Raw genomic sequence first — 144,179 nt, forward strand, 5'->3', positions numbered from 1 at the left:
TGCACATCCCTGCCAACACACATGGTACAGTAATCTCTCTGCAGCTTCATGGCAAAAACATAGGGTACAGTAGCTTACAGTTTTTTGTCTTCTTTTGTCCTTAAGCTCCCAAAACATGAACACAAATGTACATTTGTCACAGACACTGTAACGTTCTAATGCTGGTGGGCGAGTGTCCCAAAAAAGGAAAAGAAAAAAGTATATTTCAGGTCTGCAGGCCTACAGAAGAATACTGAGAATTTGCAGGTATTTTATCTATTCATTTGTGTTTTGACAAATCTATTGAGGAATTGATGGAAGATACACCTTAGCTGACAATGCTGATGAATATACAATGAGAAAATATGAACACGCATTGCTCTAATTTCTGATATAAAGTATATCTATCTCTATAAATATATGTAAATCTGTAATTCAATATATAGTGTTTGAAAAAAGGTTATGACTTTATTTTAGGGCAGTACGCTAGTGTGTAATAAAAGAAAAATAAGAAAAAAAAAAAAGTAGGTCTATATGGCCTCTTAAAGTCTGATGTGTTATTGTGACCATATATTTGGTGAGGTCTTCCATGCCTCATCCTTTATGTTGCTTTCAGGGTAAGGAGAAGTTTTATTTTGGAATAATAATTACTATGAAAAATACTACCAAAAAAATAAATAGATAAAAAAGTGACCAAACTATCAAAATATATATATATATATCAATGTAGCTGTAGAATTGTGTGATGTTTCTCTGTGAGTTCCAGTAAAAAATCTACGAAACGTCAAAAAGTTGGTGTACAAATGTATGTTTTTGATGTGTTGAATTTTAACCAATAAATGTAAATTAAATACTTACTGGATACTGACTCATCTCTGATTCTCATGTTGTACTGATATTTCTGTGATTTCATATCTTAAGCCCTAGCCATATTTTCAGAAAATTTGTAAAAAAAAAAAATGCATACCTAAGTAAATGGAAGATTGCTCCACCTCTACAAGGTCCATTTGCATGTTCTTGGTATCTAGGGACATCTATGGATCCCCAGTGTCAGGAATATTGTGTATGTTACTAGGCGTGAGTAAATTGTAATGAACCAAATGAGAATGTTTTTTTACATCTTTGACGTGAATAACTCCATGCTAATATTGCTAATACCAGACATGAGAAATGGCCACTGAGCTCATTCAGCACATTCTTGAGATAAAGTGTACAAAATATCTAAGCAAATGAATAAAGGACATGATTTACAGGGAGGTTTGTAGATACAGTACTGAATTTTGCCATCTGGACACATTGAAATATGAATATAGAATATCAGGCCTATAAATGATCTTATTATGGCCAGGTCACTCATCTATGGATCGGGCCAAATCTCCTTTTCCAATGGCAGAGTTCAATCTGGATTTAGTACCACCAAGCGCCCGGTACATTGCAGCAAAAACTGTGAATGAAATCTACTGTAAGTACAGTTACAGTATAATGTCCATAGCTCCGAAATTTTTTACTGGATTGAGACGCGTTTTCTTCCTAGACATTCGCAGAAAGGTAAAGAAACAATATACCTGTAATAACCATACCATGGCCTGTCGTGAACTACGCCCCTTAGCTGTGATATAACCATATACCACGGCCTGTCATGAGCTATTGCTTAATATAATGTTCTCTCAGCAAATAGACTTCCCTATCTCTGAAAACACGCTCACACTTCATGACAAGTCTTCCGATAAGATAAACCATGCTGCATTCATTCGGAAAGACCTATTCCAAATGCTATTTATAGGGTTTGACAATAATTACACTCATGTCTCTATTTTACAATTAACTATAATTAATTATGAGTCATACCGAACACGTTGGCGTTGAAACTTGAATGCATGAAAGCTTGTTCCGTCTGTTGCAGCTTTCCTATTCTACCGCTTGGTGCCATGTATGCACGGTCGGAGCTGTGCGTAGATGTACACACAATCTCAAGCACACGTTCATATTGATAAATCCCACACTTTGCTTCTAAATGATCGTATGCACGGTTTACGCGCATATCTGTGCGTACGCAGCATTGATAAATGAGGGCCCTGGTGAGTCAGTGAATTAGTTGACCTGATGTTCTCCGCTCTTCAGTTGAATCACTTCATCATTCTGGGCTCTAATTGGACAACAAATGTAAATCCCACGGCCACCGGGCCTCACTCCGATAATCAGAAGACCTTTGTTGATGCGTTGCTCTGACTGTGACATCACATGGGGGAGCCCTCTGAGGAGTCTGCATAGCAAGGCTGCTCTCACAACATGAAATGTCTTCACCTAGTGTGTGACTGCCTTTCTGCATTCACCCTGACACTCAAATTCAGTCTGGACATCACTGCATCTTGTGAATCACGCAGTGTACATGGTCGCTGGTTTCACCCCTGCGGGAATTTCAACTACGAGCTAAGGGTGGCTGGTGGTGTTACATCTTTGCCAAAGTGCCCTTGAACAAGACACTACACTGCTAGATTTTAGGAGAGAAGTCCCAATTACCTTGAGTAAAATATTATATTTAATATAGTATTTTAACTTCCCATTTGATTACAGCCCTGTTAATGGCAAACTGAACAGTGTCAGCGATACAGTAGGTATAGTATACAATAGTATCATCTGCATACAAATGGGCATGACAGAGAAGAAACAACATCATTATTATTAATAGTGAAAAGGACAGGACCCAACATTGAGCCTTGCAGCACACCTTTAGTTATGGACAAGAATTCAGATTGATAGATAATCCTGAAACAAATCACAATGAACCACTATCCAAGCCAATACTAGAGAACCTTTTTAAAAGCAGGTGATGATGAACTGTATCAAAGGCTTTTGTACAGTATAAAGAGAGCAGCGCATTGTTTCTCTTATCTAAAGCCAAAATTATATCGTTAGTAATCAATGTGGTGGCTCTGAATCCAGATTTGAACTGGATCTCTGAACCCAGAGTGATTTGAGAGAAAAATGTAGTTGATTATTTACCAAGGTCTCAAGAACTTTTGCGAAGCAAGGTAGCCTTAACATTGGACGATAGTTGTCCAAATGATCCCTATCACCTCCTTTGTGCAGGGGGATCTCCCTGGCAAAAAACCTTTGTACGGTTTAATCATGACGTCACACTACCCCGTGGTTATTTTGTCCAATCCGTGTTTACTTTTATTTTCCATCATTTCTTCAATCACCGCTCCTATCAACATGGCCGACTGCAAATTCACAAGATGACTACTTTGCACTATTCCTCCTTTACTGAACATCAAATTAGGCAGTGTAAGCCAAAATAACCTCTTTTCAGTCCCCTTGTAATGAACTCATTGGAGGTGGTTGGGTGGGTGGGGGACACTGTACAAGCAAAACTGTACATTGGAATATTGAAAAAACCATGACCTTTTCATTTTGTAAAGTGACCGTTTAGTGTGAGCGTGTGCAGTGTGTGTGTGTGTTCGTGCTAAAGTGACTGTTAGTGTGTGAGCGTATATAGTATGTGTGTTGTGTGTGTGCTCATGTGTGCTTGTGTGTGGAGAGTTCAGTGTTCAAGGCTCTGATGGCCTGGGGGAAGAAGCTGAGCCGAAGTCTCTCTGTCCTAGTTGCTGGTGTGCGCAGGCGTTTGCCTGACCGCAGTAGCTTGAACAGGCTGTTGTTGGGGTGGTGAGGGTCTTTCATTATTCTGCAGGCTCTGGATTTGCACCTCCTGTTATATAAGTCCTGCAGGGGTGGTAGTGCAATACCCGTAGTACGCTTAGCTGAGCGCACCACTCTCTGTAGGGCCTTCTTGTCCTGTGCCTTGTGTTTCCATACCAGGCAGTGATGTTTCCAGTCAAGATGCTCTCTACAGCTCCGGAGTAGAAGGACTGGAGTATCTTCCCTGATACTCTGAACTTCCTTAACTGTCTCAGGTGGTAGAGGCGCTGCTTCGCCTTTTTTACGACTGAGTCTATGTGTGTTGTCCATGTCAGATCCTCTGAGATGTGGACCCCCAGGTACTTAAAGCTGCTCACCCTGTCCACGGGAGCCCTGTTTATCCACAGTGGTGTGTGTGTCCCCTGCTGTGTTCTCCTAAAATCCACGATCAGCTCCTTGGTTTTACCAATGTTCAGGAGCAGGCTTTTGTCCTGACACCAGCCTGCCAGTACATCAACCTCCTCCCGGTAGGCCTTCTCGTCGTTGTCAGAGATCAGCCCCACCACCACTGTGTCGTCCGCAAACTTCACTATGGAGTTGGAGCTGAACCTGGCCACACAGTCATGTGTGTAGAGTGAATACAGCAGGGGGCTCAGAACACAGCCCTGGGGGGACCCGATACTCAGGGTGATGGTGTTGGAGGTCTGACCGCCTGAGGCCTTTCACTCAGAAAGTCCAGTATCCAGGCGCTCAGAGCGGAGCTCAGACCCAGCTCAATCAGCTTGTCCACCAGTCTGGTGGGGACTATGGTGTTGAACGCTGAGCTATAGTCAATGAACAACAGTCTCACATAGCCTCCCTTTTGGCTGTCTAGGTGAGAGAGGGTGTTTTGTAGTACCTGAGAGACTGCATCGTCAGTGGACCTGTTTGACCTGTATGCAAATTGCAAAGGGTCCATATCACTGGGGAGGGAGGCACAAATGTAATCCTTAACCATCCTCTCAAAACATTTCATGACCACAGAGGTGAGTGCCACCGGTCTGTAGTCATTAAGGCCAGCTGGAGAGGATTTTTTTGGTACCGGGATTATGGTGGACACCTTGAAGCAGGCAGGGACCATGGACTCAGCCAGGGATAGATTGAATATGGTGGTGAACACTGGGGCTAGCTGGTTAGCACAGGACTTAAGTATACGTCCTGTTATCCCATCTGGGCCAGCTGCTTTTCTGGTGTTCACCCGCATAAATGCTCTTCTCACACCGTGTTCCATCAATGAGAGAATGCCCCCACCCCCCCCGCGGATGCCCCGCCACGGCGGCCGTCGCGCCAGTGACGTCATTAGCCGGTGAGCTAGCGTCGCCACTGTTTGCACCGAACCGTGCGTAAAAGGAGTTGAGTTGATCCGCGAGAGAGGCGTCGGCACTCCCGATTGAGGGGGCGCTGACTTTGTATTCAGTTATCGTCCGTAGTCCTTGCCATAAACCTCTTGTGTGTCGTTCTGGGCCATTTGTGCCTCCATCTTGCCAGCGTATGTCCTCTTAGCAAGCTTTACGGCCTTGCGCAGAGTATAGTAGACTGTAGCCTTATACTCTTCCATATTTCCTGACGCTCTGCCCAGGTTATAAGCAGCGGTGCGAGCATTCAGGGCCACACGGATAGTATTGTCAATGTCAACCCACGGTTTCTGGTTCGGGAAGACTCGAACCGTCTTCGTGGGTACAATGCTATCTGCTAGTGTTGTTATGAACCTGACAACAACATCAGCAAACTCACTGATGTCACTGGAGCTCGATTGAAACATCCCCCAGTCGACGTCATCCAGTGCATCCTGTAGCGTGGCCTCTGATTGGTCGGACCACTTCTTTACATCACGTGACACGACAGCGTCACGTGATTTCTGCTTGTAGGCCAGGTAGACCAAGATGGCGTCATGATCCGATGTGCTCGTTGATCCAGCTAATGGAGGAGCCGGTACTGCCTTGTAACCGGCTCTGAACGGGGTGTAACAATGATCCAGCGTATTTCCTCCCCTGGTGGTGCAAGCGATGTGCTGGAAGAAGTTTGGCATCACTTTCTTCAGATTCGCCTGATTGAAATCGCCGGCTATAATCATGGCTGCGTCTGGATGTTTGATCTGGTGATTGTTTAGATGGACCTGTAGATCCGCCAGGGCCCTGCGGTATCCGCTTGTGGTGGAATGTACACCGCCGTCATAATTATGGCTGTGAATTCTCTGGGGGGATCAAACGATTGGATGGACAGATGTTCCAGGTCCAGCGAGCATGAACGAGAGAGTATCTTTATCTCCTTGGGGCTAACCCAGCCGTTGTTCGTAAGGAGACAGACCCCCCTCCAATACTCTTGCCGGACTCTTCTGTACGGTCCGCTCGGAAGACGGAGAAGGAATCCGACGGAGAGATGTTGTGATCCGGAGTTGTTGGTTTTAGCCATGTCTCCGTGAAACACATGATGTTGCAATCCCTCACATCCCGTTGGAATTGAATCCTTGCACAGAGATCGTCCATCTTATTCTCCAGCGAACGTACATTCGCCAGCAGAATCGATGGGATCGCCGGCCGGTAAGCAGAACTTTTTAGCCTAATTCTGATTCCACTTCTCCTTGCCCTGTGCCTCCATTTTGTCCCGCCGCCTTTTCCTTTGTCCTCGTCTTTGTCTTTGTCCGGTCTGATCTCCGATGGCCAATCTTGTCAAAAAGTGTCGTTAAACTCTTCTTTCAGTCCGGAGTTTAAGTCCATGAGTGCCTGGCGGTCGTACGACGTCCCTGCCAGCGTTGTTTTTATAAAAAAAAGTATAAAAAATAACCATAGTAACTAAAGGTGTGCACGATCTCTGCAGAACAAAACCGACGGCGACTGACCTCGGTCGCGCCATCATCATTGATTCATTCATTGACGAGCCTGCGCGTTTGGGTGTACGGGACAGGCACCTGCAGGAAGTGATTCCCCTGACCGCAATACAAACATGCACCTGATTGGAATCTGCGGTGGCGCTCGTTGGGAGAGAGACGAGCCCGACCCAGGTGCATGGGCTCGGCAGCCGAAGAGGATGGAGAGAGAGGAGCGACATGGGGGAAAACATTTTCGGGACCTACTCTGGTGCCGTAAACGGGGGAAGAACAAAGTGATTCCGCCATGGCGGGACGGCTAACACTAGCCCTCTCTCGACAGCGCTCCCGGAGACGAGTGTCCAGATTCCTGGCTAGATAGATTAGCTCATCTAAAGAGTCCGACGTATCTCTAGCGGCTAACTCATCTTTGAGAATGTCACTGAGTCCTCGACGGAATACCCCTTTTAGTGCCTCATCGTTCCACCCAGAGTCGGCAGAAAAAATTCTGAACTCAATGAGTATTCACTGACACTGCGGTGGCCCTCAGGGATGGCTAAAAGTCTTGCAGGACCCGCCGACGGGATGGTCAAAAACCTTCCGTAGCTCAGGGGCGAAACGGACAAAAGACGAACAAAGGGTGCCTGAGCACTGATGCCCACGCTAACGCATCTCCTTTGAGCAACCCCATAGGTAAGCAATTTAGATTTCTCAGTGTGGTAGGTGAGGGGCTGTTGTTCAAAAACAAGTGCACATTGAAAAAGAAAAGGCCGACATTTAGTGATGTCGCCGTCATGCTGGAACGAAAGGCTCTCTGTACTGAGGCGGAGTTGGGGCTGGCAGGTCAGGTGCCAGTTCCTTGACTGGTGAGGGCAAGCTGGAGCCGGTCCAATTCTCCTGAGTGCTGTGGTGCTGGGTCCATGGTGGTCCGAGTGTTCTATTATGGGGGGTGTTGGGTGAACCCAAGAGCAGAACACAAGGCACAGGAGAATGAAGTGGTTTAGGTTATTTAATAACAACCAAGATAATGAATAAAGCGGCAGGTAGTGAATAGCTGGGAGTGAGAGGAGGCAAGTGGGTGACGTGTGTCTATGTGGTCCCGGGGAGGTGCAGGCTGGTGAGATCCGTAGGTGGGGGTGCAGGCCGGAGGGGTGAGGTCCTACCCACAGGAGAACAAAGGTAAATACGACGCAGGATACTGAGTACACAGGAAACACTAGTATTAACGCAATAATAGTGTACAAGGTTTTTATAGGTCCAGAGAAGAGTACTACTACCAAGGGAGGTGAAAACAACACTCGGACCAGGAGTGGCAGGGGTGCAGGCCTCTTATCCTGGCTCCGTGATGACGTGAGGGTTCTCAGGTGTGTAGGCCGGCCCAGGTAGGCAGAGTGATGGTGAGGCGGGAACAGGCAGAGACCCATATAAGGCTGTGGGGACCTGCTGACAGACAGGGAAGAGAAAGGCCCTGGCTGTGGCTGTAACACTTGCTTCAATACTCTATAACAGTAAATTAATTAAAATCATTAATAAATTAACAATGCAATCACACACAGATTATACTTTTACAATTCAGATTCAGATCATTTTATTGTCACAGCTTTTTAAAATGTGCATACTTTCAGAAAAACATGAGATGCTTGTTTTTCCCAGCTCCTCAACCGCAGTAGATTTGTAAACATAGTACACAACGTATATTACATCTATAAAACTATAACTATAAACTAAATAAGATATAAATAAGATATGGACTAAACATAATACACAACGTATATTCTATATATACAAACTATACAATACTAACTGTATAAATAAGCTACAAGCTATAAACTAAAACTATAAACTAAACAATACACAAATGATATTCTATCTAGCGGCACGTGGTGTAGAGGCGGCACGGTCGTGTAGTGTCGCCTCACAGCTAGGTTCGATTCCCGCTTGGGGACCAGGTTGCCACGTTGCCAGGTACCCAGGTGGGGTATCTCCCGGGCCTTTCTGTGTGGAGTTTGCATGTTCTCCCCGTGCTCACAAGGGTTTCCCCTCCCAATAAGATAAACCCAATGGAAAAACATGCAGAACAGATCACTAAGGGCGTTTTCACACCTGTAGTTAATTTGCTTTGTTCCGATTCAGGGACTAATATGATACAATATTGCACTTCCCCCTTGGTTCGGTTTGTGTTCACACGGCTGTGTTGACAGCGGACCAAAACCGCGAGCAAATTGGTCCTATTTTTCTGGGAATTTTGACGGTCTTTCCTCTGATATTTTTTCTCTCGCAAATACACAATACACAGGGTTCGATTAGAAGCGTGCCGAGACCACACTCTCTAGGCCCGGGGTCAGCAACCTTTTTGACATGGAGTGCCTGTTTGAAATATAGTTGTAACTAGTGTGCCTCAACAATATTCCATGCATCGTAATATTTTTTTCTCATAATCAGGTCTTTTTAATGATAATTTTTACATTATTACATCATTATTGTTATTGTTATTATTAACAATATTATTATGATGGTTGTATCAACCCTAAATCTGAGTTGGGGGGGGGGAATGCAATGCAGACAAACAGCTGCATACAGTGCGACCATTTCACTCACATTTGCCCATTCATTTTTGGACACATCACACACCATTGGTGTGTGTACTGTACGTGTGCTGTCATAGCTCCACCTACAGGCCTAATGGAGAACACCAGGATGTGAATGGAGGGTGAATGTGAGGTATATTGTGTAAATAAGTTTTGATTGATCGCAAGACTACACTGTAAAAAAAATATAATAAGTTACCAGAACTTAAAAAATTTGAGTTCAGTTACTGTGCATTAAGGTTTTCAGTTTTCAATCCATAATAAGTTAACAGAAAAATAAGTACGCAACCACATTATTTCAACCTAATAAAACTATGTTTATTGTCATTGTTTTAAGAACACAAGTTGACTTGGTAATACTCACATTTTGAGTAAAAAAATGGCTTTTAACATGTGCAATGTTCAATGAAATAGAAAAATAAATAATACAATTAGTTGATTAATCCCACTGGTCACAATGGTGACCGTAATAATGTTTTTGTTATAAGGCTCTGCAAATGTTACTGAATGATGTAGCAATGTATTTCCATCTAAATTGAAATAATAAACAAATAAAGGGTCTCAATTAAATATGTGGTAGTAAAAAGAACCTGTGGGAGGATTTCAACAAGATAAATGCGACAACAGTGCAAAATATTTCACTATAATATAAAAAAAAATAAAAAATTATGCTGCCCCCTGTGCCTATGCAAATGCCCCCGCGTGCCTATGCAGGCACGCGTGCCTAGGGTTGCCTACCCCTGCTCTAGGCGGTCTCGGCCTGCATGTTTGTTCCACACCTGAGTGTGATTGCTGTGTTCACATATGCCCAAATGAACCTATCATGGGGGGTAAACGATCCAGGTTTCCAAACAACAGCTCCAAACAAGCTAGGCGTTAAAGCACCCTAATACTGTTGCGTCCCTGACGAAGACGGACAGGAGCACTTGGATTGGTCCCTGGGCACGACCAACGCCCATGTCTGCTCCTGGCTGCCCTTGGGGGGAAGGACGAGGGGAAACCCTTGCGAGTGCGGGAGAACATGCAAACTCCACACAGAAAGGCCCGGGAGATACCCCAGCTGGGTAACTGACAACATGGCAAGCGGGAATCGAACCCTGGACCTTCTAGCTGTGAGGCAACAGTGTTAACCACTACACCACCGTGCCGCCATTGTACTGATAAACCAAAGAAACAGGTAATGTACACTTCACAAAATAATACAATAACATTACCACACTACCTTACCTGAAAATCATAATAAATACGTTTTAGTTGTGATGGCAATTATGTCTTCTCACTTGCAACAACTGAGATAATGTGCCCTGAACTAGTCCTTCTTGGGAGCTTCAAAATTAAGACACCACTGCCATCTAATGGTACAAAATGGAATAACACTTCAGGTAAGTAGCATTACTGGTAAGCTGTATGAACCATTAAATATGTCGAAAATAAATACAAAAACATATGGGTCAATACTTAACATTGACACAACTGTTTCCAAATATGATTCATGGTGCCACACTGGCAGTGTGATCTCACTTCACTCCCAGTGACTTCCTATGGTTGCTCTCTTCCTGTGTCCCCTCATAACATCTCTGATCTCCTGAAGAGTGTGAACTCGCCAGCCCTGGCACACAGCCTTCCTCTCTATCCAGAGCAGTGATCCAGGGCTGGGTGTGTGGATGCAGCAAAAACATATATGTCTCCTGACATTTGACAAAGGCTATTTAAATACCTCCATCAACATACAGTGATGATAACATTCACAATAGGTATTCACTCAGTCAGTTTAGGTCAAACGTCTTAATTTCCATCCCTTATTGTAATCACACTTCAATAGAGATACAAAGTATTCCAAAATAGTCATAATGTCTGACCAATACACAATACGATAAAACAATAAGATAAGATATTCCTTTATTGATCCCCTTGGGGAAATTCAGGTGTCATAGCAGCATGAGGGAGGGGCGACGGGAGGTACAGGTATGGGCAGGGTACAGATGAAAATGAAACGATTTCCTTAAAAAGAAAAAAGCCAGGTTCCATAAACAGTTTCACCAATATTGTCTTCACACTCCATGAGTCTTGTATCACTGTCTTAGTGTCACACTCCATGAGTCTTGTATCACTGTTTCAGTGTCACAGTTCATGAGTCTTGTATCACTGTCTTAGTGTCACACCCCATGAGTCTTGTATCACTGTTTCAGTGTCACACCCCATGAGTCTTGTATCACTGTCTTAGTGTCACACTCCATGAGTCTTGTATCACTGTCTTCTTAGTGTCACACTCCATGAGTCTTGTATCACTGTCTTAGTGTCACACTCCATGAGTCTTGTATCACTGTCTTAGGGTCACACTCCATGAGTCTTGTATCACTGTTTCAGTGTCACAGTTCATGAGTCTTGTATCACTGTCTTAGTGTCACACCCCATGAGTCTTGTATCACTGTCTTAGTGTCACACTCCATGAGTCTTGTATCACTGTCTTAGGGTCACACTCCATGAGTCTTGTATCACTGTTTCAGTGTCACAGTTCATGAGTCTTGTATCACTGTCTTAGTGTCACACCCCATGAGTCTTGTATCACTGTCTTAGTGTCACACCCCATGAGTCTTGTATCACTGTCTTAGTGTCACACTCCATGAGTCTTGTATCACTGTCTTCTTAGTGTCACACTCCATGAGTCTTGTATCACTGTCTTAGTGTCACACTCCATGAGTCTTGTATCACTGTCTTCTTAGTGTCACACTCCATGAGTCTTGTATCACTGTCTTCTTAGTGTCACACCCCATGAGTCTTGTATCACTGTCTTAGTGTCACGTCTGTAATAGGAGAGGAACCCCAGCATTCTCCTCAGTTCCCCCACTGTTGTCGGCGTCCTCCCTTTTTTTTTTTTTTTTTTATATTGATATTTTTGCACAAATCTTTACATTATTTACAGAGTACCTTTTCACAGCATAATATGCAACATCCAAGATTCGCCTTTTTCATTTTTTGTGACAACATACAAAACATGCAAGAGACTCATACAAATACACTAATAACTGACATGGAAATTAAAGAAGCACTCACAAAAAAAAAACATACTATACATTGTGCATATACATCCCTGATATATATATATATATATATATATATATATATATATATATATATATATATATATACGTCATACGTTACATGTAGACCGATCTACCTGCGAGCAGGTATGTGCTGCATCTTTTCTTTTCTTTTCTCCTTTTTTTTTTTTTTTTTACGTTTCAGCTACGCCTGTGTGTGTCTCCTATATACTTGTGTATCCCCCTATGTGTCAGTGAAAGCCTATATCTCAGCTATGTGTATATGTAGGTGTATGTATGTCTATTTCCTATATATGAGTATGTGCATGTATGTGTGCCCCTGACGTGTATACCTTATCCTTGTGTATATGAGTGCGTGTAAACCTATTATGTACACATATGAATATGTGTATCCTAGATACTTGTATGTGGCTATATCTGCGCACATGTGGGTGTGATAGAGACAGTGACCGTTCCATAGACACACCATCCGGACATAAAATATATGTACATATATACACAATATATTATAGAGCACAAGTACCATCAGATCAAATCCCCTTTTTCATATTCATCCTTGATAATATTGTAATCCCATTTTACTCATTTGTCCTCAGATCGTTCAGTCAGGTGTAGAAAACTGTCCCATATCTCAGCGAAAATATCCTCTCTCCCTGCGACTCTATATGTCACCCTTTCATATGATGCTGTCCGAAACATTAGTTCCATCCATTCTTTAAAAGTAATATCAACAGGTGATTTCCAATGTCGTAATGCAATTCTACATCCTGATATCATGGCCATTCTATACCACATTCCCCGGTATTTAGGCAGTTTAATCCCTTTCGGTACTATACCCAAAACACATGCCATTGGGGCGTTATTTATCTTCACATTCAGGACCTTACTTAGGAATATCACAATTTGATCCCACATTTTCCGGACCTTCTCACATTCGTACAACATGTGCAGTAAAGTGCCTGTCTCCTTCTCACATCTCCAGCAGATGTCACTGTCCCTTAATTTCAGTCTGGCCAGTTTACTAGGCGTCCAATAGCTTCTGTTCAGTACTTTGTAAAAAATAAGTTGTGATTGCGCCTCCCTAGAGAATTTACTCCATTTGGATACCAGTTTCTCCCACATTTCCTCAGTAATCTCCTCATGTACATCGTTCTCCCAGCTCAATCTCAAACCCGCCAATTTGGGTGCATTGTATTCTCTTATAACATCATAAAATCTTGACGCACCGCCTTTCCTGCGCCATCCTTTATAGAATATTTCTTGAATTGCAGTAATTGGGCCGCACTTTGGTCCTCCTATTGATGACGATATACAATGTCTAATCTGTAGGAATTTATAAAAGTTTTTATTATCTATATCAAAATCCTCCTTAATATCCTCAAAAGGCAAAACCCCATCCTCCCCGGCTATATCACCTAGTACATGTATCCCCCTTTTAACCCAATCGTCCCATATGACTGATTTCTTCCCAATCTTTAGTTTCTTATTATACCACAGTGGGGCCCAACCAGTCGATCGCGATCGACAGGTAGATCGCGGGCTGATTTCAAGTAGATCTTGATTAATAAAATTCGATTATAAAAAAAAAAAAAAAACATTTTTTTTTTTTTTTTTTTTGCTAAATCAACTCTTCCTCTCCTTGTTAACTACAACAAGCAATGCTGTTTGTTATTTAAGATGAGGTCAGACTCGGCACTGACAGATTTGTGTTCATTATGCTGCTTTTATAAAGCCTCAAATGACGGCTTACAATATACAATTTTGGCTGGTAGCTCTCGGGCTAGGTGGTAAATAAAAAAGTAGATCTTGGTTCAAAAAAGGTTGGACACCCCTGATATAGAGGCTCTCGTAGTTAAGTATGGGCTATCACCAGTCATTTTGTGCGATTGATTCCAAGTTTCCCTGATAAATGCCATCAAAGGGTTTTTAAGAGGTATAGGTCTGTCTGATTGTGTCAGGAAGGATTCCAGAGATGAGGGATATATCATTTCCTCCTCCATCCTGACCCAAGCAGGTGCCTCCTCAGACGAGTGATTCAGTTTGGAGAGCTGGGAGAGCGAGAATGCATAGTGATACCAGTCTAGTTTAGGCAGGGATAAACCGCCATTTTCCTTTGCTGCATACATTTTGGCCCGTCCAAATAGCGGCCTTTTGCCCCCCCACAGATATACATTGATGACTTTGTCATACTGTCTGAGTAACTGGGTCGGGAGAGTCAGCGGCAACATATATAGGATATAATTTAATTTGGGAGCTAGTATCATTTTCACTAGGTTTATCTTTCCCAGGAGGGACATATTCATTTTGGCCCAATTCTGGGTCAGAGCACTAATGTGTTCGATTATAGGGGCAATATTGGCTTGCATCAACTCTTTCAGACCTGGGATCAGCTTTATTCCTAGGTATATCAACCCTGACGGCATCCATCTGTATTGCCACCCCCTTCTGATATCAGGGGGACAACATTTAGAGAGAGGCATTGCTTCTGACTTGCTCCAGTTGATTGTGTACCCAGATATTTCGGAGAAGGACTCGATAACATTTCCAATGATCCCAACTGCTGTTCGGGGATTGCTGGATACCAATAAGATATCGTCCGCATATAAAAATAATTTATGTTCTACCTGCCCCGCTATTATCCCTTTGATGTCCTGATTAGTCCTCAGTGCGATAGCAAGTGGTTCGAGGAAAAGCGCAAACATTTGGGGAGAAAGCGGAGAACCTTGCCTCGTCCCCCGCCCTAGGTTAAAGGGCGAGGATACGATCCCGTTGGTCAATACTGATGCCATCGGATTTGTGTATAACAGTTTTACCCACCCAGTAAACGATGGACCGAACCCGAAGCGCTCTAGCGTGTGAAATAAGAATGCAAATTCCACCTTATCAAAGGCCTTTTCGGCATCCAATGAGAAGGCTACTGTAGGTTCTATATCATTCCTTACCTTCCGCATTATGTGTAGGAGTCTGCGGATATTATCAGCTGAGTTTCTCCCCTTCACAAAGCCCACTTGATCTGAATGCACCAAAGTTGGTAGCACATCTTCTATTCTATTTGCAAGTATCTTTGCCAATACTTTTTCTTCCAAATTGCTCAGGGATATAGGTCTATAGCTTCCACAGCATTGAGGGTCTTTGCCCTTTTTCTGTAGTAATGTTATAGTGGCAGATCTCAAGCTAGTGGGCAATCCCCCCTTTATCAGTGAGTCCTCATATACTTTTAATAATCTCGGAGCGATTATATCACTGAATTGTTTGTAGAAATCGGGAGTAAACCCGTCGTCTCCTGGTGCTTTACCCAATTTAAGGCTGTTGATTGCCGCGTGTATTTCTTCTATCGAGACCCCCCCCTCCATTGATTTTACCTGTTGTTTCGATAATGACGGTAATTTGATTTTGTCGAAGAACGCGTCCATTTTTAGCTGATCCACCGCCTTCTGTGGGGTATATAAGTCCTGGTAGAAGCACCTGAAGACATTATTAATTTCCTTTTTGTCCGTAATAATCTTGTCATCTTTATTACGAATCGAGGATATAATATTCTGATTATGCATTTGTTTAACCCGATTCGCTAATATTTTACCCGCTCTCTCCCCTTGTTCATAATATCTTTGGTTGGTCCTAAATAACGCATATTCAGCCTTCTTTTGATATATGTTGTTCAATTCGTATTTGGATTTGCTTAGGTTCCTCCACGTTTCTGGGTCTGGTCTTTGGCTGTGCTGTTTCGAAAGTATTTTAATTTCCTCATCTAACGCTGTCATTTTTTGTTTCTCCGCCCTTTTTAGTATCGCACCGTATTGTATGAGTCGTCCTCTCATGTAAGCTTTACATGTGTCCCACATTATGCCACTATCATCTATTGACCCTTCATTAAGTTCCCAAAATTCCTTAAATATAGTTCTAATGTACGTACACGATCCTTCATCATTTAACATCAGGTTATTGAATCGCCATCTCCGAGATCGTTGCCCTTCTTCCATGGATGTGATCACTAAATCAACCGGAGCATGGTCAGATATTACAATGTTCCCTATCCCAGTACTTGCAACCTGTTCTACCAGTGCGCTAGAGATCAGGAAATAATCTATTCTAGAGTACGAGGAATGTGGGTGAGAGTAAAACGTGTAGTCTCTTTCTTGTGGGTTCATAACCCTCCAAACATCCACTAGACCCAACTCCTCTATCAGAACACCAACCGCCAGTCTCCCTGTGTTGTCAGCGGTTTTGGGTTGGTATGATCTGTCTATCAAGGTGTTTCCAACCAAGTTGAAGTCCCCCCCTATGATTACGTTGCTATTCCCTATTTTCCTGATCACCTCACATACCTCATGGAAAAAGTCTGAGGACGACCCGTTGGGCGCATATATATTAGCTAAAGTAGTCCTCTGTCCCTCTAAATCAGCATCCAGTATAACCCATCTTCCCTCATCATGTGAGAAACTATTGTGTACCTTTAGGTCTAAGTTTTTTCTCACCAATATTGCCACCCCCCTCTTCCTAGAAGAGAACGTGCTATAGTATATTTGTCCCACCCAATCCCTTTTAAGCTTGGCCGACTCCTCCTCATCCAGGTGTGACTCCTGAATTAGTGCAATATCTGCCTTTTTTTGTTTCAAGAACGTCAATATCTTCTTTCTCTTAATGGGATGATGACATCCGTCTATATTCCACGATATTATTTTAATCAGCCCCATATTTCTCGTAATGCATCTCCCCTGTGCAATCCATGACGTAGTCTAGTGCCTGAGACTGTGAAGATATATATACAATAGTATAGCATACAATGAAATAAAAAAGAACATATAAAAACATAAATACACTTCCCCCCCCCACATTTACCCAAGCTACGTTCGATATGACCCCAGATAGAACAGTCGTACCGAGGGTGAAATCGATACTCACCCATGCACCTTGGTCCCCCTCGACTAACAGAGGAGTGCATACGGCACGAGGCAGATTGCCCAAAACTGTGCCCCTATTATCTTGTAAACCCTGACGTAACGTATGGCTCACACTGTAATCTATATACAGTGCGATCAATTCAACTGAACTTGACAAAACGGTAACGTTTCCAGCCATTAACATTTGTATATCTTTCAGATATATCTTGGTACATTGTAACTTCTATGACATAGCCACGATGGCCTGTGGTTCATTTCGTTATACTTTTCCTGTATCCATCCGGGATATTTCCCCTCCCATACTTTTATTATATTCTTCTATCCATTGCCCTCTATTTTCATTTCACATTTTTTTTTTTTTTTTTATTATTATTTTTCTTTCTCTTTTCCACTCACTTTTTTTTTTTTTTTTTTTTTTCCTTTTTGTCTTTTCCTCTATATACATATTGACATTTTTTGATGTTATTTACTCTATGACGATGCCCCCGTGACTTATCTGTATCCATGCGCTTCATGAACTTTATCTCAATTGTCCGCCTCCGACTGTCCCCGTCTGAATCCCTGTAGTTTCTCCCGGTATCCGTGATGACCATTGCCCTGCTGTGTGGGGCGTTCAGTCCCCGTCGTCTGCATGTCGTCCCCCGGTCCCCGTTTTCTTCCCATCGTCTGCCAGGTAGACAGCCGCATTATCTCCTCTCGGTCCGGGTCGGTAGTCGGGTTCACCACGGTGATCTTGAATCCACGCTTTGCCATATCCGCCGTCGCCTCCGCCGCGCTCTGGTACAGGCGGGTGCCATCCTCGTAGAATACCCTCATCTTCGCTGGATACGGTGTCTGAAACTTGAGATTCTTCTCCTTCATTATTCTCTTGGCCTCGGCATATTCTCCTCGCTTCTTCAGTATTTCAGTGGGGAAGTCATGGTCGACATAGAAGCGATCGTTGCCACATGAGACGTTCTTCTTCTGCCAAGTTCGGCGTATTATCTCTTCCTTCATTTTGTAACTCCCAAACTTAACCACGATTGACCGTGGCTTCAGCTGTGGGTTGTTAGGCCTCGGGGCCAGTGCCCGGTGTGCTCTTTCGATACGAAGGTCCATGTCATGAGGCAGACCGAGGGCGTCTTTAAACAAGCCGTCTAGAAATCCATGCATGTCTTTCCCCTCTTTTTCCTCCGGGATACCATACACCCGCAGGTTCTCTCTCCTCGTCCTGCCCTCCTGGTCGAGTAACTTAGCCTCCACGTCGGCCTGCCTCTGCATTAGCTTTTTTATTAAAACCGTCGCCGCACCAAGCACATTTTCATTTTCTCTGATTCTCCCCTCAGTTTCATCGAGCCTGTCGTTCATTTTGTTCATGTCATTTCTTATCTCCCGAAATTGACGCTCATTGTCTTTTCTGAAGTCTTTGAGCTCGTTGTATATGTTCAACAGCGTGGCTTCTTGTTCACAGTCATCGTCGCCATCTTTTCCTCCCGTTACTTCGTCATTCTCTGCCATTCCGTCGTCCTTTCCAGTTGTAATCGTGGTCGCCCTACGTCTCGTGATAGCCCCTTCTGTCATCCCTATTAAATATATACCCTGGTGTTTTTACTAAATGTTTCTCGGGGCTACATCATTTTGCTGTCGGGGAGCTCGCGAGTTAAGCAGCCATGTTCTTCCGCGGTCAGACCGGAAGTCGGCATCCTCCCTTTTAACCCTTTCACTACCACATTACCAAAGGGTTAACCCTTTCACATCCACACTACAGATGGTTAACCCTTTCACTACCACACTACAGCCGGTTAACCATATGTAGTGTGGTAGTGAAAGGTTAACTTTCTGTAGTGTGGCAGTGAAAGGGTTAAAGGGGAACTATCTTATAAATGGCCTTTTTCAGTGTTTAGCATTGTTTCCTAGCTATGTGGACTTATATTAATATGATCTATGTCTCTAATTCTCATATTGGCGCATTCTTCCAATTCTCCTCTCACAATATTCACCCTCACTGAACTGAGTCATCTGAAAATGTGCTGATTTGTGATGTCAGAGAGACTCTGCTGCATGATAATGTGGCAGATGCCACCAGGCCACACAGTGGTTTAGGAACCCAGCCTCAAAACGGCTCATGATCTTGAGGTAGAAAAATGCTGTTTTTGAGGACTTGATTAGAAATACAAAACAATGAATAAAAAAAATGTATAATTACAGAGGTGTTCCATAAACCCACAGGAATTGTGTAAAAGTGCCCAAATAGTGAAAGAAATAGTCAAATAGTTCCCCTTTAATGCATGGACGGGGTCCCATCTTCTGACACCATTCGACCAAGGAAGCGCACTTTCCGTTTGAAGACCTCACATTTGCGTGGGCTGAGCATGACACCATGTTTCTGGTATCTCTGAAAGACTGCTCTCATTGATTCACATCAAACGAGGGTCCTCCATACTTCTTTGGAACTCTGATGGGTCTGAGTTGAGCCCAAACGGTATATGATTCCACTCATATAACCCCCAGGGTGTTATAAAGGCGATCAGGGGCCGGCTCTCCTCATCCAGGAATCCCTGGTGATACACCTTCCCTTGATCCAGGAAGGAGAACCAAGAGCTGCCGCTAATAGTGAGTCCAGCATATCCTGAATCCTGGGAATCGGAAGCCGGTCTGGTACAGACTTCCTGTTGAGTTCACGAAAGCATTGTCTCACAACCTGTTGCTGATCAACACTGAGGTGGTCTAGCTTCACAGGAGGGTCCCACTGACTGTCTTTGAGTCTGACATGCTGTGGCTCTCACCTCACTGTTTTGTGGGGTTTGGGGTCTCTTTCAGGCTGTTTTGTGGGGTTTGGGGTCTCTTTCAGGCTGTTTTGGTGTTTGCAAGTGTTCTGCTGTGACTGGATACACCGTCTTTACTTCCTGGAGGTGGCCCAGGACGAGACGGGAGATCAATGTGATATCATGCTAGTTTGTGTTAGCAATGGGGACCGGCACATAATGCTGATCTTTCTCCATCGGCCCTCCTGTATAACCAAGCCCCCTGGAAGTTCTGGTTGGTCATATGGGTTGTTAGAGTAATAGACAACAGACTCTCTCCTGCAAACTCTGCTCCAATGTGTCGCCCATAGGAAGGCCCGTGGCAGGTCAGGGTCACAGCTGGAGCAGCACCCCCTAGGGGCAGGTCAGGGTCACAGCTGGAGCAACACCCCCTAGGGGCAGGTCAGGGTCACAGCTGGAGCAACACCCCCTAGGGGCAGGTCAGGGTCACAGCTGGAGCAACACCCCCTAGGGGCAGGTCAAGATTCAAGATTCAATCGTTTTATTTCAAACCACAGTGTTAGTTTGGCTACATTTACCATTGTCCGGCAAAACAACATTTGAAAAATAAATGAAATGGGAAAAGAGGAACCCCCCCAAACATTTTTAAAAATAAAACAACAGCCAGAAACTATACACTGTTTGAAAAGGAGATGGAAGAGGCAAAGCTTATCTGTTTCCATGTTATGGATTAGTGTTGTCTGAGGACCCAATCGCGGAACAGAACGAGGAGAGAACAGGCAGACGAGTGGAACGAGACGTGAAGTGTAAAAATGGTCTTTACTTCAAAAAGGGTAGCAACCAAAACAAAGAATCTCATAAACGAGAGCAGGTACAAAAACAAACAGAGGAACCACAGCAGAGCTGGTAGGGGAAGGCACAACTAATCTACAAAATAAACACTAATAAAACGAGACTGTAAAAACGAAAACAAAGATGATAATACAAACTGAAAAACTAGACTTACTGAAAAAGGGAGACAAGGAACGAATGACAGCGCAAGGACGAGGGTAACAGCAAGGACAGGATACTCAGGAAACATCAAGACAGGGATCTCCAACAATGAACTCCAAAAATGAACCGACACTGGAGGGTAGGGAACACACAGCATATATAGACAGACTAATTAAGACATGGGACACAGGAGGGCTAATTACCAACGAGGCACACATGGGGAGAAACACAAGACCAAACACTCTGGGGAAATAAACAGGGAAACAAACAAAACTAACCACACAAGAAAATACTGAACACTAGACAGAGTAAACAACCACCATACAAGGGACAAATAAAACAATTAACAAGGGAACAAGACTAAAGATAACACAAGGTTAAAACACATGGGGGACAACACAAAAGCCAAGAATAAAAGTCTGTCCAAAGGTGGGGGCTGGTGAGGAGGAGAGGAAAGTCTGTGCAAGGGTGGGGGCTGTTGAGGAGAGGAGAAGGTCCCAGGGACAGGCGAACCCTCACAATCCATCCCCCATCAATAACTAATTGCAATATTATATATACTTCAGCAAGTACAATATGACACGATTTCCAATACATAACGATAGGTTATGTAGATAACCTAGTTATATTAGTATTGGCTAAGCGTCCCGCTCTGAGCCTTACGAGATACTCCTATCTCCTGTGATACCTAATGTATCTCCCACGAACAAAAACACATGCACCCCACCTGTATGGGGCCCCGCCCCTTATGGTGGCACCGCCCATATAACCATGACCCTGGTCATGAAACACCCTTCCTCGCCAAAACCCGTCCCAGGAAAAGATCCCTCAAGAGGGAACTCAGGGCGCGCAGAGCGGGACGCTTAGCCAATACTAATATAACTAGGTTATCTACATAACCTATTGTTATATTTCGTATTGCATCGCGTCCCGCTCTGAGCCTTACGAGATAATGGGGAAGAGCGGGCGCGAGACCCGACAGATGTACCCCCTGAGGACCAGTAAGCCCACATCAAGGGGTGCGGGGAGCCCTGTCACCCCATCCTTCCTAACGAAGGGGGGGCGCAGTCAACTCCACCTGAATGCAAACAAGAGGGAGCCAGAACCCCTTGAACACACCGTACAGGCGGAACCACGTGTGACTCAACACACTGCGGCCCATACCCATACACTCCTGCTACCCGACCAAAGGACGGGAAGCAGGAAAGGCCACAGACCCCAGAACCGCCTGGGAGACAGAACCCCCGGTCATGTCCATGAGGAAAAACCTTACAAAGGAGCCCGGGGAGGACCATGAAGCTACAGCACAGATGGCCTCCACCGAGGCCCCACCCAGGAGAGCGGCAGAGGCAGCCACCCCACGAGTGGAGTGCGCCCTGACGCCCCCAGGGGGATCCTGCCCAGCCAGCGTGTAGCAGAGGGTAACACCCTCGCACAACCAATGGGACAGGCGCTGCTCCGACAGTGCCTTACCAGCACGAGCCCCACCGTAACAGACAAAAAGCTGGTCGGTAACCCTGAAATCCTGAGTACGGCTGAGGTAAATCCCCAAGCACGGACTGGACATGACAGGTGAAGGCCCGCATCTAACTCACCAGTGTGAGGAGGAGGACGAAACGCCTGAACCACAATATCCCGGGAGCGGAAGGAACTCCGGATATTCTTAGGCACGAAAGCAGGATTAGGTCGCAGAGTGACACCGCAATCGGTCCGAAAAGACAGGCACTCTGGATGTACCGAGAGAGCACAGAGCTCACCTACGCGTTTAGCGGAAGTGACAGCCAGAAGGAACGCGGTCCTGAAGGACAGCTGTCCCAACGGCGCCCGCTCGAGCGGCTCAAACGGGGCCAAGGACAACCGACCGAGGACCAATTGAAGATCCCAAGTCGGAGCCAAGGAGCGTTGCACCGGCTTAACGTGTCGAGCGCCAAGCAGGAAACGCTTCACAAGAGGGTGGCTGAACAAGACATCCCCTCAAACCCCTCATGACAGGAGGATATAGCTGCTGCATATACCCTCACCGTCGAAGCCGACAGTCTATCAAGGAGAGACTGGAGGTAACTAAGGACAGCAACCAGGGGGCAGGAGACTGAGTCCTGGCCCCCCGCCTTACACCACACTTGGAACATACGTCATCTGCCCGCGTAAGAGCGACAGTGGAGGGAGCATGCGCATTCCAGATGGTAACACCATCAGGATCAAGAACCTGCGCCCCTCAACGTACCCGTCCCAACAACTGACCTAACAGATGTATGGGGAAGAATCCCTGGCGGCACGGCATCGGTCCCAGACCTGCCTGGCCATGTCCAGACGCAATCCTCACCCGTCAGGATGAGGGCCGCCCCGCGACAGTACACCTGCACCCACATTCTCCCTGCCGGGGATGTGGGGAGCCCTTAGGCCGCGCAGATGGAGGACGCCCATAGCCAGCCGCCCGCCGCCTGGTGCAGACAGGGGGAGCGTACTCCTCCCTGTCTGTCGATACACGACACTGACGTCGTATCGTCCGTCCTGATCAACACCATTTGTGGACCAGAAGGACCGCTTTCAACACCAACACATTGAACGTAGCGCAGACCGGGCAGCATGGTTTGCCAGCTGCCCCCTACTGCGTTGGCCCGACGCATCACCAGCGAGGGAGGCATCGGTGAAAACGCGACGTGAGACAGCGCCGTAACCGTCCTAGGACGGAACCTCCCGAGCGTGTTGACAACACGCTCTGAGATGGATGCCCATAGCCCTCCAACCGTTGACTGGGAAGAGGAATACTCTACATCCAGTCTACAGCAACCCCAGGCTGGTAGAGACCTGCCTGGTACGAGACCTGACGATCCACCTTGACCGCGAAGGACCAGAACGTCATCAGGGCAGAACACTCCGTAACCCCGGATGACGCAGAGGCCCCAGTGCGGCCTCCACGCACTTGGTGAAGATGCGGGGAGCCAGAGAAAACCGAACGGCAGCCTCTGGTACTCATACGCTAACCCTGCAAAGGAAGCGTAGGTAAGCCCTAGGATGGAAGATCGGGGATGCGCATACGCATCCTACAGGTCTATGGAGGAGAACCAGACCCCCACCTGACAGTGTTCAACAGGTAGGAGACGATCCAAAAAATGCTGAACCTTCCCATGGGACAGGTCCAGCCTGGGTCTTACACCCCTCCCTCCCGACTTCTCGGGCAGAGAACACCGGGAGGAGAACGCCACGACGATGGCTTGCTTCGTCCACAGAGATTGGATCTCGTCGACCAGAGCTGTCCCTGCTGGAGACCCCGACAACAGGGTCTGTACCAAACCTGAAAACGGGTGGGGTTGTGTAAACACAAGTCCCCGCCTCACCATTCTCTCCATCTACCTCGACATATGGTACTGCCGTAGTCATATGTGACGACACTCCCAACGCACCCGCCGTCACGTGGCGCAGGTCCGCCAGGAACTGTAGATAGTTGGCCCGGTCCCCCCCGCTGTGCGAAGACAACCCTGGAATCGTGCGAGGAGCGCGTTCCGTGTCGGAACACCTGACCCTGACACCACCCACGAGGCAATCGCACCCAAGGGGGAACCCCGACAGAAAAAGGGCCTGTCTGATACGGGGGGCTTCCGATCAAAAAAGCCCCCCCACTGAACACCCCTCCAGAACATGCTGAAGGAGTTGTTCTGCAGCCGGACATGCAAGGTGTAAGGCCCCCATGGGTTCCTACACACCGTAGCCCTGCAGTGATATCACTACCACCCCAAACCATGTGAGCTGCGACCACTTGCCAATATTCCAGGAGTGGGAGCACCAACATGATACCTGGCCTGGCGAAGGCGAGGCCGGGGAAGCCCGCACTGTGTGCCTCAAAAGGTTTCGAGCCCCCCTGCTGACAACACTTAAGTTGACAGACGTAACACCAGGCTCAACCAACACAGTTCAAGGTGTGGGAGCCGCTTGACAGCACAACATTCTCATGGACAGACCCAGGCTCAGCCATCAACTGGGTGTCAGCCCCTGTCTCCATGAGAAGCGAAGAATGGGGCCGCATACGCTTCAAGAAGGTTCGCGGCCCGCAGCCAAAGGAACACACCCAGAGCCCCGCTTCTGAGGGTAACAGAAAGCGGACTGAGCGGGGAGCGGGCTGCTCGCGGCAAAATGACGACGGAGTGGTTTACCAACACCGAAATCACCCAAAATGGCCGATCCCTCGGCCGCCAAGACTGTCGGCCTCGCGATACCCTGTCGATTCTCCAACCAGGGCACCACTGGCGGGGGAAACATGGCCGCCTGTCGAGGGCCCCGTCATCGCCGCTGACGAGGCCGTGCTCTCTCTTCTTCTGGCTGCGCGGTGTGAGGCGGTGTAGGGCCTAGGACAATACCGCCCGCGCTCCAGCAGAAGACCAAAATCCCCTGCGGAGAGGGGAACCCTGAGCGGTTATAGCTTGCGGCTGGGTCAAAGCTAATAACGTCAACAACCTTGCGCGATGTGTCGACGTCGGCCGGCCCTCAAGGCCCCTCCACCAGACACCATTTCTTTAATAGAAAAAACACCAATTCGAACACAGTTCTAATCGTTGCCAATTCCATACCGTGGCGGTACAAGCCTTAACAGCCCACCAGCCACTCGCCAGGCCGACCCATGGTGTCGGCCGGGCGGGGCATTGTTTCAATATATCAAAAACAAAGGACTGACGTTAACATGGAGCACCAGTGGTGATTGCAAACAGCACCCTCCACTGTGGTGTGGACCATGAAAAGGTTAAATGAATAAAAGAGCTAAACCACAAAAACTGTAGAATGAGCAAACCCATACACACAAAGTTTAAGGGGAGACGGACCAGACCCGTCTTCATTCAAAATATTCACAACAGAACACCAGCCCTAGTTTAGCCCATTTACCAAAAAAGGTAAACAAAGCCCCCCCCCCGCACTACTCCCCCAGTATACCGATTGACCGTCAGTATGAATGGTTTGAGAGGAGAGAAAGCTGTAGCAAGACAGACCTTCTCATAGCAGAGTGACAAAATGAAACAATAGCCCCCTACACAGGGCCGCCCCAGGAGATGGGGGCCCTCGCGTCTAAAAACGCACAGGGCCTCACATTTCTCCCAAGCGGCCCTGCCCTTATACTACTGCAGCCTAACGCCAGGCAATGTGGAACCCAAGACAACAATTGCCTGTGCACAGACACGCAACATGTTTACCATGTCGGCTGGACCCATAGCCCCACTACCCGACGCCAACCCAGATGGGAACACCGTTCAACAAACCCCGCCGGAACACAAGGTAATACCTGGCTAGAACCTAGCCACGACCTACCCCGTTGTCAACCCATTTACCCGAAAAAGGTAAATAGAACTCAAAACCCCACAACAGCTACCGACTGACCTTCATTGATGAACCGGGCAAGAGGCGGGAGAGTGACAACATCTCACGGCGGAGACATTAAAACAGCATAGCAATTAGCAGTAGTGATAGCATGCGGCAGTAGCGATAGCATGTTAGCCTAGCTTTAGATGTTTTAGCAGCACGCCCAAGACAGCTTGGAAACCGTTCCCTGCAGAGAACGTTCACCAAACCATCTTGCCCCTGGCGCCAACACACAACAAGGTTGTGTTAACAACACAAACCAGCATTACTAACACTAATACCCATGCCTGAAGACACAGGGCCTACCTGAGTACAAGCTGGCCCGACAGCCAGCCTTGTACAGCTGAACCTCGATGTGCAGTCATCAAACGAGGAACATCACAGGCCCGTCGTGTCGCCGAAAACATGCGTCGAAGATGCCAGGGGCCAGCAACCTCCGGTAAGCTTCCAACATTATTAATCTTCCTTAATCTTTTCATTCCGCTAGCTCGTATGGTGCACGCATCCAATACGCTGGGACGAAAATAGAGGAAGGGTGTTTCATGACCAGGGTCATGGTTATATGGGCGGTGCCACCATAAGGGGCGGGGCCCCATACAGGTGGGGTGCATGTGTTTTTGTTCGTGGGAGATACATTAGGTATCACAGGAGATAGGAGTATCTCGTAAGGCTCAGAGCGGGACGCGATGCAATACGAAATATAACATATGATACAATACAATTTGCAAATACTTCAACTACACACAACACAATCACACATGCACACACACACACACACACACACACACACTAGACTATACTCTCATGTCACCCTTCAAATCATTCTCATACAATAAGTTGGACTTCCTCCCTGGTATAATTTGTGAACACCATCTTTTTGAACTTCCTCTTTAATATACTTATAGATTGACTGGATTTGATCTCCTCCTCCAGATCATTCCACAAGGTAACTCCACACAGAGAAATACACATAGCCTTCCTGGTTGTTCTTGAAGATTGCTGTTCCAGTTTGAGTTTCCCTCTAAGGTTATATCTTTGAAGTCCAGCTCTCTCACAGAACAATTTCTTGTCAGGAAGGCTGTGATGTATGACTCTGTACATGAACTGGGCGGTTTTGTAATCCACCAGGTCCTTTAATTTCAGAACTGAAACTTTTAAAAACAAAGAATTTGTATGTGCTTTATAGCTCTCATTGGTTACAATCCTGATTGCTCTTTTTTGGAGCATAACCAAAGGAAGTAGGTTGGTTTCATAGGTATTTCCCCACACCTCAACACAATAATTCAGATATGGAAGGACCAAAGCATTATATGCATTTTGGCCAGGTCTTGCTCGAAAAAGAGATCTTTGATCTCAAGTGACTACCTGGTAAAATAAAGGTAAAATAAAATAAATAATATAAGAAAAGAAGATTGTTGGTTCAGCCAATACCTTGACCTCCACATGATAATACCCACACTCTTTGAAATGTTTGCTCTTACATGGCTTATGTGAGGCTTCCAACAAATTAGATCGCGGGCTGATTTAAAGTAGATCTCGATTAATAAAATTGTATTATATAATTTTTAATTTTTTTTTTCTAAATCAACTCTGCCTCTCTTTGTTAACTACAACAAGCAATGCTGTTTGTTATTTAAGATGAGGTTGGACTCGGCACTGACAGATTTGTGTTCATTATGCTGCTTTTATAAAGCCTCAAATGACGGCTTACAATATACAATTTTGGCTGGTAGCTCTCGGCTAGGTGGTAAATTAAAAAGTAGATCTTGGTTCAAAAAAGGTTGGCCACCCCTGATCTATAGTAACTTGTATCGGTGTGTCATAATTACGATTTCCAAAAATCATTTGTTTTGTTTTGTTCAAGTTTAGAGACAATCTGTTTTTGTCAAACCACTTTTTTAATTTGACCAATTCAGTTATGGTTTCATTCAAAATCTGTTGTAAACTCTCACCAGAGCAAATCATATTTGTATCATCTGCAAAAAGCACAAATTTCATTGTTTCAGATACTTTACAGATATCGTTAATGTACAAAAGAAACAAAACTGGACCCAGAATTGAACCTTGTGGTAAGCCACACCTAATATTCCTGTTTGTTGAGATGGCACTGCCCATTTGAACAAATTGATTCCTATTACTCAAGTAACTTTTAATCCATTCCAATGCTATACCCCTAATGCCATATCTTTCCATCTTTTTAATTAAAATACTATGGTCAATCGTATCGAAAGCTTTTTGAAGGTCAATAGAAATTCCCAGTACATGGTGTTTTTTGTCAATTGAAGTTGTTATTTCCTCTATTAGCTCAATGAGGGCCATGGTAGTGGATCTATTCCTCCTGAAGCCATATTGGCTGTCAATCAGCAAATTGTGTTTCTCAATGAACTCTTCAAGTCTTTTTACATAAATCTTCTCCAGAATCTTAGAAAATTGGGAAAGCAGAGAAACCGGCCTATAATTTGTAAACTGGTGTTTGTCCCCTGTTTTAAATATCGGTAATACTTTTGCAGTTTTCATCATACGAGGAAATATTCCCGATTGTAAAGACAAATTACAGATATGTGTGAATGGTTCTACAAATCCTTCCGCTACGTTCTTAATCACGGTCATGTCAATGTCATTCCAATCCGAAGCTTTTTCAGTTTATGTGTGTGTGTGTGTGTGTGTGTGTGTGTGTGTGTGTGTGTGTGTGTGTGTGTGTGTGTGTGTGTGTGTGTGTGTGTGTGTGTGTGTGTGTGTGTGTGTGTGTGTGTGTGTGTGTGTGTGTGTGTGTGTGTGTGTGTGTCTGCGTGCATGCGTGCGTGCGTGCATGTGTGGGGCTGGCGGACCGGGTGTTGCAGGAGATAGCCTTCAACCAGCATTGCCTGGAGATGACTGAGGCGAAGACACAGCTGGATCTACACCTCGCACAGGTGGCTGGGCATAGGGATGGATGGAGGTGTGGGTTGATGGATGGATGGATGAATGGATAGGTAGATCGAGGTTTGGGTGAGTGGATGGGTGGATGAATGGATGAATCAATGGGTGGATGGATAGATAGGATCGATATGATTGGTTAGTTGACTGATTCGTTGGTTTGTTGATTAAAGATGAACAACGGCCCATACATTTTTTTATTTAGTAGGTACTATAACATGTTAGAAAAAAGCCAGCACATTAAGACCATTGACAACATGGTTTGACCCCCAAGCATTAGTATCCTGGAGAAAATTTGAAGAAAACATAGTAGCCCCACATAGACTGAAGGACATAGCATATTACACTAAACTACCAATCAAGCACTGTGAACGGAAATTTGGCCCCATAATTACCCATGCGATCCGGATATGGCGTGAAACACAAAAAAAATATCCTAACCCACAAAAATGGCACAATCATACTCCCTTATTCAATAACAATGCACTCTTAATTGAAAAACGGCCTATAAGATTCCCTATATGGGAAGAGCAAGGTATACACTCCTTAGGGGATGTTTTTAACAAACAGGGTTTTTGTAGTTATGGAGAAATATGCAAAAAGTTTAATCTCACCATGTCCACATGGCTTTTTTACATACAGTTACGGCTATGTTTGAAGTCTCACAGTGTTCCATTAGACATACCAATTGAACACCACAGATACCACAAATTCTTCTATGAAAGAGAGACAACTAGAGGTTTTGTTTCAGATTTTTATCATCAATTACTAACGTCCTCGTATGAAACCCTCCAACTAGACTCTGTCTGGAGGAGGGATATACCAGACCTGGAAAGTGACTTTGATTGGCAAGGAACCCGGACCATCAACAAATCAATCTTAACTATATTCACAGGACATACTTGACTCCTATAAGACTGAACAGAATGGGTCTTAAACAAGACTCCAAATGCTCGCAATGTACAAATGGGGACGAAGGGACATTTATGCACATGTATTGGGACTGCCCACCAGTTAAGACATTCTGGAAAGATGTGACCCAACAATTATCAAAACTCGTATCTTGGAATATACCTGTACACCCCTCTGTATTACTATTGAATGATGTTTTTGAGTTTGCAGTAAATCCACAGCTAAAGAGATTGGTTTTATCGGGTATCACAGTAGCTAAAAAGCTGATCGCATCACGCTGGTTTCAACCGGAAAAAAATTGCCGGAAAGTTTGGTTTCTTACATATCTCGATGTGATTTATCAAGAAATATCTACAGCAAGAATTCTGGGTCTCAATGAATCCAAAATGTCAATGTGGTTAGAAGTGGTGGAGAGAATAAAAGCTAGCTTATAATGGTAGTGTCTGGTTAGGAGCGACTCATGGAGGTACTATCCAAAGAGGGGTCCGGGGGGGGGGGGGGTTCGAGCTGGAGCATATGTGTGTAGGTTTTTAGATAACAGGTATTAGGGGTATATCCTGTATAAGACATTGGTATTAATGGTAATTTCGTTGGATATACACTGTATATTAATGCTTGTGTATCTTATCGTGTGTTGTCATGTTTGTTTATATGTGTGTTTAAAAAAATAAATAAAAATAAAAAAAAGCCAGCACTGTTCTAATTTACATTTACATTTAATAATTTAGCTGACGCTTTTTTCCCAAAGCGACTTACTTACGGCAAGCGGTGCATGGGTAAGGCTAAGAGAATTATCAAAGACTCCAGCCACCCAAACAACTGCCTCTTTGAACTGCTGCGGTCAGGCAAGCAATACCGGAGTCTCATGGCAAGCACAGAAAAACTCAGAAGAAGCTTCTATCCCCAGGCCATCAGGATGCTCAACGAACAATAACACTATGTAACAACCATCAAATGCACTCACAGCACACACATCCACACGCACACACTCACTTTAAACAAACAACTCACTGCAGCACCCACTTTACACACTTTAGAACACCTAAACACACTTTATATTTATTGGTAAAGAATTTGCACTACAACCCATACCTCATTACACCTTACTGTAAATTGTACCTAAATTGTACCTCATCCCATTTCTGCTTTGCACTATATTGTATATTAGTATATTGTATAGTATTATTGTATGGTAACTCAGTTACTTCTACTTTGCATTGAACATTGTACATATGTACATACTGAACACTTGTGCCTACGTACGTGACTTCTATTTTATACTTGCTATACTTATTTTATTTTATTTTATATTTATCGATTTTTGTCTAGCACAGTCTGGAGCGTAACAGAAAGAAGCATTTTGTATAAAAGTATTCTGTACTTCTGTATGACAACTAATAAAGAAACTTGAAACTTGAAAAGTTCTGTACAACAAGTCAGCAGGAAGGGTACAACTCTGGCAGCTAAGGGTAAGGAACATTGTTCATCAAACAGTGTTGAACTTGAGTGCTACAGCCTTGTGCATAGTAGTATAGACATATTAGCATAGTAGGTAGTAATATAGACATAGTAGATTACTTAGTAGCAAAGTGCATAATAGTAAAAGACAGTAAGAAGGTTAGGTTTTTATTTCTTTCAGATATTGATTGAAGAAGTGTGCTTTTAGTCGATGGTGGAAAATTGGGGTGGGTTTCGGCTGTCCTGACTGTGGTGGGAAGTTCATTCCACCATTGTGGAATGTTCCTTTAAGTTCAAAGCCTTGTGCGGAGAGCGTCACCGGAATTTCTCCAGGCAGCTCAACAAGGAAATGAATGGAGCATGGAATAAAAGCTCAATTAAAACCTGAATAACAGGCTGACTACCATTTTCTGGAAGAGGAAACGCTTGTAAGCTAGGACAGGTATAATTAACATTTCTGAGTTTGGTTGTTTTCCTGTAGCCATTCAGTGCAGTAAAACGAGCCCTGTCTGCACTGATGCCCTAACTTCCTTTAGATCACAAAATCACTGGAAAACCATGGAAAAAGAACAAAGTCAGAAATGTAAGATATACCTACCCCTAGGTTAGAAGAAAATGCTACTTCCTCATCTTCAAGAAAACGGTACTCTGCCTAAAATGTATTTTAAGTTTTAATCTCACTGTAATTTTGCGTTCCATTCATTTTTACTTTGATTACTTTGACACTCTCCCCACAAGGGTTTGAAGCTCCTTCTTGATGAATATGCAGCATGATACAGTGTGGGATTTCTTCCAACATGTTGTAGTACCCCTAAACATTATACATTTCACACAAAAAATGGCTGTTGTTCCCCCTTAATTGATTGTGTGTGTGTGTGTCCACCTGGTATCTTCAAATTCACAGTCCATTATGTTTAACCCATCAGGATTCACAACAACACCTAGCTAGAATCCATTTCACACATACCAAATGGATGTAATTCATACAAACACCTGTACATTGTGTCTGATGTGGTACAACACATCTCACCATCTAGTGCAGCAATGTACAAACATACTAGAGTGCTACCAGAATGGTTTGGTTTTACCAATGATGTCTTTGCTAACGTACCAAATACACCTGATGTTGTTTTTGTTGACACCAGCCACAAGGAGGTGCTAATCATTGAAGAAGGCTGTGCCTTTGACCTGTACATGGACCAGGCTTTCCGGGACAAGTATATAAAATACCAACCACTGCTCAATGTGATGGCCGGCCTTGGGTACAGGTGTAGATATAGTGTACTTATATTTGGAAGTCTTGGCCATGTATATAAATGCACCATGAGCGGTCTGAGAATTGCTGCAATGTCTAAGAGAAAAGCCAAACAAATGTCCAAATATTGCTGTCTCAGCTATTATTGGCAGCTTAGCCATGTGGACAAGGAGGTGCCATGTGTACCCTTAAGTGCTCAGTGCTGCTTGGCCCCGATATATTTGATTCCCTGTTTATGCAACATAATTTGTGGAACCAAATAAAGTATTCAAATGTGTGTGTATGTGTGTAGATCCTGAAGCAGATCGGTTGCCAGGAGAGGAATATAGTGTCTCTTCAGCAGGCCATCCATGACAAAGAGGCCCCACTGAGAGTGGCCCAGTCCAGGCTGTACCTGCGTGCTGCGTTCCCTCAGACCCAACATGGAGCTCTGCAGAGACGACCCCCAGTTCAGGTACAGAGACACACACACACTGTTCCTGCTTTCCCCTTTGCCTCCACTCTGCCTCTCACTCCCTCTATCACCTCCTATCTCGATTCGTAGATTCACATATCGGCATGTAACTCGAGAACCGCTGACCGGATTTTGTCACCTGAAAGGGCAATCGACAGGCAACAAATAGGGCTTTAATTCTATCTATATATTGTATTAAAATGAATGCACACCCGAGCCGCTAGAGGTCGGCAAAGTGGCATCGCGAATCGTCCTCATGAGGGCCCACATGTGGGCCTTTGGATGTTAAGAGGTTTTAATGTTTTTTTTTCTTTTCTTTTTTGTAGCCAAGAGTAAAGACCATAACCCTATCAAAACAGTAGTCAAAGTGTATATTTTCATTTTTACCTATGTTTTACACGATTTACCTAAAATAAGAATTTATCGGAAGAAATGCGAATTATATCTCTTTTATCGTAAAACCGCAAGGAAATGACTCAATCCAGATGTAACCCTGCCATTGCAAAGAGGAGCCTTTTCCCTATCCATAGATGTATGATTTGGCCATAATAAGGTCATGGTCAAGTTAAAGGTCAAATATGAATTTATAATTAAAATTGATTATCATTTATTACCGTATCTACAGATCCTTCTGTTTAATCATCTTCCCTTTATTCATTTACTTAGATTTTTTTTTACATTTGATCTCAAGAAGGTGCTGAATGAGCTCAGTGAGCGAGCTCGGTTCCAGCACAATTGTAACATGGTGTTATTCACCGGCAGATGCAAAAATAAATCATAATTTATATTCTCATTTTTTTCATTACAATTTACTCAAGCCTAGTAACAGACACAATATTTCTAACACTGGAAATACATACCCCCAGGTCCCTAGATGTTCCTAGATACCAAGACCATGCAAATTGGCCTTGTAGAAGTGGAGCAATCTTCCATTTACTTAGGCATGTACCTTTAGGCGAGATTTCTGAAAATAGGGCTACAGCTTAACAGGCTAAGAACCTCAGATATGCTATACCCAGGAGTCTGATCTGTTACCCCAGTTATCGCATACAAACTGCCCGGACCGTTGCCTCAACAATCGGGTAGGATTGTGAATTGCCTTTCTCACTCCCAGTGAGGAAGTGGATCAGGAATTAACGAACTAATTGAACTTGAATCACAAGAACTTCCAAGGACCTTCATATCCTTTTCTATGATACGAACTGATTGAACTTGAATCACAAGGACTTCCAAGGGCCTTTGACCCCTTTTCACCTTTTGTATTTTGATATTGTATTTTGTATTTGATTGATGCACATTGTATGGGTACTGATATTTCTCCTGTAAAGAGGGAGAGTTAAAGGGTAAATTCACCCAATAGGATACTTGAACTACTGATATTTCTCCTGTAAGGAAGGAGCATTGTATATAATGGATACTGATATTCCTCCTGTAAAGAGGGAGAGTTAAAGGGTAAATTCACCCAATAAGATACTTGAACCACTGATGTTTCTCCTGTAAAGAGGGAGAGTTAAAGGGGCTATGTATTGCTATTCCTAGCACTATTTGGGCAACTTTACACAATTCCTGTGAGTCTATGTAACACATCTGTAAGGTTTATTCCAAAAATAATCATTGTTTTATATTTCTAATCAAGTACTCAAAACCAGCATTTTTCTGTCTTAGGATTTCAAGCTGTTATTGGCTTGGCTCCACCCATACTAGCAGAATGCTTTGAGTGACAGCCACCCACCAAATAGCTCCGCCCATCTCCCCATATACCGATTTTACTAACTAATACAACATGGCTGTACATTATGTTTGGGATCCAGAGAGCGACCCACAGTATGATTCAGAAGAAGAAGTCGAGTTGCAACAGCGAGGCTTGCAAATAGTTTCCGATTGGTAAGTTTATCTTGTATGTATGTAACGTTAGTTACAACGTTAGTATAATGGCTTGCCGAAAAGAGCGAGTAACGTTACTTACTTGACCAGCCAGCTTGCTTCGATAGCTTGCTATAAGTAACGTTACCTTGTTTACCTCTGACTAGTTGTGTTTGTATTGAGCAGTTTTTAATTATGACTAGCTTGCTTCAATAGTTTGCTATAACGTTACTTTATAAAGAGCAGCATACCGTTATATACAGTGTACTTCTGTCGCGTCCCAAATAGTAGGTACAAATCCTTTGTTTAGCACCATCCAGGATGCCACCCCAGCATCAAAAAATTTATTATATACCCCACCGTCGAACACACACACACACTAACGTTAGATTGTACTCACCCCCCAAACAATGGTTCCCCACACACACACACGTGAACAGTGAACGTAGTTAGTTAGCTCACTAATTACGACATATCTACTTACTACTTCTGTCATGTCCCGAATAGTAGGCACAACTCCTTTCTTTAGAAGAATCCAGGATGCCGCCCCAGCATCAAAAAGACCTTGATTGACAACGTCTTCGGCGGAAAAATGTGCAGTACAAACCCGAGTATGAGACGTTGCGACAGAACTAGGAGGGTCCCCAAAAACGAACTTTGGCCATTGCTGGCGAAGTTCGGCATCCACGGGAAAAGCGTGCAAAGACGTATTAGTAGTACTAGCTTTACAGCCAGGAACAGAACATGTCCTGTAAGGCCTGCAGGGTTTGCTGGGTTTGCTCATCGTGGAAGATATGCAAGTGACCGCACTCCGGTTTCTCGGTACCTCTGTATTCTCGGTAGAATGGGGGCGGGCATTAGGGGGCGGGCATTAGCTCCAACCACAGAGCCAATCGCATCACTGTGCGCTACCCAGCGGCCGTATGACGTGTATCGACGTGTATGACGCATATTGGCCGTTCAAAAAAAATATGACCTGATTTACTGGAGGACGAAAGGGGCTGGGCTGAATCTGAGCAATCCGCCAATATGGTATTTAGACCCTAAAACACATTGATACGAACTCCTATTACTATAATACAATGCTAGAGACTGAAAAATGACATTTATAATACATAGCCCCTTTAAAGGGTCAATGCACCCAATAAGATACTTGAACCACTTTGATACACATTGATTATAGTTGAATCGCTGATGGTTCTCCTGTAAAGAAAGAGAGTTTAAAGGGTCATTTCACCTAATAAGGTACTTGCATTCCTATTAACATTGAAAGATTTCTATTAGTACTTTGTTGGTATTACACCTGCAAAGGAAGAGTTTAAAGGGTCATTGCACCTAATAAGGTACTTGCATTCCCTGCACACTTAAAGGTTTAAATTAATATGTTTAAATACTTATCTACCGAACTGAAAATGGTAAACTAATATAGTTTACTGAAATGATGAACTAATATAAAGTTTACTGAAAAGATAACGAGTTAACTCACGAAAAAGGGATACATCTAATGTCCAACCTTAAACCTAGCTTTTAGCTAGTGATAACCTCAGAGATGTCTGAACCGAACCAAATGTGTTGATTCACTCAACCTAGAACTTGATACCGAACTAATCTTCTTGAGAGAAGGAGTCGTCCAAACCAAATGTGTTGATTCAATCAACCTGGAACTTGATACCGAACTAACCTTCTTGAGAGAAGGAGTCGTCCGAACCAAATGTGTTGATTCAATCAACCTATAACTGATATCGAACTAACCCTCCTGAAAGAAGGAGTGGTTAGAGAAATAACCTAAAAAGGGATACTTCACACTACCTCACGTTACTCATTGTATGTTATTGCAATTTTCTAGCTAGCGCTGCTGTTTAATAAGAATAAATACCGGTCACTGTTATAACCTTGTCTCTGGTCTACTACTCCTTTTTAGGGCTGACCCCTATTAGTCGAATAGTCGACTAATCGATCGAAAGGAGCCGTAGTCGACTGCCAACCTCTTAGTCGAATGCAAAAAATTGTAAAAAAAAATATTAAATTATTATTTTATATATATATATATATATATATATATATATATATATATATATATATATATATATATATATTTTTTTTTTTTTTTTTATTATTTCCAAAAGAAAGGAGGCCTAGAAGTGTGGCTAACGCTAATGGCATGCATACCAGAGGCTAACTGCCTAAGAAAACAGGCACAGAGGCACTGAAAGAGGATTTCACCCATCTAATGAACACACTAGACTAGACAAATATCAAGATGTATCCATCAGTGGACCAATTGCATGCTTTTGCAGAGGACAAGAAGCCTTCAGTCGACTCCTTCAGACATTAATTATACTTTTTTTTTCTTAATTTTTTTTTTTTTTCATAGTCGACTAACACCGGTTCCTGACAGGGAGCGAGCGAGCGAACTAGAGACGAAATCGCGCGCGACACTGTCCTGATATGAGGCGGCGCGTGTACGAGTGTGTCTGTGTGTGTGTGTGTTACCTGGAAGCACACGTGGGGGGGGGCTGCGATTCTTGACCAATAAAAAGTGTTTAGGGGCGGGACTCGGCCGCGTAATCGCTCAACTAGAGACACAGCGAGCGAATATCTGAGGGGTGGACGACATCGCTGCTCAGTTCGCTGTCGCTCGCGGCAGGTCAGGATAGTCTGATTGAAACGAATACATTTTAATCATTTTCGCAATCACGCTCGCTCGCGTCACTCCCTGTCAGGAAGGGGTGTAATAGTCGACTATCGGCTAATTTCGGCCAATCAAAGTCGACTATCCAAATCCTTAGTCGGGGACAGCCCTACTCCTTTTACTGGGTATATTACTCCTCTCCTCATTCAAACCTAGAACTGGTCCGTGGCGAACAGCTGCTACTGTTAGTGATACGAGTGCTACATGTGCATTGGACCATACTATATTGTACCCTTTCTGCAAACTGTGGCACGGGTCGGGCCTTGCCCTTGTTACCTGTTGGCCTGTGTTAACCCTTTTTTAAGCCTAAAACACCTTAAACTGCATTATATAGCCTGTATATACGCACAGTTATGTTTCCCGGTTTTTAATGGGTTAAGGGAGCAACACTTTTCTGTTGGGATGGTTGTCTTCCCGGCATGCCGATAGCGGAGTCAACTCTCTGACGGAGCCTGGGTCCGGCCCTGGCTCCTCGAGGGTCTGCCCCCGCATGTTTTATGACGTCTGCCAATTGTGTCGAACTCTTTCTCTGAACCCGACCCCGCGGGATTAATAGATTGGCGGGATCAGGGTTCGTGGCGAGGTCAGTTTACTGGCCCCACGAGATTATGACATTGTGCATGGCATGTCAAACACCCCCCCCCCCCCTCCCCCCGCTTGGCGGGTGGGCCGCGGGGGTACTGTTTTTTTTACACCCTCTAGGCGTGCCTGTGTAGTTTGCAGTCCTCCGGGCGCAGGTCGAGCTCTGCTCTTGTTACCTGTCGGATTAAGGGATCAACCTCCTTTTTGGAGTGTTTGTCTCCCCGGTGCACCAGCTGACCCCACGAGATTATGGGGGGAAGCCTCCTCAGAGAGCCTCTGAGCCTCCTCCTCAGGGAGTTTCAGAGCCTCCTCAGTAGCCCCCTCAGCGGAGCCTCCTCCTCAGAGAAAGAACCTCCTTACAGAGCCTCCTCCTCCGGGAGTTTTCAGAGCCTCTTCCTCAGGGGGTCCTCACGGCGTGCGGCGGAGAAGGGCCTTCACCTGTTAGGCCCTGTCCGATACGTTGGCGGTGTAGAGGGTGGTGTCACCAGTGAACGCCTGGAGAGGTCTCAATGCCACGGCCTCTTTGACCTCACCAGGTCCCTTTTTGGGGGCCCTGGCCCCCGGACTCTGTGGTAAGCCTGCCTTGAGTGGCCTGGGGCTGGGATCTCCTTCGCTCCCCTCTGCTACGGCTTCGCCCGCGCATCAGGGTTTTGAATCCCGACCCCTCGGGACGCCTCGCGGGCAGCGTTGGGGTTTAACGACCCCGACCCCACGAGGTGTGGAAGCGGTAACACAGGCTTTTGTTTTCATGTGCGTTCCCTGGTAGCGTGCAGGGCGCGCGGTCGGGTAGTCGCAGGCCCTTCTGTCCCGCGGTCTGCTCACCCTCACCCTGTGCGTTTGTTGGGTGCTGTCCCCTTTTTTGCACAGTCTGTGTCCTGTTCCCCCCCCCACCCCTCACTAGGGGAGGTGGGGGGGCCCGGACCCTCCCCGGTGTTCTGATGGTTGTAGGGGACCTCAGCGGGTGCATTTGTCGGGCTCTCCGCCCTGCTCCGCTCCTATGTCCCATATACCCTAGTTATATGAGTAGATAGCGAGCGCTCTGCTCTCACTCACTGAGGACCCCTAATTGTCTTCCGGATAACGGTCACGATTAGGGAAGAGCGGAAGTACGGTCACACCCCTCTCTTAAGTGCATGGGCGAGAGTGGGCGTGGCCGGACAGGTGCATTGTAGCTAAATTCTTTCAAGTAGCCCTATGCTAAAGGGGATTTCCCATAGAGCAGAGCGCTCGCTATCTACTCATATAACTAGGGTTATAGGATAACCTTCGTTCACTTTTTGTTTTACTGTCCTATTCACGAGGATGTAAGGAAAGTACTTTTTTAGTCAAATGTCCATTTATGTTTCTATATTTTCTCGAGCAGGATGAATATGAACAATTTGAGTTGTGCTTCAGGAAGGGAAGTGCAATATTTTATTTTTCAAGCTTGAGAGAGAAGGCAAAATACTTTAAAACCAAGCTGTAATCTGTTTTCATATAATCCATATTTACATAATGAAATGTAATGTAATTATGGTACACTGCAGTCTTTGTGTGCATGACACGAACAGAAAAGAACCAATCAATCAATCAGATATACATACCTATATTATATGTAATACACTTTAAACGCATACGATGGCGCTATAGTCAAGGAAATAAAACAATAGCCGAAAGTTAGAAGAGTTTGGGTGTGCATTTTGCTAAAAGAGTGAACTCTGCTTTACGCTGGACCCTATTGGAGTTTTTTACAGCCTATGGCAGATATCTTGCTGCACAACCTGTGTGCAAAGTTGACGCCCTTGAAAAGTTTACATCTAGTTCCATCCAAGATGGCTGCTCCGCGTAGGAACCTAATGCAGAGCGTAAGAGAAAATAGAACATTTCTTAATTCAAGAAGCATGATATACTGTTGTTTTACTGTTCGTAAAGACTGCTGTGATCATATCTTAGTATCAACCCATCTCACGTTACAGCCTCTCCTTGTTCGTTTTCTTAACATGAACTAGCTTGTCTGGTAGCGTTCAGTGATGCTAGCTGACTATGTAACCTCGTTAGCGTGAGTGTCTGTTTGTGTATCTAGTGAAGTGTGGTGATTCAAAGTAAGTAATATACCAGTGGCTTTCAAAACCCCGTGTGTAATCAAGTTTCCCTTCTATTTAACTAAACCAAGGACCGAACATGAATGTTGGATGGCAAATACACCCGGAAGTAACCCTGACTTGCTAGCCATGTCTCTCCCAGTCCCCAGCTAGCTAACATAACAAGCTATTTAGTAAACAAACCAAACACACCCACATATTTAGTTCTTTTACGGGGTTAGCTGTCATCTGATCAATAGTCTTGCTTCACAACGTTCTGTAAAATAATTATTTGAATCGTGTTGGAGGTAACGTTCACATTTTCGTAACTTCGCTAGCTCATTAAGTTAACTGGTGTAATGTTAATCTTTTAGACAGGTGTGACCGTAGGCTACTAACTTGAGAGTGAAAACAGTAATGGCTACATTCACACTACAAGCTTTGATTAGGATTTAGGCTCAGACCCGATTGCCTTTTTTTTTTTTTTTTTTTTTTTTTTTTTTTTTAGTAAACATGTAGGACATTGAAGTCACAGTTTATGGTTTCATTTATGATTGATTGATTGATTGAAAGGTTTATTAACAGATTGCAGAATGGGTACAGTACAGCTCAATACATACAATTGTTAAGAGGATGCAGACCTGAGAAAGACTTTCGTCTTGTTTCCATCAGGGTCCCCCATTTTCAATTCATCATACTATTATACATTATACATATACATTATAAGGTGATGTGCAGTAGAGGCCAGCTCATTTTTGTGAGCAGATGATAATGGAGGTGAGGAGGAGGTGAATTAGAACCATTTCTTCTTGCAATATGTTTTCAAACAGAGTGGTTATGATACGACCCCTTAAGTTTTGCTTGTACGGAAGTATCACCCAAATACCTGTAAGACCACCTCACTGTACCTCCACTGACCACCTCCATCACAGCTGCCTTCCATGTTTGTATTCACTGAGTGACCTCCTACAGCACAGAATTCTGACAAATGTCAATCTAGAGCAGGGGTTGGCAGCCTTTTTGACATGAAGTGTCAGTTTGAAATGTTCTTGTAGTGTGCCATATCAACAATATTCCATCCATATAGCCTATACCCTATATAGGCTACATGCATCGTATGCAATGACAACATGGTGAGGATACTACAGAGAAAGGGAGACAGCTTAGAGACAAGACGGAGAGAACATTTAAATAAATAATAATACTAAAAATAGGTGTGTGTACAGATGTGAAAATGTAAGTGATGCAGGGGTTGGAGGGTCAGGAGTGAGGGTATGCAAGGTTGAACAGGTGGGTTTTGAGGTGGGACTTAAATGTGTCTACGGATGGGGCTTCTTTGATGTGTGATGGGAGTTGATTCCAGAGTCGGGGAGCAGAGGATGAGAATGATTTGTTTTCTGTGGACTTAAGGACGGTAGTGTAGTGTGGTGTGCTGTGCTCAGAAGGGCTACGTTGGATGAGCGGGAGGGAGTGTGAAGGAGGTTGTAGATGTAGGCAGGTGCTAGGGAGTGGAGGGCTTTGTAAGTGAGGAGGAGACAGATCTAAAAGTCAATCCTATACTTAACAGCAGTGAAGTGAGGAGAGGACAGGTGTGATGTGGGAGAATTTGGGGCAGCGGGTGATGATGTGGGCTGAGGTGTTCTGAACTAGTTGAAGTTTATGGAGGGATTTAGATGTTGAGCCAATGAGTAATGCATTACAGTAATCTAGACAGGAGAAGATGAGGGCATGAACCAGCTTTTCAGTGTCGGAGGGGGACAGTAGTGGTCTAATGCGGGAAATGGTCCTGAGGTGAAATTAACATGTCTTGGTGATGTTATTGATGTGTGGTTCGAATGATATTTGGGGTCAAAAAGAACACTCAAGTTTTTCACTGTGGGGGAGGGGAGGATAGAGTGGTTGTTGATGGATATGGAGCAGTCAGGTTTTTTTTCGGAGAAGGTGAGGTGTGCCCATTACAAGGATTTCAGTTTTAGTACTATTGAGTTCAAGTTCAAGTTTCTTTATTAGTTGTCATACAGAAGTACAGAATACTTTTATACAAAATGCTTCTTTCTGTTACGCTCCAGAGACTGCTAGAAAAAAATAGATAAGTATAAAATAAAATAAGTATAGCAAGTATAAAATAGAAGTCACATAAGTAGGCACAAGTGTTCAGTATGTACATATGTACAATGTTCAATGCAGAGTAGAAGTAACTGAGTTACCATACAATATACACTATACAATATACTAATTTACAATATACTATAGTGCAAAGCAGAAGTGGGATGAGGTACAATTTAGGTACAATTTACAGTAAGGTGTAAGGTATGGGTTGTAGTGCAAATTCTTTACCAATAAATATAAAGTGTGTTTAGGTGTTCTAAAGTGTGTAAGTGGGTGCTGCAGTGAGTTGTTTGTTTAAAGTGAGTGTGTGCGTGCTGTGAGTGCATTTGATGGTTGTTACATAGTGTTATTGTTCGTTGAGAGAAGGTTGTCCAGATTTTTATTTCAGAGAGGCAGGAGGAGAGGGCAGTAGTAGCAGCAGTGGTGTCAGGAGGGGAGTGGATTTATAACTGTCATCGGCGTAGCAGTGATATTGGAGACCATGTGTTCTGAAAATGTGGCAGAGGGGTAACGGAGGGAGAAGAGTATGGGACCAAGCACTGAGACTTGGGGGACACCAAATGTAACTGGGAAAGGAGTTGAGGTATGACGTTGTGCGTGCCTAGGGCTGCTGACCCCGACGTAAAAGTTGCATGAATTCTGATATGCCTCGTCAGACTGAGGTCGCATTGCAAAAGAAATCGGACCTGTATCTGATTTAGGACCACGAAAGTTGCCCAAGACTTGAAAAGATCGGATTCCATTTCCAATAATCAGATTTGGCTCACTTTTGCCTGTGCTCTGAATGTAGCCACAAGCCACTCAAACACTGGCTGCAACGTATTTGCACATGTGTGCACGTGTTTTGATGTATTCATCCAACAGTGCAGTAAGTAACAATAATAGGCTGTGTGTACCACCGTGCCTTTTCCTCTGTGATGGCAGCATCAGAGCTGGACAGACGACCTGCCGCTCTGTCAGATGTGTGGCGTCGGCACAGCACCCAACTGTGTGTATGGCCCGGATGGTAAAGAGGATGGTAAAGGCACCCAGAGCCACCCCAACGAAGATGGACACTTCAGATTCGGGTGAGAACCCACCTGGCTGGATTTTGTCAAAGGTAGAGAGAGATGGGTGCTGAATAGCGTACCCTAATTATCCGCATAAACAATTTCCCATTTCCAGATAAATATAATAACAGAAAAGATTTGGAACACATTTGAATGTATTTAGAAAATACTGTATGTGTGGTTTACTTTCGATAAAACATAATGCAACTGCTGTGTGTGTGTGTGTCTGCGAACAGAATACACAGAAAGCTTATGTACACACACCACACGTCCCCAAGACACAACCATGCTGGTACTTGGATGCTGGTGACCATTGCACAAACTGATATAAAAAAAAAAATAGATATAAAACTAGCATACAATTGACAAAATAAAAGCAATGCATAAAGTGCAGACATAAAGTGATTGTAAAATAGGCAACATGCATTCATATGTTATCACAATTGACTGTTATTAATCGGATCGATAATGCTCAATGAATCAACATTGACAAGTAGTTAATACTGTATCCATTAGCTGTATGCTTTATGTAGATTGTCAAATATAGGCCTATCTGTTCTCACCTGACAGATCACAGGTTATGAACGTCGACATTTTATATAATTCACATCAGGCACCGCGGAACGTGGCAGGGCTAATCTCTGTTGTGAATTTTCCTGCTCCTTTTCACTTAAATTGAGACTATTTTTACTGCCCGTATAAACAGCTGATTAGTGACTTTGATTTTTAAGTAATTTTCGTACCAATGAGATTTGTCAGAGATTACTTTAGGCATAATAAAGCATGTTGAGATATTATTTTGTTATATAAAATAATATAAATAATAAAAAATGCAACCAGTCAGAGAAAAGCCCTTCCAAGTGATTGACAGAAGTTATTTTCTTTATTAAAAACAAGATTTTGGTCTTCAAAAATGAGTCCTGAAAAAGAGGGGTCATCTTATAATCAGGATAGTCTCATATTGGGACCCATACAATAGCTCCGGTGGAAGCCCTCCATAAACACGTTCTACTGTGCTTCAGAATCCTCCCTGCCTTTCCTCTCTCTCTCCAACGACATAATAACCAGTGGTAGAAAGTACTTTTACTAAGTACCATACTTAAGTAAATTTTTGAGCTACATGTACTTTACGTGACTATTTTCATTTTAGGGAACTTCATACTTTTACTCAACTACATTTCACGCTTTAACTTTTTTTATTAGAAGAATTTATGCATTTATGCATTTATGTGACATTCCAATTGTACATTCAAATTATACGTCTTCCATTTCATTCCCCATTCCTATCCCCTAACCCCACCCCATCCCACCAAAGGAGAGCGACAACAAACATTATAATACACATAAATAAAAAATAAAAATAATTAAACATAAATACAGATGTGACAGAAAAAACTACGCAAAAAGAAATTAAGTAAAATTAAAATAAATAATTATAATATTTAAAAAAAAGTGTACTCCACTACATTTCAAAGGAAATATTGTACTTTTTACTCCATCATTTACTCCATCATTTACTAGTTACTTTGAAGAAAAATATTTAGTATAGAAAACATGGCAAACATTTATGAAGATTATGTACTTTCACATTTGAAGCCTGTCAACTTCAAGAGGACGTAATCAGAGCAGCATAACTGGACCATATACCACTTTAACATAACCTTTAATCAGAGCACCATAACTGGACCATATACCACTTTAACATAACCTTTAATCAGAGCAGCATAACTGGGCTGTATACCACTTTAACATAACCTTCAATCAGAGCAGCATAACTGGACCACATAACCTTTAGAGGTCAATGGATCGAGGATTGAATGCTCCCAAGCACTGGAATACACAAACATTATGTAGAATGTGTACTTTTACTTTAGATACTTAAGTACATTCAATAGAAAATACTTCTACTTTTACTTAAGTCGAATTTGAATGGAAGACTTTTACCAGAGTACTTCTTCCACCACATGATAACACTGTGTCCGTTGTTTCGTGTTCCCTCCGCCTCTCTTCCGATCAGCGGGGAGGACGGCTGCTTCCTGTACGGGGTCTTCAATGGTTACGATGGGAGCAGAGTGGCCAATTTTGTCTCCCAGTGTCTGACGGCTGAACTCTTACTGGGACAACTCAAGTCCAGTCACACAGACAGCGATGTCCGCAGGATCCTTACACAGGTGTGTGTGTGTGTGTTTTTTAAATTATTATAATTTTTTTTAGCTTTCCTACACATTTGCTTCTAATAGAGATCCGCAAAACGAACCAAGACGGCCTAGAGGTAAAGAGGTTGCTGGTTCAATTCCCGGACAGGTGGGTGTATTCCAGCTGTGAGCTGGTGACTGAAGGGTGGCTGGTATTACATCTACGGTGCCCACCATCCTGCCTAAGTGCCCTTGAGCGAGGCACTGAACCTCATCCGCCCAGGGGCGCTGCACTGCGGTCGACCCTGTGTTCTGACCTCTCTGATGAAATGCATATGTGTGGGGGACTGTGTGTGTGCTGCTACCTGAGTCAAGGAAACTATAAAAGACCTGACCTGTTTAAATGACTCGACTCAATGTCAGCCGTACTGAACTGTTCTACACTTGGCACTAACATGCTACACAGTGACATGATGACCCTTCCTTCTTTTATAGTAAAATAAGTATAGTATAGTTGTCCGGCAGTGTGGCTACATGAGTAGAGCTCCGGACTCCGGTTCGAGCCCCGGTCAAATTGTTCATATTATACATTAATGATATCTGTAAAGTGTCTGAAATATTTAAATTGGTTGTCTTTGCAGATGACGCAAACATTTTATGTTATGGGGATGATCTGCAGCAGCTTTTAAAGGTGGCAAAGAAGGAATTTTACAAATTAAAATGCTGGTTTGATACAAACAAGCTATCATTAAATCTGAATAAAACCAAATTCATGCTATTTGAAAATCACAAAATAAATACAGAACTCCCATCTGGAAAATGTCAAAATCGATAGAGTATATGAAATCAAGTTTTTGGGTGTATTAACAGACTACAAACTTTGCTGGAAATCACACGTAAAATATCTATGCTCAAAGATTGCGAGAAACTTGGGAATTCTGGGTAAAACGAAATGGATCTTAAATCAGAAATCACTGTACACTCTACACTCATTGTACCCTACCTGTCATATTGTGTTGAAGTTTGGGGAAATACATATAAAACCAACCTACAAAAGATATGCACACTGCAAAAAAGAGCTATAAGGATTGTACATCATGAATCCAATTGTTTATTTGTTAAAAGTCAAACTCTGAAATTTAAAGATGTGGTTAAATTCAAAACTGCACAATTCATGAAAGTAACACAAAATATAGTCCCTGGCAACATACAAAAAAATTTCATGGGCAGAGATGGGGGTTATAATCTAAGAGGGAAATAGAATTTAAAACAACCTATTGTCCGTACAACTCTCAAAAGCAAGTGCATCTCAGTTTGTGGGGTATCCATTTGGAATGGCCTTGATGTAGCAATAAAAACAAGTAATACTATTGAAATGTTTAAATGCAGATATAAACAGGAATTCTTGGACAAGTATAAGTTAGAGGAGCTTGAAAATAACGTGAACTAGTATTTTTGTAATTATTTATTTATCTTTTGCTGTAGTGGATAGGTATATTATTTTTTTATATTGATAAATAACTTATTACATATTAATATGATATTGTAAGGAAGGGGCAGGACCAGATAAGCTTTGCTTCTTTCTGTCCCTTCTCGAACAAAACCATTTGTCTTGAGCTATGTTGATTATAGCTTCCATGTCTAGGAATATATATTTAATTTTATTTGTATTTTATTTAATTTTTCATTTATTTTATTATTACAAATTTGTGTGTTTATGGTTGTTCGAGATAAATAAAGATCAAATTAAATCAAGGCCGTTATCGGAAAGTGGTGTTGTTGTCCAGCAGGGGGCACTCTGTCCTCTGGACTAGTCGGTAACAATGCCCCTGTTAGGGTGATAAGGATACCGTACAGCTGCGAGTGCCGTCCTTCGGATGAGATGCTAAACTGAGGTCCTGACTGAATCTCGGTCGTTATAGAACCCAGGATGCCTATCGTAAAGATTAGGGGGTTCCCCCGACGTTCCTCGCCAAATTCCCAATCAGGTCTTTGACATCAAGGCCACCTAATCATCCCTTCCCCTTAATTGGCTGATATCAATCCCTGTGAGTGTCTCCTGAGCCGTTCAGCCATTGTGTAGTGTGATGTGTGCCTGGTGTCAGTCTAGGTTGGGTGCTACCAGTGGTGGTGAAGGAGGCAATTTCCACCCTACATTGTGGGGAGCGCTTTTGAGTGTCTAGAAAAGCGCTATATAAATGTAATGAATTATTATGATAGTTTCCTTGATATGAGTCAGTGTGTATTTAGCTACGACATAACAGTTGGAGTCATTCCCAGGGTTTTTGAAGCTGGTTTTTTTCTTCATGTTTTTAAGGCCTTTGACGTGGTGGAGAAGAGTTACTTTGAGACGATAGATGACGCTCTGGCGGAGAAAGCAAGCCTGCTGTCTAACTACCTCCTACCACACAACGAGGTGAGTACACACACACGCACACACACACACAAATACATACGCATACAAATACACACACACAAATACATACACACACATATACACACCAGCGTTTCCGTTAGCCGGTAATTACCGGTATTTGACCGGCAAAATCTGTTGAAGTCCGACATATTTAATCTCTCCGGTCTTAATTCCCTGAGTCTAAGCACAATTTGATTATTTGAATTGTATTAAAATAGGCTAAAATTAAATAGCCTATGCGATGAACGAAACAATCATTACATTTGTTTCATCGTTGCTTCTAATAATGACAACGACGTTGTCAGCGAGAGCTTAGTGCTGGGTGTGCGAACTTTTGTGAAGCTGCAGAGCCGGAGCAGCAGCAGCACAATGCAGTACTCCAGCAGTACTCCAATTCAGCCATTTTCAATTCAATGTTGGGTGGGGGGCGCTGCTGTGCGGTCCCCAGAAAACAGCCAATAACAGCTGAATCTGCTGCTCTGCATCGACATACTCTCGCAAATAAGTCATTGGGAGGTGGAGAGAGAGAGAGTCGTCACGCAAACCCACGATAATGTTGCCGTCTCTCTCTGTCAAATTTCTCAGTTCTTCGCTTGATATAATTAATACAAATGTCCAATATAACGGAATTCGTTAGCTCATAAAAATGTGATTATAACAGACTGTTGTTTATTAATGTCGGGCGACTGCCCACAGACACCTATTTGATTTAAAGTCGGCAGAAGCACGAGTCTCGGGACTTATTTTATTTGGAATATAATGACTTTATACGCAAAAGTAGCCTAGTTTTAAGTAAAAATATTATAAATCTACATGCCTTGATGATGTCATTCTTTTGTTTTGTTGTCATTCTTTTGCCTATCAATTGTTTTTAAGCTCAATAAACTCTGACCGGAATTTCTCTCATTTGACCGGTAGATTGAAATCTACCGGACACTGAGGCCGGCAACAATTTTTTCTAACGGAAACCCTGATACACACACACTTGATTGAGTTGAGAAAGGGACTGCTCTGCATTAGTTCAAACTAATAGCTATTTGAGGGTGAACTTGTCACATTGACTGTTTGCCCTCCTCCCCTTCGGGGGTCGCTACAGGAAACTCCCTGAACTCTGTGCCACGGTGACAGCCCCCCCCCCCCCCCCCGCATACTATCTGAACTCTGACTATTGCCTACACACTAGGCTCTGTTACCCATACTGTATGAACTTTTAACTCCTGTTTCCTATACTCAATTTATACCTACCTACTCCTCTCCCTCTCCCATCTCCCTCCTCTCTCTCTCTCTCTCTCCTCTCCTTTTACCTCCACCCCTCTCTCCATCTCCCTCCTCCCCCGTTCTCCTTCCTCTCCCTCTCCTTCTCCCTACCCTCTCCCCTGTTCTCTCTCTCCCTTTCCCTTCCCCCCATTCTTCCTCCTCTCTCCCACTCTCATTCTCCCTCCCCTCTGTCCCCCGTTTTTCCCTCTTCTCCTTCTCTCTCCTCCCCCTTCTCCCTCGTCTCCTTCTCCTCCTGATATAGAATGTGTCGTTCCACCAGTTGTGTCCTCAGAGTCAGAAGGTCCAGGAGCGTCTGAAGGAGCTGGAGCAGGAGGTGTCAGGAGGAGCCACTGCTGTGGTGGCTCTCATCCTCAACAACAAGCTCTACGTGGCCAACGTCGGTACGGACGGACACACACACACACACACACACACACACACACACACACACACACACACGTGCGCACATAAATATACACATACACACACAAGACCCCTATGCTCTGCATCTTCTAACTACACACCCCCAAGACCCCTACACTATCTTCTAACTACACACCCTCAAGACCCCTATGCTCTGCATCTTCTAACTACACACCCTCAAGACCCCTACGCTCTGTATCTTTTAACTACACACCCTCAAGACCCCTACGCTCTATCTTCTAACTACTCACCCTCAAGACCCCTACGCTCTATCTTCTAACTACTCACCCTCAAGACCCCTACGCTTTATCTTCTAACTACTCACCCTCAAGACCCCTACGCTTTATCTTCTAACTACTCACCCTCAAGACCCCTACGCTTTATCTTCTAACTACACACCCTCAAGACCCCTACGCTATCTTCTAACTACACACCCTCAAGACCCCTACACTTTATCTTCTAACTACACACCCTCAAGACCCCTACGCTTTATCTTCTAACTACACACCCTCAAGACCCCTACGCTTTATCTTCTAACTACACACCCTCAAGACCCCTACGCTTTATCTTCTAACTACACACCCTCAAGACCCCTACGCTTTATCTTCTAACTACACACCCTCAAGACCCCTACGCTTTATCTTCTAACTACACACCATCAAGACCCCTACACTCTGTATCTTCTAACTACACACCCTCAAGACCCCTACACTCTGTATCTTCTAACTACACACCCTCAAGACCCCTACACTCTGTATCTTCTAACTACACACCCTCAAGACCCCTACACTATCTTCTAACTACTCACCCTTGCTATGGAGAACTTGAATGGCGCCCTCTGTGCAGTGCACGCCGCAGTTAAAAGAAGAGCCACTAGGTGGCAGGAGGGCTCCTCACAACAACAGCTTCAGCCTCCTCACCTGCAAAAAGGCCCCAGGATCAGAACGATGTGATTTTTCAAAAGTTGAAATTGAATCCTGACCTTAAAATCTAAAGTTAAATTGAGTCCTGGGTTTTGAGAATTGTGACACTCCTAAAACATGCATGCACACACACACACACACCCACACACCACACACCACACACACACACACACACACACACACATCTAGAGACATGGAGCAATTTCTTTGGGGGGGGGGGGGGGATTGTACCATGGTATATAAATTCATTTTTATAGCGCTCCACTGCTCTGAGGTCAGCGATACACCAAGGTCGTGCTCACGACGCCTGTCGAGGTGGGTGCGAATGGATTAGGGCGAAGCGAGGGACAGGAGTGTGTAAATAGTGGAGACGGTGCCTCTTTTTGTGACTGCTGACATTAGGCTGTTATCTAGTTCTGATTTGGATGCAGGGTTTGTGTTGTCGTACAGACCTTTACCAATGACTCATTCAATTTGAAAGTAAGCCAGACATTATGATTCTGGTTCGACCAAATTCAGCTTCCGCATCGGTGAAAGGATGGTAGCCATTTTAAATAAATAGCTGTCCCATCTCTTATTTATAGGACATGTGAGCGGTCTCTCAACGTTCTTGTTCCTTTAACTAGCTAACTACACATTTTAACCCTTTCACTGCCGCACTACCAAATGGTTAACCCTTTCACTGTGACAATACAGAAGGTTAACCCTTTCACTATCACACTACAGACTGTTAACCTTCTGTAGTGTGGTAGTGAAATGGTTAAAAAGCTAAAAAAAAAAAAAAAGTTATTCACAACTACAATAACTTTACCTATTAGATAGCTACTGCAAAATCTAGTGAAACTACTAGTTTAATTGCATGTAATTAGGCTACTCTCCAACACAGACGCACACATACACACTCGCACACAGTGTGTAATGCACTAAACCACCAGCAGGCACTAACATTCAACAATTAATCCGTCTTCATCCGTAGAGAAACCAACAAGGATGAGTTGGAGAAGAGGCAGAAGGAAGCACAGGCTATCTAGTCCTGCATCTTTCTTACAATATCATAACATTTAAAATAAAACTGTCCTAATACCTAAGAGAGAAAATAAAGAAATGAAACAAGGTTAACCCTTTATTCGCCAATGACGTGTTCCCACGTCATTCTCCGCCATGCGTAATCTGCCAATGACGCCGTAAGGCGTCTTTGAGATCAATATTTCAAAAATCTGTGATGGCAATCATATTTTACCCACAGAGACTTGGGATCTCCTGTTGATCTCCTCTCAACTCTCCAACGGTTCAAGAGCGCCATCTGGTGGCCGATCGGCGCATCGCCCAAACAGGAAGTGACGCGCCGGAAGTGGTGCTCATCCATATTCGGTCCAGGCACTCGCTATCGTTAGCGGGACTCTAGCTCGACACACTGGACAGCGATCAGTTGCCAATAACTCGATAAACAACATGATTTGGACGTATATACTATTATACAACCTGGAAATGGATAGCATATATCAACATCCCATAATCGAGAACTTTCTGCTCCACGCTGACCACCCAAAGGTCAGAGGAAGATGCGGTAAGTTTCAGCGTGTTTGAATATTATGATCCATATAAACTGCTGTGATCTATGTATCGCCCATACTAAATAAATGATTTAACGTCGGCCACGGACTTATAAACCCCCCCCCCCCCCCCTCCGGTCACCAGCAGATGATGAGGCAGGACGTTTAGGACCTTGTACAATTGAAAGTTTTAATATGACGTCAATCGGTATCAAACTACATTTGATGATGTAATATATGTATTTATAGCTATAACTCGCGTTCTGCAGAATGCTGCAGAAAACGATAAAAACATATTTATAATTTAGACCGTATTTTAGTATGAATATGTAAATGAAAAAGTAGAACGTTGCTACATCCTAAACGATAGATACTTGACGTTGAATGGGCCATAGTAATGTCAATTTAGCAATACAATTTAAAAAGTTATAGCCCTGCAAAGAAGGGGAACATCTCCATAGACTTACAGTGGTGGCAGAGAGGGGATTAAGATCAGAATAATCCCTGGCAGATAAAGGGTTAAAAAAAAACAAGAAGAAATCAAAACATTCCCTCAGAGCATCTATCTATAGTTCCTCAGTTCTGTGCAATGGTGTTGCTCTGTTTAGTTTCCACTCGCAGTCCATTCCATAAAGCTACCCCACAAACTGAAATGTACATGCTTTTAAGAGCGGTGGTTACATCTTGAAGTTAGTTAGTTAGTTTGGAATAGAGCCTCTGAGAGAGGGAAAAGACCAGTTGCCCCCCCCCCCCTGAGCAGCTCTGCATGGTTTGCTGAAAGCCAGACCCATTTCTCAGAAACATTTCTCATCGGGCAAATTACCAAAGCTCCTCATACAAGTCTGTCTGAGAATACCAGATGTCTGTTCAGGTGTCCTTCCAAGGTTAAGATAAGATGAGATAAGTTATTCCTTTATTGGTCCCCCTGGGGGAAATTCAGGTGTCATAGCAGGAGGGGAGGTACAGGTATGGGCAGGGTAATGGTACACATACCATACCTCCCTGAGGACAGGGCAGTGGGCCAAAAAAAATTACGGTAATTAATTAGTAAGGGAGAGCCAGGGGGAATGTGTGAGGTTAAAGTTGACAGTACATGGATCCCAGGGAGGTTTGGCGTACAGGGCTGGGTGAAGTACTTCCAGCTGTGCCGTGATGTGAAATATATTTGACAGTTGGTAGAGCTGCCGCGGTATTGATGTTTTCCTTACCGCACAAATTTGCAAAATATTTCCTACCGCCGCGGTTATTACCGCACGCACACAAAAAAAAATAAAAATGTTTAATGCATTTTTTTTTTTTAGTAGTAGTAGTCTACTCTTTATAGCATATAGCCTGCCTCTAGTCTAAATGTCTATCTTTAGAGGATGACTTTGCAGCATGAATATTGTTTGGGATTCGGCAAGCACGCATTAGTTATTGAAAGTGAAACACGGATTCGAAGTTTCCCCTCTGGTCGTGTGCCGTTCACTCGGTGTCGCGGGCAGGGGTGGTTACCCCCGCGACCCTTTCTTCTTATTATTACTATAAAGTTACTACTTTATAATAAAGGCATTCGTTTTGTGGCATTAACATTATATAGTTATACGTTCAATAACATCAGCGTATTTACCGGACCATAGCAAGGCATATCTCAGTTCCTTTCTTTGCTCAGAGCGTGCTGAGTTGTCCCATTCTGCGGTCTGTTAATAAAGTTTTCAATCAGACAAGTGTATAGAACGAAGGGCTTTTATTATAACATTCGTTGCAGACAGTAAAATCATTATGTCTCGTTTAGTACTCCTGAGGAGCGATGGTAGTCCACTCCGGCGGGGAGCTAAAGCTAACGTTATTAGCCGTATTGTGATGAGCTCTGATCAATGGCTGACATTCAGGACGTAAAAAACTGCAGGACGCTCCAACAACGTGTGACGTGTCTCTCTTCTGACCAATCAGTGGTCTGCAATGTTTCACGTGACTTTTCTGGTACCCAATAGGGTCGCTTGGAACCTCGATAGAGGAGTAGGGTATATCTGCAGAGCCGCAAGCCCAACGAGAGGAGGGTACTTTATTATTATTATTATATAAACAGCGGTATTCAGCCTACTCTGCGGTGGCCGTGATGTAACAGCGATACCGCGGTAATGCGGTAATCGCGGCAGCTCTAAGTTGAGGTCATTTGACCTATAATGTGATATGTTGAAGGGGGGCATTAGGGGGTATACGGACACACAACGAGGCTTGGTTGGTCGTTCCACACCGATATGTAGCATTAAAGGAAGAGTGCCGGCGTTTTGTTTTCAAAGGTGTGGTTGGTTGGTACACGATTCTATATGACAACTCTAGTAATTGCATGTAACATGAAACCATTTTTGGTATTTGTTTTTCATTGTTTTTGTGTGCGTGTGTGGTCCTATAGGTACCAACCGGGCCCTGCTGTGCAAGTCGAGCAGCGACGGCCAGAACCAGGTGCTGCAGATCGGAAGGCCCCACAGCACCGACAACGAGGAGGAGCTGCAGAGGCTGGCTGCCCTGGGTGAGACTGACTGAGTCGAGTCCGAGTCGAGTCCCCATTACCCTAGTCCGAGTCTTAAGTCATCAAGGTTGAGTCCACTCCACTCTGGCAGTCAAAGAGCTGACATACAAATGACATACAAAGGTCTACATTAAACATAAATGACACAGCAGTCACCATTTCAAAGGGACTTTGAATGTGACACAATAGCCAAACAAATGCACTAGCCATCAATATCTTATGCCAAATGATTAGGGCCTATTAAAAATGTTTTAATAAAATAAGAACTGAGTCTCAACTAGGGGGGTGGTCTGGAGTGGGGGGCTGTGTCATTGTGTCACCCATCCGGGAGGCAAAAAATATCTGCTTCATAGAAGGTAATTTGCTGTCATTTCCTATAACTTAAAAAGGCAATTTAAATCTAATAGGAAACACAAGGGTAACTTCCAAATAAGTAAAGTTCCAAATAAGTTATTTATTTAAGTACAGTGTAGAAGGTTGCACAATAGTTTAACGTTGAACACGGAAAACACATGCACGCATGCATACACACGTGTGTTCTAGGGGTGCTGCACCCCTATACTAGGGATGCCCCGATCGATCGGCCACCGATCGTTATCGGCCGATAATCAGTATAAATATGCGATCAGGGAATTCCGATAATTAGTCATATTCGCCGATCGCGGAAACTGATCAAGTGGATATCTCACTCGCTTGTCTCAGACGCACAGGACCTGCAAACTGCTCCTCCTCCCTAGCCCCGCCCGTAGCCGTGTAGAGTTTGTAAACACGGAGGCGGACCTCCTCTGCTGAGTCTAGATAGTGCATTCGACCTGAGCTAACGTTAGCTACCTAGCTATCGTTACTGTTTAAACAAAATTACCCAGTCAACTATTCACTTTTAGTAGGCATTGTCGCCGGCTAGCTACTGATAGCTCCGGATATCAACAAATGCCCCAGGAAGTCCAGTAGCCCATGTTGATATCTCTGTTAGCTTGCGTTAGCTTGCGTTAGCTGACGTTAGTTCACGGTTCAAAACGAAATGTCCGATTGAACTAAATAGTTGTCTTAACGTCATCTAGCCGGCTAGCAGTAGCTACAGATAGCTCCTGATATCAATGTCTTATAACATTGATTGAATGCGTATTCGAGCTGAGGGCTTGCTGAATGTGAAATGACCAAAGCATAACGTTACCAATAGGGTCCCGCTGCAGCGCCGGAGAATCCTTTTTGGAGCTAGGGCTACTAGAGTACACACAGACAGTGGAGCTGTTTGCAGATAGCGAGCATTTTGACTTGTTGCGTGGTGGCGATGTCTCGCAGATAATACAACTACAAGTCTAATTATATAATAATATATTTTATAAAAAAAAAAAAAAAAAAAACTTTTTATATAAAATAATTTTTAATTTCTTTTTAATCAAAAACGATCGGTATCGGATCGGTATCGGCCGATATGGCTCACGACGATCGGTGATCGGTATCGGTGGCAAAAAACGTGATCGGGGCATCCCTACCCTATACCAATATTTATAGTTATAGCAGACATTATAGTAGTTTGCAGGGTCAGTAGAGTACTGGCTGCTCTGAAGCTCCACTCAGTACAGTAGTTTGCAGGGTCAGTAGAGTACTGGCTTTCGTTTCGTCCTCTCGCCGTCATTGAAAATAAGAATTTGTTGTTAATGGTCCTGCCTGGTTAAATAAAGGTTAATGGGGCGTATATTACCCGTGTCTCTCCGGTGTATATCTTCAACTTTGGATGACAGCAATAACATGGCTACTGTAACTGAGGGGTACAATTCCCTGACTGTATTACTAGATATGATACTTACTACCACTACCTTTGTACTTAATATTCGGCCACCCAGTACACGGCATAAATATATTATCATGAACACTCTCACGTAGATGAAACGGATCCAACACAAATGTACGAATTAGAAGCAGGTCTTTATTTCCTACACAGCGATGGTGTGTAGAATAAACACTTAATCACTTAATTACATTTATGAATTGAAATAGTATGCACTTTTATGGCAAGGAGTATTCGTCGGTATATCAATAGATAATGTCCAATCTCTGAAGGCGCAGGTGGTAAATATACGACCTGGAATAGTTAAGGAATAACAGCAATGATACTTTAATGATTATAGGCTGGATACACTAGAGGGGGTTAATCCGGTCGCTTGTAAGCCGACAGGAGTAGGAGGGGGGGGGGGGTAGAATCCAGCTGCCTCGTCCGGCCAAGGGTATCCCAGGTGAACCCACTGTAGTGCCGTTCAATGCGCCGGCGATCCTTGGACCACAGATGAAAGCAGGTGGACTCTTTGTGGGCCGGCTCTCTCCGGTCCACGGGGGAGAGATGTGGAGAGACCTCGTCTTGCAGAGCGTCTCCTCACCTTGCGTCCTCTCCAGGGGGGGGGGTTCCAACACACGGTAGTGTCGGGGGTCTTTATCCATAGAATAATCAAAGTATCCAAAGCATAATCCGTGCCTGGGAAGGCGGGCTGTCGTCGGTAGAATAATCCGGTATACAGGTCCACTCGCTCGTCGGCTCTGGGGCTCCTCGGGTGCAGCTTCACATAGGGTCAACCACCCTGGGTAAGCAGCCAATTCTCTGCCCGAAACGATGGGGTACTGACTACGGTAGTATTCTCACCGCACGAAGCACTATATATTAACAGACTATTATTAGCTTAATAGACTACGTCCAACTCGACGATATAGTGCCAAATATGACTATTCAAATATTAATATACACGATGTCTCAATACCGATGGTAGGCCGAACTTGGCCTTACTCCCACACGTGGCATCGCGGGGAGGCTTTACGTCTGTAACTCTATTGGAGGGTAAGAAACTGGACTGAAAAGAAAGTCCTACTTTAGTAGCGCAGTATATATACGCACTATGAACAAATAGTCCCATTAGTGGTGCGGTAGCCAAATTCCTACGCGGAACTAGGACTTGTTCGTACATGTCGAGCGGTACGTTTGAACTGGGTCTGAGGGGTATGGCAGCCTGGCACCAAGGTCTCGACCAATAGTAGAATGGAGACTATTATGGGATGTTCAGTAGGCTAGAATGGATATTCAATGCATATTGTACAAGGAATATACAAGGGATATCAGGGAATATTAGAGAATATACAAATACAATTAAATATATATATATAAATAAATATATATATTCGGTTTAATCTGGCCCTTCACAACAGCTACTGTGTTTCCCAGCTTCTTACATCACACATGATTCATGGATGAGGAGAGGGGTCTGTCGGTCTGTCTGTCTCTCTCTGTCTGTCTGTCTGTCTGTCTGTCTGTCTGTCTGTCTGTCTGTCTGTCTGTCTGTCTGTCTGTCTCTCTCTCTCTCTCTCTCTCTCTCTCTCTCTCTCTCTGTCTCTGTCTCTTGGTCTGTCTCTCTGTCTGTCTGTCTCTCTCTCTGTCTCTCGGTCTGTCTCTCTCTGTCTCTATCACTCTGTGTCTGTCTCTCTCTCTCTGTCTGTCTCTGTCGGTGTATCTCTGTCTGTCTCTCTCTTTCTCTCTCTCTCCCTCACTCACTCACTCACTCACTCACTCACTCACTCACTCACTCACTCACTCACTCACTCACTCACTCACTCACTCACACAAACCAATCATTTCCACAGATTTGAGCAGACTAGCAACAATCCAAAGGTCTGTTTAGCATTGTTTCCTAGCAATGGGGGTTTGTATCAATGGGGTCTGTGTCTCTAATTCTCATTTTGGCGGATTGCTCCAATTCAGTTGAGACAATATCTTCCCCCAATGAACTAAGCTATTCTGATTTGACTCGCTATCCTACGTAGCAAGGAGCTGATCTGCAGTAAGGCCCCCTCTATGGTTGTAGCACAACCATTCGCTCAACAACAGAGCAAGTGGAAATACCGACCAAGTGGGTGCAGACAGACGGCTGAAAACGAGAGAGAGAGAGCGAGAGATAGAGAGGGGGACACGGAGCAGGAGCTTCTCGCTCTTGGGGAAAACACACACGCATTTACACACAACCTCCTGACCGAGCTTCTCTACTCGCTGTCAAAATATCTTTGACTCCCGCGCCCGTATTCCGATCGGTGCAATAATATTCACAGGGGTATATATTGTCATTTGGAACAAGTTACCTATGCATTGTCCCGTGGGATTATGTAGAGCCATATGGAATCCGTTTTTTATTATTTTCCAAATTCCATTAGATTTTTTCCCAATTTTTTTTTTTTTTTCCATTTTAATATTTCAGAATTTTGTATTTTGCTTTTTACGCTAATTTTATCATCAGAAATAGTGTCTAAGTGGGAATGAATAAATGTCCACAATTTAATAAGATAGAACAGTCCATTTAATGTTTTTAAGTGCTGCAACTCAGAAATACAGAAACGTTTTTCACTATCTTTCAAATAATATTGTGACAAAATAAAAATGCACACAAAATAAAAATTTTACATTTCAAGTGTAAACAATAGATACAGCTAGCTACTACTGACATTGTGATAATGTCAGTAGTAGCTAGCTGTATCTATTGTGATAATGTCAGTAGGCTATATTGATTATATTGTGATGAAATATAGTAATGCATAATTTAGGCACCTTTAGTTTATTTCGTTTATAAAGGACAGTGTGTACTGACAATCGTTTGCATTAAACAAATAGATTGGTGCACCAGATTTAGCAAGAAGCTATAATTTCCATCTATAGTCCTATGTACTGTAACGTTACATAGCTATTTAATCACAATAGTGTCAGTGATTAGCCTCTCCCTCTAGCTGTATCGATCACCAGGGATCATCGTTAGAGAGCTGGTGTGTTTTGGGAAGCAGTGTTTTTCCGTGTTCCTGACATGGCTTTTGGAGAGTGATCTTCGCATTTGTTTTTGCTGGTCCAGTCCACGGTACGTTGACAGAATTTGCAAAACACCTTATCGCCGGAGGCATAAAAGTCATTACTTACTGCTCTGCTCTGAATTTAGAGCTTAGTGCACAATTTCTTAGCTTTTGACGACGTTAACATCGAAGCAGCCAGGCGCTTGGACACTGCTGCGTGTTGTGTGTAACACGCTGTAGCGTCCCCGACTCCCCGGTCATGTTTGCTTTGCACAAAACGTTCCATCTCCTCCCGAAAACGGAATTTCAGTCTAGATTAGGCCAAATTCTGCAATATTCCACGTTTTACACTTTATTAAATTTTTATTGGTCAATTCCGCGATTCCGTCTGCGATTCCGTGAACGCGGATTTCATATAACTCTAGATTATGCCCCCCCGCGGAAAAATTTATTAGTAGTATCCCCCTCAATCTCTCTATATCTCTCTGTCTGCCTGTCTGCCTCTGTCTGACTGTGGGTGACTGTCACTCAAATCGCTTATGGGCGGAGCCCAGCCCAAAACAGCTTGAAATCTTGAAGTGGAAAAATGCTGCTTTAGACTAGTACTTGATTAGAAACTGTAACGTTTTTTTGAAAAAAACTTTACAGATGTGTTCCATAGACTCACAGGAATTGTGTAAAGTTGCCCAAATAGTGAAAGGAATAGCAAGACATGTCCCCTTTAAAAGTCAAATCGGATGCAACCGAATAATACCACGCTTCAGTCAAGTGAAAATGGATGACTGACAAGCTTTTAAAAGTAAATAAAAACACGAGGTACAACTGAAGGCTAAATATTGGCTCCTCCAATGGTCCATGAAAGTAGATCGAAGCGTTTGTATTCAATAAACACGATGCAGGTGCAGATAGCGCTCTGTGTGTTTGCTTGAATAGTTGAGACATCTGTATTGCTGCATGCAGTGAGATGAGGTGTGCTTGATTTCTAGCGCAGACCAGCTGTTCTGTATCGGAGAGTTGCGGTGGAGTTTCGTTCTGTGTTGCGCTCCCCTGCATTAGTTTGTTATTCCAGCACACGTGCGCAGGGTCAGGAATGAAGTAAAATACTAACGTAAAGCAATCCTGCTGTTTTTTTTTTAGATGGAAACGATAAAGGAAAATATCTACTGATACTCTCGTCCCACGATATATCTCGTCATATCAAGATTCAAGATTGTTTATTGTCATGTGCACAGTTTTTCCGTACAATGAAAATCTTATTTTACTAGTCCGCCACACAGTTCTTGACAAAAAGAAATTAGCAACCTAAGTACAAGCAATGCTAAAAATAAGGGGATCTGGGAAATGTTAGAGATATGTACAAGACACAAGTGAGTAACATTAACAATTATTGCACGTACAGCATATTGCATATCGAACAGCCCTATCTCTCAATCCTATCAATCGTCCCGTTGGAAAGACAGAGCTGGCTGAAGGTGACCGCCCTTCCCCCCCCTCCATTATCGCTGCTCCTTATTGCGCTCGTCTCTGCCTTATCTATGCTGCAATCTCTCTCCTCTGTTCCATGGCCCTCCTCTCCCCTCCTCCTCCTCTCCCCTCTCATCCAGTCATCCCTCAATCCTCTTCTCCCTCCCCCTCTCCCCATCTTCCCCTCCCTCCTCTCCTCTGTGGTCATCTCTCAGATTAGATTAAAATGTATTGTCATCATACAGCACAGTACAATGAAAACAAGGTTGGCATCCAACCAGAGTGAAAATGTAACAGTAAAGTGCAATAGTGATATACAATGTACAGGTGATTTAAGATGGGTATAATATATATACATGTGTACTACTGATTATAGTGCTAATCAGATGTATGTACAGAGTTGTAGTATTAATGTATTAATATGTACAGTGATACAGGTATAAAGACACTATGGTAGTAAGTCATACTGGCCAGCAGCATAACTAGTAGGGAAAGGATATATACAGACGGATGTGGATATATATACCGTAATTCCTCTAATAGTGACCGGTATTCAATTACAAACCAGGTCTCTATTAATGGCCGGGTGCGCTCTTGAGCTAAGCAATTATAAGCCGACCTCCTAATACAAGCCGGGTTACTAATATACTGAGCTGCATACTGAGCTGCTAAGGTAAAGTTACTTGATTTCATACAGTACTTGGTTTCAATAAATGGACCCAGTACATTTTACTGGGTTCAAACTGACACAAAATGTTGATTTATTCATTATGATCTGTTTGAAAATTTGAAATATAGGCCTCTCTCTTATACATGCCCCCTCCTAATAAAAGCCTGGTACCCGCTACAGTTTAAGCAAATACAAGCCCGGGTCACTATTAGAGGAATTACGGTATATATATATATATATATATATATATATATATATATATATATACATACAGTAAGAATAAATACCGGTACATATATACAGCATTATTGTACATGCTATCATACAGAGTTATATGGGTTATATGCAGGTGTATAAGTAGGCATTTAGAAAGATTATATGCAGGTATATTCAGATGGATATATATATAATATATTGTAAATATATACATTTATTCTATGCCCCGTCCCGCATGCGTGTATGCTTTCCGCAACGCAGTTGTGTTTCCGCGTTGCTCTGATTGGCAGTGCGTGCACATGAGCCGCGACAAGCCCCTCAGCCAGGCAGGAGTACTAAGCTCCGCTTAACGCAATTTATACAAATGGAAGTATTGATTTCGTCGTAACGAATCATTAAAAAAATATACCGTTAACTGGAATATGTTGTTTCTTTACACATATGTTGGATTATGTAATTGGTTTGTCATGACAAACTAATAAAAAATTGTGAATTAACCGGTGGCTACAACAACAGTGCACAGTAACGTTAATATAATTACATGCATCATTGTTTCCAATGAACGGTGGGGCTAATCGTTTAACTTGTCCGTGTCCAGTCCTTTCGATTAGCCCCACCGTTCATTGTAAACAATGATGCATGTAATTATATTAACCCTTTAATCAACAATGACGTGTTACGACGTCATTCCTCGCCATGCGTAATCTGCCAATGACGTTTTACAGCATCTTTGAGATCAATATTTCAAAAATCTGTCATGGTAATCATATTTTACCCACGGAGACTTGACGGGTGCTGTAGAGCTCCTCTCAACTCTCCAACGGTTCAAGACCGCCACCTGGTGGCCGATCGGCGGGTTGCCAAAACCGGAAGTGAGCGGCCGGAAGTGGTGCTCACCCATATTTTGTATCTCGACACACTGGACATGGATCCGTTGCCATAACTCGATAAACAACATGATTGGACGTATATTAGTATTATACAACCTGGAACTGGACCAACTAGATTGACATCCCATAATAACAATCTTTTTGCTCCAGTAGCATCCCCCATCGCTACGAGGAAGCTGCGGTGAGTTTCAGCGTGTTTTATTATTATCCATACAAACTGCTCTGATCTATATATCACCCATACTACATAAATTATTTTTTAAAGTCGGCCACGGACTTATAAACCCCCCCCCCCCCACTCCGGGCACCAGCAGATGATGAATCATAACGTCTACTCGTCTAGGACCACGTACAGTTGAAATTCTTAATCTGGCGTCAATCGGTATCAAACTACATTTGATGATCTAATATGTATTTATGGCTATAACTCACGTTCTATGGAATGCTGCAGAAAACGATAAAAACATATTTATACTTTAGACCGTATTTTAGTATGAATGTGTGAATGAAAAAGTAGAACGTTGCTACATCCTAAACGATAGATACTTGATGTTGAATGGGCCATAGTAATGTCAATTTAGCAATACAATTTAAAAAGTTATAGCCCTGCAAAGAAGGGGAACATCTCCATAGACTTACAGTACTGGCAGAGAAGGGATTAAGATGAGAATCATTTCCGGCAGATAAAGGGTTAACGTTACTGTGCACTGTTGTTGTAGCCACAATTACATAATCCAACATATGTGTAAAGAAACAACATATTCCAGTTAACGGTATATTTTTTTAATGATTCGTTACGGCGAAATCAATACTTCCATTTGTATAAATTGCGTTAAGCGGAGCTTAGTACTCCTGCCTGGCTGAGGGGCTTGTCGCGGCTCATGCGCATGCGCGCGCACTGCCAATCAGAGCAACGCGGAAACACAACTGCGTTGCGGAAAGCATACACTCGTACCGCATCCCCCTCTCCTGTCCACTTCCTCCCCTGTCATCTTCTTCTCCTGTCATCCCCCTCTCCTGTCATCCCCCTCTCCTGTCCACTTCCTCCCCTGTCATCTTCCCCTCCTGTCATCTTCCTCTCCTGTCATCCCCCTCTCATGTCATCCCCCTCTCCTGTCATCCCCCTCTCCTGTCATCCCCCTCTCCTGTCATCCCCCTCTCCTGTCATCTTCCTCTCCTGTCATCCCCCTCTCCTGTCATCCCCCTCTCCTGTCATCCCCCTCCTGTCATCCCCCTCCTGTCATCCCCCTCCTGTCATCCCCCTCCTGTCATCCCCCTCTCCTGTAATCTTCCTTTCCTGTCATCTTCCTTTCCTGTCATCCCCCTCTCCTGTCATCTTCCTCTCCTGTCATCTTCCTCTCCTGTCATCCTCCTCTCCATGCCTCTTCTCAGCGTCCCTGTCTCTCTCCCACTCCTCCCTCTCTCCTCTTGTCTCCTCCCTCTCCTCTTGTCTCCTCCCTCTCTCCTCTTGTCTCCTCCCTTTCCCTCCTCCCTCTCTCCTCTTGTCTCCTCCCTCCATTCATGCATTGATTCGTTGGTTCTGATATCCCCCTCTGTGCTGGCAGGTGTGGACCAGGGCCGTGTGAGGCAGGCCGGTCAGATCGCAGGCCAGAGCAGCACCAGGCGCATCGGAGACTACAGGGTCAAATTCAATTACACAGACATCGAGCTGCTCAGGTCAGAGATACACACATGCACACACACACACACACACACACACACACACACACACACACACACACACACACACACACACACACACACACACACACACACACACACACACACACACACACACACACACACACACACACAAGCATTTACACACACAATAAAATACAATATTGCCAATCATTTAGAAGTGCAATCATAGGTACACGCATGCACTCACATCTTCCTTGTAAACCTCTCTCTCACACACACTTTCTCTCCCTCCTTTTCTGTCTTTCACTCTCTTGTTCTCTCTCGCAAATACAGACCAAATCTTTCTGTTATTGTCCTCAGATAAGTGAATTCCCCCTAAAGTGCAGGACACCTTGTTTGTAGAGCTATAACTATATTCTATATTATAGCTATGGATACAATACTATGGCGCATTTGACATCAACTATCTATCGTTCAATATGTGAAAAATAATAAATTTTTTCATCCATACGTTCCCGTGTTATACCGTGGTGAATATAAGTATAATTTCAGAGTGATCCGGGATCATTCCTGGGAAGCGAGTTATAGGGCGCAACGTGAATCCTACTATAAGTGTTGCCGTTTCTTGCCTGGACACGCTACTATTCCCAAATCAAATAGGTATTATGTTTCATTATGAATGCATAAAAGGGGGGGGGGGTCGTTTCTGATTATTTCATTGCCAGTAACGGCATTCGTATTGAACACTAAAAACGTTGATCAGCTCGATCGGTATAAAAGCATTGCACGATCAAGCCAGAATTGACGTCAGATAGTCCTTACCTTTGATCGGGAGTATTCCAAAAATAATATTCCAATTATTTGATCGCCATCTGGTCCATCCGATGTCCATTTGGTCCACGGCATAACCCACCACAACATATGGATCTGGAGCATTTGATGCGCTTCAATGCAACCGGGAGAACCGCTCACCTGGCCCGACCCAGAAAACTGCGCCCGGAGACATTTGACTGTTGCACAGGCCAGGATATAAGGTTTCAAAGGGTGCTCGATACGGCAGTCTAGCTGGATGCGGCCGGTATTGCACATTGGCGATCTCAGACTCATTCCCTATGGTAACACCAAGGTCCCTGGATGAATAATGAATAAAAATATCGGAAAAAAGGGAAAATGATCCAAAAATGACTTTTTACGTTTTTTTTTGCATTCAACCGTTGGCGCCCAATAACGACTTTTTACGTTTTTGGCACTGAAAGTGTTAAGAGCAATATATTTAGTTCCATGAGATGGAATACAATAATTGACACTAACGCTTGCCCGATTGCCTGGTGCAAGTAAAAAGAATATATATATATATATTAGAGGTGGGCATAGATAAAAAATTTTAATCTAGATTAATCTATCTGCAATCCTGGATTTAATCTAGATTAATCTAGATTAAAATGGCTCAAAAAAAATATAAATAAATCTGCCGAAGGCATTCAAAATACTACCCAAATAATGACCAGAAGTAAGTCCTTACTTTTTCTTTCCTCCTTATGTTTCTCAGGCCAGGTGGCCCATTACACCATGAGCCCATCTCCCGTTTCCAAAATGCATTACAGACTGTTTGAAAAAGCTGTTTTGCTATGATAATTGGTAATGAAATATCAAAATAATGTTTAATAAGATGTACTTGTGTTTAATAAGTTGTTTTATTCAGAAGTTAACACAAATAAATAATATTACCAGTACAGTACAGTATCTAGCACACTCTCAGGAGCAAAACAGAAAGAAGCATTTCAAACTTGAACTATGTGACATGGCTTGATTCAATCAGTCCAATCTCTATTTCTCCTTCTTCCACCAGTCACTCAGGCAGACCAGCTTGTTTTATGTAGCGGTGTCTACTTATAGTGCCTATAATATTTTTCCCGTTGGGTGCCAGACGGGGCCAAACCCTGCCAATGCAAATCAACTGCTCCAGTGGAGTTGCTCAGTGGCCAATGGTGTCAACTGTGGTTGTACTGGGCAGCTCCCAGGTGTGAATGGAACTGTGTGAATGTGAAGCAGGGCGTTCCTGAAAAAGAGCATCTGTGCTCAGCGAACCTACCCTGGGTAAATAAAGCAAAAAAAAAAAATTAAATTTTTTCTTTTTTTTTGATTAACCGTCAATTATATTATTGCGCGATACTAGTATCGCGTTAATGCTGCGTTAACGCCGTTAACGGCCCAGCTCTAATATATATATATAATTATTATTAAAAGAATTAATTCTTTTTTTCGGGCAAGTGGGTTTTTCCTGCCCTTAAACACTGGAATGCACTCATATTTTCTTGTACTTAACTTGTTTTCATAGCCCTTTCTGCTCCTTCTCCATCTCTCCCCTTCTCATGTCATTCACTCATTCATCTGTTCTCCCATTCATACGTTCATCCTCGGAACAATGTCATCAGCGCGGCCAAGAACAAGCCTGTCATCGCGGAGCCAGAGATCCACGGCAGCCAGTCGCTGGACGGCGTGACAGGCTTCCTGTTGCTGATGTCAGAAGGGCTCATCAGTGCCCTAGAGGCCGCCCACGGGCCAGAACAAGCCAATCAGGTCGGTGTATTTACTTTGACGCCTAGAAATGGCCATGTTTGCCAAACCCTTGAGTGGTGTAGGGAATATTCACTGACTTAAAAGAACACGCCAATATTTTGGGAAATTAGCTTACCGTCTTCTCCAGAGAGAGACAAGAAGATAGATTCCAGTTTTCTCTTTGTGCTATCTGGCTGCACGTTAGCCTAGCTTAGCAATGGAAGCGGACATGAGCGGTTAGCCTTCGGGAGAGGTGTTAGGTGGACAATGCCTAGGCTAACCGGTCATGTCCGCTTCCATTCATTGTGCTAACGTGCAGACAGATGGCTTTCTACTGAACAAGAGGAAACTGGTGTTGGATTCTGGCAAACCACAATCAGCCACATCACCTCCTCATCTGTAGTTTCTGCGTTGTGTTTATTTCTCCGACGTCTTCTCATACTGGCTGTACATCGTGATCATTCCCCTTTAATGCAATCCGTAATCATAATAATTCACCACCGTCAGACATGTTACCTTTCTTGGAACACGTTGTTTATTACATAAACAAAAGCCTCAGATGTTACCCATTTCGTATTTGTCCTTGAAAAGTCTTTGATGGAACACTAAATTCATTATTCTATCGTCTCTTCTGCTGTTAGTCCAATGGTGGTTGAGGCCTCGTCGTTAGCCAAAACCCTTCTTTGTTAGCCGAAGCTAGCCTCTCTCTACGTCTGCTCGTATCAGCCTTGCGTCCTGTTCTAACTTACACCCGGAAGGAAACTCACATTTATAATATTCATCATCATCATCATTATCATCTCGGCATAGCCCCTCTCCTCGTTCCTATATGACGTGTGACACGCTGTCTTTGACCACAGCTATTTGACCCAGATCACTATAGCAACCGCTCAATTGTTGATATTATCCCCCCCTAGTTCTCTCTCACCAAACCTGCACTTTCAATGCTTATCAAGATGACGAATGACCTTCAAGCCACTCGCACCCTGCTCGCCGTGGAGACACACTGCCTGCTAACACACTCTCTCTGCCTGTGGTGGTCTCAGATGGCTATAAGCAGTGCTGTCATTATATACATTTTGTTTACATTATATACACTGAAAAACCTCGATCCTTCACTGATATCCATCTTCTTGTCTCTCTGGAGAAGACGGTAAGCTAATTTCCCAAAAGGTTGGCGTGTTCCTTTAAGATAAGATATTCCATCATAGCAGCACAGGGGAGGTACATGGTAATAGTAGAAGACATGATACGGGTCATAAAATTATAGTACTGTAGAAAAGTAAAAAAAAAAAAAAAAAAAAGCAGTGTAAACAATATAATTAAGTAGGTGTAGTAAGTACGTGTAGATCTAGGTGCATATGAGGGTCTGTATGCCCTATGCCTATCAGTTATATTTGCATTACAATAAATATAGTTACAATAGACACTATAATCTAAATATTATATACTATGAGTGAGTAAGTAAGTATACAGTATACACAGGTGCAGTATGCATAACGTACGTATGGGGTGATATAATTTATACGTTGTGCGTTTAGAGTCGAGTGCAATAATTGGCAAACAGGTGTGTGCTCTCAGCCTGTGCAACACACACCTAAAGGTGACCGTGTCTTAAAGGAACACAGCAACATTTTGGGAAATTAGCTTATCGTCTTCTCCAGAGAGAGACAAGAAGATAGATACCAGTTTCTGCGTTCAGTAGAAAGCTATCTGGCTATGTTAGCCTAGCTTAGCACAATGAATGGAAGCGGACAGTGCCGGTTAGCCTAGGCATTGTCCAACTAACACCTCTCCCGAACGCTAAACAGCACTGTCCGGTAACTCTGGTTAGATGCCAAATAATTTGTTGTACTGTACTTGTGCTGTATAATGGCAATACATTTGAATCTAATCAAAAATAAAATCACAATATAAAGATACCCCACAGATACCTAGGGGGCCATGTAGCCAAAGGCCCCTAGTCTCTGTATTGTCAACCTCTCCTCCCTTTCCCTTGACACCCGTCTTTCTGTCTCCTCTTCCCTGTTCCTTCTCTCTCCTCCCTTGCATCCCGCCTCTTGGAAATGTCTGTACACGCCTTTATTTCATCCAGACTTGACTACTGCAAGTCACTCTTCATCTGCCTAAATAAAACATCTGTGGATCAACTTTAGTTGGTCCAAAATGCTGCTGCCAGGCTACTCACTAGGTCAAAAAAATCACGTCACATCACCCCCATCCTAGCTTCCCTGCACTGGCTCTCTGTAAATTCCAGGATCAATTTCAAGGTCCTGGTGTTCGCCTACAGAGCCCTCCATGGGCAAGCCCCCCCCCCTCCTACATTAGCGAGCTCATCCATCCACTTTCCTCCAGCCGGTCACTGCGGTCATCCGACCAGGAGCTCCTGGTGGTGCCCAGGACCAGGCTCAAAACAAAAGGGGACCGAGTTTTTGTGGTGACGGCTGCAAGGCTCTGGAACGCCCTCCTCCTAAACCTGAAAACCGTTTCCTCAGAATTTTTTTTTAAACAGGCAGGCTTTTAAAAAACCTATAGCAATTTTTCTGTTCATGTCTTTTTTGTTTTGTTTTGTTGTCTATTCTGTTATTATTATTATTATTATTATTATTATTATTATTATTATTATTATTATTATTATTATTATTATTATTATTATTATTATTATTATTAGCTCATTTGAATGTTTTATTCTTTTCTTCAAATGTTTTCTCTTATACTGATGTTATATAAACTGTTGTAAAGCACTCATGCTCAGAATGGCGCTATATTAATAAAGTTTTACTTGCTTCCTCTTCTCCCTCCTCTTCGCCCTGTCCCGCCTGGTAGGAGATGGTGGCCATGGTAGCGGCAGAGCTGGCCCTGCAGACCAGCCTGGAGGCGGTGGCCCAGTCGGTGGTGGAGCGTGTCAAGCGGCTGCACCACGACGTCCACGCCTCCGGCCGCCAGAGGGCGCCCTTCTGCTCCCGCCACGAGGACATGACCCTGCTCATCCGCACGCTGAACTACACTCTGACCGACGGGGCGCTCACGCCCACGCAGGGTAGGAGAACTGAGCCACACGAGAGATGGAGAATAGACGTACTTTATTGATCCCGAGGGAAATTCGGCACTACAGATAGTAAAGAAATCTAAAATCACAAATAAGAATAGAAATACAGTCTGAGATATACATTCTGAATATGTACAGCCAAAAATATACAGTAAATGTACGGTAATAAATCTAGAAAAGAAAAACATGTCGATGTGAAAGTAAAAAGTCATGGGTCAAAAGTCCAGGAAGATTACTGGAGTTTGTACTGTCACTCTGGGCTGAGTGGCTGTGTTCCATCAGTAGGGACTGTCATGGCTGACATGGGTACCGTATTGTCCCGAATATAAGGCAATGTTTTATACCCGAAAAAGGGGAGGTCGTCTTATAATGGCGTAGAGATTGGAGGTGTCACGGCAAAGAAAGTCTGGCATTGGAGCGATATCTAGCCCCTTTCCCAGTAAACTAGTTTGTTAGACATGTTTGATGTAGACATGTTTGATATCAATGGAAGTTTCATATGACATCATCACTAGCTTGGAAATTGAGCCTGTTACAGCCTACAAAAGACAATTATGTTAAAGGAACACGCCAACATTTTGACATTTTGAATGAAAGCAGACATGACCGGTTAGCCTAGGTATTGTCCAACTAACACCTCTCCCGAAGGCTAACCGGTCATGTCTGCTTCCATTCATTGTGCTGAGCTAGGCTAACATGCAGCCAGATCGCTTTCTACTGAACGCACAGAGAGGAAACTGGTATCTATCGTCTTGTCTAAGATCCTGATCAAACTGGCCAGTATCACGTCTTCGTCTGTTTGGCCCTCCATCCAATTCCTCTGCGTTGTGTACTTTTAATGGTCCTGACGTCTCCGATACTGGTAGATAAGATCCTTATCTACCCCCGTTAGTGCAATCCATAAACCATAATAATTCTCCACCTCCGTAAGAATTCGACACTTCGACACCGTGAGATACCTTATGAGGAAAAGTGTTGTTTTATTGCTATAAACAGAACCTCATAATCAGATGTTGTATGATGTTCTCAAATTGTATCGTCCTTGAAGAGTCTATTCTAATGATCTTTCGGTGTGTTCGTCTATCGTCCTTTTGTTATTCAGTCCAATAGTGGTCAGGCCTGTTCGTTAGCCGAGACCATCCTCGTGGTAGCTGCTGATGTGGCATTCTTCCTCCCCCCCCCCCCCCCCCCCTCCCAATGAGAGGAGAGAGTGTCTTCGTGTGATCCCAGTCCTACTCGCTCTTGGTCAGATTCTAGTCTGAGTCAGATTCTAGTCTGCCCTACCCGGAACCACTGTCAGCTTTATAGGATCTTCGTCATAACTATGATAGCCCACCCCTTTCTGGTTGTCATGTTGTCATGACAACTGCGTTAACCTTTAACACCATTAAACTTTCATTCAGATGAACCTCTCTCCCTCCTAATCTCAGATGTTCCCACAAGGAATGTCAACAAACATTCTCTCGCTGGCAGTGTGCCTCACTACTGAACCACCGTCTCCTGCTTCCACCGTCCGCATGCACTTCGACCTCTCTGACCCGGCACCGTTTTAGCTGTGGTCACTCCCCCCAATCTATACATCACATACATTGAAAAAGCACCCCAAATCCTTCAACTGGCTCATCATTAGGTTTCAGAGGGTTGGTACTAAGGCCAAGTTAACCAAGGTTACAACCGAGGAGGAGTTATAATTCACATTTTAAGATTGTGGTGACCAATGACGCAGTCTAATTGCAATATATGGTTCTTATTTTTCTATTTGAAATATAAATTATGTTAGAAATAGGCTACAGGTAAAAGATGTTTAACATTTTAATTTAAAGGTGCTATAAGTGTTTTTATTTTTTATTGTTAAAATAAGTAGTCTACATGTTAAAATAATAGCTCTACACTCTGACAGCCATCACTGATAGTCAGTAATGGATCCAGTCCCTCCGCTCTGCAGTAAACACAAAATAAATGTTCTGGTATCCCGTTCCCACTATACTTTATCCAATCAGGAGAGAGAACTCCACACTGCAAAAATGGTCTGACAAAAATAAGAAAGAAAAAAAGCTATTTAAGTAAAATAATCTACCAGTGCAGTAAGCTAATTTGGCTTGGCAAGATTTCTTGAAATAAGTAAAGATATCAAGGGTTCTCTCTCCTGATTGGATAAAGTTGGAAGGGATACCAGAACCTTTATTCTCTGTGTACTGCAGAGCGAATATCCCACACTACAGGGCCCTATTCCCCGTACCTGGTTCAACTAAGTCGATCAAGAGTCCCATTATCCAGATTCAATTAACCCAATGTTTGAAGCCGGGATTTTCCTGTTCCTCGAAGGTGGATTCAGTCTCGTTAACTCGAACCAGACTTGAGACCCAGGATAAGTGCGCGCGGCCGCTTCAGTTGAAAAGCCAGCACGTATCGATAGCAGAAATCCTGATTTTCTAACGGCATTGATTGATTAATTGATTTAAAACTTTATTAACAGATTGCAGTACGGCTCAATAGCCTCGCCGACAAGTTAAAGGGGAACTCCAACATTTTGGGAAATTAGCTTATTTAACATCTTCCCTTGCAATCAAAAGTTAGGGGGCGCACTGAAATTATGGCAAGGGTTATTAGCCCCCTAACTTTTGATTGCAAAGTCTGACATTGACCCCCTTTTCAGGAGTTGACCTAGAGCCCACCAAGGTCATGCATATCAAGTTTGGTCAATGTCAGACCTTGCAATACACTGTAAGGCACTGTAAGGCTACTGTCCTGCCTCACTTCCAGTGATGAAGCTAAGCTATGCTAACGGAGCGTCTATTCCCAAAGCTAAAATGCACGCACAGAGACAAAAAAGGTATGTATCTTCTTGTCTAACTCCAGGGAAGATGTTAAATAAGCTAATTTCCCAAAATGTTGGAGTTCCCCTTTAAATGCATAATCTATAGGCTAATTTTAAGTCCCTCATTACCCCAATCAATCAGATTATATTTCTTTAAACTTGCCTGCTGGCAGTAGGTTTATGCATTGGATAATCAAATGAGATCTTGCTAGCGAAAATAATTAGTTCAACTGTTTCAGAATAAGGATACGGCTCTCTTATCCATTGATTGATGTATGGTGGATATTTTACTTATCTGCACTGTGGTGTGCCGGTTTGTGCTTTTGACTTTCACGCAGACGGCCCGTGTTCGAATCCCCCTCCTAGTCTTTTTCTTCTTTTTGCAATGTAAATACTTTGGTGCACGTTTAGAGCTATATAAAGAATGACATCCTCAATGCATGTAGATTTATAATATTTTAACTTAAAACTAGGCTACTTTTGCGTATAATCATTAATATTATATTCCAAAAAAATTATATTGGAAACGCGGGGTTTCGAACTCGGGCCGTCGGGTTGACAGGTTTGAGAACTAGCCGTTGGACCACTGTGCCATACGGGATATATCCATTGTTTATCCATCAATGGACAAAGACCCGTGTTTCGAATATTTTTCTTTTGAATGAAGTTTCATCTCTTTATTCTCAAATGCATTAATGTGACGTCAACGGCTCATTCAATTTCTCAAATCCGTCAAACAGCGCATCTCATCAGACATTTTAATCCCAGTTACAATATCACACAAAAACCACAATCCACGCATAGACACTTCAATTTTATGCTTGAATGAAACACAATCCGGGCGCTTCGTTAAGCAAATCTACAGCGGAGAATATATGAAACTAATCAGAGCCAAACGGCCGATAGGTTTCATTCATTAAAAATATCCCTGCGGGATTCACATTTGCAATGCGCCTGCAGCGTGTATCGCACTCCGAGCGCCGTATATGACGTGCATTATTTTATTTAGGACAAAGTAAATCTATAGGCTGAATATGATTTATTATCAGCATTTAGTTCTATTATTATACATTTCAAAAGCCCCCTCTAGGAAAACGAAGCACAGAAACATAATTCAGAATGGTATAAATGGGATCTCTAGACTGTGAGAATCATTTCAGGAAGCGAGCTGTCATTTATTTGCGGGGGTGTGGCCATGGTTCATCCGGCTAACTGAAGTTAACCCTGCTCTCGACCAGGCTCAAACTTTTTGATCTGTTGTCATGGTGATTTGGACAATCGAGCGTCGGGGAACAGGAAGGTCCGGCTTAAGTCAGGCTATACTGGAAATCAGGCTATACTGGAAATTATCCGGCTAACTCAGTTAGCCAGGTACGGGGAACGGGGCCCAGCTCTCAATAGTACCAGTGCGTTAAAGGGATGTAAACATTCGAAAAATACGAGACTCCTCACAGGTCCCTACTAGCTTATTGGAACCCCAAGTGTGCCATGGCTGAATAAGAGATAAGATATTCCTTTATTGATCCCCTTGGGGAAATTGAGGCATCATAGCAGCATCGGGGATGGGGGGGGGGGGGATACAGGTAGTAAACACAAGCAGTGTAAACAAATAAGTCAATATCATTTACTATCTAACCCAGTGGTTCCCAAAGTCGGGGTCGCGACCCAAAGGTGGGCCGCGAGCAGCCACGGGTGGGCCGCGAGATGATTTAATTTTTTTTTTTTTTTTTTTTTTTTTTGTCAGGCCACTGAACTTAGAAGCAGGCCAGGACAGTGTTTCTAGTTGTATTCTAAAATTCTATTCTATTGTATTCTAAAATGTGACTATATGGTTTTATATTAACTTAATAAATAAACAAAAACGAAAAATCTACTTATTTCAACGAACATTTCAAACTAAATAACAGATTATGCACATAAAACGCTGAAAACAACCGAAGCAACAATAGTATTTTAATGAGGCTATTATTATTATCATTATTATTTTGCAACAAGTTAGCCATCTCATAAATAGCACATATAAATGAATAACTAACTTGAACTAACTTAATAGGATTGAAGTGATATTTGGCTTAAAAAATCGCCTGGCAAAAAAAAAAAAAAAAAAAAAGCCAGACGATGTGCATTGGGCCGCGGCTCTCTGACGCCTTATTTTCTGGGCCCCGGCCTGAAAAGTTTGGGAACCCCTGGTCTAGCCAATCAACCGCTTCTTTTCACCTGGCAGCGCGGACTCTCACTGAGAGGGTGTAACGTGTGGAAGGATCACACTACCCCCCTTAGATCCTATCCGCGCTGAGCAGGCGCCCCGACCGAACTGTAGGAGTCGCTGTTTACAACGACCCGGACCCACCCCGCCAGCTTTCCCACCCTCTAATACAGCCAATTGTATTAGTGTGAACGGCCAGCCAAGCTGGTGACGACGCTGGAGCTGTGAGCTGGATTCGAACAGGCGAATCCAGCGTCTCCGGTGTTGGTGATGAACGCAATCTCTGCTACGCCACCTGACCGCCCTATAAACCAGCCTTCTGATATGAAATGACGACTGCACTTACATTATTTTCCGGATGCAATGGGGGATAGAGACAGTGTTTGAGCCAGAAAGGAAAACACTATAGGTATTTTTTTAGACTTATCAAAGGCATTTGATACAGTCAATCACAATATCCTCCTGCAGAAGCTCTCACATCTTGGAATAAAAAACAATGCACTGCTATGGTTCACCAGTTACCTTAAAGATAGACATCAGTCTGTATCCTATAATGGGATAAATTCTCCTTTTCTTCCTTTACTTTGTGGTCTGCCCCAAGGTTCAATTATTGGGCCTTTGTTATTTTTGTTATATATCAATGACCTCCCTAACGTCTCAGACAGGCTGTCGAAAATCTTATTTGCAGATGACACATGTGTATTCTATTCACATAAAGATCCTGATACCATCATTAGGGTCATAAATGAAGAACTTAACTGTTAAATGCTACAGGTAGTCTCTATATATCTCAATCACCTACTCGAGATATAAACCCGCGGCCGCTCGATATCCCCCGGCGAGGTGCTAAACTCGCCAAGTTCTCGAGTCAATTACTATTTCTGTCTAGATTACTTCAAGTCACTGGTCTAGTTATATCCAGTTGATATGAAATGTAATCATGAAGAGTTGTTAATCTCTTCTTGTTTGTAATAAACCGAATGTATGTCTAGGAGAACTCTTATAGACTATAATAAACATAATATTATTATCATCATCATTATTATCATCATTTTACGAAAGGGATTGTAATACTGCTCATTTGAAAGCTTGGTTGTATTACTACTTTGTTAATAAGTATTACCACTGTACTAACACGTAATCATTGTTTGCACGCCCCAGTACCTCCTGTCCTCCTCTCCTCCTCCGCCAGCGGGACCAACCATCCAATCCTGCAGTGATTTAGACGGTCGATTTCCCACATAACTCGACAGAGTCCGTCGGACACAGAGATACCGGAACCCGCAAACAACAAACATTGCCATGTATATTATTTATACAGTACATAGCATATATATATATATATATATATATATATATATATATATATATATATATATATATATATATATATAATATATATCTTTTAGCTGAAAAGCATTAACCAGTCAATTGATTCAATCTGTATTAGGTTACAGTACATTCATAGTCACCCTCCATAGGAAATCAGGGCGTCGGCTGGCATCGGAGCACATTGCTGGCAGAAATCAGTCCAAGGACTCAAAAGATATATTATAAAAAGCTGTTTTTATTTAGAACGGTACAAAAAAGCACTGTATTGGAAATATCCATTACAGTTAAAAAGATTATATAAAACAAAACATCCTATCTTCTAAGATCGCAATGGCCTGACACGGCTTGTGCCTGCCATGGACAACTCTAAAATTCTGGCTCTCGAAGGAGGAACAGTCATTTTTATATTTATATATATTTTTATACCTCTGTTCTATTGGCCCAAAAACAGTGATATCACTGTGATGTCATTTCACTAGCCAACCAACGTACAATACGTAGTAAGGATGGACTCCTCCCCTTCTAGTCGTTACATCCACTGGAGAAGCAACAGACCACCCTCTTCTGGGAAAAACCCCATTACATCATCCAAACATGAATGCATGTCTGTTCTGCTTCCTCACTGTAAGGGTTAACTCCCTTACTCCATGGGCCTCATTCGTTCTGAGACGAGGACGAGGCAGACTGCCGTAATATATAGTACATAGCCCAACACATACTACAGATATATACAGATACACATACATGTATAATACAGTACATATATATATAGTACATACAGTATATACATATATATACACATACTTGTACCAATCATTGGTTATATGTCTACTCTATACAGGATAGGCAAGGGTTAACATGTGTGCCAGCCTGCTGTTTGCTCGGGCCCGCTCTTAGCTCAAGGCCACAGATAGAGAGAGCACATTCCCCCCCCCCCCCTCTAACAGAGACCACGGCTTCTGCCTCCATTCCGACTGCACATTAACTGTAACATAGTTTTAAAGTGTATAAAGAATATACAGGTCACATACATAGCTCCAATCATATATAAGAACAGGATGTCATAATAACCAGTGTCACTAGTTGACTTGTGGCACTTAACACCCCCTCTGTCATCCTGGTCGGTCATTTTCCATTGTCTTAATAGCGTCTGTACTGGGGGACGAGATGGCGATTGTGGGGTCACGTGGCTGTGACTCTCCACACCCCCTCTGTCATCTTGGTTCCCTGTTACCCTGGTAGCCGGCGGGAAGACTTGCATCTGTTGTTCCCTGGCTGGACGGCCCGACAGGATAGGGGTCACGTTGTTGCTTTGTATCCGGCGGGAAGACTTGCATCTGTTGTTCCCGGCCAACGCACCTGAAGACAACACCTGGTGGTCATCTTGTGGTCATCTTGGTCATCGTGGTCATCTTGGTCATCGTGGTCATCTTGGTCATCTTGGGGTCACCCCCTCTGACCTCTTGGATCTCTCCCATAGTTTGAGGTAGGTTGAATTGTCGCCCGAGAATTGTAGCAGCAGTCCTCTATTGAAGTGTGTTTGGCCTGGTCGTGTGACCCTGTCCGTAGGCCTCGCAGGACATCACAGATACAGTCCACAGAGGACTCATTTCTTTTCTCTCTTTCAGGTCCATTCAGGGCTCTCGTCGCCCTGTAACCTGGGTCCAGGCCGATGTCTCTCTGTCTCCATGTCACAGGATATGCGGGCCTCCGGTCTAGGAGGTCTAGGAGGTTCGGTCTAGGAGGTTCGTCCCTTGGGTACCGAACTCTCTCCCTAGATCTTGATCTAGATGAGGACCTTGAGGATGCTCTGGAGCTTGACCTCTCCCGGTCAAATGCATGTAGTATTCTATGTCATGTTTCTTCCTAAATGACAATAACACTATATATTATTCCTCTTGACAGATGAGCTGTATGTCAAGTGCAGTTTGCACTTGCTCGAGTGTCATGTGTCAGGGCCCCAGAAGGTAAGGATACTATTGATGTTTTTCCTTCTGGGCTTTTTTGAGTTTTTTTGCTATTCGCTGCGTCGTCCACTGACTCCGAGGGACCCCCGTCTAAGAATGCTCCTGGCCTGAGATAGGGCAGGTTCTGATCCTTCCGGTCCGAACTGTACTGTCGGTCTCCTTGGTGTATCCTAAGGAGGGAGGTCGGTTCATTCCAGGTAGGGTACAGAGTATTGGGCCATTACACCCGCTTCCTCCAGTAGTTTCAGTCCTGCTTTCAGATACTGCTATTCGTCCCGATGGCACTGGTTCAGGTTTTGTCCCCCTTACCATCGCACATTGTTCACAGGCCTTTCGGACTGTTGTTTCCGTCCATTTCCTTCTTGCACAGGGGGTCAACCCTGTGTTGTGCTTGTCTCGGTCCAGACTGGGTAGTTAGTTACTGTTATGTCTGGTATTAGCTCTGGCTAGTTAGCCTGCTGTAGACTCAGGCTAGGTAGCCTCTTGTAGATTCAGGCTATGTAGCCTCTTGTAGACTCAGGCTATGTAGCCTCTTGTAGACTCAGCTCCTGCTGATAACACCAGCCTGTATGATTACGCTGGTTCCACTTCCGTCACAGTAGCAGGACTTATGCTCCTGCTAGCTTCTGGCTCGTTATCCTGCTAATAGCTTCTGTTAGCAATGGCTAGTTATCCTGCTATTAGCTCCTGTTAGCAATGGCTAGTTATCATGCTATAGACTCGTAGAGTTTTTCTACTTAAGTTCTGACTCTAAGTAAGCATTATGTTACTTCAAGTTTAAGTGACTTTAAAGCTCCCTCGGCCTTGGACTTTAAGGTTCCCTCGGCCTGCTAGTCGCAAGTAGTTTTCAGTTTTGACTCCAAGTAAGCATTATGTTACTTCAAGTTCAAGTGACTGTTTAAAGCTCCCTCTGCCTTTGACTTTAAGGCTCCCTTGGCCCTGGACTTTAAGGTTCCCTCGGCCTGCTAGTCGCAAGTCGTTTTCTACTTAAGTTTTGACTAAGTAAGCATTATGTTACTTCACGGTCAAGTGACTTTAAGGCTCCCTCGGCCTTGGACTTTAAGGTTCCCTCGGCCTGCTAGTCGCAAGTAGTTTTCAGTTTTGACTCCAAGTAAGCATTATGTTACTCCAAGTTCAAGTGACTGTAAGGCTCCCTCGGCCTGTTAAACTCTAAGTAAGCATTATGTTACTTCAAGTTTAAGTGACTTTAAAGCTCCCTTGGCCTTTGTCTTTAAGGCTCCCTTGGCCTGCTATTCACAAGTAGTTTTCTACTTAAGTTTTGACTAAGTAAGCATTATGTTACTTCACGGTCAAGTGACTTTAAGGCTCCCTCGGCCTTGGACTTTAAGGTTCCCTCGGCCTGCTAGTCGCAAGTAGTTTTCAGTTTTGACTCCAAGTAAGCATTATGTTACTCCAAGTTCAAGTGACTGTAAGGCTCCCTCGGCCTGTTAAACTCTAAGTAAGCATTATGTTACTTCAAGTTTAAGTGACTTTAAAGCTCCCTTGGCCTTTGTCTTTAAGGCTCCCTTGGCCTGCTATTCACAAGTAGTTTTCTACTTAAGTTTTGACTAAGTAAGCATTATGTTACTTCACGGTCAAGTGACTGTAGTAAGTATTATTTTACTCCAGAGGCACCTGACAGCAGTTATTTCAGTTCATATTCTTTCGGCTGTTAATACCTATTCAATTAGTATACAGCCCAACTCTCGGGTGTTCTAAGCCCCAGAACCTCCGATCCGTTTTGACAGACCTATAAACCAGTGACTTGGCCGCCTAAGCACCACAGCGTCCTGTATGCTGAAGCTTCCAAGCCCCCACAAATCTGATAGGCCCGTCGGATACAGAGACCCTGATGCTCGCTCTGTCCCCCCGCGTCAAGGTGCTAAGCTTGATGAGAGTTTGCAGAGTCTCAATTTTTATCCATAGACGCCGGTGAGTGTACATCTCATGCAGCTGATATGGTTGGTACGGGTGCTAACCTACCAAGATAGTTACTGTCAGGTAATCCCTTTTGAATGAAATAGATTACAAATTATTTCGTCCTCTTTACTCTGGTTTTAGAGAAAATACAGACATCTTTACATAGCATACTTAAAATGTATACAAAATGAATGTAGTATTCTATGTCATGTTTCTTCCTAAATGACAATAACACTACATATCATTCCTCTTGACAGATGAGCTGAATGTCAAGTGCAGTGTGCACTTGCTTGAGTGTCATGTGTCAGGGCCCCAGAAGGTAAGGATACTATTGATTCTCCTTCCGGGCTTTGAATTCCTCCCTTTTTGTCCTCACCTCTGCTTGCTGTTCTGGGGTTAGTGCGGCCCACTCGTCTGCAGGTAGGTATTGGTACTTCTTTTTCCCTGTTCTGTCCTTGGTTGTTTTCGGGAGGAACTCCTGGGAGGCCCCCCTTTTGTCAGATAGCATTTTGACTTGGTCATACAGCATACATTCGATACGTAACTGGTCTTGTGACCATGCTGCGCATCGGGCTGCCAGTAGGTTACCCCCTGGGACTCCTCTGAATAGCTTTTCAAGCAGTAAGCATGATCCTTGCATAGGTGTTCCATTCATGACTGATCCTGCTGCAACATTGAGAGACATGCTCCCGTCTCGCACCTGTGGGATTAGTTTCTCCACCATGTTATCCCCTGGATCTTGACCGGGGGTCTTTACTTCTCTTTCCATCAGTTGGGCCATTGAGGCCCTTTCGGGGATCTCTAGTCCTTTGAGATGTCTCAACATGCGAGCTAGCGTCTCTTGTGCTTGCATCTCCTGAGCGAGCATCTGCTGCGCCAGCTTCTCATGAGCTAGCATCTGCTGCGCCAGCTTCTTCTGAGCTACCTGTGCCAACTTCTCCTGAGCTAGCATCTTCTGCGCCAGCTTCTTCTGAGCTAGCGTCTGTTGCACTAGCATCTGTTGTCCTAGCGTCTTCCTTGCTAGCATCTCTTGTGCTAGCTTCTCTTGTGCTAGCTTCTCCTGCGCTAGCGTTGGTTGCGCTAGCGTTGGTTGCGCCAGCTCCTCCTGAGCTAGCATCTCCTGTGCTAGCTTTTCTTGTGCTAGCTTCTCCTGAGCTAGCGTTGGTTGCGCCAGCTCCTCCTGAGCTAGCATCTCCTGTGCTAGCTTCTCTTGTGCTAGCTTCTCCTGAGCTAGCGTTGGTTGCGCCAGCTCCTCCTGAGCTAGCATCTCCTGTGCTAGCTTCTCTTGTGCTAGCTTCTCCTGAGCTAGCGTTGGTTGCGCCAGCTCCTCCTGAACTAGCATCTCCTGTGCTAGCTTCTCTTGTGCTAGCTTCTCCTGAGCTAGCGTTGGTTGCGCCAGCTCCTCCTGAGCTAGCATCTCCTGTGCTAGCTTCTCTTGTGCTAGCTCCTTCTGTGCCAGCTTCTTTTGAGCTAGCATCTTCTGCGCCAGCTTCTTCTGAGCTAGCGTCTGCTGCGCCAGCTTCTTATGAGCTAGCATCTTCGGCGCCAGCTTCTTCTGAGCTAGCGTCTGCTGTTCACTTCAGCTATGTAGCCTGATGTTAGTTCGGGCTCCGGCTAGGTAGCCTTCAGATAGCACTCGATTCCCTTTTGGCTAGTTAGCCTGCGTTCCTGTAGACTAGGGCTATGTAGCCTCCTGTAGCCTCGGGCTAGGTAGCTTCACCTAGTTAGCACCAGCTCGGTAGCCGATGGTGAGCTAGTTAGCTCTCGTCTGGCTAGGGCCAGTTCACTTCCTGTTAGCCTGTTAGCCTGTTGGGAGCTAGTTAGCTCTTGGCTAGTTAGCCATCAATTCGCTCCTGGCTTGTTAGCCTGTTGTGAGCTAGTTAGCTCTTGGCTTGTTAGCCAATGGTGAGCTAGTTAGCTCTCGTCTGGCTAGGGCCAGCTCATTTCCAGTTAGCTCTGGCTTGTTAGCCGATGGTGAGCTAGTTAGCTCTCGTCTGGCTAGGGCCAGTCCACTTCCTGTTAGCACTGGCTTGTTAGCCTGTTGGGAGCTAGTTAGCTCTTGGCTAGTTAGCCATCAATTCACTCCTGGCTTTGTTAGCCTGTGGTGAGCTAGTTAGCTCATGGCTAGTTAGCCATCAATTAGCTCTTGGCTAGTTAGCCTGTGGTGAGCTAGTTAGCCATCAATTCACTCCTGGCTTTGTTAGCCTGTGGTGAGCTAGTTAGCTCTTGGCTAGTTAGCCATCAATTAGCTCTTGGCTAGTTAGCCTGTGGTGAGCTAGTTAGCTCTTGGCTAGTTAGCCATCAATTCACTCCTGGCTTGTTAGCCTGTTGGGAGCTCCTGTCTGGCTAGGGCCAGTTCATTTGTGTTAGCACTGGCTCGTTAGCCGATGGTGAGCTAGTTAGCTCTCGTCTGGCTAGGGCCAGCTCATTTGCTTGTGGCTAGTTAGCCTACATTCCTGTGGGCGCCGTTTTGGCAGCCTCATGTAGCCTCGGGCTAGGTAGCCATCCAGTTAGCATTCAGTTCGCTTGTGGCTAGTTAGCCTGCATTCCTGTGGGCACCGTTTTGGCAGCCTCATGTAGCCTCGGGCTAGGTAGCCATCCAGCTAGCATTCAGTTCGCTTGTGGCTAGTTAGCCTGCATTCCTGTGGGCGCCGTTTTGGCAGCCTCATGTAGCCTCGGGCTAGGTAGCCATCCAGTTAGCATTCAGTTCGCTTGTGGCTAGTTAGCCTGCATTCCTGTGGGCGCCGTTTTGGCAGCCTCATGTAGCCTCGGGCTAGGTAGCCATCCAGTTAGCATTCAGTTCGCTTGTGGCTAGTTAGCCTGTGTTCCAGTGAGCGCCGTTTTGGCAGCCTCACGTAGCCTCGGGCTAGGTAGCCATCCAGTTAGCATTCAGTTTGCTTGTGGCTAGTTAGCCTGCATTCCTGTGGGCGCCGTTTTGGCAGCCTCACGTAGCCTTCAATTCACTTGTGGCTAGTTAGCCTGTGTTCCTGTGAGCGCCGTTTTGGCAGCCTCATGTAGCCTTCAATTCACTTGTGGCTAGTTAGCCTGTGTCCCAGTGAGCGCCGTTTTGGCAGCCTCACGTAGCCTTCAGTTAGCACCAGCTTATTAGCCGGCGCTGCCAGCCTGTATGGCTGCGCTGATGTCTCTCTAAACTGCCAGACATTTTAGAGAGAGGGTTTTCTTTACTTTCTTTTTCTTTAATCCTATTTTGCGGCCTCAACCGCTACACCAGCAATGCCCCCACTATGCAGATGCCTTTAATTTGCCACTGTTTTCCACCGAGGGCCATACAGATCAATATCCTTTGTCTGGTGTATTCTAAAGCTCGGTTCTCCGTTTTTCAATATTTCTATTTTATTTTATTTTGGCTGTTATCTTACCGATCTCAGCCCTAACCCAAGGGACGCCATGTTAAATGCTACAGGTAGTCTCTATATATCTCAATCACCTACTCGAGATATAAACCCGCGGCCGCTCGATATCCCCCGGCGAGGTGCTAAACTCGCCAAGTTCTCGAGTCAATTACTATTTCTGTCTAGATTACTTCAAGTCACTGGTCTAGTTATATCCAGTTGATATGAAATGTAATCATGAAGAGTTGTTAATCTCTTCTTGTTTGTAATAAACCGAATGTATGTCTAGGAGAACTCTTATAGACTATAATAAACATAATATTATTATCATCATCATTATTATCATCATTTTACGAAAGGGATTGTAATACTGCTCATTTGAAAGCTTGGTTGTATTACTACTTTGTTAATAAGTATTACCACTGTACTAACACATAATCATTGTTTGCACGCCCCAGTACCTCCTGTCCTCCTCTCCTCCTCCGCCAGCGGGACCAACCATCCAATCCTGCAGTGATTTAGACGGTCGATTTCCCACATAACTCGACAGAGTCCGTCGGACACAGAGATACCGGAACCCGCAAACAACAAACATTGCCATGTATATTATTTATACAGTACATAGCATATATATATATATATATATATATATATATATATATATATATAATATATATCTTTTAGCTGAAAAGCATTAACCAGTCAATTGATTCAATCTGTATTAGGTTACAGTACATTCATAGTCACCCTCCATAGGAAATCAGGGCGTCGGCTGGCATCGGAGCACATTGCTGGCAGAAATCAGTCCAAGGACTCAAAAGATATATTATAAAAAGCTGTTTTTATTTAGAACGGTACAAAAAAGCACTGTATTGGAAATATCCATTACAGTTAAAAAGATTATATAAAACAAAACATCCTATCTTCTAAGATCGCAATGGCCTGACACGGCTTGTGCCTGCCATGGACAACTCTAAAATTCTGGCTCTCGAAGGAGGAACAGTCATTTTTATATCATGTCAAGACCTCTGTTCTATTGGCCCAAAAACAGTGATATCACTGTGATGTCATTTCACTAGCCAACCAATGTACAATACTTAGTAAGGATGGACTCCTCCCCTTCTAGTCGTTACATCCACTGGAGAAGCAACAGACCACCCTCTTCTGGGAAAAACCCCATTACATCATCCAAACATGAATGCATGTCTGTTCTGCTTCCTCACTGTAAGGGTTAACTCCCTTACTCCATGGGCCTCTTTCGTTCTGAGACGAGGACGAGGCAGACTGCCGTAATATATAGTACATAGCCCAACACATACTACAGATATATACAGATACACATACATGTATAATACAGTACATATATATATAGTACATACAGTATATACATATATATACACATACTTGTACCAATCATTGGTTATATGTCTACTCTATACAGGATAGGCAAGGGTTAACATGTGTGCCAGCCTGCTGTTTGCTCGGGCCCGCTCTTAGCTCAAGGCCACAGATAGAGAGCACATTCCCCCCCCCTCTAACAGAGACTGCACTTATCAAAAAAGGCTTGTGCCTCCATTCCGACTGCACATTAACTGTAACATAGTTTTAAAGTGTATAAAGAATATACAGGTCACATACATAGCTCCAATCATATATAAGAACAGGATGTCATAATAACCAGTGTCACTAGTTGACTTGTGGCACTTAACACCCCCTCTGTCATCCTGGTCGGTCATTTTCCATTGTCTTAATAGCGTCTGTACTGGGGGACGAGATGGCGATTGTGGGGTCACGTGGCTGTGACTCTCTCAATTTGGTTTAAATGCAACAAATTATCACTAAACATTAAAAAAACGAATTTCATTTTTTTTGGTCTCAAATCTGTGATTTTTAACTCATCTAAAGTAGTGATCAATGACATCCCCATAGCTAGGGTGTGTTTTACACGATTCCTTGGTGTTCTGCTTGATGAATCCCTATCATGGAAACCTCATATCACAGCCATAACTACAAAAATGGCCAAGAGTATTGGTATTCTTGGAAAAACACGTCACTTGCTGAGCACCGAGGTTGCCACAATGTTATATTACTCTATGGTTTACCCATATATCAATTACTGTAATTTAGTTTGGGGTAGTACTCATCAGACCAAACTTGAGCCCATATACCGTCTGCAGAAACAAGCTCTAAAAATAATCAGCTGTGTTCAACGAAGTCATTCTTCTCAGCCTCTATTCCATAAGTTAGGTATACTCAGTGTTTATCAAGTGAATCATCTTCAGACTGGTTTATTTGTGCATAGTTCTTTTAAACGGAGCCCTTCCCCCTTTTTTTCATGACATGTTTGCCCACAATCACCAAATTCATAATTACCCCACACGTAGTTCCTGTTTGCTTAGACCACCTTTTTCCCGCACTTCCCAATCTCAGTTTTGTTTGCTCTACCGAGGGTCAAAGTTGTGGAACTCTTTGCCTCCACATATTTTGGAATTTTCTTTTCTGAAATTCAAAAGAGCACTGAAATCTCATCTCCTAGATCACCAATATTTCCCATATGGACTTCCTTTACAAACTGTGGTCTGATGGCTTGATGTATTTTGTTATTGTATTTTCGTTTTATTATATATTCTTCCTGTCATTAATTGTTTTCTCTATACCAGAAATCGTATGGCATGGGGTGCCTGCTTCGGTGTCTATGTAGGCCTGCTTGTGTGTGTTTGTTTGTTTGGGGGGGGGGGGGGGGGGTTTATATTTTATCTTGATATAATGTAATTTTGCTTCCTGGTGAATGCCACATGCAAGCCCCTTGAGGGTTTTTAGGCAATTCTCCTACACATCCCTTGTGGGTTATATTGTATTATATATGTAATTGTTTTTATATGTGTAAATAAACAAACAAACAAACAAACACAACGCAGACATGGCCAGGATTAAGTACAGTGTATAAGGTTGCGCAATAGTTTAACGTTGAACACGAAAAAGCATACACGCACACACAGCTGGCCCCAAGATTTCACTGCAAAAAAACACAATTTTTAACACATGATGCCGCTAGCGTGTTGTCATAGTGGCGCTGCGCCCCTATACCATTGTTCAGGGAAAGCCCTGCAGTTGACCTTTAACCCTTTCTTTCTGCCCCCCCCCCCTGCCAGGTGGCCGCATCTACCCAGTGTCAGTGCCCTACTCCAACAGCCAGAGCACCAGCAAGACCAGCGTCACTCTCTCCCTGGTCATGCCCTCCCAGGGCAGCCTCACCAATGGAACCAACACTGCCTCCACCCTGGAGGAAGGTACCCCCACGCCAGGGTAAGTCTGATGTCCGCTCACCCTGACCCTGTTAGCCAGGTAACCGTGATTTCCCAGTTGGCCAGGTAACGGGTAAAAAGGGATTTTTACTTACTTTTTGTCAAATGAGCTCTCGTGGATTATAAAACCATGGACTTCTTATGTAGTTCTGGTGAACTGTCATTATAACACTTGAGAGCTGAATTCACGATAATCTGGCTAACTGTGTAATCTCCTGGAATCCTCCCCCAGTTCTGCCTCCCACTCCTCATTCTTGGGGCAGTTTTCATGAAGCGTTTAAAGAATAATAGCTGATCTGGCAGTTAACCTGTTTCAACGAAGTGTTAAAAGAATAAGAGCTGATCTGGCAGTTTACCCCGTTTTCACAAAGCGTTTAAAGAATAAGAGCTGATCTGGCCATTAACCCGTTTTCACAAAGTGTTTAAAGAATAAGAGCTGATCTTGCGGTTAACCTGTTTTCACGAAGCGTTTAAAGAATAAGAGCTGATCTGGCGGTTTACCCGTTTTCCCAAAGCGTTTAAAGAATGAGAGCTGATTTGGTGGTTAACCTGTATTCACGAAGCGTTTAAAGAATAAGAGCTGATCTGGCGGTTTACCCGTTTTCACGAAGCGTTAAAGAATAAGAGCTGATCTGACGGTTAACCGGGGGATGTTCAGTTCTGAATTAACCCAATCGATGGGTCGATTTTCACTCCCTCAAGCGCGTGTCGATCAATGCAATCCAATCCATCCCTTCTGGCTCAGGGTTCACTTGCATGGACGTCACGGAAGCATCAGTCAGTGGAGTGGAGGGATGAAGAGACGGGGACGTGCTGATATCCAACCAAACACAGCCCTACATTCACTGCTCAGTCCATATGACCGCTGGGCTACGTTCACACCTTGAGCCTTGAGCCTTGGTGCTCAATTCTGATTCTGAGTATGGGGTTTTGATGATGCACCTCAATGTAATGCTATCTAGAACCGGGCCATGAGATACTTCTTGGGAGTCCATAAATATACACCAAAAGGGGCTATAGAAGGGGACATGGGTTGGGACTAATGCTTGGTCAAGCAAAAAGGTGAAATGGTTAGGTTATGGAACCGCCTGGTCCAGCTGCCAAATAACAGGGTAACAAAAAAGATATTTAACTGGGACAGAGAACACGGTCATCCCTGGTCAAGAGAGATGTCCATGATTTTTTTCTTCTGCTGACTTAAGTATGATTTTTATGAACAATCTGCAGTGTAAGGTTCACATAATTAAAACAAAATGATCAACAATCCATCAGGATAAGTGGAAGGTGGAGATATGGAAAAAACCTAAACTTAGAAAATATGTGGTAATTAAAAATGAGTATTTTACTGAACCTTAATGTAATGTTAAACTTAAAGAGAAGACGGAGGTCTCTGTGTGCCCAGTTGAGGTCTGGCACCCTGCCATTGGCGGTGGAAGTGGGTAGATTCCAAGGTAAACCTGAGGAGGAACGGTTGTGTGTTCTATGTGATCTGGGAGTGGTGGAAGATGAATATCATTTTGTTTTTTTATTGCCCTTTGTACACCGATTTGAGGAGGGTTTTATTTGAGAAAATTCAAATTGTAAATCCGGATTTGTTTTGGCAGTCTGAGAGTTGTATGTTGACTGAGTTTTTTTTTTGTGGAGGACATCTTCAGTTTTGCAGGATTTTTGGAGAAAGCATGGCACTTGAGACAAAACACACTATATCCTATATAATTGTATATGAATTCCTCTTGTTTCTTTGTTTACATACATTGCTTACAGCTTGTGTTATATTACGTTTTATTGTATTTTCTTTTTTTTGTGGCCATCTTGGTCTATATGTCATAATTTGTCAAGTAATTTGTCAAGTATAATATTATATACTTATTGTTGTGTCTTGTAAGCCCATATGGGCTGGGCATACACCTCAAAATTCAAAACATCAATCAAAATCAATCAATCAATCAATCAGTTAAATATAAAACCAAACATTTACATTAGTGATGCACCGATGTATCACTCCGTCAAAATCCTGTTGATTTTTTTGTCATAGTTCCCACTCCCTTCTGCTCCCGTTGACTTTTACTCCCGCTCCTGCCCAATCACGTGATTCAAAGTGAAATTGACTCCCATCCCGCGGGAATCCCGAAAATATCATCCTCTAATGTGAACATAGCTGAAATAACGTAAGGTTATGTATATAACCAAGTTCTATGAATTATGGTGACGCTCAGCATCATTCTGCACGCACTTCACTTCGTGCACGAGCACTGAATAAAAAATTTCACAATGTACCTTTACATCCCAACATTCGTCTGGCCACACCCCTATCCGCTTACCTTCATAAGCAGGTGTGTGGTCACCTACTCGCCTCCTTCCCAAACTTTCACCACAAGGCGAGATCAAGGGCCGCAGCGGCGTCCTGATGCTGAGCGTCACCATAATTCATAGAACTTGGTTATATACATAACCTTACATTCTATTTCATTATGGCTGCCGCTCAGCATCATTCTGCACAAGAGGAGCTGAGCGGGAGCCAAAGCTCGACAAATGTACCCCGCTGAGGCCCCCCACAACCATCGGAGCGGGGAGGACCGAGCCCCCCGACCCTCCCTAATGGAGGATACCCTCCCTATTGGAGGACGGGAGGGAGACGGATCCAACCGTGCGAAGAGGAACTCAAGCAACTCAACGCACAGGGTGAGCAGACCGTGGCTTGACCCCACGACTACGCACACGCACAACCCGCATGCCACCAGGGAACGAATGGAAGGAACAACCCTCATTACTGCCCCCAGAATCACGGGGTCAAGAGCAAACTCAACCCCGTGGCAAGGCCGTAGCAGCGGAGCGCGAAGGAAGACCGAGACCCACTGAAGGGACTGGATCCCCTGGAAAAAGGGGGCCCGCTGAGGTCAATGACGCCAGGCATCAAGACCCCACCAGGCGGTCACTTAGTGACACCGCCCCCCACATCGCCAGCGTATTCGGATAGAGCCCCTCCAAGAGCGGGCCCTGACCCCCCAATAGTACACTGCCTGGCACACTGACCCTGCAAAACAGGCAGTCAGCATGGCCGTAAAGCACTCAAAAAAGGTTAACCAACGGAAGCAGACAGCGCACCGGGGATACCAGGCAGCAGGCTGTAGACCTGAGCCTGGAGCACTGCGGACGAGACGGGCGCCAAAAGGGGTCAACTGAAAACAGCCCCCCCGGCGGAAGGGGCGTATGCTAGCGTTGTTGAGCACCATGACAAAAGCCTCCATCAAAAAAAAAACACCCAGAGGGGTCGAGGCAGAGAAGGCTGACACGATTGGCAGACGTCATGAACGTGCAGGGGGAGGCTCCCAGGAGGCTCCCTCACTGGGAAGGAGAGTCCGAACTCACAGAAGACACTTCTCTCTGAGGAGGAGCTTCGTGAGGAGGAGCTCTGACAACTCCCTGAAACAGATCCATAACATGGACCTGAACAACCCACGGAAGTCTTACCACTAGAGACACGCTCAGTGACGTACTCTATGGTGGGGGAATTTCCGTGGTGCACACGCCCAATCTTCCAGGGCGTGGGACCAGGAAACTCCCCCCCCCACCTCTTACCCTGTAACGTGCCAAACAGCAACGTGACAGGAACCTTGAAGGACAGGAGGTTTTAACCCCTGACCAATCAGAAAAGGGGAGGAAAGGATTACCAGTTCACCCCTTTATGACCCCTCACCCATGATACGATGTAATGACAAGTAGAGCATGACACAGTCATAGCCTGCTACATGAAGCATCGAACAGCCTCACATAGCTCATGTGATAACCTGCTACCTGAGTTTTACTAAGGAAAAAACACAGAACAGAGAGGGCCCCTTTAAGAGCCCCGGTCCAGACTTACACATGTGCTTCTGTGGGCCAAACCTAACCCAGTTGTAGATCACAAAGACACACACAACCCTTCATCACAACAAAAAATGGCACAGTACGCTCCTACTACAGAGGAACGCCGTTTTTCATAACGAGAGAAGACGGAAGTCCTCGATTATGTATTGGCCACAGGCCTTGCTAAGCACACATGATAAGTGACCAAACAACCTTTTCTTTAGGGAAAAAATAGTTTCTCAAGCGGAAAGCACAACCTCAGCAATTAAGCTGAGGGTTACATCATATCCCCACAAACACAGTGACACAATATATTGTAACCAACATGTCTGAGAGGAGGGGGGGAAGCCCCAGGGAACCGGGGGGTCACCCCTCCTATCTTTACCCTTGATACGACCAAGGCGAACAGGCACCTCTGTTAATGTGTGAACATACTGTTCATTGTCATCACAGGCTGAGAAAAAGATTCATTCCTCAATCACATGTCACTAAGCATAGCTTTACAGGTTTAATTAACCCTCTTAGTTGTGAGTTCACCCACGGTACAAGTACAATGTTATATGAACACGCATGTTCTCATCACAACCAACCAGTTCATTTTTACACACGTAAAAAACAATGCAGATTTACTACAGAGAGAAGCTATACCAGTGACAAGACAATTCACACACAACACGCGTCGTATCCTCAATGTATTGCAGCAACACATGTTTTGGAAACATCGTTATTACAAAACATTTAGAAGGGAAGAAAAGAAGAAGTGTTTAAAGTCCGGAGGACTCCTACCTTCACCCAGAACGCAGGTCGAGAGAACAGCAACACTGGTTAACGGGACACCGAGTTGAACCCAGCATCTCCTGCGCCGGTGACGAGGGTATGTCCGCAACGCCACCCAGCCGCCGTTCTCCATGTTGACGAAGTCCTCGCCGGCACTGGTACCCGGGTGTAGGGTCGACTAACATCCTCTGTCAAAGATGACGTCGTAGTCAGAGTGTTTTAAGGCATGTTATAGTCACAGTATCGTTTCAACAGTGTAGCATTAAGCTAACAGCCGTCCGACTGATAGCAACAAGCTAACGTTTACTAGCCTGGTAAACACAGCGAGCTAGCGCCGCATCTAACAGCTGACTGGCTAACACAGTAGGCCACAACCTAGCACGCCAGCTAAGCAGCTATCACCTGAACTGTACACAACGACATAACAAGCCACACTTCAGACAGGCCGCTGTCCAAGTCCCTCCCCATCCTAAGAGGGAAGAGAAAAAGAAATGTCAAACACAGTTTTCAACTGTGATTTACCAGACATACAGCAGAGCCAGCACAATTCCCATCCGGGCTGCAGCCGACTTTGAGCATGGAACTCCCGATAAAGAAGATCCTATGCCCACATTTCCTCGTTAGGGTGTACTTCCACATTTATGTGAAAGATGGGGCCTGCACGGGACGGAGAAGCATCCGCTCGTCCAGAGAATCCTGGGTTCACCAGGTCCTGGTCGCGGCCCACTAGGTTGACCGTCATGGGCGTCAGACCAAGATCCTCCGTCCGTTGCTTAAGAACCGAGCAGAGGACCCCAGTCTGGAGTCGCCGTTCGTAAAATTGTCAGCTAACCCCCACAACCAGAGCTCGCAAGCAAAACAATACTCACCCCACCCGGAAGCAAACCCGATTTCTCACAACAGTCGGTGCTTCCTACAGTCCAGCTGTATGACCGGAGGGCAACCCCATCCAGCCGCAGCAAGGAGGACTGCAGTCGGGGAGGACTGCAGTCGGGGAGTACATCAGCGGCGCGAGCCCCTAATACGAAAAAGCCGGTGGAGGACAGAATGATCATCATCTTCCAGACACTCCAGTGACGAAGACAATATCGCCGTATTTTCTCTAAAATAGTGAGAGAGAAAATAAAGATATGATGTCAACGTATCTTCCCGTTCTTTTGTTTTCCAACTTTCTTCCACTAACAACCTCGTCAAGTGTGGGATCTACCGAAGGCACTTCCTTGTGGTGAAAGTGAAGAAGGAGGCGAGTAGGTGACCACACACCTGCTTATGAAGGTAAGCGGATAGGGGTGTGGCCAGACGAATGTTGGGATGTAAAGGTACATTGTGGAATTTTTTATTCAGTGCTCGTGCACGAAGTGAAGTGCATGCAGAATGATGCTGAGTGGCAGCCATAATGAAATAGAACAGATTTTCAGCTTGTATTGAAGATCATTGCAAGACGTTGGTGCATAAGATAAGATATTCCTTTATTGATCCCCTTAAGGAAATTCAGGCATCAGAGCAGCATGGGGAGGGGAGGTACAGGTACATGGTAATAGTAGAAGACATGATACAGGTCATAGAATTATAGTACAGTGGAGAAGTAGAAATAGAATAAAAATAGGCAGTGTAAACAATATAACGATACAATTAACTTTGAGCATGTGCATATGGGCAAGTAGGCAGTGTAAATAGGTCAAGGTGCAAGATATTTGCCTTACAATAAATATAGTTACAATATATATAATCTAATATATAATAATAAAAAATGCTAAATATATGCTCTGATGAAGTAAGTATACAGTATACACATAAGGTGCAGTATGCATAAGGTATGTATGCCGTGATATACACTAAAATAAAAGGCTGGCTTTCCAAGTTCAGACTGTGCCCGCGGGAGAATAAGCCATTCGAACAGGTTAGATAGGATCCAAGGTTCCAATCCAGCATCATTGCTCTTTCCGATTATGGCCTTATAGATAAACAAATACCAATGTTTATGACGCCTCTCTCCCAGAGAAGAACCAACCCACCTTATCATATAGGAGACAGTGGTGAGTATCATAGCTATTACCAGGGGCGGGGCTAGGGGGTGGCTACTTGGGCTCAAGCCCAGAATGTTTTCTGAAAAGCCCCGAATCTACTTTAAAAAAAAAGTTATCTTTTACATTTTTTGAATTTCTTTTGACAATTAATCATTGTTACATGAAAATATGTTTGCACCAGAAGCTAATTTCCATTTGTAGTCTATCCAGCTGCTAACTGTATTTGAGTGAGTTAAGTCTTTGTGTTATGGTAGACTCAGACCTAAGCTTTAAATCACAATCAACAAGTTGACAAAAACATAATTCTTCCACCTTAGAAACATAGCTAAAGTACGGCCATTTATAAATCAAAAGGACGCTGAAAACCAGATCCATGCCTTTATCTCAAGCCGACTCGACTACTGTAATGCACTCCTTACCGGCCTCCCGAAAAAATACGATAACTATTTTATTGCAATGCACTATTGCATTATTTTATTCTATTTTACTAACTATTTTATTGCACTGCACTATTTTACTTTGTATCAGTGATAATCAAACCGTAAACAAAGACGCATATTAACACTTTCAGCGCCAGATGGCGCTGTTTACTGTTACTGTTGAAAGGCCTGCGCCTTTTAACATGGGGATACGTGGCTGTGTTTGCAGGCCTAAAGCTATATTATATATTATAGCTATGGATCTAATAATATAGTTGATTGTCATTGAGTTTCTTCCGGTCAAGATACAAAAAACTGATAATTTTTCCATCGATACATTTCCGTTTTATACCGTTGTGAATATGAGGGGGGGGGGGCCTCCGTGCTTTGATCGCAACCAACAGAACACGCCACACACACGCCCCGATCAGCATGAAGGTATTTTTGGATCAACGCAATATTGATACCATATAGTCCTTACCTTGACCAGGATCTGTCCCGAAAAGAATATTCCAATTATCTGATCGCCATTCCAAGTACTGATGTCGATCAAGGTGCCAACATAATCCAGTAGGGATGCACGATAATTATCGGGCCGATATCAGCAATTATGATGTCATCCCGATAAACCCGATAACGTTATTGATAGCTCCGATAATATATAATATATTTTTTGGTAAAAAAAAAATGCGGTGTGGGTGAATTGGGATGAAGGGCGTTTGTTTTTACTGTAGGCTCCTCCCGTTTTGCCAGTACAGTGGTACGACTGATAGCGTGTGGTTTAGGAAGAGGGCGTTTTACACAAATCCAGCGCTCCCTTTCTTGGCTGTGACGTAGCCACGTAAGTTTCAGAGGCAGCGCGGATGTAAACAAAGATGGCGTCAGTAGTGTGGGAATAGTTTCAGAGGAAAAAAGTTTGCTTGCTATTTGTAACAAATGCAATGCAGAAGTTCCACGAGGAGGGAAAATGTTGGGTGGTGGTGATGATGTTGCAGGTGACTTGTTAGGTTGGATGTATTATAAGTTGTTGACGGATTATGAATTTTCTGATTAAAATTATATTTATTTGGAAAAATAAATATGGTCACTTTATCAGTCAAAACTGTTGTCTTGGCTTTGTTTTGTTCATAGTAGTAACGTCATGTTAAATCTGGTTAGGTCAAAACTACAGGAATATACATTTAAAAAAAACTTTTATAATACAATAAATATCTGTTATCGGTATTGGCCTTGAGGAGCAGAAAGTTATCTGTGTCAAAAAACCAATATCGTGCACCCCTATAATCCAGCATTGAACATGAACCCGACCCTCGTCGATGCATGCGTTATAAGCGTTTGGCTTGACCGAGTAGTTAGACCCCGCCCGCAGGCCGCGCTCGGCCCAGACACCAAGCCACATTGTTTCAAATGGAGTGCAATAGCGGCCGCAAGGCGTTAGACGGCGGTATTGGACTTTTGAGATCTCAGACCCATCCCCAGTGATAACACAGGCTGCCGGCATGTCTTTATGAATGGAAATATCGAATAAAAGAAACAACGATGAAAACCCGACTATACTCTGGTTTTCGGGGGTCCTGGCGCTCAACGTTCGGCGAGTTAACCCTAGATCTTAGTTCCTAATATGAAAAACGATGTGATTTAATGTTCTGTCTTACCTTGACTTTGTCTATTTTGCTGCTATCTATTTTATGCTTTATGTCTGCACTTTATGCATTGCTCTTGATCTGCCAATGTTGTGCTCATTTTATGCCTGTCTTTTTTTACTGCTGTGAAGCACTTTGACTTTGAGCTGCAATTCTTGTATGAAAGGTGCTATACAAATAGTGTATTATTATTAATTATTATTATTGTTTGCTTCATTAATTAAAGGGTGTGCATTTAAGTGTTCTCTAGTGCCTTTTGTCCGCTTTAAGGTGGTGGTATAAGTTAAAGGTTGTGGTGTCGAAGTAAAAAAAAATGCCTATCTGGGCTAAGCCCCGGATCTCCTACAATCCTAAATCCGCCCCTGGCTATCACCAGTAATACATCTGAAGGCAGAAGGATTGACTTGAGAGTTTAATGTAATGTTTAATGTAATAAACAATCTACATCATCTACATGGTATTTACATGTAGATTTCTCATCAAGCCAAATGCCAAGATATTTGACTTACTTACTTGAGTTAATCCTCTTTACCCTGTTGGGGGGCATAGGGTGTCCACCAGAGCTCTCCATCTCACTCTCTTCTGGGCCAGGGCCTTTGCTTCTTGCCAGCTCACTCCGATGTTCTTTAGGTCTTGGAGTGTGGAACGTCTCCAGGTGTTTCTCTGCCTACCGGGTTTCCTCTTCCCCTGCGGGTTGTAGTCCAAGGCCTGTCTAGTGATGTTGTTTGAGTCCTGCCAAGATATTTATATTCAGTAAATCTCTCAATGTTAGATCTATTTGCAGATTATATATATGTATACTATTTTAATTCATATTTCTGCCTCTAGTAAACGGCATGAATTTTGTATTTGCATTAAGTACCAGTTTAAAATTCTTCATTTGAATTCATTAAATGCGGTGCGTTCTGTAGAACATAAAAGGAAAGTAGCAGGCTTAGCAATACACAGCAACACAATACAGAATAGTATTATCCACATAGAGATGACCTGGACAGACACTCAATGAGGAGACAATATCTTTAATCTAAGTATTGGCTCGAAAACCCGATTGATGTGGACTTAAAGGTCCTGTGCATTATAAATGGCTTTTCCCAGTGTTTAACATTGTTTTATAGCAATATGGGGTTAGTATCAATGGGTCTGTCTCTAATTACCATATTGGCGGATTGCTCTAATTCAGTTGAGACAATTTCCTCCTCCAGTGAATTAGGTCATTCTGATTTTACTCGCAAGGTGACGTAACAAGGAGCTGATGGAGCTGATTGTGATCTGATTGGCTCCGTGGTTGTAGTCACCGCCCACAATTCGCTCAACAGAGCGAGTGGATTACTTCCTCAAACAGGGTGCCGCAGAGTCCGACAGACAGCAGAGAACGAGCGAGCGAGAGAGAGGGACGTGCAGGACTTTGCAGGAGTGTGTGTAAAAATGTGTGTGAGAGAAGACTCATCCCCGCGGCACGCCGGTGCACACACATTTTTACACACACTCCTGCAAAGTCCCACACGTCCCTCTCTCTCTCTATCTCTCTCCCTCTCTATCTCTCTCCCTCGCAGTCGGGAGCAGCATATCACTGTCAAATATCTTTGCGTATGCTTCGACGCGCACGCCCGTATTCAGATCCATACAATAATAATCACAGAGGTATATATTGTCATTTGAAACAAGTTACCAATGCATTGTCCCGTGGGATTATGCCCCCCTGCGGTGAAATTAATTAGTATCTCCCTCAATGTCTATATCTCTCTCTGTCTGCCACTCGCAGACTGTGTGGGTGACTGTCTTTTAAAGCGCTTATTGGCGGAGCCCATCCAATAACAGCCTGAAATCCTGAGGCTGGAAAATGTGGCTTTTGAGTACTTGATTAGAAATATAAAACAATGAATTAAAAAAAACTTACAGATGTGTTCAATAGACTCACAGGAATTGTGTAAAGTTGCCTAAATAGTGCAAGGAATAGCAATGCACGTCCCCTTTAAAACATTGACTAGAAATAACGCCTTGAGTTGGTTATTTACCGGCTTCCAGCATTTTATCTAGGCATGGTTAACTTGGAAATCGGTCTGTAATCATGTAGATAATTTCCATCGCCTCCTTTATGTAACGGAAATACGTGTGCTGATTTCCAAATACTAGGGAATGCGCTTATTGAGATAAAAAGATTGAATATGTGCGTTAATTGCTCTGTGATAAATGGAGCAGCCAGTTTTATATATATTAAAAGAAAAAAGGATCCAATTTATCCTCCAGTTGAGCTCCGGGAATCAATGGCTTGCAAAGCTTCACATTTTATTTTATTGCCTATATTTATGTATTACTCTGTCCATACCTGTACCTCCCCTGCCCCCATGCTTCTATGACCTCTGAATTTACCCAAGGGGATCAATAAAGGAATATTTTATCTCATCTTATCTTAAAACATTCCCTGCCACCACTTTGATCATCTTATACCATTATCTGCCAGTACTGTAAGTCTATGGAGATGTTCACCTTCTTTGCAGGGCTATAACTTTTTTAATTGTATTGCTAAATTGACATTACTATGGCCCATTCAACATCGATTATCTATCGTTCAGGATGTAGGAACGTTTAACTTTTTCATTCACACATTCATACGAAAATACCGTCTAGAGTATAAATATGTTTTTATCGTTTTCTGCAGTAATTCCTAGAACGTGAGATATAGGCATAAATGCATATTAGATTATCAAATGCCGTTTGATACCGATCGACGCTATATTAAAAATGTCAACTGTACATGGTCCTAAACGTTATGACTGATCATGCGCGGGTGAACGGGGGGGGGGGGGGTCGTTTATAATTCCGTGATCGTCGTTAAATGCTTCATGTAGTATGGGTGATATATAGAGCAGAGCAGTTTGTATGGATAATAATAAACAAAAACGTTGAAACTCACGGCAGCCTCCTCTTAGCGTTGGGCGATGATACTGGAGCAAACAGATCCCAGTTATGTGATGGGGATCGAGGCGATCCATTTCCGGTTTGTATAATAATAATAACAGCCCAAATCATGTGGATTATTGAGTTATGGCAGAGATCCATATCCACGGTGTGTGGCTAGAGTCTTGGGATGATAAACGAGTGGCCGGACGGATTTAGGGGACGGACCGAGCTCCAACGGGCATATACGGTTTGGCAACTCGTGGCAGTTTTGAAGCGTTGCAGAGTTGTGCCGGCTCAGACAGCATCAGACAATGATCTGTGAGTGAAATATGAATACCATGGCGAAAATATGAAATATGAATAACGTCGTACGCCGTGATCTGGCAGAATTCGCATGAACTTGAAACCCATTCTATGACGTTATTGGCGGAGAAAGTGTTAAATGCATCACTAGTAGAACAGGGCTGAAAGATAAAGGGGACATGGCTCAATGTGCAAACACAAACATTAATAAGTTCCTTATTTGAAATTTGAAATTTATTAGAAGGATAAACCCCTTGAGATATGCTATCTCGTTTTCGAGGGGGTCCTTAACATAGGATACAAAACATACAATACAATACATAACAAAACAAAAAACAGGACAACAAATGCACTTATACACTGACAGACGCTCTCCCAAGCTCACCCCCACAATCCACACTGATTCCTCCCAAGAGGATCACCAATATATATATGTTCCCTTATAAAACACATACAAAATTATAATTTGATCTGAAAACGACATGTCAAACGACATTATCAAATAAATTAAACTTAAAGGGACAGTTCACCCAAAATAAAATATATACGGTGTGTGTGTGTGTGTGTGTGTATATATATATATAGGAACCAAACACCCAGAGTGCCATCTATCCATCCAGATAGTTTCTGTGAGTTGCTGAGTTTGGGAAATATCTGCCTTAGAAATATCTGCCATCACTCCAATACAATGGAGCCGTTACTCAAGATAATCCACAGACTTCGCTGTGAACAGTTTAATGAAGTATTATGCTGCGTCCCAATTCTCCCCTTGGCCCTACGGCTCCGATTTTGCGCGTTCCCGCGAAGTGTAGGGGTGTCCCAAGATGCAGGCTCGATTTCAAGGGAGAGATGGTATTTCCCAGAATGCACTGCAAATCTAAAGGAAAATAAAATGGCAGAGCGGTACCAGTCATTTATACAAATGGAAGTATTGATATCTTCATAACGAATCATTAAAAAAATATACAGTCAACTGGAATATGTTAGTTTTTTACACATATGTTGTATTATATAATTGGTTTGTCATGACCTTCGAGAGCTTGTATGGAACACGTGAGAATTTAAATTGGCACACAAGTGCAGCCGCCAGTTCAGTGGTATTAAAAAGGTCTTAAAAGGTCTTGTTGAAACCTGCAGATACCCTGTTTTGAATGTGGTAGCGGCTGCAGAGTCCGTTATATGTTTGTTTCGAGGCCTTGCGTCTCCTTCCTCCATTTCATTCCTTGTTGTCTCTCCTTCCTTCTGCTCACGGCTCCACAACCACTTTGGAATCAATACGTTCTTGTCTTTTCCTTTTTGATGACTTTCACTTCCACTCTGCGTCTGTATCTCTCCCTCCCCTGTGGTATGCATCCCCCCGTGGGCGGCACCCGCTCTCTCCTTTCCTCTCTCCTTCCTACACCTCCTTGTGTCCTTCAGCGCAGTCCGCCCGTCCGCCTGCCGCTCCTCCGTCGATGCCCTCCAGCCCCTAATCGAATTCCCCTTCTCTCCTCTCCCCCTCTCCACCTCTCTGTTTTCCATCTCTGCCGTCTCCCCCCCTCCCCCCCTTCATCTCCCCCTCTCCACCTCTCTCTTCTCCCTCTCTGCCGTCTCCCCTCCTCCTCCCCCCTTTCCTCTCCCTCTCTCCACCTCCCTCTTGTGTCTCGCCGCCCCCGACCCGGACCTCCTCCTCCTCACCTCCTCACCCCGCTCCTCCTCTGCCCTCCCCAGCAGCCAGAGTCCCACGGCCACACTGCAGTCCACCAACACCCAGACGCAGAGCTCCAGCTCCAGCTCGGGTGACGGCAGCCTGTTCCGCCAGAGGGGCAGCCAGGCGGCGCAGCCCGACGAGACCGGCAGGGTCCCACCCTACGTGGACTTCACCCAGTTCTACCGACTGTGGGGCACCGATCACAGCGACGGCCAGAGCTCCCAGGGCGGCCTGGGGCCCCAGTGAGCGGACGAGGGGGTGGTGGGGGGTTCGGCGGTTGTGGCTGTTATCGATCGACCAGGGGTAGGAAAGGACCGGGCTGTTAAATGTGTCTGTTTTCATCATCGGGAGAACTTTTATCCATTGTATAGCCGAGAACGTGGACATTTTTTATTTTACATTCTGTGGAGGTATAACATGACACATGGGAGGTACTAGGAGCCGGGGACGATGAGACCTTCACAGAGGTTATACAGGTGGGTTGGCATTGATGGACTGCGAGCATCAGGACTTGAGCGCCAACAAATGCAGTGATATTCCAATGTACTATAAAAATAATGGCCCCATTATGGGTACGTTTCCAGGCTGCTATGTTGTCTGAGGAACAGTGAAGGGGGATGTACTTACAGGAGGAATGACTGATCCTTCAAGCTAAATGGAGACATCATTCAAAGTCTAAACTAAATGATCATTCTTCATGCTTTGCTCTTAAATTGCGCTTTGCCCTCTGTTGTTGAATGTGAAAGCGCCAAACCGACGGATCGTGACTGTAGTTTGGGGGATGGATTTATTTGTTGTATGACTGATTGCCACTGGGTGAGGTCACCAAGCACCGTCTACCATTCTGTCTGTAGTCCCGCCCCTTTAGTCAAAAAACTAAATACAATAATGACTCTTGATTCCTACCCTATGGATACATTTTAACCCCAATCCAAGCCTCCCTCATTTAATGTCTCCGTGAACCGCGTGAGCAAAGATTCAAGGTTATCGTGTCTCAGTATGTGAGTAAACTAAAGAAAACACACATTTCAAACGGATAATTTAAAGGTGCTGTAAGTGGGATTTTGTGTTAAATAGCTCTACATTCCGAGAGCCATCACTGATATAGAGTGTTTGGTCAGTAACATGGGGTCTCCCAGTCCCTCCACTTTGCAGTAAACAGAAGATAGATTTCCTGGTATCCCTTCCCACTTTATCCAATCAGGATATCTTTACTTATTTAAAAAGATTCTCAAGCCAAATGTGCTTACTGCACTGGCAGATTCATATACTTGTTTCAAGCATAAACTAGTTTATATTTCTTTTTTTAATCAGACAATATTTGGGAGCCCCATGAAACCAGACACTCTATATCAGCGATGGCTGTCGGAATGTAAGAGCTATTATTTTAACACGTAGACCACTTATTTTAGATTCCACTTGCATCACCGTTTAAAGGATACTACTAGAATTGATTTGCCTTTCTTGTGTTTTGTTCGTGAGGAAGGCGAGAAGGAACAGGTCAGCTAAGGGGTCAGGGGTTAAACTATGCCGTTACTGTACCTCCTCCATTTGAGCTCTCCAGCCCTCCCCCTCTCCCTCTGTTCTTGTCCTCCTCTCTCACAAATAACTATCTTCTCCCCTTTCCTCTCTTCCTCCTTATCTCTACTACATCTCAATGGGTTCCCTCTCTTTCATGACCTCTATCCCATCTCTCTCGCTCTCTGCTACAGTAAGTGAATGGACACAAGCCGATGTTTTTATATCTTGTCAGTTAATTATGTATCTATTATGTATTCTGTATTCTATCTGTGCTGTATGTTTTATTTTTTATCATCTATGTTTTATCCTGTGTGCCGGGAGATGCAGTGCCTTGCTGAAGTAAACTATATTCTAGAGCCTGCAGGGGCTTTGCCAACTCGTCTTGTTGCCATGTGTGTGGTTTTATGGTTAAAGGAACACGCCAACATTTTGGGAAATTAGCTTATCGTCTTCTCCAGAGAGAGACAAGAAGATAGATACCAGTTTCCTCTCTGTGCGTTCAGTATAAAGCTATCTGGTTGCATGTTAGCCTAGCTTAGCACAATGAATGGAAGCGGACATGGCCGGTTAGCCTTCAGGAGAAGGTGTTAGTTGGACAATGCCTAGGCTAACCGGCCATGTCCGCTTCTCTGGAGAAGACGATAAGCTAATTTCCCTAAATGGTGGCGTGTTCTTTTAACCAGATGAAAGCCTGAGTCGGAACCTGCCCCTGGGCTGCTGCTCCAACCTGTGACAATGTAATTATTGTTCCCCGGTCTCCTTAATCAGAGATTTAATGGGAGAGGTGAAATATTAATTAGTCTTTTTAAGATTGGCCTGATCACAAAATCAATTAAGGAAATATCACATTAAAGGAGAGTACTTTATACTGTGTATTGGCATGGCTGTCACATGTTGCTAGGCAACAGTAAAACAAAGCCAATAGACCTGTTGGCTGTTTACAAACATACTGTGTTCAAGCCAATCAGCAATATAAACTGAGTCACGTGACTAAGTTGCCCCTTACCTGTGCGAGCTGCTGCGCTAAAAGAATACGACGGGGCTCTATGGAGAAACCATGACATGACATGAAACCTGACTAAAAGTAGTTTCAAACGAAAACGGCTGGATGTCATTTTGCCAAATAAGCATGGCTGTGAGTGAGACCTTTTACATATCTAGCTTTGGATTGATTGTTTAGATCGCTGAAAATATATATACAAATGAAAATATATTGTAGTCTGCCCCGTTATGACCAGGATTACGTTCCTTTCTGCTTCGGGTCTGCGCGCGTATATTTGTCATGACGTCGTCGGCGAACAGGTCTATAGTCTGCTACAAACGGATCCAATGTATCAAATGTTAACGGAAGCATAATGATTCATTTCTAAGAAAAGGTTCCAGCCCTATTCTAGAATTATGAAATGGTTCAATGGGTAAAGGTCAGCCTTCACACTTTGGCCTTAAAGGGATAGTCTGGGTTAAATTGTATGGTACTAATACTTGCTAGTAGCGTCGTTGATCCCAAGGGGAGTTCTGGCCCGTTCCGAGTGAGCCAGGAAGCGTTAAACAGGTAAGATAATGGGGTCACAAGATGGCGGAAAAGTCTTAATTCACACCTTTAACATGCAGGCAAAAATCTGCCGTCCTCAATTATTTCCATACTTGATTCATGTTGGATCACACCCCAGCATCACACGGCTGAATCTAGTATGGAGATACTGGAGGATCTTTAGGCCGTAGTCGGCCATCTTTAGTCCCATTAAACATGTGTATATGAGCTTCAGACTCTAGTTTCCCTATAAAAGCTCCTTGGTGCCGTTATACTGTATATCAGCGCTAACTAATGTGTAAATGAAAATAAAGTATTCTACCACAGTAGTCCCAACATATCGTTCTGAAAGTATTTGACGGAACTTGTGTTCCAAGTTATGAAAATGTGACAGCTAAAGACAGTGGTGGAAAGTAACTAAGTAATTTTACACAAGTACAGCTACTTGTACTTTAGATGAGTATTTTAATTTTAGGGAACTTTATACTTTTACTCCGCTACATTTCAAAGGAAATATTATACTTTTTACTCTACTACATTTATCTGAACCCATCAGTTACTTGAAGAAAAATATTTTGCATAGAAAAAATGGCAAAAATGTGAAGATTATATACTTTCACAGTTGAAGCCTGTCAACTTCAAGAGGATGTAATCAGAGCAGCATAACTGGACCACATACCACTTTAACATAATCTTTAATCAGAGCAGCATAACTGGACCACATACCACTTTAACATAACCTATAATCAGAGCAGGAGAACTGAACCACCTACCACTTTAACATAACCTTTAATCAGAGCAGCATAACTGAACCACATACCACTTTAACATAACTTTTAGAGGTCAATGGATCAAGGTTTGAATGCACCCAAGCACTGGAATACACAAATGTCAGGTTGAATGTGTACTTTTACTTTAGATACTTAAGTACATTCAATAGAAAATACTTATCTACTTTTACTTGCATTTACATTTAGTCATTTAGCTGACGCTTTTATCCAAAGCGACTTACAAGTTCTGTACGACAAGTCATCAGGAAGGGTACAACTCTATCAGCTGAGTAACAATGTTCATCAAAGTGTTGCCGTGTTACAGTGTAGGTTAGTTTATTAGGACATGTGCATGACAGTAAGGTTAGTTGGGGTTAGTTTTACTTTCACCAGAGTACTAATTTATCTGGGTATTTCTACTTTTACTTAAGTAAAGGAACTGTGTACTTCTTCCACCACTGCCTAAAGACACTTAGGTGTTCAGACTGCTGATTAAAGTGGCAAATCTGATTTCTTTGCTCATCATATGTGACTCAGATCTTTTGAATTCGGTTTTGGGCCGCTTTCATATGTGGTCCTAAATCAGATACAGGTCAGCGACCTCTGAACAGTCGTGCGACTTTGACGTCACTCTAGATTTCTTCTTTATTGTTCATTTGTGCTTGCCCGTTCACACTGGAATCTGATCCTGGCTACATTTAAAAAATGTGAACAGCCAAACAAACAAAAATCTGATCTGAGCAATAAATCAGAATTGAGCACAAAGGCTTGCAGTTTGAACGTAGCCTAAGATGGTTACATAATGCTTTTAGCTTGATTTCAGGAAAAATAAAACACAAATAAACTTAAATGTTCAATTGCTCTTTTTCTTTTTTTGAGGAAATCTTTAGAGGCACATATTAATGGATCAAGTAATCACTAGCAGCAGCTCTGTCTCTTGCTGTCTGATTTGGAACCCGATGTGGAATATCTTCAACAGATTATTCACGGAGGTGGACAACAGAGTCTTTGATAAAGGATAAAGTTCACTGACAGAATGACATGTTGCCACACAGAGACCCAGGTTACACCAATGGAATCTAGCCTAGATATCTTCGCTGTATACAAACATACCGCGTTTGAGCCAATCAGCAATACCAACTGAGTCACGTGACTAAGTTGCCCCCTACCTGCGCGAGCTGCTGCGCTAAAAAAATAGTATGACGGGGCTCTATGGAGTAAAAGTTGTTTCAAATGAAATGGCTGTGAGTGTGAGTCTTTCACCTTTTACATATCTAGCTTTGGCATGGATTGATTGTTTAGATTGCTAGCATGGCTAACAAATGCAAATATATTGTAGTTTGCCCCGTTGTTCTGACCAAGCACACACTGACTCTTACGTGGACAGCGAACATGTCTATAGAATGACGACTATTTATACAGGAGAGTAGACAAAACAAGTGGAGCATTGACATACATGAGTTATACATATGATGTACAGACTATAAGAGATAAGATTGGGAACGATGTAGATATATGAGTCATCAAGGTCAAGGCTATGTGTGTGTGTAACAAAGATGGAGACGGCGAAGATAATGTGTGTGTAGATATTATTTGGAATGACGTAAATATTAATGAAGGCTGTGTGTGTATTGTAATAGAAAGATATCTATATATAGAGAGAGGTGTTTGGGATGTTGTGGAATATTTTAAAGGAGCCAAACAGTGAAACTAGAAATTCAGTTGAGTCTTAGGCCCCGTTTAGACGGAAACGCTAGCAGGTGAATCCGCAAATTTTTTTTTACGGATGTGCCTTTCGTTTATACGGAAACGGCGTTTTTACGGGGTGAAACCGCAAAAAAGTGAGACTACCTTCCAGGGTGGAATTCCTAGAAACGCAAAAGCTTTGCGCTCTCGTCTAAACTGTTAAACCGTATAAATCTGTTAAAACGATGACGAAAGGGTTGTCACGGCTCTGGTCGCGCGTACTGCTTACGTCACAGGTAGCAGGTATGCGCCAGTAGCCGAGACGTAAACAAAGCAAGTATGTCTGACTATTATCAACGGAGATCACCTGAAGGCTACATTGGCAGTACTTTTAACCCTTTCACTGCCACACGACAGAAGGTTAACCCTTTACTATCACACAACCGGCTGTCGTGTGGCAGTGAAAGGGTTAAATACACAAGAATCTGTCCCGCGGCGTGAGTGGACCCACTGTCTGTGAGTGACTCTGATTTGGTCCAATCACATTCCCCATCCACAGTCTGCGAATCAGAGGCAGAGTAGGGCGGGTCTTCACAGCACGTCATGTGACATATGCGCCAATCGTGTGACAGCGGTTCTCCGTCGTTACAGCCTCGTCTGCACAGAGAATTCCACCCCAAAACGCTCGTCTAAACGCAAAATTAAAAGTGAAACCGCAAGATGACTTTTCTGTTCACAAAACGCTCGTCTAAACGTAGCCTTAGTTTTATTTCTGTGGCCACAGAAAAGTATCCTCAGTTTATGTTCAGAGACGAGTAATACAAGCGTCTGACCACAAAGTGAGAGCAAGCTTTGGTCAGACTTACAATTAAATACACCAGCTGGGAATGACAAATGAAAACAAAGATGGGTTTAGGGGTTTTGTCGTGTCTCACACAAGACTGATATGAAGACAACAAGAAAAAGATACACAACACACTCTTATTTTTTCAAAGGTAAATCTGTAAAGACACATCAAATCCCAATACAAACATGTACCTTTGACTAAAATGTTTCTGTTTTATTGAAATCTGCACAGTAGTAGTTTGTTTATACTTCGGAAGTATGATATTTAGACCAAAATGAATGGAAGTGAACAAGGAGCCTGACACCTGGGAGGAATGGTGGTGCTGACGGTAGACAACAGGGACAGCAGTGGTCGCTAGCTTACTCGTAGATTACTTTAGATAGAGTAGAAGTTTTACTAAAGTGAAATATCCCTTTAACCTTCAGAACGTCTGCTTACTCATTCGGCTTTAACGAAGTTGTTCAGGGCTATGTGTGTGTGTTAGAAAGAAAGAGAAGTGTGTTGGTAAATGTCCCAGTCAGAACCCAAAAACTAACTGAGACCACAACAAGTTTTACTTTCAGTTTTACAATTTTTTTTCTCTTGATAATAAATAATAACTTTATTTTGTATAGCACCTTTCATACAAGAATTGCAGCTCAAGTGCTTCACAGCAGAAAAAAGACGAGCACAAAATGAGCACATAAAGTGCAGACATGAAATCAGTTTTTTACATTAGGATCTAGCATCCCAATCCGCCACTTTGTTTATAGTTTGATTCCATGGCATAAAATGACATATAAAACAACCATAACAAATATAGCAGTTTTTCATATTAGGATCTAACATCCCAATAGGCCTCTCCGTTTACGGTTTGATTCAGTTTTAAATCAAATCAAATTTATTTATAGGGCCCGACAACACACGTTAATGTCCCCATGGGCCGTACAGGTCTTCTTTAAACAAGTCAAGAAGAAAACATAACAATAAGTCAAGAACAGAACAAGAACACCATAAGGTCCAAACATTTTTAGATGAATGCAAATAAATGAAAGAATGCAAGCACTCCCAGACATACCCCACGCGAAGGTAAGGAAAAACTCACTAAAACCTAACAATAGGGAAAAAAAGCTCCACAGGCAGTGTGGAGGAGAGAAACCTTAGAAGGGCCATTCAAGGGGGGATCTCCCTTCTTAGATGTTGGTGATAGTAGTGTTGCAGACGGACAGTTGGTAAGCATGCACTCATGTGTGTAGTGAAACAGATGAGTGCATGCAATAGCAACTGAACATTTTGAAAGATTAAAGATAGAGCTGATAGCGGATCTATTTGAGGCACAGGGGCGGCGCAAAGAGGGTCACGTCCTCCCCGTCTTAGTCACGGGACATTCAACACTCCGGTCATTGCTCAGGGACAGCCGGAGACAGGGAGATAGGGGGCGGCGCAGAGAGGGTCGCGAACTCCCTGACATCATCGCGGGACATCCGGCACTCCGGTCACCACTACGAGACCTCCGGAGACAGGGGGGCATGCAGAGGGGGTCGCAACCTCCCGGCCTTCATCACGGGACGTCCAACACTCCGGTCAACACTCCAGGACAGCAAGTCATAGGGGGACAGGGAGACGGGACAGGCGTTAGACAGCTCATGAGATTGTAGTGGGCGGACATAGCAATAGATACAAGTGGTAGGCATATATGTGAATGGAGTAGATGTATGAAGTAAGCGTATTATGTGAATAGAATAGAAGTACTTAACCCAGCAATGAAACCGCGTTGACTGTTAATCTGTTAACAGTCTGTTAATACTGTTAATCAGTTGACAGGACCACGGACAGACGACGGTGAATAACTGATCCAAGGCCTCGGAGGTGCATGTAGAGCAGTCACTACAATCTTGGCCAAGACCCCGAGGCATCCATCACCTTAGTCAGCGCCAGGAGACGGGCACTCAGAGAGAAGGGGGAGGGAGGGGGGGGGGAAAGAGGGGTGGGGGGAGAGTTAGAGAGTTCCCATGTTTGTGGTGCTGCAAAGGAGCAGACATGTAGTACCCTGTAGTGCCATGTAGTACCCTGTAGTGCCATGTAGTACCCTGTAGTGCCCTGTAGTACCCTGTAGTGCCATGTAGTACCCTGTAGTACCCTGTAGTGCCATGTAGTGCCGTGTAGTGCCATGTAGAGCCATGTAGTACCATGTAGTACTCTGTGGTACCATGCAGCACCCTGTACCCTAACTAAACTACCCTGTAGTAAACTACCCAGTGGTACCATGTAGTACCCTGTACCCTAACTAAACTACACAGATTAATCTAAAGGTCAGTCCCCGACCAGGTGAGATCAGGGTAGGTTGAAGGAGAGAGAGAAAAGATGAGTCTTAAGCAGGGATTTAAAAGCTTCGACAGAGCAGGCGCCCCTGATGACGGCAGGTAATTTGTTCCACAGGTAGGGAGTGCGGTAGACAAAGGCTCTGTTGCCGGTGGATTTCTTTTTAACCCTAGGGGTCGATAGAAGCCCCGCATTTTGTGAGCGCAGAGCACGAGCGGGCGAGTATCGGGAGATGAGATCGGATAGATAGAGCGGTGCAAGCCCATTTAAAATTTTGTAGGTGAGGAGTAGCACTTTAAAGTCAGAACGGGCTTGGATAGGAAGCCAGTGTAGGGCGGACAAAACTGGTGTGATGTGATCAAATTTTCTAGTTCTAGTTAGTATCCGTGCAGCCGCATTTTGCACGAGTTGAAGATTTTTGATGCTTGAATTAGGTAGGCCTGAAAAAAGTGCATTACAGTAGTCCAGACGTGATGAGACAAAAGCATGAATCAGGGTTTCAGCATCAGCCAGAGTTAAAATGGGGCGTATTTTTGCGATATTACGAAGATGGAAGAATGCAATTTTGGTGAAATTTTTTATATGTGCATTAAATGAGAGGGAGGAATCAAAAATGACTCAGAGGTTTTTTATGGTGGAGCTCTGGGATACATGACAGGTATCAAAGTTGAGGGAGATGTCCTGAAACAGGCCTCTGTGGTTTGGCGGGCCAACAATTAACATCTCAGTTTTATCTGCATTAAGGAGTAGAAAGTTTTGCGACATCCATTTTTTGACGGCAAGCAAGCAGGCCTCAAGGTTTTGTAGTTGGGAGGAATCATTTGGCTTAATAGGTATATATAATTGGGTGTCATCAGCGTGAAAATGAAAGTTTATGCCAAATTTGCGTATGATATCGCCGAGGGTAGCATGTAAATCGAAAATAGCAAAGGGCCCAGGACAGAGCCTTGTGGGACACCACATTGCACTGGGAGGGTATCAGATGTTAAATCATTATAGACCACGCAGTGTGTTCTATCAGTTAAATAGGATTTAAACCAAGCTAGTGCGAGACCCCGAATGCCAACATGATTCTCAAGCCGACCTAGAAGAATCGAGTGATCGATAGTGTCAAAGGCTGCACTGAGATCAAGCAATAAGAGCACAGAAGTGAGGTTTGAGTCAAGAGAGAGCAGTAAGTCATTTGTGACTTTGGTAACCGCCGTTTCGGTGGAGTGTAAGGCTCTAAAGCCAGATTGAAATGATTCATTAAGATTATTGTTTGATAAATGGTCAGTAAGTTGCGTTGCGACGATCCGTTCTAACACTTTGGATAGGAATGGAAGATTGGAGATAGGTCTGTAATTTTTCAAGATTAGAGGGTCGAGGTTCGGTTTTTTAAGTAGTGGTTTAATGACGGCTGATTTAAAGGCCAGGGGCACCACGCCAGTAGACAAAGAGGTGTTGAAGATATTGAGTAGGGCAGGGCCTAGAGTTGGGAAGAGTTTTTTGATGAGAGTTGCTGGGAGAGGGTCAAACAGACAGGTTGAAGGTTTAGCCGCGCCAACCAGTTTAGAGAGGGCACTAAGTGAGACGTTTTCAAGGCAGCATAGCGTATGACTGGAATCAAAGTCAGGGGGAATGCCCGTCAAAGGTTGGGAGGGACTCTGATTGTTGAGTAAAGCAACAATTTCATCTCTAATGAGGTACATTTTCTTGGTAAAAAATGTCATGAATTCGTTAGCCGAGAACGCATGGTTTAGGGCACTTGGTTGTTTCTGCGTAAGTTTTGCAACTGTGTCAAACAGAAACTTTGAGTTGTTTTTGTTTTCATTTATGAGCCTGGAAAAATAAGAGGTTTTGGCAAGTGAGAGTGCCTTTTTGTAGTTACGTAAACTATCATTCCAGGCGAGGCGGAATACTTCGAGTTTGGTCGAACGCCATTTATGTTCAAGTTTGCGACAAGCCTTTTTAAAGGAACGCGTTTCCTCCGTAATACAGGGAGTTAGTTTTTGCGGAGCACGTTTAATTTTAGGTTTAAGGGGAGCGACAATGTCGAGCGTGCTACGAAGGGCGGCATTAAGTTTGTCTGTAAAGAGATCAAGGGGGCCAGAGTAAGAGAGGAAGGGAGAGAGGGTGTCTGGTAGGCAGTTAACTAGAATTGGGACAGTTGAGGCGTTAATACGACGGCTCATGTAGGATTCTACACTGTCTGGGCGAGAAACCGTCAGATCAATTTGAAATTTGATGAGGTAGTGGTCTGAGAGAGCAGGAACATAGGGGGAGACGGTCAAATTTGACACAGTGAGACCGCGGGCTAGGACTAGGTCAAGGGTGTTCCCACCACTGTGAGTGGGCTGGTCAACGATTTGAATGAGACCGACAGAGTCAATGATGTCGGTAAAAGCCTTATTTAGGGGATCTAGAGTTTTGTTGGAATGAATGTTAAAATCACCAACTATTAAAATGTTATCTGAGCGCATAACAAGCTCAGAGATGAAAGTTGAAAATTCATCTAGGAAGAGGGTGTAAGGGCCTGGGGGGCGGTATAGGACAGCCATTACAAAGGATGCAGTGGAGGTAGGAATCAGACCGCCACACTTTCTGTTGGGTGGAGAGGGATGCAACAGGAGCACCTCAAACGAGGAAAACTTACAGTTTGCGTCGGATGTAAAGTTGTGCTTAGAGTCATAAATTAGAGCAACTCCGCCTCCTTTCTTGGAGGTGCGTGCGATGTGGGAGCTACTAAAATTAGCGGGTGAGGCCTCGTTTAAGGGCAGAAAGTCATTAGGTTTAAGCCATGTCTCAGTGAGGCCCAATAGGTCGAGACTATGGTCTGTTATCAGTTCATTTACCAAAAGAGCTTTGGTTGGCAGAGAGCGGATGTTGATAAGGCCAACCTTCACACACTCTGTATACTTAGCAGCGCGGTTTTCAGCCATGCGGGTAGGTTTAATCGCAATTAAGTTGGCATGGTTTATCGCACAAGGACGAGCTGGGTAAAGCGGAGCGTAACGGGATATTCTAGTTTTGATTGGGTATACAGGTTTAGGGGTAGAGATAGAAAGAGAGGAGTGGGGAGCCTGGTGGAGGAGGGACCGAGCAAGAAAGGTATAAGGATTGGCAGGGTCCATCAGTTTAGCATGACTAGCAGGCTCGCTAAGAGCCTGCACCCTCAACCCTGGCATGCTTGTGGGGTGGCTGTCAGCCCGAAGCTATAATCTTGTCTATATTGCGAGATAAGAGAGAGGCGCCTTGCATGTTAGGATGCACGCCGTCCTTTCTCAGCAAGCCAGGGCGCCCCCAGAAAGAGGACCAGTTATCCACGAACCCTAAGCCCTGTTCTTTACAGTATTTTTCCAGCCATCGGTGTAGAGAAGCTGTCCTACTCACGAACTCATCATCATGCCGGTTTACAGGCAGGGGGCCAGAGAAGATTACTCGATGCCGACTCAATAGGCAGTAATGATCGAAGGGTTGGTGGTTCGAATCCCGCTCAAGCCCATGTCCATCCCACTGCCGTTGTGTCCTTGGGCAAGACACTTAACCTACTTGCCTCGTATGAATGTGTATGCATGTGAATGAATGTTGGTGGTGGTCGGAGGGGCCGTAGGCGTTGATTATTCGCCACGCTTCCGTGAGTCTGCCTCAGGGCAGCTCTGGCTGCAATTGTAGCTTACCACCACCGGTATGACTGTGTATGAACGAATAATGGACTCTGTGAAGCGCTCTGGGTGCCATGAAGAGCGCTATATAAATCCAAGTCATTATTATTATTATTATTATAATACAAATAATTACAAATAGAATAGACAGAGTAAAACAATTTTAATAAAATAGAATAGACAGTAAAATGATGGATTACTACAGTGCAATAAAATAGTTCAGTCAAATAAAATATCCCTCATTTACAATAATCTGGTTGAGGCCGGCTCCTGAGTTACTTTTTCTTCTTCTTCATACATAACACCTATTCACTGTTTGGGATGACTTTTCTGTCCAAAGTGTGACAAAGGACCCTCGGCGTAGCTCATTTGCTTTAATTTGCCCTCTGCAGCCTCCAAGCCTCACCAGCCTCCCACCAGATGGCAATGTGGAGCTAGGTTTGCAAATAGTTTCAGTGTCCAATGAGCCTCTCAAAGTGACCAGTGCTCATCTAGTGTTCTAGTAATAAATGGTAATAAGTATACAACATTTAAATGGTAATAATAAATAAAGACTATCTCACTGAAATGACAACTGATCATCAAAAACTGGAAACTTCATTTCAAACCTTTATTTCAACTCAAAAGGCCACTGGGGATTCCCTTATTTACAGTCATGTGAGTGTACATACAGAAATTTGCAACAACAAAAAAAAACATAAAATCATAACAAGACGAGGAAAAAAGCAAGGATAACAAATTAATTAAAACACGTACAACTTGATTGACAAGGTTGGAGATTAATGTTTTAAACATTGCAACAGAGGGCAGAATCTCAAGCTTTAAGGACTGTTTGAGTTCATTCCATGAGCTAGAGGGCATCATAGCAAAATGCAGATTTACCCTGTTCAGAGCAAACTCTGGGGACCTTAACTCAATCAGTGCCAGACCTGATGATAGTCGGGTTATCTCGCCATGCGTTGAGCGCCAGGACCCCCAAAAACCCGAGTATACTCTGGTTTTCATCGTTATGTCTTTTATTCAATTTTTTTTATTCATCTCAGGCACACGGACCTCTGGGTTACCATACCTCTGAGATCGCTAGAGTGCAATACTTTTTTCACACCCGGTGTTACATTTAATTCCCTCCGGGTGAATTTTTTTGGGTCAGGTGAGTCTAGCGGTTCACCCGATCACATTGAAACGCGTCCAATGCCCCCGATGCATGTGTTGTGCTGGGTTATGTTGGGGACACGATGGACACCAATACTGGAAATCGCGATCAGATCATTGGAATATTCTTTTTGGGATACCTCCTAGTAAAGGTAAGGATTATATGACATCAATCCTGCTTTGATCCAACCATGATTTCACATCGATCACAACGATCATATGTAACGTACTCCAAAACATATGCCGTTGATGACAATCAAAGCCTCAAAAAACGACCCCCCCCCTCCTCCTTTCATGCATTCATGATGAAACATAATACCTATTATATACATTTGATTTGGAAATAGTAGCGTGTCCAGGCAAGAAACGGCAACACTTATAGCAGAATTCACGTAGCGCCCTATAACTCATGCTATTCAGGAATTATCCCGGATCACTCCTAAACTATACAATATTCACCACGGTATAACACGCGAACGTATACATGAGAAAAACTATTTTTCACATGTTGAACGATGAATAGTTGATGTCAAATGAGCCATAGTATTGTCTCCATAGCTATAATATAGAATATATAGCCCTGCGAACACCGCCACGCATCCCTATCTCTTAGAGCGGTGGCGCAGTAGTAACAAAGATGGCTAGACCCGCCGGCGTTGAAAGAGTTAAGGACCAGCCAGTCACTAGAACAGGTTCCATATGTAATTTTTTTTTATATAAGGAGGTAGCTTACCAATAAGGGCCTTATAAATTAACAAATAATAATAATAAAAATGTGCTGCGCCTCTCCGTCAGCAAGGACCAACCAACGTTCTCATAAAGGACACGGTGATGAGTGTTGTATCTATTATTAGTGATGAATCTGAGGGCAGAGTGACAGACAGAGTCCAGGGCCCTCATTTATCAATGGTGCGTACGCATACTACGCACAGATATGTGCGTAACCCGCGCGTACGATAATTTCTAAGCAAAGTGTGGGACTTATCAATTTGAACGTGTGCTTGACTTTGTGCGTATATTTACGCACAGCTCAGACCGCGCGTACCTGACACCCAGCGGTAGAATATTAATACTGCAACGCGGAAATAAGCGTTCGTGCATTAGTTTGACTGACGTGTTCGGTATGACCCGTAATTCATTATAGTTAATTGTAAAATAGCGACAGTAGTGTAATTATTGTCAAACCCTATAAATAGCATTTGGAATAGGTCTTTCTTTCCGAATGAATGCAGCATGGTTTATATATAGCGTTATCGGAATACTATACGGGGTGCACTGACTGCGCTCGGCGTAACTCAACTCATTATTATTTTGCGCATAGATTTCAGAAATACAGGAACGTTTGGATTATATTTAAAAGGCTTTGACATTGTAAAAACGAAATAAGTGGAATTTCAAAGCTGTAAGCAGAATACAAGTCATATGAACACCCACGATATAGTGTGCTTTCCCCTTCCTACTGTATAATAAAGAATAAAAAACGCATTGCAACGAGAACAGAGGTTATTTGTTTGTGTATTACAAAACCCTTGCAATAAATGTGTCTTAAATGGATGAAAAGCATACATGCTCTGGATACAGGTAGCATATATCGTGTGGGTGATATGACTTGTATTCTGCTTACAACTTCGAAATTCCACTTATTTCGTTTTACAATGTCAAAGCCTTTTAAATATAATCAAAACGTTCCCGTATTTCTGCAATCTATGCGCAAAATAATAACGAGTTGAGTTCTAACAAAGAACGTATTACATGCTGGGTAGGATGATGGTGTATGCGCGTTTTCCCGAGGGGGGTCCGAATTCGGCACAACACCGGCTTTGGAAACAAATCATAAATAGACTACTGTACATAAAATAGCCCATAACATTATAAAGGATATAGGCTATACTGCAGGGGTTCCCAACCTTTCTTTCCCAAGCCCCACGATTCCTTGGAGACATATAGGAAATAGGAATATGATATAAGCTATACGTGGGTCCGTCAGCGAGGAGATTTAGCCATTGAGAATAGGCTATTATGGCCAAACGAGGGCCTATAAATATTATTAAATGTTTTCATAAGCGTAAAGATACAAGGACAACAGTTATATTAACGATCAAGTTAGTTTACTGTATGCAGGCTTCGCGGGGCTCTGTGTGACGTGTCTGTGCCATGCTGCGTTATGCGCAAATTACTGTTGCATAATGTAGGCTATGCTGTTATATATAATTTATATAGGCTACCTACCGACATCAAAATAGATTGTATGCCTCTACAAATCATATTAAACCATGCAGGTAGGGGCGCCCTCGTGGCGCATACCATAGTGCCTTGCGCACCTACGCGGCCGCACCGGGTTCGATCCCAGCTCCCGTCTGTATTTGTTGCATGTCTCCCCCACATCTCCTCCTGTTCGCCCTCTCTTCTGTCGGTCCTGCGTGAACAATAAAGCTGTAAAAATGCAATTTTTTTTTATTAAAATAAAAAAAACATGCAGGTAGAAAATTTTCGGAAAATCCGTCGCGATTTGGAGTCAAATTGACGGAGAACTTTAATCCCTGGGTATTAATCGAACGAAACGAAAAAAGGCAGTCATATTCCAGCATTGTTATTAATGACACCAACGGCAAACAGTGGTTAACGGTCTTTATTAGTGTTTGCGCTGCCCAGGCAGCAATGGTCTTTAGGAAGTTAATAGATATCATATCCGACATCACCGTGTACACGTCTGTCAGCCTGTCGCGTATTTCTCCCATAACACGCGTTCGCTCCACTTAGTCCATTTTTCCTCATTTCATGGGGGTGTTTTCATTACCGTATATGTATAATTACGGGCGGTTCTATATGCAAATACTTAAAATCGTGCACGAGCGTGGAGCGTAGAACAAGTGGCATTTATCAACACGGAGTACTTGCAGGTGTGCGTAGGACCTGTGTACGCACGTGTGATAAATCCTGATTTTTCTGTGCGTACACACATTCTAAATTCCGTGCGTAGGAACGGAAATGGAACACTTTCTACGCATTGTTGATAAATGAGGGCCCAGGGATCTAAGGGTTGAGGCCGCAGCATGTCTATAAATTACATCACCATAGTCCAAGATGGATAAGAACTGCCGTCTTCAACAATGTTTTTGTTCTAAACAGCCATTAACTCAATAGACGCCACGGTCTAGCCCATCTTTTGTTCCTACTGGGCCAACGCTCTAAGAGATAGGAATAAGTGGCGGTGTTTGCAGGGTTATATATTCTATATTATAGCTATGGATACAATACTATGGCCCATTTGACATCACCTATCTATTGTTCAATATATGAAAAAGAATTAAAAAAAAATGGTCAATACGTTTGCGTGTTATACCGTGGTGAATATGAATATAGTTTTAGAGTGATCCTGTCTAATCCCAGAAAACGACGATATACAGTAAAATGTGATTTTCACTAAAAGCGTTGCCGTTTCTCGCCTGTACACGCTACTATTTCCAAATAAAATATATAAAATAGGTATTATGTTTCATCATGAATGCTTTGATCGTCACCAACGACATACGTTGTGGAGTAACGTTACACAACATGTTGCGATCTAGGTGAAGTCATGGTTGGATCACAGCAGGATTGATATCATATGGTCCTTACCCCAAAAAGAATATTCCAATTGTCTGATCGCAAGTCAAAGTACCGGTGTCAATCATGTCGCCAACATAATCCACCACAACAGATGCATCGGAGGCATTTGATGCTTCTCAATGGGATCGGGATACCCGCCCGCCTCGCCCGACAAAGAAACGTGGGACCAGAGACATTTGATCGACGCACAGGCCAAGATATAATGTTCAAAGGGTGGAAGTATCGAATAAAAGAAATAACAATGAAAACCAGACTATACTCGGGTCTGGCGCTGAACGGTCGGTGAGATAACCCCACTATCATCGGGTCTGGCATCCAAAAAGTTAAGGTGGTGTTTATATGTCTGATGTGAAGACGGCCATGCTTCTTCAGGGTCTTTATCTGTACTAACGCACTAGCCTGGATACAATTTCACACGTCTATGATTCAATGCAAGCGATTCTGGAATCGCCCTGAACTTAACCCTTATATATATATATTTTGAGAAAGTACATAAGTGAGCGATTCAATTCTGGTTTATTGCTTAGGTCTAATCTTTTCTTGTTTGGCTGCTCACATAATTTTTTTTATCTGGCCAATAGCAGATTCAAGTGTGAACGAACAATAAAGAAGATGGATGTAAAGAATTGTGATAGATGTTAATCTAGAGTGACTTAAAAGTCGCATGAAAGTCATATGACTGTTCAGACTGAGGTCGTACTGCAGAAAAATCTGACATGTACTGTATCTGATTTAGTACCACATATGAAAGTGGCCAAAATCAGAATTGAAAAGCTCAGATTCCATGTGATTTGTGCTGTTCACACTGTTGTGAAAAAAGAGATCATAGTGAGCAAAGAATTGTGATTCTGGCCACTTTCGCCTGCAGTCTGAACGTAGCCTAAAACACCTGATTGTGATCATTATTGACAGAGCTTATTACAAATGAGTAAGAGTTAAAGGGTAAGTTCACATTTTTGACCCCTAGCCCTACAGTATTTTCTTACAAAATGATGTTCTTGATCAGTAGGGTCCTTTCCACGCTGTTCATACTCTATACCCGCACCTCCAGCTAGTTGGCCACAAAATGTGTGTGAAGTCAGTGGGGTCATGTTCCAGTCTGTGCAAGCCCAGAAAGAAACACCGAAACCTGCCTCACTGTGAACTCAAAGTATGTGTCAGCGGTTATTTCAGGGCTTGTACATACTGGAGCATTGCCCGCATTGACTTGCATTAGAAAGCTGACTTCATTACTGCCTACGCCCATAGTCAAAACCTACAGCTCCTGGCTCTAACCGCGACCTGGATAACGCCGGATAACTCAACAACACCTGCAGCCTTATCTACAAACTATAACTTCACTCACACACCACAACCTTCCAGACGTGGTGGAGGCACTACCCTCATGACATCTCCCTCATGGTCTACAAACTTAACCACACTCCCAGCGCTGTCACTCGAATACCATGCAGTATCTGTCTCTAATCCATTCAATCTGACCATTGTTACTCTATCACCCTCCAGGTCCCCTCGATCACTTCCCAGACGAGCTGGACATGCTTCTAAGCTCTTTACCAGAAGATGGCGCACCCCCCTCCTTCTAATGGGCAATTTCAACCTACCTGACTCATCTCAGTCATACACGGTGGCAGTGGCGAATCCTCATGGAAGCCAACGGAAGCTAGGCCTCCCTATAAAAATATGAATTAATATCAAATATGAAATATGAAAGAAAAAAAAATTATATATAGTTTACAATAATAATAAAAAATAATTATTTTTCATCTGTGTTATAATTTTTTATTTTTTAATGTCTCCCTCTTCTCCTTCTCACTCTCTCTAACACACTGTCAGACTCACTGCAGCAGAGGAGACTGGAGAGGAGGCAGGGGGAGGTGTCTTTCTCCAGCCTCCCCATGTATGTGGACTCCAAAACCAATACTAGCCAATCAGATTCGAGCTGACTAAAGCCCTGCCCACACCTTAAAACGGGCCTGTCAGCAGACTAAGTAGTCTGGCCTCCCCTCTGCACATTTGAACATTTTATTAACCCGTGACTGCTCCCACGGGCCGAATATTGCCCCGATCCTCGCGAGATTAAATCCACGGGTACCTCTCGGCGTGCCGAAGCTTTTCCTAGATCACTTCCATCATCGAAAACGAGGGGAAAAGGTCGGCTCGCGACCCTGAAAATGTCGCGTGATTTTAAAAACGCTGTATTAAGTGAGCCTATTATGGGCTCCACGCAAGCTTTCTATCGTGGGAACATCTGGGCGTCCCGCAACTTTTACTCTTCACATGTAGCCCCGAAAATGCTTAGAAAAGGAAAGCCGAAAGCGTGGAATAAACTCGCCGAAACGGAAAAGTGTCCCACGGGCGCGCCGTGATTCCGATCCGCGTGAAAATATTAACGGCCATAGAGGAGACCGTGGGACACCTTTTTGCAACCGAATATGTGTCTCGAATTTGCTCCGACGCGGCGCGCAAAATCATGCAAGGAAAAATCGGACCAAAAATGAACCAATGCTCCAGCAGTATTAATGACCCTGATGTAAACAAGACAAACGTCTTTTTCTGGTCTGCATCCCCTTATAAAATTGTGTGTATTGAGCCGTACTGTATTGTACCCATTCTGCAATCTGTTAAATAAATAAAAAGAAAGTTTGGGGGTGCTCCAGTAGCACACCATGTTACCGCGCTCGCGCGGGACTCCGTGCTGCGTCACGGATCTGGTTGACTCCGAGTTCGATTCCCGGACCCGCCGTCATTTGCCGAATGTCTCCCCCTGCTCTCTCTCCCGTTTCACCCTGCAACTGTCGGTCATGCTTGACCAGGAAAGCGATAAACGCTAAAAAAAGAAAGTTAAAAAAAAAAAAAAAAGTTTGACTGGCCGCCGAGCCATACTGTAGTGTACATGGTGACTGCTTGACTTAAAAAAAATATATATAAAAAAAACAAATATATTAATAAAAAAAAATTATAAAAAAAATGTAATATTTTTTTTTTGGCATCCCCTGTTATTTTACCCACGCGACGCCACTGCACGGTGGTCTTTCTCCTACAATCCTTTGACCTGACTCCCACTGTTATGCCTCCCACTCACAAAGCAGGCAGCTCCTTGGATCTCATATTCTCCCGTAACTCCAGCATCATTAACACCACGGTAACCCCCCTTCATGTATCCATTACTACTGCCAAAGCTTCTTTCTTTCACCATAGGATCGAGGCCTCTGCCAAGAACATTTGTAAACTGCATGCTACCATGTCCTCCCTCCTCACTCCCCCCCCCACCCCCTCCTCCACCCCCTCCTCTCGCTCTGCCGAAGACTTTGCGATTTTCTTTGAGAAAAAAGTGGAGAACATCCGCAGCTCCTTCTCCCAACCCCCACCCCCATTCCAAATGCTGATCAAGAACCTCATCCTTCGCCGGTTCCGGGTCGAGGATGGGGTAGACGTCTCTGTGTCTGTCTCTATTTTATTTGGCTATAAAAAGCACGATGGCTACGAGAATTCTAAGCAACGAGACCAAAAAAGAAGACAGCCCTGTGGACGGGGCGACCATGGCTAGGCTAATTGAAGAGCTCAAGCTAGCTTTCACCATCGAATTCAGAACGTTCACCGCCTCGCTCGAATCCAGATGGCGGTTGCTGACCATACTCAACGTCTGGCCTCCATGGAAGACGGCCTGAATACATGGTCTGGTAGGATGGAGGAGCTAGAGGTCAGGTGCACGGCTCAAGATGAAATCATCGGCAAGCTAAATCCTTAACTTTTTCTCCCATTACAGACGCAGAGACTACAGACTACAGAGAGTGGCACGTTCAGCCGAACGCACAATTGGAGGGGGGCTTCCCACTCTCCAGAACATTTACAACAAGCGGTGCATGGGTAAGGCTAAGAGAATTATCAAAGACTCCAGCCACCCAAACAACTGCCTCTTTGAACTGCTGCGGTCAGGCAAGCGATACCGGAGTCTCATGGCAAGCACAGAAAGACTCAGAAGAAGCTTCTATCCCCAGGCCATCAGGATGCTCAACGAACAATAACACTATGTAACAACCATCAAATGCACTCACAGCACACACATCCACACGCACACACTCACTTTAAACAAACAACTCACTGCAGCACCCACTTTACACACTTTAGAACACCTAAACACTTTATATTTATTGGTAAAGAATTTGCACTACAACCCATACCTCATTACACCTTACTGTAAATTGTACCTCATCCCATTTCTGCTTTGCACTATATAGTATATTGTATATTAGTATATTGTATGGTAACTCATGTAGCAGGGTGGATTATCCATGCTTCGTGGGAACTGTGGTGCACGGTCACTAGGTAGCGAGACACAGTAGCACTCTGGCCAGCTGCACCTCCGTCTTTGGGATCCGGAGCATCAACTGGAGGCTGGCAGTGGGAGTGTATGAGGCCCAGGATTTACAAACCTGGTCCGGTACTCTGGTCTTCCTCCCTCTCTCTGGGGCAGTCAGCAGTACTCCCCAACACACCCTCACCCTCCACAATTGTCTCCTTAGCCCTCCCACACCTAATGACTGGATGGTAAAGAAATAACTTGGTTCCCCCCGCAAGCAGTACCCTCCCTCAGTAACACCAGAAACCTTACAGTGGAAATGGAAGGTGGAATAGGAAGGGGTTAATGATAGATATATTACCCGCATCAAAGGGTTAGGATTAGGGTTAGGCTCAATAAAAGACACACACACAGTGCTCCCGTTCTGGATGAATGTTATTATAACTTAGCCTAGTTACAACAATGCTACGTCTGGTGATTATTGCACCATGGGTATCAACACAATGATTACACTGGCATAAATCAATTATAGTATTACACCCAGGCACCAAGTGCTCTCACGGTACCCAGACTAAGTGCTGCCCACGTCTGGGCTGAACACAGTATCTACCTTCTCTAAGGAATTACCCATATACTGTTCCAGGTCGGTAATATGGGGAAGGAAGGGGGAGCATAGGGAAGGAGAATAAAAGAGATTTACTGAACGGGAAATATTATGAAACACACACCTTATCACGCTCAAAGAAAAGGAATGAAATAAAAGAGTGAGCCCACAAAATACCGGTAAAGTCCTATCTTAATGCCGGCATATATTGTTCGGGGTACCCCTATGAAATGGTAGTAGCAACGTTACTTTCGCCCACGGGCTGCACCACACTGTGTATTGTATAAGGAATCGGGAGCATCAATCAACCCAGTCTGGTGATGTAGCCTACAAGTCGCCAGGGTGAAATGACAGATAGACACAATAAAAAAAAAAAAAAAATTTTTTTTTTTGTGTTTTTTTTTTTTTTTTATATATATAACTACAGTTCGAGAGTTGAAGAACATATTTAGTACAACAGCGAACAGATATAATAACTCTAATTGTAAGAATTCTGTGTTTAAAAAAGGCCATTTTGAAACACAGTTTGTGCTCTCCACAGAGGAGAGGTGGGGGCTGGGTTTATTTTTGCATCTGAATAGAGCTGCGTGTTGGGATTCAGATTCACTGAGCCAGGTAAAGGCATTCACACAGAGAGAGTCATTAACGTTAACGATGGACGCATTCAGGTGAGGGTAGTTGTCCACGCCCCCCCCCCCCCCCCCCCCCCAAACTAGCTGAAGTGTGAACATCTTTGAGAGGCGTTTTCTCCCCTTGAGTGTTTTAGACAACAGACTGAGTTACAAGATTTAAATGAATATATGATATTCAAAACATTCTCATATTTCAAAGTATGACACATCATTTGAAAGCTTACATTCTGTACTTTTACAATCTGGAAAAATCTGGAAAATGAAAATGGAGTCACAAACCCTGGACTCGGTCACATTTGTACTCATCCGAAATGGCCGCCTCCGCCACTCCACGGGAGGCAAGATGGCGTCGAACGCTCTCGGCGAGGATGTTAGCAGGCGGAGCTAGGCAGAGAGGCAGCGCCGGCTGAGAGCGTGTACTGAGCGATGACGACCCCTGCTGGATGGGCGGAACTCCCGTCGGCCGCAGGCAGCCTGGTGCAGGTCTGAGTGAAGTCCTCCGGAGCAGGCTGAATGCAGGCAGCCGGTTGCAGTTCTGGTCGAAGTCAGCCGGAGCAGAATGGTTGTTGGCCCACGCTCGTCCTGGTGCGCGCACTCTATACCGCACACTGTAACTACTATAACTCGGTAGTTAAAGACTTGGATACTTGGTTAACCGCACGTTACTTATACCGCACACAGTAACTATCATAACCCGATTGCTAGTGCCTGGCTCTGCACTAATTGTTCATATACTACCGCTGGTACTGCTAGGATATCGTGTCCACTAGCCAGTACTTGTTATCACCCGTTGTCCTCTCACGGGGCCCTCTGGCATAACGTCAGCAACAGGGCTATCCAGAGCCCCCGTTAGCTGCGACTACTCGTTGTCCAAGTTCACTGCCGAAGAGGACGGCTTCCGCTTGCCTCCTCCCTATATCACCTCTCAACTCTCTCCGCCACTCTCTGCCTGCTACCGCCCCCTGCTGGTACCGCCTGCCAGTCACAAGGGGAGACGCATTGTAGAATAGATCCAGTACTGTCATTTATAATCCATATTCCAGTGCTCTTATGAAGGGGACGCTTGTGTCATTGTTTGTGTGAGTATCAATGAAACTAGTTAGAATGTCTTTGTGTACAAAAGGGATATAAAACACCAGTCAGCAGTCCTGAATAATATACAATATTTTCCAGACTGCTACACTCAGTTACTTCTACTCTGCATTGAACATTGTACATATGTACATACTGAACACTTGTGTCCACGTACGTGACTTCTATTTTTACTTGCTATACTTATTTTATTTTATACTTATCTATTTTTGTCTAGCACAGTCTCTGGAGCGTAATAGAAAGAAGCATTTTGTATAAAAGTATTCTGTACTTCTGTATGACAACTAATAAAGAAACGAAACTAAAGAGACCTTGACACTGGTAACGTCGAACCATCCCACTACATGCCAGCTGGACCAGTTACCCTCCCCACTCCCCCAGACCATAGCACCAGACATTCTCCCATTCCTAACTGCAACCATCAACTCGCGGGTGGTCCCCACCTCCCTAAATCAAGCCAGAGTCACACCGCTCATAAAAAAAACATGAACCACCCCACCATCATAGACGACTATTGTCCTGTCTCTTCTCTCCTTCCTTTCTAAATCACTTGAACGTGCTGTATCCAACCAACTTACTGATTGTCTCTTACAGAATGACCTCCTAGCCTAATCAGTCAGGCTTCAGGACTAGTCACTCCACAGAGACGGCCCTCATAGCGGTCACAGAGGCTCTTCACTTAGCAAAAGCGAAGGCCCTCTCCTCTGTCCTGATTCTCCTGGACCTGTCTGCACTCTGCATCCTTCAACACAGTCAACCATCAGATCCTCCTTGCATCCCTCGCAGGAATGGGAGCGGCTGGCTCTGGCACTTCTCTCTTGCTCTCACTTCTCTCTTGCTCTCACTTCTCTCTTGCTCTCACTTCTCTCTTGCTCTCACCCCTCACTTCTCTCTTGCTCTCACTTCTCTCTTGCTCTCACTCCTCACTTCTATCTTGCTCTCACTCCTCACTTCTCTCTTGCTCTCACTTCTCTTCTGCTCTCACTCCAATCTTCTCTTGCTCTCACTTCTCTCTTGCTGTCACTCCTCACTTCTCTCTAGCTCTCACTTCTCTCTTGTTCTCACTCCTCACTTCTCTCTTGCTCTCACTTCTCTCTTGCTCTCACTCCTCACTTCTCTCTTGCTCTCACTTCTCTCTTGCTCTCACTTCTCTCTTGCTCTCACTCCTCACTTCTCTCTTGCTCTCACTTCTATCTTGCTCTCACTCCTCTCTTGCTCTCACTCCTCTCTTGCTCTCACTCCTCACTCCTCTCTTGCTCTCACTTCTCTCTTGCTCTCACTCCTCACTTCTCGCTTGCTCTCACTCCTCACATCTCTCCTGCTCTCACTCTTCTCTCTTGCTCTCACTCCTCACTTCTCTCTTGCTCTCACTTCTCTCCTGCTCTCACTCCACTCTTCTCTCCTGCTCTCACTCTTCTCTCTTGCTCTCACTCATCACTTCTCTCTTGCTCTCACTTCTCTCTTGCTCTCACTTCTCTCTTGCTCTCACTTCTCTCTTGCTCTCACTTCTCTCTTGCTCTCACTCCTCACTTCTCTCTTGCTCTCACTTCTCTCTTGCTCTCACTCCTCACTGCTCGCTTGCTCTCACTCCACTCTTCTCTCTTGCTCTCACTCCTCACTTCTCTCTTGCTCTCACTTCTCTCTTGCTCTCACTCCTCACTTCTCTCTCACTCCTCACTTCTCTCTTGCTCTCACTTCTCTCCTGCTCTCACTCCACTCTTCTCTACTGTTCTCACTCTTCTCTCTTGCTCTCACTCCACTCTTCTCTACTGCTCTCACTTCTCTCTTGCTCTCACTCCTCACCTCTCTCCTGCTCTCACTCCTCACATCTCTCCTGCTCTCACTCCTCACTTCTCTCCTGCTCTCACTTCTCTCTTGCTCTCACTCCTCACTTCTCTCCTGCTCTCACTCCACTCTTCTCTCCTGCTCTCACTCCTCACTTCTCTCTTGCTCTCACTCCTCACTTCTCTCCTGCTCTCACTCCACTCTTCTCTCCTGCTCTCACTCCTCACTTCTCTCCTGCTCTCACTCCACTCTTCTCTCCTGCTCTCACTCCTCACTTCTCTCCTGCTCTCACTCCTCACATCTCTTGCTCTCACTCCACTCTTCTCTCTTGCTCTCACTCCTCACTTCTCTCCTGCTCTCACTCCACTCTTCTCTCTTGCTCTCACTCCTCACTTCTCTCTTGCTTTCACTCCTCACTTCTCTCCTGCTCTCACTCCTCACTTCTCTCCTGCTCTCACTTCACTCTTCTCTCTTGCTCTCACTCTTCTCTCTTGCTCTCACTCCACTCTTCTCTCTTGCTCTCACTCTTCTCTCTTGCTCTCACTCCACTCTTCTCTCTTGCTCTCACTCTTCTCTTCTCTCTTGCTCTCACTCTTCTCTACTGCTCTCACTCCTCACTTCTCTCCTGCTCTCACTTCTCTCTTGCTCTCACTCCTCACTTCTCTCCTGCTCTCACTCCACTCTTCTCTCCTGCTCTCACTCCTCACTTCTCTCTTGCTCTCACTCCTCACTTCTCTCCTGCTCTCACTCCACTTTTCTCTCCTGCTCTCACTCCTCACTTCTCTCCTGCTCTCACTCCACTCTTCTCTCCTGCTCTCACTCCTCACTTCTCTCCTGCTCTCACTCCTCACATATCTCTTGCTCTCACTCCACTCTTCTCTCTTGCTCTCACTCCTCACTTCTCTCCTGCTCTCACTCCACTCTTCTCTCTTGCTCTCACTCCTCACTTCTCTCTTGCTTTCACTCCTCACTTCTCTCCTGCTCTCACTCCTCACTTCTCTCCTGCTCTCACTCCACTCTTCTCTCTTGCTCTCACTCTTCTCTCTTGCTCTCACTCCACTCTTCTCTCTTGCTCTCACTCTTCTCTCTTGCTCTCACTCCACTCTTCTCTCTTGCTCTCACTCTTCTCTTCTCTCTTGCTCTCACTCTTCTCTACTGCTCTCACTCCTCACTTCTCTCCTGCTCTCACTCCACTATTCTCTCCTGCTCTCACTCCTCACTTCTCTCCTGCTCTCACTCCACTCTTCTCTCCTGCTCTCACTCTTCTCTCCTGCTCTCACTCCACTCTTCTCTCTTGCTTTAACTCTACTCTTCTCTCTTGCTTTAACTCCACTCTTCTCTCTTGCTTTAACTCCACTCTTCTCTCTTGCTCTCACTCTTCTCTCTTGCTCTCACTTCTCTCTTCTCTCTTGCTCTCACTCTTCTCTCCTGCTCTCACTCCACTCTTCTCTCTTGCTTTAACTCCACTCTTCTCTCTTGCTTTAACTCCACTCTTCTCTTTTGCTCTCTCTTCTCTCTTGCTCTCACTCCACTCTTCTCTCTTGCTCTCACTCTTCTCTCTTGCTTTAACTCCACTATTCTCTCCTGCTCTCACTCCACTCTTCTCTCTTGCTCTCACTCTTCTCTCTTGCTCTCACTCTTCTCTTCTCTCTTGCTCTCACTCCACTCTTCTCTCTTGCTCTCACTCTTCTCTCTTGCTCTCACTTCTCTCTTCTCTCCTGCTCTCACTCTTCTCTTCTCTCCTGCTCTCACTCCACTATTCTCTCTTGCTCTCACTCTTCTCTCTTCTCTCCTGCTCTCACTTCTCTCTTCTCTCCTGCTCTCACTCTTCTCTTCTGCTCTCACTCCACTCTTCTCTCTTGCTCTCACTCTTATATCTTGCTCTCACTCTTCTCTCTTGCTCTCACTCCATTCTTCTCTCTTGATCTCACTCTTATCTTCTCTTGCTCTCACTCTTCTCTCTTGCTCTTACTCTTCTCTTCTCTCTTGCTCTCACTCTTCTCTCTTGCTCTCACTCTTCTCTCTTGCTCTCACTCCACTATTCTATCTTGCTCTCACTCTTCTCTCTTGCTCTCACTCTTCTCTTCTCTCTTGCCCTCACTCCACTCTTCTCTCTTGCTCTCACTCTTCTCTCTTGCTCTCACTCCACTCTTCTCTCCTGCTCTCACTCCACTCTTCTCTCCTGTTCTCACTCTTCTCTCCTGCTCTCACTCCACTCTTATCTCTTGCTCTCACTCCACTCTTCTCTCTTGCTCTCACTCCTCTTCTCTCTTGCTCTCACTCCACTCTTCTCTCCTGCTCTCACTCCACTCTTCTCTCTTGCTCTCACTCCACTCTTCTCTCCTGCTCTCACTCCACTCTTCTCTCCTGCTCTCACTCCACTCTTCTCTCTTGCTCTCACTCCACTCTTCTCTCTTGCTCTCACTCCACTCTTCTCTCTTGATCTCACTCCTCTTCTCTCTTGCTCTCACTCCACTCTTCTCTCTTGCTCTCACTCCACTCTTCTCTCTTGCTCTCACTCCACTCTTATCTCTTGCTCTCACTCCACTCTTCTCTCTTGCTCTCACTCCACTCTTCTCTCTTGCTCTCACTCCTCTTCTCTCTTGCTCTCACTCCACTCTTCTCTCCTGCTCTCACTCCACTCTTCTCTCCTGCTCTCACTCCACTCTTCTCTCTTGCTCTCACTCCACTCTTCTCTCTTGCTCTCACTCCTCTTCTCTATTGCTCTCACTCCTCTTCTCTCCTGCTCTCACTCCACTCTTCTCTCTTGCTCTCACTCCACTCTTCTCTCCTGCTCTCACTCCACTCTTCTCTCTTGCTCTCACTCCTCACTTCTCTCCTGCTCTCACTCCACTCTTCTCTCTTGCTCTCACTCCACTCTTCTCTCTAGCTCTCACTCCTCTCTTCTCTTGCTCTCACTCCTCACTTCTCTCTTGCTCTCACTCCACTCTTCTCTCGCTCTCACTCCTCTTCTCTCTTGCTCTCACTCCACTCTTCTCTCCTGCTCTCACTCCACTCTTCTCTCTTGCTCTCACTCCTCTTCTCTTTTGCTCTCACTCCACTCTTTTCTCTTGCTCTCACTCCACTCTTTTCTCCTGCTCTCACTCCACTCTTCGCTCCTGCTCTCACTCTTCTCTCTTGCTCTCACTCCTCTCTTCTCTCTTGCTCTCACTCCTCACTTCTCTCCTGCTCTCACTCCACTCTTCTCTCCTGCTCTCACTCTTCTCTCTTGCTCTCACTCCTCACTTCTCTCTTGCTCTCACTTCTCTCCTGCTCTCACTCCACTCTTCTCTCCTGCTCTCACTCTTCTCTCTTGCTCTCACTCCTCTTCTCTCTTGCTCTCACTCCTCTCTTCTCTCTTGTTCTCACTCCTCTCTTCTCTCTTGCTCTCACTCCTCTCTTCTCTCCTGCTCTCACTCCACTCTTCTCTCCTGCTCTCACTCTTCTCTCGCTCTCACTCCACTCTTCTCTCTTGCTCTCACTCCACTATTTTCTCTTGCTCTCACTCCACTCTTCTCTCCTGCTCTCACTCCACTCTTCTCTCCTGCTCTCACTCCACCCTTCTCTCTTCTCTCTCACTCCACTCTTCTCTCACTACACTCTTCTCTCTTATCTCTCACTCCACTCTTCTCTCCTGCTCTCACTCCACTCTTCTCTCTTCTCTCTCACTCCACTTTTCTCTCTCACTCCACTCTTCTCTCACTACACTCTTCTCTCTTATATCTCACTACACTCTTCTCTCTTATCTCTCACTACACTCTTCCCTCTTCTCTCTCACTCCACTCTTCTCTCACTACACTCTTCTCTCTTACTCCACTCTTCTCTCTTGCTCTGCTTCACACACCTGTCAATCAACTCAACGGAGGACCTATATGGTGTTTAGACTGCCTGTCTCAAAGGGGCAGTGCCAATAGGCCACTCTGCTACAAACTCTGCGATAAGAGTTCTTAAAAGTAGTGAGAGGGATCAATTTGTAAATGTTCAAAGATTATAATATCATACTTATGAAGTATAAACAAACTATACAGCAATATTATTCTGTGTAATATGTTTCTGTTTCAAAGGTACGTGTTTTTATGCACTAATGTTGCCATTATCAGTAAAGGAACTATTTCTCACTTGAGGTGTAGCGTTAGTTTGATCAACTCACAAAATATTTTGAATCGTTCTACATACATGGGTAACCATTCCCCAAACATTCCATGCACATCAAAGATACTGATGTGGAATGATTTGAACAGATTAATTACGGTGTGGTGGACGGCTTGATAACGTTGGAGTTTACTGACAGAATGGCATGTTGCAACATGGAGACCCAGGTTACAGCAACAGGGCCCCAGCCTAGATCTCTAACCCTAACCAAGTATTTATTCATGATAGTAGATCAAATAGGTGGAGCACTGTTATAGCTATGAATGAGTCAAGGTGAAGGCTATGTATGTGTAAAATGTTAAGGCTGTGCGTGTGTGTCTGTACGTAACAAAGATAGAGAGGGGAAATAATGTGTGTGTGTGTAGATATGATTGGGAATGACGTAAATATGAATGAAGGCTGTGTGCAAAAAAAAAGGAATAAGATTCAAATTGGCTATGAAGAAGTCTATTCGTAGCACACATTGCAACGTAGTCATGCAGCGACACACACATGCGACACATATTTTCAGGGGGGGGGACAGCAGTGGTCTCTAGCTTACATGTAGATGACTTTAGATAGAGGTAAGACTGCAGATTTGACAAGTTCTACTAAATCCCTTTATAGACATAATCCGGGGGGGTCGTCCGTGGGGAGGCCCTCCCAGTCAAATAAGGAACAGATGGTAAATGGCTGCATTTATATAACAGCTTTTATCCAAAGTGCTTTACAATTTGTTCCTCACATTTCACCCATTCTCTCACACACTGACGACGGAGGCAACCATGCAAGGTGCCGACCTGCTCATCGGGAGCAGTTAGGGGTTAAGTCTCTTGCTCAATGACACTTCGAGCGGGAATCAAACCGGGAACCTCCGGATTACCCGACAACTGCTGTACCTCCCGAGCCACTGTCGCCCAGCTTAGTTTAGTTCTAGTTTCAATAGAACAGTGTGATGAAAGCACGTATGGGAATACATATATATTCTTTTATCATAGGTGTCCTTCAATGTCATCTACCAACCTGCAGTACAAGCAGCACTTTGGTTTGGTGTGAAATCATAAAAGTCTATTAATAAACCTCACACACCCTTTATACATATCCCTTTAACCTTCAGAACGTCTGCTTACTCATTGGGCTTTTCCGAGGTTGGGACTACTGTTAGGGAGGCGATGTTACGTCAGTGTGGCAGTGGGGCCTGGGCTTTACCTCAGTTCTCTGACACAGGCACAAGCAAAGATGGTACAATCACAGACCTTTATCGTAGATTACAACGTATATCATGCCAGTTAGGGTACCGTATGTATGTATACTTTTAGTCGTACTCATAGTATTCAAATTATTTATTGCCTATATTTATTGTAATGTATACGTTGTACGATATAACCAATAGGGCATACAGACCTTCATCTGCACCTTTGTTTACACTGTTTATTTTTCTCATCTTTCTATATTCAGATATAATTTTATGTCTTTCTACCGTTACCCTGTCCGTACCTGTACCTCCCTGTGCTGCTAGACTTGGCTGCTTTTGATGAGAACAGCCTGATACTCTGATTCACAACAGGTGCACAACAGCAGCACAACAGCAGCCACACCCTGCTCCTGGGTATAATCAGCTTGAGCCAGGGACGGGTGTGGCTGCTTACATCATTTATTTCAAAAGGCAACTGAGGTTTCCCTCATTTTATGTCACGTCAAGTGTACATACAGAAATAAGCAACACCCAAGTTTCAGCACTGTTTGATCATTGTTACTCCGCTGTAAGAGTTGTACACTTCCTGCTGACTGGTCGGACAGAACTTGTAAGTAGCTTTGGATAAAGGCATCCGCTAAATGACTAAATAAATGTACCAAAATAAGCTAAATGAAGCATATAAAATCACACAGCATATAAAATCATAACAACAAGACTAGGCAAAAAGCAAGGATAACAAATAAATTAAAACACGTACAACTTTATTGACAAAGGTTGGAGATCAAGATTTTAAATTCTGCAACAGGGGAGAATCTCAAGCTTTAAAGAGTTCATTCCATGAGCTAGAGGGGCATCATAGGAAATGTAGATTTACCCTGTTCCGAGCAAACTCTGGACCAGTCAGTCACTAGAACGGGTTCCATGGGTTCCAATATCCCATTCCAATTATTAGTATAAGGAGATGGCTTACCTTAAAAATGAACAAATATCAGTGGAGCATGTCAGAGAGGTGCCAACCAACCTTCTCATAAAGGACACAGTGATGAGTGTCATATCTAACTGTCTATCACTCTGCCCTCAGATGCATCACTACAGTCCAGGGATTGAGGCCTCAGCATGCCTATAAATTACATCACCATAGTCCAAGACTGATAAGAAAACTGCCCGCTTCCTAAAACAATTCTCTTCCTACTAATCAAAGGAAAGCTGGTTCTGTCCTATCAGCTATTGATTACAGAGAAAAGGATGACCTTTTAAGTTGTTTTAAGAACACTGTCAGACTGTCGCCTAGTGTCTTGACTAGTTAACGCTTAGTTTGTACAGAGAAATGTGTATTTAAACAGCTATGAACATGCCCAGTAAGCTGTACAAATGATGTAATAGGATGAAACATAAGATAATTACCATTACAAACTGTAGCCTCCACATCACAGTCCTCGAGAAGCATCGCCACAAGTCATTCATCATCATCAGAAGAAGAAGTCTTTATTCGGCATGCAGTGACCCACACATGCGATGGGCGGCACACACACCGGAACACACACGCATGCCATTTTTATTGGGTCGCCGATGCAATTGAGTTTCTGCACTTGACCCATCCTGTCGTCCTTCCCCCCCAAGGGCAGCCGGGAGCAGATAGGGGCTGCAGCGTAGGGCACAGGGGGAGAACATGCAAACTCCACACAGAAAAGCCCGGGAGATACCCCACCTGGGTACCTGGCAACGCGGTAACCTGGTCTCTAAGTAGGAATCGAACCCTGGACCTTCTAGCTGTGAGGCGGCACTGTTAACCACTATCCCACCGTGCCGCTGATATCATGGCCCGTCTTTGACAATGCCACTAGTGAAATAAAAACCGTTTGACATGGCATTCTATAAAAAAAGGCACACAAATTGGAACGGCTCATGATGACCGGGGGTTAAGGGTTTTGAGATAAACATAAATTTAGACCTCAACCTACACGGCGACTCGGCGAGTGACGCATGCATGCCTCTAGTCAATCCCAACAGTCTTGCAGAGTCTCTCCAGACGCAGGCTAGCTCCGCCCCCTCTCGGGTTTTCTTTACATTTTAGTCCTGGGTCGGTAGAGTGGAAATAACGTGACGGACTGGATTTCACGTCAATTAAAAGGTTCCTTGTTTAAAGCTTGTATGGCTGTGGGAACAAAGCTCTCGCTAAAACGGGCCTTTCTGCCCACGGACAGTCTATACCTACGCCCAGCGGGAAGGGAGGATAAGTGCTGGTAGAGTGGGTGGTCTGGGTAATGAATGATTGTGAGTGCTTTGCGGATCAGGGATGAGGTGACATGATCAGATAAGTTGGTTGTTGGGGATACCCAGTGGTGGAAAGTAACTAAGTACTGTACTTGGGTACAATTTCAAGCTACTTGTACTTTACGTATTTTCATTTTAGGGAACTTAATACTTTTACTCCACTACATTTATCTCTCTGAACCCATCAGTTACTAGTTACTTTAAAGAAAAGGATTTGACATAGAAAACATGGCAAACATTTATGAATATTATATACTTTCACATTTGAAGCCTGTCGACTTTAATAGGACGTAATCAGAGCAGCAGAACTCGACCACATACCACTTTAACATCACCTTTAATCAGAACAGCATAACTGGACCACATACCACTTTAACATAACCTATAGAGGTCAATGGATCAAGGATTTAATGCTCCCAAGCACTGGAATACACACACATACTTTAGATACTTAAGTACATTCAATAGCAAATACTTCTCTATTTTTTCTTAAGTAGAATTTTAATAGAGGACTTTTACTTTTACCAGAGTACTCATTTATCTAGTATTTAAGATAAGATAAAATATTCCTTTATTCAGGCATCATAGCAGCAGGGGGAGGGGAGGTACAGGTAGTAGAAGACATACAGTTACAGGTTTAGTTTACTCAGTTTATTTGATCAGGGACAGTGCATATCAATCAACAGTTATACATTTATAAATGAATACAAATTTAAAAACTGTAAATATGCCAACATTAGCAGGGTTGCTAGTTTTCAGTTGTAGTCCCTGGGCTTGATGTTTAAGCCAGAAAAGAAACAGAAAATAGAAAGACATTAAAGCTAATATAAAAACAGTTAAAAAAATATTCTGTACATTCACTCACTAGGCATTCATGCATCTACAAAAAACAGTGTACAGGGACAAATCAAAGCCCATACATGTATAAGCACTGTATAGGCAGGCACACATATGGCAGGCATACATATACATAATCGTAAATCACATAATCACAATCAGGACAGTCAGGCTAGTGGGCAAGCATACGGGGCGCTGGACTGCGACGTGACTTGCTAATGGTCATGGTCACAGACCTGATTTTGTAACAGCCATGCTTTGAGTCTGTGTGTGAAGGACCTGAGTGTATTAGTACTGCGGATGTGTGATGGGATGGTGTTCCAGAACTCTGCAGCTCTGATCGAGAAGGCTGATTTGCTAAATGCGCTTTTCCTCCCTGGGATGATGACATTTCCCTCTAGCACTGTTCTGGTGAACCTGCTGCTTTCTGTTAACAACTGTGAGAGAGGTGGTGGGGCTAGGAGATACCCAAGCAAAATCATTTATATAAATCAAAAATAAAAGGGGGCCAAGTATAGAGCCCTGAGGAACCCCACAGACTAGCTTTGCCCTGTCAGAGACAAACTGTTCCCTATTATAAAGATAGTCACTGATCCATTTAATCACGTCGCCAGCCAAACCATACCTCTGAAGCTTTGATATAAGTATTTTATGGTCCACAGAGAGAGCCATGTACGTAGAGTGTTTTGTCTGAAACCGTATTGATGTTCATATAATATATTATTGTCATTAAGATGTTTCAAAATTCTGGTATAAACCAGCTTCTCCAATATTTTAGATATGGACGGTAATAACGAAATCGGACGGTAATTGGAAAATAAGGATGAGTCACCAGATTTAAACAGAGGTATAACTTTTGCCACTTTCAAGTCTCCTGGAACAACACCTGTTTCCAGGGAGAGTGAAAAAACGTGGTTCAATGGCTCAATTATTGAAGGTAATACCTCTTTAAGCAGACTACTTTTAATATTATCATAACCTGCTGCTGAGTTTTTTAAATTTAAAATAATATTTAGCATTTCTTCCGAGGTAGGTGGTTCAAATGTAGACATAGATGGGTACTGACCTTGAATCTTGTCAAGTGGACAGTTATTTGTGCTCTTAATTTTTCTAGCCAAGGAAATTCCAATGTTTACAAAATAATTATTGAAACCATTTGCAATCTCTGATGAGTTTGTTTATGTTTCATTTCCATCCACAAAAGTAGATGGAAATGAAACAGCATGCCTTTTTTTATTAAGTAATTGATTTATGACGTTCCATGTGGATTTTATGTTGCTGGCAGCTTCTTTAAATTTATCGGAATAATATGTCTTTTTTGCTGCACGAAGCAAGTATGTAAATTTATTTTTGAATTTTTTGTAAACATCTGAATTTAAAGGGGTCGGGCTAGTCACAAACTTTTTGTATAATTTGTTTTTCTTCTTTGCAGATTTCAGCAAGCCAGAAGTAAACCATGGTTTACATTCCTTTTTGACTGATGTCCCTTTATTATATGTAATGTAAGGAAAGCATTTTTCAAATGAGGAATTAAATATTTGTGAAAATGTTTGATATGCCAATTCTGCATCATTTTGATTATACACAGCATCCCATGGAACATCATTAATACAACTCCCAAAACGAGCAATGTTACCTCTGCTGAAACTACGGTGACTTCCTCTCACCTCAGACCCCACTCGTTCACTTCTATTAGAAATGGTCAATTGGAAAATTGGAAAGTGATCAGAAATATCAGTTCTGTTTCGTATTCGCTCTCGCTCGGCATCGCTCTCTGCACTATCTCGCATATGTGCACGCGCACTGAATAAAGACCACAAATGTACCTTTAATCCCAATATTCGTCTGACCACACCCCTATCAGCTTACCCATATAAGCAGGGGTGGGGCCACCCACTCGCCTCCTTCTCGCTTTCACCACAAGGAAGAAGTGCCTCGGTAGATCCCCACACTTGACACCATGATGGAAGAAAGGATTAGGAACAGCTTTGGGAAACAAGGATACGTTGACATCATATCTTTATTTTCTCTCTCACTATTTTCGAGAAAATACGGCGATATTGTCTTCGTACTGGAGTGTCTGGAAGATGATGATCATTCTAAAAACCCTCCACCGGTTTTCGTATTGGGAGCACGCCGCTGCATGCTTCTCAACTGCAGTTCCTTGCTGTGTTTGTTGGGGTGAAACCTGTCAGGCCACAGCTGAACTGTCGGACGCGCCGCTGTTGTGAGAAGCGGTGGGTTTCAGGTTGGGTGAGTACTGTTGCTGGCGGGCTTCACTTGTCTGTTAGTGCTATGGGGGCTACTTGACAATGTTTATGGAAACCGGCCCCAGGCTAGGGTCCTTTGTTCAGCCACCTAGGCGACAGAAGGCCTTGGTCTGAAGACCATTGTAGTTTTAACTAGTGGGCCGCGACCATTAACACTGGTGATCCCTGTGTGTTCTGGACGAGTGGATATCTCTCTGTCCCGTGTTTAAGCCCCTTCTTTCATATCCAAATGAGAGTATTCCTTCACGAGGAGATATGTGCATGGATGTGCGATAGCGGCAGATCCATGTTCAAGTCAGCTACACAGGCCAGTTTGGTATTGTGCTGATTCTGTCGGGTGTTGGTAAAATCACCGTTGTAAAGCAGTGTTGACATCTTGTTTCTCTTTTCTCTTAAAAAGTGAGGAGAGGTTCAGAACGGCGGCCTGTCTGGGTGAGTGTTATGTCATTGTATACATGTTCAGGTGATAGCTGCTTAGCTTACGGTTAGCCAGTCAGCTGTTAGCTGCTGCGTTAGCCTGCTGGGATCGCTGCATGGCCTACTTAGGTTGGGCCTACTGTTAGCCAGTCAGCTGTTAGCTGCGGCGCTAGCATGTCGTGATCACTAGGTAACGTTAGCTTGCTGCTATAGGCCAAGGCCTGGCGCGGGGTAGCTTTAGCTCCTCGCGCGCCGCCGCGAGCTCGCTTCTGGTCGCGTGCGCCGTTAGCTCGGCGTCTCGCGAGCAGGGGCAGTAGCGCCCGAACGGTTGGAGCGGCCGTTGGCTTAATGCTACTCTGTTGAACGTGCTTTGATTATAACATGTTTTACACTCTTGACTACGACGTCATCCTTGACAGGGGATGTTCGTCGACCCTGCCCTGAGCCTGGACGGGGATTGCGTCAACAAAGAGGACTGTAGCGACTGGTTGGAGCGACGACGCTGCCCAGTTCGAGCAACACAGGATCGGGGTCTTGACTGAGTCTGCACTTCGCTGATCTACGTTCCGGGTAGGACAAGGTTTGACCAGACCTTATAACACGTCTTCTGGTTTTACTTTTCTAAATGTTTTGTGAATAACGATGTTTTCCCAAAACGTGTGTTGCTGCAATGCATTTAGGGTACGACGCGAGTTATGTGTGAACTGTTTTTGTCACTGGCAGTTAGCTTCTCCGTGCAAATCGGGTTGTTGTTACAGATGTGAAAATGATCTGGTTGTTGTGTGAGAAACATCATGGTGTTTATATGTACCGTGTACTCACAACTAAGGTAACTAACCTATGAAGCTATGCTTAGTGACAAGTGAGTAAAAGAATGTTCTTTTCTCAGCCTGTGATGACAATGAACAGTGTGTTCACATATTAACAGGTTTTCCTGTTTTAACTGGCCGTATTAAGGGTAAAATAAGAGGATTGTGTTTCCCCCCGGTTCCCTGGGGACTTTTTCATCCTCCTATCAGACATGTTGCACTACATTGTGTCTTTTGTGTGGTAGGGATGCGATGTAACCCTTAGCTTGATTGCTGAGGTTGTGCTAAAACTGCTGGAGAAACTTTATTTTCCTAAAAGAAAAGATGTTTGGTCGCTGTCGTGTGTGCTTAGCAAGGCCTGTGGCCGATACTAATCGAGAATTATGTATTCTCTCATTATGAAAAACGGCGTTCCTCTGTAGAGTGTTTTTGCCATTTTTTGTAGGTGATGATGGGTTGTGTGTGTCATGTGACCTACAACTGGGTTGGACTGGCCACAGAAGCACATGTGTATGTTGGACCGGGGCTCTTAGAGCCCTCTCTATTCTGTGTTTTTTCCTTAGTAAAAATCAGATAGCAGGTTAGCTCATGCGCTGTGTGGAGCTGTCAAACGCTTCATAGAGCTGACTATGACTGTCATATTCTCTTTTTGTCATTACATCGTATCATGGGTGTGGGGTCGTAAAGGGGTGAACTGGTAACCTTTCCTCTCCTCCTTGTTTCTGTCGGTCAGGGGTACACCCCCTGTCCTTCAAGGTTCCCGTCACGTGGCGGTTCGGCACGTTACGGGGGGGGGGGAGGGAGTTTCCTGGTCCCATGGCCTGGTATATTGGGCGTGTGCACCGCAGGAATTCCTACGTCACCGTGCGCGTCTCTGTTGGTAGGACTTCCGTGTGCTGTTCAGGTCCATGTGATGGATCTGTTTCGGGGGGGTGGTCAGGGCTCCTCCTCACCAAGCGCCTTTTCGGGCCTTCTGTGAGTTCGGACTCCTCCTTTCCATGTGAGGGAGCCTCCATCAGAGTACAGAGCCTTCCTCCTCAGATTGTCAAAGTGAGTGGACCCTCTAGAAGGTGTCCTATTCTATTGTATATGTATTCGATTCAATTCGATTATTGAGTGTGTATGGGTTCAGTGCCTCTTCCCCGGAGAGCCCTGAAACCAATTTTTTACATGGCTCAAGGTGCAATATATTCTTTTCAATCTGTACAGCTCGCGTGGGAAGTCTCTCTGGGGATCCCCGTCTCCTTCCTATGGGAGGGTGGTGGGATGTAAGAATGTGAATTTTTTTTACCCCCGGCTGTGTAGACTGGGATACATACTGTTGATGCTTCCTTCTTTTCTATTCAAAAAGTGTTGGAGTTAGGAAGTGTCACACCCCTCTTGTCGTTCCCCTGGGCGCCTTGGGGATTCAATGACAGGTCTAAATAGCCTGTTCATCGATGGGGGTGTGTCCCGACCAGTGATGCCAGTAACGTGTTACTAAGTAACGCGTTATTGTAATCTGATTACTTTTCCCGAAAATAGTAATCTAACGCGTTAATCTTTAAAAGCCAGTAATCTGATTGCAGTTACTTGTCCAAGTGGCTGTGCATTACTATTTCGTTACTATCTCATCATAAATTCATAATGCAGGCGGAATGCAGTATTTTATTTCGTTTTCGACAGTCAAAAATAAATGTTGAGCTGTTTTTCTTTTGGGAGTGACGTGGTGTGGCAGTGAAAGGGTTAAATACAAGAATGTGTCCCGCGGCGTGACTGGTCCCTCTGTCTCTGAGTGACTCTGCTTTGGTCCAATCACATTCCCCATCCACAGTCTGCGAATCAGAGGCAGAGTAGGGCGGGTCTTCACAGCACATCATGTGACATATGCGCCAATCGTGTGACAGCAGGGCTCCGTCGTCGGAGAATTCCACCCCAAAACGCTTGGCAAAATTAAAAGTGAAACCGCAAGATGACTTTTGCGGTTTCTGTTCAGAATTCCACCCCAAAACGCTCGTCTAAACGTAGCCTCAGTCACTACTTCACGGCGGAGGAAACAAAATACTGTCTACCGCTAAAAACAGCACATCCAATTGCATTGAAAGCATCTGGAATCACAACACTAGCCGACGCTTCGACTAGGTACAGGAGGGTTGATGGTGGCAGAGCAAAAGCTCTTATTTGCCAGATTTACAGTTAATTTACATGTTAAAGAGAGACTGATTGTATGTTTATAGAGAGACATTTATAAAAACAATTTAATAGTTACAGTTGATATAATTGAATAGTTCAGCCTGCATTTGTTAGATGTGATACACTGGTTTTGTAAAACCACTGGCTGGCTGCTCTAATGCTGTGAGCATCATAGACTGTTGCTTTACCATACTTGATGGTACAGAAGCTGAAGCACTAGTTTAACAATTTACGTTATGTGCAGAGAAACAAGTTAAAAACAATTTATGCACTTTCAATAAAGCGTTTAAAAAAAAACTGTTGGGGGAACGACGACGACTTCGTAACCTAGTTACTTTCAAAGTAACTAAGTTACTCTGATAATCAAGTAATCAGTAAAGTAACTTAGATTACTTTTTAAAGGAGTAATCAGTAATCAGTAATCAGATTACTTTTACAAGTAATCTGTGGCATCACTGGTCCCGACGCACGTATAAGTGCTAGCTCGCTGTAAACAGGCGACTGACTGGCACGCCTTGGTTGCTTGTGGTTAAAACGGCGTTTTTATAAAGCAACTGAGATGGGGGTTTTTCCTCTTCCGACGACCAAATCCCACGACCTGGGTTGGTTTTCGACGGATTCTCGTTCATGTCTGGGGGATGATGACGGAATGGATCTGAACATATGTAGAGGGGTCTCACGCCCTTGGGGTGGGCCACCAGGCGCGGTTCGCCCGAACGTCCATGCCATTCTGTACACGCTCGATCTCGTCGGATCTCGGCCGCTACACAGGTTGGTCCTGGTTAGTACTTGGTTGGGAGACCGCCTGGGAATACCAAGTACGGTGTGCTTAGGGGCTGGTTCTCCATTCTTTTTCGCTCCTCTCTCACGCATGGCGAAGAGGGGCCTGTGGGGGTGGTTTTTGACCTCCTCTGGTGACCCTGTGCTTCCCGTACCGCCAGGCCCGGTCCGAAGTAATGTTTCGTCGACCCGTAGGCCTGGGTTAACCCTTTTTTGGAAACTGAAACACTTGTACTGCGGTATAGCCGGTGTATACCTGCAGGTGTGTTTTGGAGTTTTTTCTTGAGGGGTTATAGGAACAACCACCGCATTGGGTAACACCAAGGTGGTTGATTCCCTGGTGTGTTGGTGCAGTGTCAACTCCCGGGTTCACCAGTTGAGGGTGCCCCTGCACGTTCATGACGTCTGCCAATCGTGTCAGCCTTCTCTGCCTCGACCCCTCTGGGTTGGGGTTTTTAAATGGAGGCTTGGTCATGCAACACCGCCAGCTTACGCTCCTTCCGCCGGGGCGGCTGTGTTCAGCTGTCCCCTCTGGCGCCTGTCTCGTCCGCAGTTTCCAGGCTAGGGTTAATAGCCTGTTGCCTGGTTTTTCCCCGGTGCGCTGCCTGCTTCCGTTGGTTAACCTTTTTTGTGTGCTTACGGCCATGCTGACTGCCTGTTGCAGGGTCAGTGTGCCAGGCGGTGTACTATTGGGGGGACGGGGCCCGCTCGGCTGAGGGGGGCTGTCAGCGGGGTGTATTTGTCGGCCGTTGGCTCTCGCTCGGCCTCCCTTGTGCAGAGAGCGATGCCGAGCGAGAGCGAATACGAAACAGAACGTTAGGTTATGACTAACCAAGTTCTGTTAGTATAGCGACGCTCGGCATCCGACGCCGCTGCAGCCTTTGACCTCGCCTTGTGGCGAAAGCTTGGGAAGGAGGCGAGTGGGTGGCCCCACCCCTGCTTATATGGGTAAGCTGATAGGGGTGTGGTCAGACGAATATTGGGATTAAAGGTACATTTGTGGTCTTTATTCAGTGCGCGTGCACATATGCGAGATAGTGCAGAGAGCGATGCCGAGCGTCGCTATACTAACAGAACTTGGTTATAGTCATAACCTAACGTTAACAGCAGTCCTGATTTGCTTGTATATTCAAAATTATTAGTAAAAATATTGTCAATAAGAGTGGCAGATTGCTTAGTTACTCTTGTTGGTTTATGAATGAGAGGCAGAAAATAAGTAGAATACAAGATGTTTAGGAAGTCAGCGGTCAAAGAATGACTATTGTTTTCTAACAAGTTGATATTGAAGTCCCCTAACAGAGTACACATTTTACCTTCCAAGTTAATTCCATCTAAAGTAGAAGCAAAAGCATCATTAAAAACTTTTATGTCAGTATTTGGGGGCCTATATATGCATCCAACAATAATATTTTTTCCTCCAAACATGGTACATGAAAGTATTTCTATAAACACTGACTCTGCATCAACTGTCGCCAAAGTTAATGCAAGATCTTTTCTTTCAATAAATTGAAAGTTTTGATGTATATAAATTGACACTCCCCCTCCTGATTTATTCTGTCTGCAGGAATGAATTGAGTTATATTGTGACATATCATAGGATGCAGCGATATCCTCACAGAGCCAGGTTTCAGAGAGGGCAATTACAGAAAACCGATGCTCTAGTGATGATAAGTATTGGTTTAAATGATCGTACTTTTTCTGCAAACTACGTATGTTTAGATGGAAACTTGAGAATATGTTACTCTGTACCTTCTGTCCTAGAAGTGTATTGTATTTCTTAAACTCCTCTTCATCATAATCACTAGTACCAAGTTCATTCTTAGTGTTGTTAAAAAACACTAACTCATTATCATATTCCATATGTTTGTTATTTTCATTAAGTTCAAATGGATTAAGAATCAAGTTATTGAAGTCAGACAAAGGAACTAACTCAGACTCAAAAACAATATTGCTAAAATCTGTGTCATTTAAACTGTGATAAGGAAATATAGTAGAACAGCCATCACAAATCCATGATGACCATTCAGCTAAATTAAATCTATCTAAAGGTGTACACCTTGTATGAAGTAGTCTATTACAACATGTACAAACAGTACAAACAAACTTTAGCATTTATTTATTATTAGCCAATAAGATTTGAGCTTAATAAAGGGGTTGGGTTAATGCCTACGCCTTAACACGGCCGCAGCCTGGCAGCCAAGCACTCTAAGAGTCTTCAAATTTGCCGCCCTGGGCCAGAACGTTTCCACGATTGACCAATCAAATCACATTAAAAGCTAAACGTGACAACAACAACGTCATCACCTCGCGGGCAATATGATTTAGGAAGGAGGAAGGACAATGCTCTTTTAATGTTCAGAACTACGAGTGGCTAACTGTATGGCTAGCTGGTTCGGCTAGGTTTTGTTGGGAGATATTTCAAGATTCATTTTCAAGAGGTTTATTTTTGGCCGGCGGGACCTTTACTGGGGACCAGCACACCACTGTGGATATTCTGATTTAACAAATCTATCTGTCCAGGAGGACGACCCACATTGGCCAGGTAAGCCTGCATAGGCTAGCTTGGTTGCTAACTAACGTTATCGGAGTGTAAACATGGGTTGATGGGCCAAAGAGCCATACTGTACATGGTGACTGTTTGGTTTGATGGGCCGCCGAGCCATACTGTATACTGTATGTTCTACCATGTCAGCAATATCTTGACATATTCCTATTCCCATTAATAATCGCAGTCCTGACTCCTGTGTGCGGACTGCGGAGACACGTTGTGAGCGTGTTTGTTTACAGTCTCTGTATGCACTATGCAGTACACTACTGGCAACTATTTCATATCTTAACCAACATTGCAAGACGCTTATAATGGGAGGGAGGAAGGAAAGAGGGGGAGAATGAGAGACAGAGAGCAAGAGACATACTAGGAGATAGAGAGAGAGAGGAAAAAGAGAATTCATCGTTCACCTTATGTAAACAAGACTAACGTATTTTTCTGGTCTGCATCCTCTTAGCAGTTGTTTGTATAATTGAACCATACTGTATTGTACCCATTATTTGTGTTTGTATAGTATATAGAACACATTGCTTAGCAGAGTTCAGTGATGTGAATGCTGTATGTTGGCGTCCCGTTGGCCGCCCCTTCAAAGAAAATTATAATAGAAAAAGAATTATAAAAAAAAGATTAAGCCATTCTCCCTTTCTGTGTGTGTGTGTGTGTGTGTGTGTGTCCCAACTCTGGTCTTTGGCAAGTTTGATAGTATTTATTGAGGATGGCCAGATAATGTTGATATTTAAACTTAAAAAATAATTATACAGAGAGAAGCTTCAGCAAGTACAAAACGCT

The 144,179-nt window shown here is 43.9% G+C and overlaps 1 protein-coding gene across 5 annotated transcripts; it reads left to right on the forward strand.

Annotated features, from left to right (window-relative positions):
• Positions 1-39,957: 39,957 nt before the first annotated feature.
• Positions 39,958-101,398, forward strand: tab1 (TGF-beta activated kinase 1/MAP3K7 binding protein 1). Of its 5 annotated transcripts, none has more exons than XM_084317829.1 (11): positions 39,958-40,073; positions 43,323-43,465; positions 45,465-45,618; positions 47,900-47,998; positions 49,518-49,656; positions 54,550-54,666; positions 64,287-64,398; positions 66,801-66,945; positions 69,751-69,964; positions 86,722-86,875; positions 100,501-101,398. In XM_084317829.1, exons 1-11 carry the CDS (start codon positions 39,966-39,968, stop codon positions 100,724-100,726), a joined length of 1,611 nt encoding a protein of 536 aa, XP_084173955.1. In that variant the 5' UTR covers positions 39,958-39,965; the 3' UTR covers positions 100,727-101,398. The 5 variants fall into 5 exon arrangements, with proteins under 5 accessions (XP_084173955.1, XP_084173956.1, XP_084173957.1 ...); XM_084317830.1 differs by having other exon boundaries at positions 100,504-101,398; XM_084317831.1 differs by having other exon boundaries at positions 49,536-49,656.
• The last annotated feature ends 42,781 nt before the right edge of the window (positions 101,399-144,179 follow it).

This window comes from Notolepis coatsorum (genome assembly GCF_963971535.1).
Source record: "Notolepis coatsorum genome assembly, chromosome: 7".
NCBI classification, from domain to species: Eukaryota; Metazoa; Chordata; class Actinopteri; order Aulopiformes; family Paralepididae; genus Notolepis; species Notolepis coatsorum.

What these genes read in the sequence shown, in the direction of transcription:
- tab1 (XM_084317829.1), top strand. Translation starts at nt 39,966, where the DNA reads ATGGCAGATATCTTGCTGCACAACCTGTGTGCAAAGTTGACGCCCTTG. An exon ending in GGCCAGAACAAGCCAATCAG is followed by an intron (nt 66,946 to 69,750) that starts GTCGGTGTATTT and finishes CCCGCCTGGTAG; the next exon opens with GAGATGGTGGCCATGGTAGC. An exon ending in GAAGGTACCCCCACGCCAGG is followed by an intron (nt 86,876 to 100,500) that starts GTAAGTCTGATG and finishes TGCCCTCCCCAG; the next exon opens with CAGCCAGAGTCCCACGGCCA.